Genomic DNA, 144,179 nt, shown 5'->3' on the forward strand with positions numbered 1-144,179 from the left:
AGTGGGCTCCCATGAGGGGGAGATGGCTGCCTGATCTGTTTTCGGAAGTGCATATCTATCACAATGTCACCTCCTCAACTAGAGGTCTTATTTTAAGCATTAGTAAATCATTTTATTTGAAAATTGGTAGCCAAACATGCAACTAATGGATGGTGGAAAAAGAAAAGAAAAGAAAAAGGAAAGGAAAAAAATAAAAAAATCGTTCCCAGGGCCCTTAATGTATTTAAGATGTGAGAGAAATGACTAGGTGCCCATGCACCTGATCACTTGATTAATTGAGTTGAATGATTTGTACCGCACACTCGGTTCTGCAAACATTTCATGGGCCACAAAATGAAGTTCACATTCATCTAATGATTTGATCCATCCATAATTTGGCCTTTTGATAGCTATCCATTTTTCAAGCCATGGATGAAATGGTTAGGATTTTCCTACAAAAGAAATTCTTTAGTATTATAAGCATTCTTTAATGGGCCCGAACGAATAGATGATTTATGTTATAAGTAAAAATGTATTGATCAGACAACTAGATGAGGGCGAACAAAGAGTGTTTAAAGGAAGGTAGATTGGCCTCGACTGTAGAGGATGACCTCTGCAAACAAACTCAAGTACCTATCACAAGCAGTGACCTCGGCCATATCTAATGTCTCACTGTCATGACCAAAGAACAACTACGCAACCGGGCGAATGACCATAAGTGTTGACCCGATTTGCTGTTGGAAATTTATAGAATAATATTTTTTCTGTAAAATATGGAATCCAAAAAATGCAAATTAATATGAAATATGGACAGGCTGAAGCACGTCTGAAACGCTGTCCTTAAAGCATTATTTGCCACTACTCAAGTGAATTGAGTATGCTGATAGGTTACAGGCAAACCGCTTCTAGGATACGACGAGCCTGGTGTGGGTCTGCGTTCAACAAACATGAAGGCCCACCTATTGGAACTCTGTTACACTCAGTCTGACAGAAATACAATAAAAGAAAAAAATCCCAGAAGAAAGAAAGAGAAGAAAATTATGTGATTTAGACCACTGCACTGATCAAGTCTTTAGCCACTGGTTTAGTTGAACCGTTTTAGACCACACCATTGGTCTGTTCTTCAAGCAAAGGTTCAACCCTTGCTGTCTTGCTGGAATTACTGGAGTATAGGAGAGGAGTGGAGGACTGTCTCAGTTCGTATGGGTCTGCTGGAGTGGGTTGAGAAATTATTTGGAAACCTATCCAGGCCCTCCTTTTATAGGCTATGGTGGCTGGGGGTTATGGTCTAGGGAATTAAATTCCATGACCGTTTTCTAGCTGTTAGAGAAAACTAGCCATTTTATGGCCATTTTCTGACTGTTGTGCATGAGCCATTAAGCTGCTGCATGCTAATGGACTATATGTAAGGCCATCAACTAACCCAAGTCTATAAAGGCAACATGGGAAGGAGAGCTCCATGTCCTTATTGGTCTAAATACAACATCTCTATTTCAGCTTTCTATATATACTGGAGGACTCTCATTCGGTCCTCTAGTCTCCCCATTAGCCAGCCATCCACTTTAGCCACTTAGTCGCACTGCGACTCGGACACATCTCGCTCCAGTTCGCTCAAGGTCGCGAAGGAGCGACCCTTTGCGACATGATGCGGATGTACTAAGTACAAAGTGCGCCACTAATGCCTCTACAGCCACACAACCTCACATGCCCATACCTTCGCACCGAGCCCGTGCCCGAGACCTAGCGCGAGCACGCACACATGTTCCAGTGCGCGAGCGGGTGTTTCAGTGCGTAGCACTGGAACACGTAAGGCTATAGTCCTTGGACTAGGTAAGTAAATATTATAATACTCCACTGTTTTTATTTAAACCACAAAATATTCTCTTCCCTTTCCCATGTGGGACTATTCTTAAAAATCCTAAAAAACCTTTTTACAAAAACTTTTAATATATATATTTATTTTATTTTAAAATATATTTTATAAAATTAATATTTTGCAACAATCCTCCTCTTGATTTTTTAAAAATATATTTTCTCGGTTAAACATTTCTGCCAGAATAATCAGCTTATATGTATAAAGAAAGATATCTTTTGATTTTAATCTTTCCTTAGTGTAAGTATCTCAAAACTCTGTCAAAATGACTGGTAGTCGTAGCGTTAAACCAGTTATTCCTAGATAACAGAGTCGGAAAAACTACACACATATTCACTATGTGTTTGTTAGAGTTTTCACAATCTTGCTTAGCACGATTAATAGCCATGTGCTTATCCTAATTTGTGAACGATCCCAAGAGAAAACTCCTAATTCTCATGAGAGATGACACCATCTCTACGTTCATATAGGTGAAATCCTTTCAATGTCTCTATTACTATAAGACACTTGTCCTATAGACTGAATTTCATAAAGAGTTCTAAGACTCAACCCTTTTTCGTAACACTCAGTACTTATCTATTATGGATGAGGTATTATAATTTAGTACTGAAAATTTTTCACATATCAGTGACTTGTTCTTACCCATTAAACCCAAAATTAGAGATTTTCTAACTTTAGGTTGGGTTACCATCACTGGTGAAACTTTGGTTGAAGAGTTTCAACCCCATCCTTCTATATGTAACCTTTACTACCTCTCTCGGTAGAGGATCTGCCAGGTTATTGCTTGATTTCATATAGGAAATAACAATGATTCCATCTCGAATTAATTGTCTAACATAATCATGTCGAAGACTGATATGTCTAGACTTACCATTATAAGTGCCGCTATAGGCTCTACCTAATGTGGCTTAACTATCACAATGTAGTGACACAGCCGATATAGGCTTTATACAGAAAGGAATTTCTAATAGAAGATCCCTTAGCCACTCAGTCTTTTTACCTATTGCAGTTAGGGCTATGAATTCAAACTCCATAGTCGAATGCGTTATGCAAGTCTGTTTCTTAGATCCCCAAGATACAACTGCACCTCCTGGGGTGAATACCCACCCTATAGTAGACTTATTGTTCCCTGCACTCGATATCCAGCTCGCATCGGTATATCCTTCCAATATGACAAGAAACTCTGAATAAAATAGTCCTAAGTCTTTGGTTGCTTTTAAGTAACCAATGACTCTACTGACTGCATTCCAGTGTTCAGTACTGGGGTTACTAGTAAACCTACTAAGTTTACTCATAGCATATGCGATATCAGGTTTAGTGCATTGTATAGTATACATAAGACTCCCTATAACACTCGCATATTCTAATTGTGCAACTGTTCTTCCGGTATTTTCTTTTGGCTTGATACTTGGATCATATAAGGTCTTTGCTTCTTTTATATTTAGATGGTTAAACTTGTTTAGTATCTTCTCAATATAATGAGATTGACACAAAGCATAACCCCCACAATGTTTTTTAACTTTGATACTTAGGATGATATCAACTTGTCCAAGATCCTTCATTTTGAATACGGAAGATAGAAACATCTTTGTTTCAGTCACACCTTCCATTTTATTACTTATTATTAATATAGCATCAACATACAAACAAATAATAATAATATAATTACCATATACTTTAGAATATATGCATTTGTCAGCTACATTTGCATGAAACCATGAGAAAGTATTTTGGAATCAAACTTCTCATGCCACTGTTTTGGTGCTTGTTTTAATCCATACAAAGATTTGACTAATTTATATACTTTGTTTTTATTTCCTGGTAGAACAAAACCTTTAGGTTGTTCCATGTATACCTCCTCATTGAGGTCACCATTCAGGAATGCAGTCTTTACATCCATTTGGTGGATGTGAAGATGATATATGGAAGCTAGCGTAAATAATATCCTAATGGATGTTATCCTAGCTACAGGAGAGTATGTGTCAAAGGAATCTATCCCTTCTTTTTGTCTAAAACCCTTAGCTACTAGTCGAGCTTTGAAGGTTTGGATAGTCCCATCAGTATGATATTTCTTCCTAAATACCCACTTACAACCTATGGGTTTAGAACCTGGAGGTAAGTTTACTAGTTCCCATGTTTGATTTGACATTATGGATTCCATTTCATCATTTATAGCTTCTTTCCAGAAAGCTGAGTCTCTAGAGGATACAGCCTCTTTATATGTTTTAGGATCATCTTCTATAGTCATCACTATAGGTATTTTTCTTATAACATTTTCTTTATCTCCTTGTACAAGATGGAAAATAATGCGTTGTGAGTCTATGTAGTCATCTCCTAGACTCTTCTCTATTCTTGTCCTTTTACTCCTACGTGGTTCAACAGGAGCTTCCATTATCTGTGGAGATGTGCTATCTGGTTCTCTATTAGGAGTTTAGATTTCATTATCCTTTAACTCCAATGATAATGAGTTTTCAAAGAACTCAACGTCTCTTGATTCTATTATTGTATTAGACTCTATGTCTAGAAGTCTATAAGCTTTACTATTTTGTGCATACCCTACAAAGGCGCACTTAATAACTCTTGGTCCTAACTTAGTTCTTTTTGGATCAGGGGTTCTGTAATATGTAAGACACCCCCATACTTTTAGATATCCTAGGTTAGGTTTTCTACCTCTCCATGTTTCATATGGAGATATTTTATATTTTTTTAGACGAAATTCTGTTTAGAATATGACACGCTGCAAGTAGTGCCTCACCCCATAGATTTAGTGGTAACTTTGCTTTTATCAGCATTGAGTTGACCATTTCTACTAATGTTCTATTCTTCCTTTCAGCTATTCCGTTTTGTTGAGGTGTTTATGGTGCTGTACATTGATGTGTCAGTCCATGTTCTTCACAGAAGTTATTGAATTCATTGGAGAAGTATTCTCCTCCTCTATCGCTACAAAGAATTTTTATCTTCTTATTTAGTTGATTCTCTACTTCTGCTTTATATATTTTAAACATGTTCAATGCTTCATCTTTGCTCTTTAATAGGTATACATACACATATTTAGAGCAATCATCTATAAAAGTTATGAAGTACCGTTTTCCTCCATGAATAAGAATGCCATTTAACTCACAGATGTCACTGTGCACAAGATCCAATATTTGAGACGATCTTTCAACACTTGGAAAAAGTTTCTTTGTCATTTTGGATCATATGCACACTTCACATTTGTCGGTTTCATTATCTGTGTATGAGATTAAACCATTCTTAGCCATGAACTTCAAGGTACTATACCCTATATGGGTTAGTCTATTATGCCACAGTCCAACGGATTTAACCATATACGCAGAAGTGCTACTATCATTTAAAGAAAACTTAACCATCCCGTTACAAGCATATCCCTTTTCGATAAAATTTTTATTTTGGACAGAATCAAAATCCTGACTCGTATACCACCCTTATACCTGGTTTCTCAGAAAATCCCCAGAAACTAAGTTTCGCCTCATGTCCGGAATGTGCGGTACATTAGTCAGAATCACTTTCTTTCCAGAGGTGGATATCAGTTCGACAGTTCCTTTGCCAACGACCTTTGATCGGACTTTATTACCCATTTGGACTTCTTGACCATCGATCAATTCCTCATAGGTTTTGAAGATTGATTTATCGTAGCACACATGTACTGTAGCGGTAGTATCATACCACTAACCTGAAACTTTACCTTGAATGGTATTCATCTCAATGATCATAGCCACAATATCGCCTTCTTCTACTGCACTTGTCTCTTTTTTAGATTTGCGATATCGGTATACTCGAACATAGTGCCCAGTTTTTCCACAGACATGGCATGGGCCTTTGAACTTTTCATTTTTCTTTTGGGGGTTTTTCTTGAATTTTCCTTTATTGGGTTTCAGGGAATCGTCCTTCTCAGGATTCTTGTTATTAATGTTCTCTACTGCATGTACCTTAGACAAGGCATTTCCGTTATCATGTAGTCAGTTTTATGAAGCAACTTATTTCTATATTCTTTCCACATCGATGGCAATTTAACGATTATAGCCCCGACTTGGAATGATTCAAGAAGATTAATTTTGATGACTTTGATTTTGTTTATCATATGGTACGCTGCAAGCAGTGCCTCACCCCATAGATTTAGTGGTAACTTTGCTCTTATCAGCATTGAGTTGACCATTTCTACTAATGTTCTATTTTTTCTTTCAGCTATTTCATATTGTTGAGGTGTGAATGCTACTGTACATTGATGTATCAGTCCATGTTCTTCACAGAAGTTATTGAATTTATTGGAGAAGTATTCTCTTCCTCTATCGCTACGAAGAATTTTTATCTTCTTATTTAGTTGATTCTATACTTCTGCTTTATATGTTTTAAACATGTTCAATGCTTCATCTTTGATCTTTAATAGGAACACACATATATCTAGAGCAATCATCAATAAAGGTTATGAAGTACTATTTACCTCAACGAGTAAGAATGCCGTTTAACTCACAGATGTCACTATGTACAAGATCTAATATTTGAGATGATATTTCAACAATTAGAAAAGATTTCTTTGTCATTTTGGATCGTATACATACTTTACATTTATCGTTTTCATTATCTGTATATGAGATTAAACCATTCTTAGCCATGAAATTCAAGGTACTATACCCTATATGGGCTAGTCTATTATTCCACAGTTCAACAGATTCAACCATATACGCAGAAAGGCTATTTTCATTTAGAGAAAACTTAACCATCCCGTTACAAGCATATCCCTTTTCGACAAAATTTTCATTTTTAGACAATCAGTTTACCTGAATCGTACACCACCCTTATGCCTGGTTTACCCAGAAGATCTCCAAAAACTAAGTTTCGCCTCATGTCTGGGACGTGCAGTACATTAGTCAGAATCACTTTCTTCCCAGAGGTGAATATCAGTTCGATAGTTCCTTTGCTGACGACCTTCGATCGAACTTCATTATCCATTTAGACTTCTTGACCATTGGTCAATTCCTCATAGGTTTTGAAGGCTGATTTGTCGTAACACACATGTACTGTAGCGGCAGTATCATACCACCAACCTGGAGCTTTGCCTTAGATGGTATTCACCTCAGTGATCATAGCTACAATATCGCCTTCTTCTACCGCACTTGCCTCTTTTTATATTTGTGATATCGGCATACTCGAGAATAGTGCCCTGTTTTTCCACGGACATGGCATAGGCCTTTGAACTTTTCGTTCTTCTTTTGGGTATTTTTCTTGAATTTTCCTTTATTGGGTTTCAGGGAATCGTCCTTTTCAGGATTCTTGTTACTAGTATTCTCTACTGTATATACCTTGGACGAGGCATTCCCGTTATCATTCTTTCTGTCGCAGTTACGAGATTCTTCCTCAATTCTGAGGTGTTTTTGGATTTGTTCCAGTGTGTAGTTCTCAGATTTATGCAGCAACTTCTTTCTATAGTCTTTCCAAATCGGTGGCAATTTGACGATTATAGCCCCGACTTAGAATGATTCAGGAAGATTGATTTTGATTGCTTTGATTCTGTTTACTATTAGCTGTAGTTCTTGGATTTGGGGCAGCAGCGGTTTGTTATCTACCATGTTGAAGTCAAAATACCTGGCGATGAGAAATTTATTGGTTCCTTCTTTTTCAGCCTTGTATTTGAACTCCAAAACAGCCCAGATCTCCTTTACTGATGATGTTTGTTGGTATAGATCGTACAGGCGGTAGGAGAGCGCGTTCAGAATATGTCCTTGACACAAGAGTTCATCTTTAACTCGTTTGGCGCTGGCAGCCACCTGTTCAGGTGTGTTTGTGTCGGATGCTTCAGATAGTGCTTGCAGATTTAGATCTAATATGTAGTAGATCTTTAGCACCGTAAGAAGAAATTTTAGCTTGTCTTGCCATCTCATAAAATTGGTTCCATCGAACCGATCAAGACGTATCAAGTCTTGATTCATCAACTTGATGGATGAAACACTGTTGGCTTCCATCACAAATAACGCTTTAAGATTGTTGGAAATTTACAGAATAATATTTTGTCTGTAAAATATGGAATCCGAAAAATGCAAATTAATCTGAAATATGGACAGGCTGAAACACATCTGAAACGCTGTCCTTAAAGCATTATTTGCCCCTACTCAAGTGAATTGAGTATGCTGATAGGTTACAGGCAAACCGCTTTTAGGATATGACGAGCTTGGTGTGGGTCTGCGTTCAGCAAACACGAAGGCCTACCTATTGGAACTCTATTACACTCAGTTTGACGAAAATCCAATAAAAGAAAAAATCCCAGAAGAAAGAAAGAGAAGAAAATTATGTGATTTATACCACTGCACTAGTCAAGTCTTCAGCCACTGGTTTAGTCGAACCGTTCTAGACTACACCGTTGGTCTGTTCTTCAAGCAAAGGTTCAACCTTGTTGTCTTTGGTCAAGCTATCGGTGTAAGACCCGTATCCTATCTCGTATCGTTCAGGATTTCATGGTCCTTCCGATCGAATTCTGGTGACCTGCGATCTATTATCGGCATTTGCGCGCGATCTTGAGTCGTGTCCAGTATATCTGAGTCGGCTCGACTCGAAACTTATACCGTCATAACTGCATTATCATCGCGATTCCAATGTCGTGTCTCGTGCGTCAATGCGACGCTTAGATCAGAAGTTGTGGCCCGCGCATTATAATGACGGTGGACAGCACATTGTGGGACCTACCTATCCCTATGACACCATTCCTTAGGTGTCATGTCCTTACACAAGTAATAATGGCTCATCCTCTTAAGTCAACACCTCCCCTTACCTCCTTACCTAGGCATTTATGATGGCCATCATTATGACAAGCAATGACTCCTCTCTCTCTTATCTCTCTCTCTCCCTCTTTTTCTTCCCATTCCATCAAGGAGAACTCCTAAACGTCCATGGAAGCCCTCCCATTTCCATCCACAATCACCTTAGATCACCTTCAATCCAACCATTAGAAGACCATCTCCACCATTGAAGGAGCTTCATTGGAGCTTTGGAACACTACGGAGAAAAAAAAAAACAAAAGGAAAGAAGGTGGCTGCTTCTTTCTCTTCCTCTCTCTCTCTCTCTACCATTTTGTATGATGATGTGGCTGTGTGGCCCACCCAGATAGACCCCATCATGAAGCATGTATTCTATCCAAGCCATATGTAGGTGGGATCCACTTTATATATGTGTTGTATCCACAACATCCGGCCATTTGGTGGCCCCCATGTGGCACATTTGTAGGTGGGGTCCACCTTATATGTATATGTTTCCCAAACTGTCCAGCGTCCAGGGACGCTGGACGTGGCTGAAGAGTGAAGTGTGAACCGACGGGTACAACCAATAAAATTACAAATTAAATTTTGAATGTAAACTTTAGGGTGGGTTGCTCATGCAGGCCCCACCTTAATGTAGGGCTTTGATCCACTCTGTCCATCATGTTTCCCACCTCATTTTAGGCGTTGAGCCGAAAAATGAGGCCAAACCGACTTATTGATGGGCCATACCATATCAAACAGTGACTTTCACCGTTTAAATTCACTCGATTTTTCCTATACGCCGGAAGATGTCCAATATTAGACTTGATGGACTTGTCATGGGCTGTAGAAATCAATGGGCGGGGTGGATTCTCCCGATGTGGGCCCCATGTATGAAAAACCTCAAAACAAAGGGATTTAAAAATTAAAAAAAAAGGGCTGCAGCGCCTGCTGCTGGCGTCAGCGTGGAAACGGGCAGGGACCCACGGCTCCAGCCATGGGCCCCACCATGATGTATATTTGCCATCCAACCCACTCATATGGTGGGCCACTTCCAACAGCGGGCCCCCTTTAAAAATCAGCCTCATCCAATGCTCAGGTGGCCCACATCAGAGGAAAACAGTGGGATTGAACGTATACTATTGAAACCCATTATGGGTCCACGGAAGTTTTGGAATCAATATGAAATTTGTTTTTAGTCTTCATCCACGTCTGTGGACCTTATCAATGGGTTGGATGTAGATGTTCTAGTGGGCCCCACGTGGGACCCACTTTATGCGTGGATTGCATGTCCAATCCGTCCTCCAGAGAACGTCCAGAGCCTGGACGATTTAAAAAAAAAAAAAACAAAAAGTGTAACGTATATTATATATAATATAATATAATATAATAAAGTATAATATTATTATATATATATATGTGTGTGTGTGTGTGTGTGATGGTGGGTCTACGTGGGACCCACCTGTAGCCTTGAATGCAGTCCATCCAGACCGTCCATCAACGGGCATCCAGGGCTGGGCGTTAGAATACATACATTAAGTGTGTATATTTATATAATAAACAATATATATGGTGGACCCACCTGATGTGGGAACCTGATTGGCTGGTGTATCCCACGTCAGCCATATAGCTGACTGGATTGACGTCAGCAATGCCTGCATGCCTCCACCATGAGGTACTGTTATATCCAAACCGTCCATCATCTGGACGTTGATGTCAGCAAGTTAGGTGGGGCCTTCTTTGATAAAGGGTCCTGTCCAGCAGCTGTTGGACGGTAGGGCCACCTTAACATATGTATTGTTGGGGAACTTGTGACCCCTTGGCACATATGGTGCCCACGCTGTCCAGAAGATGGGACGGTGAGACCCACACCTTCATACGTGATCTACGTGGCTTATATCACACCGTCCAATGACACATACGGTGGGGACTACCTTGATGCATGCGTTTCATCCATATTGCCCACTGTCCATACCTTGGATGGTGGGGCTAACCGCGATGTACGTTTTTTATCCACTGTCCATGTGGATGTGTGGACACCACTGTGATGTATTTGTTATATCCACACCGTCCAGATTGTGTTGGACGGTGCTGGTAAAATGTTTGGATGGTGCTGGACAATGTTTGAATGGTATTGATTTACATAAACAATGTTTGAATGATGTTGATTTATATAGATGATGTTTGGACGGTGCCGATTTACACGGATAATGTTTGGATAGTGCTGAACAATGTTTAGACAGTGTTGATCATCATTAGTGGGCCATGTGCCCCATGGAATGATAGTCTACAGTGATACACATGTTACACCTACAACTACTATTGAAATGATTTTTGGTGTGGCCCAAGCCCACTTGAGGCCCATTGGTGTAGTCCGTTGATACGGCTCACTTGATGTATTTAAGGCCTGTGTGCAAGGCCCACCTATTGTGTATTTGAAGCCCATGTATTGCGGTCCATGGATGCGGCCCACTTGATGTATACGATACCCATTGGTGCGACCCATGGATGCGGCCCACCTGATGTATACGATGCCCCTTGGTGCGACGCATGGATGCGGCCCACTTGATGTATATGATGCCCATGGGTTGAGACCCATTGTGATGTATTAGGGCCCATTTGGTAAAGCCCATTGTGATGTATATAGGGCCCATGTATCGCGGCCCATTGTGATATATTTGGGGCCCATGGGTTGAGACCCATCATGATGTATTAGGGCCCATTTGGTAGAGCCCATTGTGGTGTGTTAGGGCCAGTGGTTTGAGGCCCATTGTGATATATTTGGGGCCCATGGGCGTGGCCCATTGTGATGAAAGGCCCCTGGGCGTGGCCCATTGTGATGTATATGTAACCCATGTAATGCGATCCACTTGATGTATATGAGGCCCAATGTGACGTATCTCTGGCCATCCATTAAGGCCCATCTTGATATGATGCATAATGGACCATGTGAGAGGCCCATTGCGATGTACTTGAGACCCATGGGCGTGGCCCATTGTGATGTATATGTAACCCATGTAATGCGATCCACTTGATGTATATGAGGCCCAATGTGACGTATCTCTGGCCATCCATTAAGGCCCATCTTGATATGATGCATAATGGACCATGTGAGAGGCCCATTGCGATGTACTTGAGACCCATGGGTTGTGGCCCATTGTAATGTATTCGGGGCCCATGAAACATGGCCCATCCGATGCCTATAGGCCCATGTGATGTAGCCTATGGGATGCGTATTAGCCCATGTGACGCGGCCCATTATGATTGTACGATGCCCATTGTGGTGCATTTAATGGCTAGGCTATGGAGCCCATTGTGATGTATGTTAGGCCCATTTGAAAGGCTCACCGTGATGTGTATTAAGCTCTTAAGTGAGGCCCATAATGTTGTATATTTGTCCCTTGTGTGAGGTCATGGGTCCACTATATGTTAGGATCTATGTGGGTCATTCCTTGGGGCAATGTCGGTTAAATGTCCACATTGTCGAGGTCGATTGTCGATGCTGGTTATTGATACCGATTATGAGTATGTGATAGCATAGTATCATGATACATGCCCATACGCATCATCGATATTTTGTTACGAGATGTGGTTGATCATTGCATATATTATTGAGCGTGTTGTTATGAGACTCCCGATAAGCGGAGGTTATCTCGCATAAGCTCACGGTATGCGCAGGATTGATGCATGACTGGATTGTATGACTCATGCATTTTGCATTATGATTACTTGGTGCCCTAGTGACATCAGGGTCGTAGCTTCTACAGGCATATCGTGGATGGCCGGATGGGACACCGAAAATATTTGGTTCTAGCATACGGGCGCCATAGATGTCCCCGGTGAAAATCCCTAAACCTCCGAGGCCGGGACCTCCCAACGTCAAGACCGAGTGGATACATGAGCGCCCGAGTGCCGAATACCAGGATGCCGCGTCTCACACCGTGTCGTGGTCGGTTGGGAGGGTGTGGCCTTACCCGCCCGAGGGTAGGGGCATTACTAGCTCGAGTTTGACCGGCTCGTGAATGGGTCTCGCTATCGACGTGCGGATAGGTATTGGCGGACTATTGGCCGGGCGGATAGTGAGGTTTCTTACGCTCACTTGGACTGTGCGGCTGGGAGAGCGGCGGTGCCGTTTGGAGTGTACTAAACCCCGGTGATGATCCCAAAGAAGAACCGTACTGATTTGTGGACTTATTGAGTAGGAGTTGCATACTCATGCATTCATTTCATTCACTACCCACTTGGGCTGGTGGTGCACAACTAATCACTGTGTACCTTCGCATGGCCAAGATTTCGGTTGGGCGCGCGACTAACCTGAGGTCAGGAGTTTACCACATTCGGTCTGACTATCCAAATTTAGGTATGGGACTAGTTTGGATAGAAGTCCCTTGTGATGGACCCCACAGCCTGCGATACTACGTGCTATCATCCCGACTTCACACTCCAGCATGGTCGTTCCATTTGCACCGCATAGTGCATTACATTCATGGCATATGACATTTTGGGTTATCGTGCCCCTGCATTTATATGGTTTAGGTATGGCCGACGCTATTTGTGTTACTCATCAGGAATGTATAATGTATTGCATCCTCTGCATCTGATATTTGGCTATCTATGATTCCTCATTCGCATAGTTGTTCTACATTGCATATTCTGACACTGATTGACTTATGGACTTGTCCATATTTTCGCTTACTCTGTTATCGTATGATTTATGATCTTGTCAATATTCTGTTTACTATGATAATCCATGCTCTTATCAGTATTTCTGCTTATTTCGACATTATACAATTTATGGATTTCCAGTACTTTCGATAATGTGTGATTTATGACACTGTATCCTCGGCATTTAATATTTGGCTCACTTTGACTCCTCATTTACATAGTTGATTTGTGTTGTGTACTCTGATATTGTATGATCCATGGACTTGTCAGTACTTCCGCTTAATTTGATTACTCTGATATGGAATACTTGGCACTTACCTTGTGCACACACTTACACCACTCTCTAAGCTTTCTATAAGCTTATGCACGATAGATGCGTGCAGGTAATGTTAGGTTGCCGCAATGTTGAGCTTGGAGCGTGCGGCGGTCTTCTGGAGCTTGGTTTTTATTTATATATTTCCTTCCAGCATTGTACTCAACTGATTATATTAGTGGATATGTAATGATGATGTTGCCTTTGTGAATTGGGTAATCTTCTGGTTATGCTTATTGCGAGTAAAAAAAAATCCTCCTTGTAGGATCCCAGGATCGGAATCAGGCGTATATATGCTAGGAGCCGAGAATGGGGTACTATAGAGGCTGTCAGCACCGGATTCGGCGATCGGGATTCCTGTGAATCCGATTTCTGGGTTTGGGGCGTGATAGAGGGCTCATCGGTCACTAGACCTCTAGTGACCCATCCAAGCCCTCCTTTTATAGGCTATAGTGGCTGGGGGTTATAGTCCAGGGAAATAAATCCCATGACCGTTTTCTAGCTGTTGGAGAAAACTAGCCGTTTTATGACCGTTTTCTGACTATTGTGCATGGGCCATTAAGCTGTTGCATGCTGACTGTTGTGAGACAATAGCTGACCGTTTTCTAGCTGTTGGGCTAGCCATGCAGCAATTACTGCTAGACCATGCACTAATAGCATGGCTGTTACAGATCTGCTGTAACAACTCTTTTTGCCAGCTCTCTATATATACCGGAGGACTCTCATTCAGTCATCTAGTCTTCCCTTCATCCAGACATCCACCTTAGCTACTTAGTCGCACACGTCTCGCTCCGGTTCATGCGCCACTAGCGCCTCTACAGCCACACTACCTCACATGCCCACACCCTCGCACAGAGCCCATGCCCGTGCCCGAGCGCGAACACGCAAGTCCCATGGTCAACGGACTAGGTAAGCAAATATTATAATACTCCACTGTTTTCATTTAAACCACAAAATTTTCTCTTCCCTTTCTCATGTGGGACTATTCTTAAAAACCCCAAAAAAACTTTTTACAAAAACTTTTAATATATATATATATATATATATTATATTTTATTTTAAAATAGATTTTATAAAATCAATATTTTGTAACATTTGCTTCGAAGCAGAGCATTGACCACGATCGACAATATAGTGCAGTCTATGAGACATTGGCCTAGCTGACCTGTAGGTAGTCCTTGATCATTTACCAAAATCTTCTCGGACCCCAACCACACGGAGATCTTATCGAGAGGACCTCGACAAAGATGTCGGGAAGATAACTACGACATGTTCCGAAGAAGACTCCTTCCGCAATATGCACCTACCATTAGGGCTGTACATGAGCAGAGTTCGGAAGAAGATTCCTATTATACCCAGAATGCTTATTTTAACTTTGGCATCGGAGGGTCCCTTGCCACAGTCAGGTCCCCATTGTTATTTGATTTTGCAGGTACTCGATGGTCCAGCAAGGGCAACCAAATCTCTGCATCAACCGTTTAAATGGTTTATTAAATGCTTTTGCTGGTTTACTTATAGGTCAGAAAGGTTAAAATTGTTTGGGCGGTGTGATTTGGAATGGTAGGCCATCAAAGTTACAATGGATCTATTGGACAGCCAGATTGGTTGATTGAACTGTTTTAGTTATCCATGCGACTAGGAGCATATGCTTAGCGTTGGGTCATTTCTATTTATGTAAAAATAAATTTAAAAATATTCAACGTAGCAGCATATCAAATATCATTATGTGAAAACCAGGAATGACTTGATTTGGTTGGCTAATGAGTCAAGACTCGGACGAGTCAACTCAGTGAGTTGGTGTAGTCTCATAATAAAGAGAAGTTCATAATTTTATATTAACAAAAGAAGGACCAGTTACAGGGCAAAACTGGTCAAATGTAAAATAAAAGGAAAATTCAATGAAAGGAAGAAATGGAACAGAAGGAACTTTTCAAAAAGATTGATTGCGAGTTTTCGCGACTCAGTGGATTGGTCGAGTTTTGTGAAAACTCAGTTGATTGGAGTCATCGCCAAACTCAGCTAGGTTGTCAGAAACTCAGATGAGCTCTGTGAGAGATGGATGGGGATTGCGTACCACCGCCGCCAGGACCTAACTAAAAACCGACGGTCTTGTTTAGGGGCCTGTGGAGGTCACGATGATGTATATGTTTTATTTAGGCCGTCCATCTATTTCAACATAGTATTTTAAGGTGTGAGCCCAAAAAAGAGGCAGATCTAAAGTTCAAGTGGACCACACCACAAGAATCAGTGGGGATTGAACTCCTACCATTGAAAAGTTTATAAGGCCCACAGTAATGTTTATTTGCCATCCAACTTGTTAATATTGAATTTCTTGGCAGATATTTAAGGCCCATGACATCATACCTTAGATAGGATTGTCCTGAATTTGATGGATTCGTCAACTTCCGTTTGAGCTTCTTTCAATCCAGCTACGACAATAGTAGATTCGTGATCCACTCTACGTCACCAATATATTAGAAAATAATAAAATAAAATAAAATAACACTTACCTAAGTAACCAAGCGTCTTGTCACGAGAGTCCTGTAGCAAATATTTTCAAAGCATGTTTCATCATTATGGGATGATCGTAATACATATTACAAATCAAGATATTTAATACAAAATTAACATTAACTACAATGAGATGGACTCTTTTTTAAACGTCTACCAAACAAGGCAGTGACATTTGAAAGAAAAACTACAAGCGAAACCAATACAAATTACAGGAATTTAGGATTCTTCTCCATCCAGATACCCCTGATGGGAATTATATGATATGTCACCCCATCCTCAAATGTTATACATGGGTTTTCTTTTCTTATAAACCAGGGCTATGGTTTAATAATCTAAGACCATTGGTTTGTGATGTAGAGAGGGTCGCGGACAGTTACATGGCCAAGATGGATCAGAAAAGGCCCGGTCGATGACAGAAGTGATCCGGACCGTCGGACCTTAAATCAAGCGTATCTCGCAATCTAGAATGAGTTATCGGACGTAAAATATATGATTTTGGGGTAGAACGAGCTACTTTAGCCACCCAACCCCGCTATGCCGGGTTGCCGCGCCCAACATGAAAAGAGCTTAGAATAATGATGAGAACAGTTAGGTGAAGCCAAATAGGACACTTACTATTTTTGGCCGAAAACCTTGGACCTTAGGAGTTGCGCCCAACGTAAAAAGAGCTTAGAAAAATTAGGAGAAGGTGAAGCCAAGTAGGACACTTACTATTTTTGGCCAAAAACCTTGTGCACTAGTAGACATCACCACCGTCTATAAACAATAAGTCACGAATTCTAGGAATTTTAGTCATAGTTTGATTATGATTTCTCTCCCATTGCTTGTATCCTATTTAAAGAGTTGTGAACTCGTTTTATTTCATTCATTAATCAATTTCAAATTTATTAAAATTTATTTCTATTTTCTTATTTTCTTTCCTCGTGGATTCGAAAAAAGTATGTGAAGAGTCCACCATTCCCTAGAAATTCCTTGAGAGGACAATTTGAACATTTTAAATTATGTCTAACAGATATTTAAGAAGAGAAATAGATCAACGGTCCACATCCAACTGAAAACATCCTATCATTATTCCATGGGGTCTTCCAATATGGGAGTTTTATAGTGCATGGTCCCTCGAGGATGGAAATAACAGAACAGTGGTCTGGATTACCAACAGCGCGTCTCATGTCATATAATCTACCTCCCTTCTAATGCTTTCACATGTATTACTACATTTGAAATTTCAAATGGCCATGTCTGGCCTTTCTTGTGTTTAGCGGTGAATGTTCTTACAAATACAATGGCACGTACATGATGTGTAGAGCAGGTTGCAGACACTTTAATGGTAAAGATGGACCAAAAAAGGCCAATCAGAGGCGGAGATGATTCGGACCATTAGAACCTTAAAACAACCATATCTTACAAATCAGGATGAGTTTTCAACATATTTTATATGATTTTGGGTAGGAGAACCTGTCCACATTGAATTTGCGAGATTCCATCAAATCGACGGTCAAAAGTCTAATTTATTTTCATTTTTACTATAAATAGTAAGTTTTATTTGAGTGTAACTTTTGATACTCTGAGTGGTATAAATAGTCATACCTAACATGAAAAGTGTTTAGAAAAGCTAAGAGAATAACATGGTCAGGTCAAATTGGATGCTTACTATTTTTGCCCCAAAACCATGAAGTCTAGTGAGAATGAAGGTAGTCTATAAATAGTAAATTTACCATTTATAGTAATTCATGTTTTTAAGGTGTTTGAGTTGAAGTCTAAGTCTAAAACTCCATCTAGGTTTGAGTTCCTTATATAGAAGGTTATAAATTATTATTTTTTAAATAAATTATCAATCAAGATATTTTGAATTTATTGGAAATTATTTTACTTTTATTCTTTATAGATTTCAAGAAGCTTTATGACGAGTCGAGAGTAGTTATCTCCTGAGAAGACAGCAATCAACGTCATCACGTACATACAAGCTGGTCATGCAGGTGAAAAACAAACAAGAACATGACCAATATTTCATAGAGCAAAGAGTTGAATTGTGAAAAAGTGATTTGGGGCCCACCTAATGAGCTATTTGTATCCATCTGATGGCACTTGTGGCCGTAACTAGCGCATTTCTCGTATTTATAATGACACAAGATGTGAACCACTGCCTAACTCGTCAGCCTAATCCTGAATGTCAAAGTCAAACCTCCTCACTGCCAGAATACATCACAGCCGTCCGCACAAACTTCCCTCAATAATCTCACGAGGAATGCTAACATGCATGTATCTGCATTGAAGTTCTATTCTGTTCCTTTGTCACAGTACGCGGCAAACATGTCTTTTGATCAGAACCGTCGATCTAGTGGGCCTCCTTGCGGATGGTATATAGTCCAAAAATAGCATGGATTGGACGACATAGATCATCCAGCATTTGGGTGTTTTTCTGTTTCAATGTAGATTACTGCTCCAACCGTTCCTTTTTTGGGCCAGAGAGGTGATTGTTAACATAGTTCAATCTGCTTTCCTTTTTGTGTATGGTCTATCCTGATGGTGGCCCATCAACACAACAGTCCCGATCACTAGACTTGTTGGCCACGTACACCAACTGCATAGAGCTTCTGTGCAGTCACCTGCATATATTCCCATACATTCATTTCTTTCTGTGTATCACCTCAGGTATTTTATATGTATTCTTTCTCAAATTCCTCTTCTTTTGATTTCTTCTCCATTTAATAAGCCTTTTCCGCGTAGGAATACTCTAAGAACCTTTAGTTCAAGTCCTATTTCAACACCAACTCCTTGTCTCTTTGCCCCACGTCCTATTTTCATCTCTCTTTATTCTAAGCATTGGATTCCAGCTTATACATCTCACATGCTAGTATGCCATGGCCCATCTAATCCTTGGGCTAGAATTTAATGTAAGATCACCAAAAAGTATCATATTATGGCAACTCATCCACTATTTATGGCACATGTGCACATCAATCTGTACCTTTCAAAATTATGGGCCCTCCATTAACCTAATCAAATGATCCTAACCATTGAGTTTTTCGCCGTTTAAGTTCTAAAGCTGTTGATTTTAACAGAGACCGATATCTGATTAGTTAGGAACGAGGAGGAGGTAGAAAAGACTTCAGGATCTATGATTTAACTGACGATATAGTTCGTGATAGATTGAAACGGCGTAATGGGATTCATGTAGATTGTTAACCCTAATTAGTTAAGATAAAGCTATGATGATAATGGTGATTTGATGACTTTCAATCAAGTGGGGATGGTTGTCCAATATATATATATATATATATATATATATATATATATATATATATATATATATATATATATATATATATATATATATATTTTTTTTGGACTTTGCTCCATTTTCAACACCAACTCCATATCTATTTGCCTCGTTCCCTTTTTCATTTCTTTTTGATATAGGCAACGGATTCCAGCTTATACACCTCCCATGTGCCATGGCCCATCTTTAGGCTAGACTTTCGTGTATGTTCGCTAAAAGTATAACATTGTGGAAACTGGCAAATCATGTATAGAATGCATTGCAATGCACACCAATGAAGAGGTTGAAAATCGTGGGCTTTTCCTTACGGATAGAGAAAATATGAAAATTACCCTGATCAGATTATCCTAACCATCAGATTTTCTTACCATTTGACCTTTGAAGTCGTCCATTTTCTTTTAACCTTCCATTGGATGGCCTCCAATCAGATATCATGGTTGTTCAATCATTTTGTGATTTTTGGACTTTTCTCCATTTCAACACCAACTCCTTGTCTCTTTGATCCACACCCTTTTTCATTTTTATTCGATCTAAGCGACGGATTCCAGATTAATACATCTCACAGTACAAAGTGTCATGACTGTGGCCAATCTAATCCTTGCGCTCGACTTCAGTGTATGTTCACCATATAATATAATATTGGGGCAACTCATCCACAGTTTACGTTCCAACAATAAAGAAAGATCAAAATTGTGGGACCTCCATGTGGATGGAGAATATCAGAAAATCACCCTGATCAGATGATCCTAGCCATCAGATTTTCCCAATTTAAAAATTGTTTTCCATTTTCTTTTAACCTTCCATTGATGACCTCCGCTAAGATGATCAGGGTTGTCCAATCATTTTTGTGATATTTGGGCTTCGTTCCTTCCACAACATGGCCAACCTTTTGATGGTCTTGATTGGTGTACATACATGCTACATGTGCATGCCATAGCTAAATTCCACAAAAAAAATGCTGTGTAGAAACACACATCCAACTTTATTTAATGGGTATAATTGATTGGGTTGGGTTGGATTGATGGAAATCCCGAACCTCATCCATTTAATAATTGGGTCAGAATTTCAGCACCATATTCTAACTCATTCAATTATTTAATGGGTTGGCCTAGGTCCTCCCATACATAAGCTCAACCCATTAATCTAATGGGTTAGGTATGAGTAAAGTCTGATTTATGATAAAAACTTACAAGTGAGTTTTGACATAAATAATGCTCCAAATATGTTAGTTTTATCAAGATATATATAAATCAATGAGTAAGATCACATGATTCTATACTATCTTAGATAAACTTGAGAAGAATTCAAGAAAAAATATATCAAGTATATAAATTGTTTTCAATAAACTAATTAATCTTATGCTATAACAAACAAAACCATCAACAAAATGCCCATTCCAATTTTCATCCCACAATGGATTTAGACTGACCATCTGATCTCATCCAATGTTTTCCTAATTTCGCACTTACCTTTTGTAGTATTACAAAATTATTCTCAAATGTTTTGATATTATACTTAGGGTGACTCAAATTGGACCCATTTAAAAACTAGGTTAATTCCTGTTGGGTTAATTGTAAAGATTACAAATTTGAATCATTAGTAATTTAGGTCGACCTTTTGCACCTAGACCCACTTCATTTGTCCAAATTTTAGACCCAAAAGACCCAATTATTATTGAATCGTGGCCAATGACCATTTCATTTGTACCCCTTAATTTAATTCACAATCCTCATATGGATCCATTAAAATATTCAACCTAAATCACAATCCTTGACTAAACCACCATGCATAATCCTCCAATGGGCGAGTTAAAATACTCAAATCTCTACTACATTCTTCAATATAAATGGCCCATACATTGAAGTTTGAGGGCACATGAGTTGAAATCTGGATATTTCAAGAGAAGGGTACGAGGGTAGAGATGTTTCTAGCATTGGTTTTAGTCTTGTTTTTCAGTATTCATTTGGAAGCTCAGCTACAAGTAGGGTTTTACAGTGGAACATGTGGCCTTGCCGAGTTTATTATTAAAGATGAGGTTAGAAGCGCCTTTATCAAAGATAAGGGTATAGCTCCTGGTCTTGTGAGAATGCATTTCCATGATTGCTTTGTTAGGGTAAGAAAGCAGTAGAGCTCTTATGTCTTTCTTTGAGCTAAAACACTAGTATACATGTCAGTAGCGAAGTACATCTGTTTGGTAAATGACTAGTGTTTGTTTGTGTTTTTAGGGTTGTGATGGGTCTGTTCTCATCGATTCAGTCCCGCCAAACACCGCGGAGAAGGATTCTCCACCAAACAATCCTAGCCTTAGAGGGTTTGAAGTCATCGACAATGCTAAGTCTCGATTGGAAAGCGTTTGTAAAGGAGTTGTTTCATGTGCTGATATACTTGCATTTGCAGCAAGAGATAGTGTGGAAATTGTAGGAATTCCTGGAATATACTTAGACCATAAGATGATACCTTCTTTTTGTAATTCATCATATGTATGCATGCATGTAAATGGTATGCACTTCTATCTGTGAACATATACAGATACACATATATACATACATACATAAGGGAGAGAGAGAGAGTATTTATGAATTTTCATGGTTTGTGCAGACAGGAGGGCTTGGGTATGATGTTCCAGCAGGAAGAAGAGATGGAAGGACTTCATTGTCTTCGGAAGCACTCGCAAACTTACCGCCTCCAACATTAAATGTAGCCCAGCTCACTCAAGCTTTTGCCAACAAAGGTTTCACACAAGAAGAAATGGTTACACTCTCTGGTAAATGTTCCATCATCCATACCATCTTTCATTGAGATTGCATGCCAAACACTCTTTTAGAAGGTACTTGAGCTGGCCATCATCCAGCCAGTTGGTGCGTTTGGATGCTCGATTAAGGAAATGACCCTACTAGGAGGGACACTACCTAATTCTTAATAATAACCATTGCCAAACTCATATTACAATTCCATGAATTTCAAGCAATTGCAATTTGAGGGCTAGTCAGTAGACCCTCCTTAAGAATGGAGATTCAAATGGAACTTCCAAAAAGTTTTTCTTTTTTGGTAATTTTCTTTTCATTTAATAGAAATTTAGCTGCAAAATTCCTCAATAAATCTGATTTTACCAAAGAATGTCTTCAATTATTTTTATTTTTATTTTTCAAAATCCATGAACTTCTACTGGGGGATGAAATGACTGAAATGACCTCATCTTTTTCTTGAGAAACTAGACTTAAGCATAGGTGGCCCCTTGATGGTTTGATAAGTGTGATTTTTCTTCCATCTGATTAATACGGTGGGGTGCACCTGTTGGAAGTTTTGCATGAAACACACAAACACCAAGTGGGCCCACATTGCTCGACTCCACCACCTTTTAGAGAAAAAAAAAGGACTTTTTGTTCACCTGTTGGACGGTTGGGATCTGGCAACAACTTATTTCAAGCTTTGTGTTGCCAGGTTCATACCCATCATTAATGGGGGAGCGGAGTAAGTGTACCCTTACCGTGGGGCCTACATTTATGGTATATTGTATATCCACGCCATCTATCCATTTTTCCAACTCATTTTAGTCGTGGTCCAAAAAATTAATCAGATCCAAATATCAGGTGTACCACACCTCAAGAAACAGTGGTGATTGAATGCCCACCATTAAAAACTTCCTAGGGCCCAACTTAAGAAGATCCATAATGTTAATTTTCCATCTAAACCCTTGATAAGGTTAAAAAATACCTAGATGAAGGGATAATATATACAAAGGTAAGCTTGATCCAAAGTTTCGTAGCCTGTAAAAAGCTTTTAATAGTCATTCATCACTTTTTCTAGTGGTGTGGTCCACCGGAGATCTGTATCTGCTTAATTTTCAGGATTAAGTGCTGAAATTATCTTAAAAAATGGATAAGCGGCTTGGATATAAAACAAATTCATTAAGGTGGGCCCCACACCCTTAGGGTAAGTGTTACCAGGTAACCCCTAATCCGCTACCCATTAATAGACAGCGGTAGATATGTGTCCGTACCAACTGTCGGCGCAGATCCCCTCTCGCCCATACAAGCTTTTTTAATTACACATCAGCTTTTCGTGTGTACAGGAGGACATACCATAGGGCGTTCTCATTGCACTTCCTTCAGCAATAGACTGTACAGTTTCAACTCCACAACGAGCCAGGACCCGAGCTTGGACCCGAACTACGCGGCCCAGTTGAAGCAGCAGTGTCCACAAGGGAGCACAGATCCTAATCTAGTGGTTCAGATGAATCCTAGTAGCCCAAGTGTCATGGACACCGGCTATTATCAAGACATTATAGCGAACCGCGGCTTATTCACGTCTGATCAGACGCTCCTAACCAACCCAGCTACCGCTAACCAAGTGGGCCTGAACGTGATCAATCCGTTCCGATGGAGGAGCAATTTCTCGATGGCAATGGTGAAGATGGGTCATATTGGCGTACTCACCGGTAGTGATGGAGAGATACGTTTGAATTGTAGGAAACCCAATTGAGGATGTTGAGAGATTTAAGTGCTCCCGCATTCTACCATATGTGTTTTTAAGTTATATAATAGAGTGATTAATAATAATGCATGTGATGATTATTTTGACTGGTTGTTGGTGTAATGTCGTTTTTATTATCCAGCTGTCCATCAAGTGGGTCTTAGATGTGATGATCGAGGTCGGAAGTAATGCTAGATGGAGTATCCTGGCCGTATGAACAGTGGATTGATAAAAATGGAAGTTGTTAATGGTTAAAATTCGTCGGGAAGAAACTAATGGTCTGGATTGTCTGCTCAACGTGATCTTCAACTACAGGCCATCTACATGATACGGGATCTACTAGGTGGACGGTCTGGATCCACCGGTCCACATCTCACTTGTTAGGGATTGGGCACATAAGCTTCTTCTTGATCTCCGAATTATTGTCAGCTGCATGTTTTGACTCTCACGCGAGTAGATCAGATACCATCTGTGATTGATTTAGGGCGTGTTTTTGCACCATCGCGACTAAGGGTCCAGCGTGTGTCGCCAGTCACTGGGCCTCAATGCTGAGATAGTACAATGATTTGGACCGTCCATATTATTTTTACTTCCACAAATAAGCTATTAATCTGTAATTAAACTTCAATGATAATCAGAACCATCGGTTTTTGGAGTTGAGGCCCATCCATTGGAAAATATCTTTTTGTTGTTCTATATTCATCTACGGATAGTGATAATCACAATCAGCGGTGCAACAAAAGTTTAATAGGGTAGTCTGCATCACATGAAGTCTAAAACATGGACGGTTCCGATCATTGGACCACCTGGCATGTGGGCCGCAGACTCTGGATCTTGTATCATGAGAGAGAAACATAACACGCTTTCTTCACAAATATTAGTTGGGCTTCTTTGTTGGGAGGCCTACACGTAATTTCTGCACACGTGGCACGCTTGGAGGAGATCGAAGCCCTTTATTTGACATCCTCAATAGTAAATGACATCCTCAATAGCAAATGGGCCATGGTTCAATGGTTCAAGAATCATAATGTTGGAATGATCCTAGCCGTTGATTAGTGTCATACGGATGAACATCAAAAGTTATGAGCCGTGCGAGCCTAACTCACACATTGAGAGATACCTGAGTGGAGCTTTCAAGAGATCCACCCCGTCCATCAGGTATGCTCTATCATGTTCGCCTGGAACCCTAAAATCATGACCATCTAGAATGAGGTAGGCCACATCCTAGGAAAAAGTTGGCATGGGATGCCACCGTTAGTTTTGTGTTTGGCCCACCGTGGTGATTATAAGCAATCCAATCCATTCACAAAAGAATTTCGTATTACAAGACTATGGAGTGCCATGCCGCGTGAATTTAGAGGTTTTTAGGTATAATTTTATGGGGTGCCCACGTGATTGTTGAATCAGTTTGAATTTTTTAGGATAAAGTCAAACAAGGGGGTGATGTACCAGATGAACGGGGTAGATTTTATGCACGTTTAGTCATTTCCCATGTTAGAAAAATGACACCTACGCAAGTTAAGCAAAGCATATTTCAAAAAGACATATAAAAACAGCTCCATTCAATGAGAAAAATGTCTATCATTTGTTAGATGAAGCGGCTCCATTCAATGAGAAGGAGGCCCATTAGTATGTCCAGGGCGGCTGGGCCTGACTCATAACTTGCAAGTAAATGGGTCTGCTTTGGTCTAGATGCAAAAAAAATAAAATAATAATAATTAAAAAAATAAAAATAAAATAAAAGTAATTAATTTTGAGTCCTGAGTGGGCGGGACACATCTCATCACTTATGAAAATTGAATTTAGATTTGGGTTTTTTACCCAGGCAAAAGTTTTACCAATTACGCGACCAGTCTTGGAATCTTGATTGCACTTGTTAGACTTAGACACCCATTAGGGTTATCAACCGCCAGGCTTGTGGTTGGCCTCCACTCGGATTTTGAACTGTTTCCATCCGAGCCTATTTAAAATTTTACATTGATAGCCTTAATACCCATGCATATTTATTAATTGGGTTATATTGAGAATTTATGATGTTTGAGTTTATATGCATAAATGTAATCAGTTTTTAATTATGCATCCATATAGATATATGGATTGAGCATATCACGAGAAGATGTGACCCATATTCATTGAAGGCTTGATGTGCTTCTCTAATGATGTAAACCGTTTTGTTGGTATGTACAATAAGGGTGATGCATATACATATATGAGATGCATTTCTACACCGATTGATTTATGAATTGATAAGGATGAGATTTTATTGAGATCGGGCTACAGTCAAATCGTGTGAGCTTATGTGATGCAGCGAGGATGGATCATTGTTTGATCAAATGGATCTTGTAAGGTTATCATGTATATGACAAACACTCATTCATGTTGTGTGAATCGAGCCCATATACTATGTGGCTAATTACCTACTAACTACATATTGATTCAAGTCTAATTGCCATATGAGTATGATAGTCTTGTAGTAAACTCTAGCGTCCCTATTACTTTTATGCTACTTGACAAGGTTGCAATGAGGTGGCACTACTTGAGCATGGATTCACAAGGTGATGTGCATGAGATTCGACTAAGTTAGAAGTACGTTGGAAAAGCAACCAGTAAGATCACACAATGATGATAATGCATAAGAGATTTATCTAAAGTACTGGAATGGCATTGAGCCCCCACATGTGTGGATATCGCATGTGTGGGTGAAACATGCACAACAACATAATGGAGGAGTTTCATTCTCCAACTCTTCTTCTCCTCTAACCCTTCTTCGATCTCCTTCTCCTTCTCCAACTCTTTTTCTCTTGTAAACTCTTATAAATAAACATGGCAACTTTAGAGTTCACGACGATTTTGTATGGTGAATGCCTCTCTCTCTCTCTCTCTCTCATTGTTTGTTTCTTCTTGGATCGAATGCATGGTCAAATTCTATCATGAACATTTTAAAAAATATATTTATATATTAATATGTTAATATTTTCAACAAGTTTTGATAGATTAAGTTTGTAAAGAAAAAATTCATTTGATTTTAAAAACAAATAAGCATATGTTATGATCAAAGCATTGAAATTTGTGTGTATGCACATATGGAATTAAATGCACTCGATTGAGTATGATTGGATCTATGATCTAAGATAAGTAGTTAAAGATTGTGATAAGTCATTTCTAGTCTACGTGTGAGATACGATGCCATTCCATAAGAATGAATAATCTCATGGGTCTCATGTTGAATCTACTTGATTAGAGAGTGTAGATTGGTTTTATTATTATGAGGGAATGTAATAATTGAGTACACCTCTTTACCACTATAACATAATAAATATTGTTGCTGATAATTCAATTAAACAAGGCTACATGTGTAAGTGAGTACACCTCTTTATGAATTGAAATTTCAAAGTTTGATCCAGTAATAATCAACCAGAAACATAGATGAAATAAATAAAAAAAGAAAATAAATACCTAATTCGTTTATTGAAATAGACGATCAAGATAGGTGATTAATACGTTGTGACCGAATTGATATGATCAACTAAATTGGAACTCAGTTGAATGTAATCCCATAACTTAAGGTTGATGATATTTACTCCTACTCCTAGGGTACTATAACAGGAGCCACTATGCAATAGCTACCTATGCTAAACTAGGCTAAACTAAAGAAAAAAAAAAGTAAAGTAGATAGATGTGTTTGCAGTGGGGCCTTGAGTTCTTCTTCATATGCTCATTTTTTTATCTTCTTGAGGTGGTGAAACCCTTCGTTGGGCTTCCTTATTGCTTCTAAATCCTTCCCGCTCACATCGCAGTTTTGGATATGGGAATCTTTTTGATTGATTCGGAACTTGTGGGTTGTATTGGGAAGAAATGACTTTAGCAGGATCTAGACTTACTGGCTTCTTAGATCTTCTTCTCATAGCTAATCATTCACAGAGATGTTTGTGGCTTACTAAAGATCAAGCCTATAAATGTTAAGATTCTTCTAATGAAGACAACTAGGCCAAGATCAGGACTGCTCATCTGGTGGCCCATCTCCACCTCAAGGTGTGGGGCAGTCCGGATCAAACTGTATCCTACATTTAACCATCCATAAGGTGATGGTTTTAAGTGAGGTGAGATTTGGTACCTGATACTGATTTATTATTGGGTCAAATTGGATTTAGTTCTCCCATTCTCTTAATTTTAATTAATGTACGGATTAGGGACCTGATTGAAATGATGTGTTTGTCTCTTCTAACTTAGGTCTGAACCCAAGTCGGGTTAACTTGGACATAGGTTCGATCTCCTGATATTCAGAATCTTCTCGAACGATGCTAGCTCTCCGAACATCTTTGTGAAGATCTCTCATTTTCGAAGACTGTAAGAGACGGACTCACAAAAAATATCATTACTATATTCGTGATTAGATCCGTTCTCCCGACAGGTCTTTTATAGTTATGTAAGGTACGTTGCCTCATAAATGGGCACATTGATTATGGCCATATGGGATACACCGATTCATCCCTCTAAAGATATGCGTAAGAGTCTGCGCCATCACATTAATAATAGAATGCATAATGTCGAAGGAAGATCAATCGAATATCTCTTCACGTATAAGTATGACTTCCGTGTGTGTCAAACACATAGTGTCACCACATAACTATTTTCTATTAAACCACGTTTATGTGCCAAAAATGAGTATAAAAGAATATTAAGGTTGTCTACAATTAGGAATTTTCTAGAATGGAAGCTTATATGTTGGGGTTTGTGCTGTGTAATCATACAAATATGGATCTAGGATAGCAATCCAAGAGCACCAAGCAATCACAAGAGAACATAAAGATTTAACGTGGAAAACTCTTTCAGGAAAAAATCACAGTACAAAGCGACAAAAATCTACTATGAAAATAGAAATTACAAAGAGAAAGGACTTACCTGATTCGAACAACCTCGATCTCACCCTTGTTATGCCCTTTGATAACTTAGAACCCTTTTAGAAACCCTTGAAATACTTTAGAAAGCCTTAGAATTCTTTACAAAGGCCATAGGGACCCATATTTATAGTTTAGGAAACTCTACTTACGCATCGACTTTGAAAAAGTCCAGAAATCGTCTCAAATTTATGCAGTCTGCGTAACCTTCCACTAGTCGAGACAGGGCTTCGACTAGTCGAAGGACCCTTCGACTAGTCGAAGGACCCTTCGACTGGTCGAGCGTCCCGAAAATCTCAAATACATTGTTGCTGAACTTCGAGTTAAACAGGCTTCGACTAGTCGAAGAGACCTTCGACTAGTCGAGCCAGTCCCTCGACTGGTCGAGGACCACGGACAGATTTAAGACATTGCTCTTTAACAACAATCTCCACCATATCTTTAATCTTCAAACGTGATCTTCTTTCCCTCTTCTCATATCTCTACGTCGCATCATAGCTTCAATTAATGCTTCTCATGCATACTCTGTCATCCTTTTACGCCATTGCCAAGCCTAGAGAGGTCGCACAAAACTTGAACTTCTCTGTAGGAACAACCTTGGTGAGCATATCTACTGGATTCACGCTGATGTGAATCTTCTCCAGTGTTATCTCAAGCACTTGTCGGATAAATTGGTGACGGACATCAATATGTTTAGTACGTGAGTGATAAACAAAATTTTTAGCTAAATTAATAGTGCTCTCGATATCACAGTTAACCGGCACAGCCTCCTGCTGAAGTCCCAACTAATTTATCATGCCTCTGAGCCAAACACCTTTTTTAAACGTTTCCATCACTGCCATATATTCTGCTTTAGTCGTAGAAAGAGCCATTACGGATGAAGCTTTGACATCCAACTAATTGCTCCACCTGCTAGTACAAACGAGTATCCTGAAGTAGACTTTCTAGAATTTACACTGCCTGCGTAGTCGGAATCCACATACCCTACCAATTTTGTCCATGTCTTCTCAAAAGTTAAGACGTAGTCTTTCGTACCTCGAATGTATCGAAGTAGCCATTTCACCACTTCCCAATATTACTTGCTGGGGTTTGATATGTATTTACTCACAACACCGACTACCTATGAAATATCTGGTCTCGTACAGACCATGACATATATTAAACTGCCAATTGCATTCGAATAAGGCATATGAGACGTAACTTACTTTTCCTTATTTGATTTAGGACATCGTTCTGAGGAAAGCTTGAAGTGAGCCGCGTGGGGAATACTCACGAGCTTTTCCTGGTCCATCCCATACTTGATCAATACATTTTCAAAGTGCTCTGTCTATGATAACCAAAGCCCACTCCTCTTCCCGTCTCTATGAATATCTATGCCGCGAACCCTCTTTGCAGCCCCTAGATCTTTCATCTCGAATGTCCCTGATAATTGAGTCTTCAGTACGTTGATTTCAGATATATAATGACTGACGATCAACATATCATCAACATACAATACTAAGATGATGAATCTGCTATCACTTAGTGTCTTGTAATAGATACAATGATCGTATTCACTTCGAGTAAATTTCTGACTCAACATGAAGAATCAGATTTTTTTATACCACATCCTAGGCGACTATTTCAGGCCGTACAATGACCTCATTAACCCGCGAACTTTTTTCTCTGCCCATTTAATTTCGTAGCCCTCTAGTTGCTTCATACAGATTTGCTCTTCCAACTCTCCATGTAAGAATGCAGTCCTGACATCCATCTGTTCCAGCTCGAGATCGTATTGGGCAACCAGCGCGAATCTGATAGACACCTGCTTAACCACCAGCGTGAATATCTCTGTGAAGTCGATTTATTCTCTTTGAGCATAACCCTTCGCTACCAACCTTGCTTTGTATCTATCCTGTTTTCTTTTGAATAACCACTTACATCTGATCGCTTTTCGGCCCACTGGTAGCTCCACTAGCTCTTATGTGTGATTTTTGTGCAACGAGTCCATCTCACATCCATAGCTGCCTTCTACTTTTCTGCATCAGGCTCATTAAGAGCCTTCTAAATTGTAGACGGTCTCCCTCATTTGTAATGAGGGCATATGCATTATTAGAGTCGTCTCTGTATCTTGCCGGTAACCTGCGATCACGTGATGAGTTTATTCTCACAAGTTGCTGCTCCACCTGATCCCGTACCTTTGTCTGCACATCTGTCTGTGCCTGAGTATCATCTGTGCCAACTTGGATGTTTACAGTCAACCTTTCTGATTCCTCTTGCTCATCTTGATTATTCTTGTGGAATAGAGAGCTTTCATCGAACCTGACGTCACAGCTAGTGATGACCTTGTGTGTGACTTTGTCGAATAACCTGTAACCTTTCATGCCAATACCATAGCTAACAAAAATATACTTTTTGGTTTTATGATCTAGCTTATCTCTCTCAACTCACGGTACATGAGGGTAAGCCTCACAACCAAATATGCGCAGATCTGAGTAGTCGATCTTCTGACTACTCCATACTTCCTCTGAAATTTTATATTCAATTGCTGTTAAAGGAGACCGGTTTACCAAATAGCAAGCCGTGTTAACGGCCTCAATTCATAAGTCCTTGCCCAATGCAACATTACTTAACATGCATCTGGCTCTCCAAGAGAGTTCGATTCATTCGCTCAGCTACACCGTTTTGTTCAGGCGTGTGGCGCACTGTGTTGTGCCTAATGATCACTTCATCCTTGTAATATTCATAAATTCAGTGAAAGTAAATTTTCTACCATTGTCAGTCCTTAAAACTTTTAATTTTCGCCCTGATTGTTTTTCCACAATTACCTTCCATTGTTTAAATATGGTGAAAACTTCTGATTTACGTTATATGAAGTAAACCAAAACTTTCCTAGAGTAGTTGTCAGTGAATGAAACAAACCATGCCGACCCCCTAATGGAAACTTCTAGCGATGACCCCCATACGTCAGAGTGCACATAATCAAGCACTCCCTTACATACATGTTTTGCAGATTTTAAAGATAATTTAGATTGTTTATTATATATACAATGCTCACATATATCTAAATCAGAAATTTTAAAAGTTGGAATCAAACATCGATAAAAAAGTACCACATGCCCCGCTCACTTATGTGGCCCAGACGAACATGCCACACACGTAGAGATGTGGAAGCTGCAATAGTTGCTGCTGCTCCACCCTTTGAAGTACTTCCGATTAACCTGTAAAAGTTTCCGTACTTTTGCTTTCTCATAACCACGAGTGCCCCTTTTGAAACTTTAAGGACATCATCAATACCAGTGAACTTGCACCCTATATCCTTGAGTGCATCGAGAGAAATCAAACTTTTCCTCATATCAGGAACGTGCCTGACGTCAGTCAAGGTACGCTCCATCCCATCAAACATCTTGATGCTCACCGTACCAATAGCCACAACATTACAGGCATTGTCATTGCCCATAAAAACTTGTCACTATCACATTCTCTGTAACTGGCGAACCAACTCCGATGAGGAGTCATATGATATGACGCTCCTGTGTCAATGATCCACTCATTTCCATGATTGTTGTGCAAGTGTCCTATCATGGACACAAACAGTACATTACCACCACTTGTCTCTTCATTAGATGTGACAATATTGGTCTCCTTGAAAGAAGCCGCTGAATTTTCTTTCTTCGCTTTATGATTGGTACAATCCTTCTTCATGTGTCCAGATATCCCACAGTTCCAGCACTTTAGTTTTCCATTGCCCTTGCCCTTGAATTTGTATCTAGGTCTTGAAGATCCTGCATCTCACTCAAAATTCCTACCTCTCTTAACTAGTACATCAGAATGTCCCTATGTCGTCATTTATCTTTCTCATGTCCTCCCCTTGAAGGGTTGAGATAACGACATCAACACTAAGGGTTTTATTTATGGTGCACATGTTCACTCCCCAAGTATAGGGTTGTGATGTAGTAATAAACTCGGTAAGACCGAGGTCGAATCCCAAGGGATTGATACTTGTACGTAATCTGAAACTAAATAGAACTAGAACTAGACTAAGATGAAATCTAAATCAATTGAATTTGAGGAATAATGGTGAAATAGTAAACTAAAATATGTAGAATTCAGAGGTAGGGAACTAGGGATTCAGAGGATCCACTTGTAGAGATCAGGGAGATCTTATACCTGTTCAGGAACTCAACTGGACTTAGTGTCACGCCCCATGAATATCAACCTGAACTTCCTTTGATATAGTTTCCAAGAGATGAAAGGTATATGAATTAGAATGGATTCCATCACCAAACCATGCCCAGGAGACATAGTAAACAACAGAATTAAACTAATTACCAACCAACCAACAATGTATGAAGATTACGAAGGGTACCGTCATCCGACCATGCCCATGAGACAATAATGAACAACATGGCTTTCTGACTTCATAAACATAAAACGGAGAAAGAAATACTCAAAGCCATCGCAGATCTATTGTAATTTCAGTCACAACAAACCATTAAAAACTAAAAGTATTCCCTTAATTGAACCGTAATCAAGGTAGTTCAACAATATAAATTAAATCAAAGGCATAAAGTAAAGTCTCCCATCACGTTACAAGCTTCACCTCTTAGCCCTAGCTAAGAGGTTTAGCCTAAGATAGACATGATTAGGCTAATTCCTAAATAAAAATAATAATAACAAAAAAAATAAAAGAACTACCACTGCTGCACGTCCACCACTGTTGCACGTTTCACGTCCCGGCTCTCCTTGGAATTCCCTGCAAAATTCAATCGCTTTCTCTCCCTTTCTCTCTCCCTTTTATAAACATCAGCAAGGTCGGTGGAGAGTTTCCGCACTCCACACGGAGGTTTTACGCAGCAGGTGCATGGAGTCGGTGCGAAAGTCTTACGCACTCCCTGCGTAAGCTTTGTTATGCAATCAAGAAAACTGTCCCAGAAAACGGCATTTTCCTTGCTTCTGTCAAAAAGAGCAACATCCCCTGGGGCGTTTTTGGACGAGCAACATGATGGACGGTTTGGATCTTCTAACTGATCAACGATGGTGGCCCACCTATGTTCATACGCAGTTCTTTTTCGCAACAGAGCATCATACGTATGACGCTATGAAACTCGTGGGCCAGTGATTGGTATCAGACGAGGGATCCATTCTGTTATTTGGAATGCTCTCGAAAAACCATTCGGGAAGGAATGTTTTTGAAATGAAATCGGTGTGGCCCATATGATCTTCTGTGCTACCGTTCATCTTGCGCACGGTTGAGATCTTCACATGTCTACTTTCATGGTGGAGAAAGGACACTTAGGTGAGGTTAATACCCCCCTCTGTACAATATTAACGGTTCAGATGGCTGATCTGGATGAAGTGTGGGCCCCACTGCGTGAAACCGACAGACGGACGTCTGTCCACTGTGGGTTTTCAGGTTTTAAAGAAACTGGTCGGTTAGCGTGTGCTGACCGACCTTAGGCGTAGTGGTGCACGACCTATGTACGTGCACGTTATGCACGCACAGTGTACATGTGAGGTCCATTGTAATGTTTCGCTGAATCCGCTCAGTCCATCCTGTTTTCCATATAATTTAAGGGGTTGAGAACAAAATTGGAGCATTTTCAGATACCAGGCGGGCCCCAAATCAGTATTTTATGGGTCGATCTGTCTATTGGGCCACTTTCACAAGGATCCAACGGTTCAAATTTGATTTTTACGGTTAATTTATGGCTCTCAGGCCATATATGAAGTTTCAAGTCGAACGGATAGTTGGAACCCTGTGATCTTGCATTCTGGACCAATTTCGGGCCACTTGAACTTCAGTTTCTCAATTTTCTCGGGTCTCTGGCATGTAAATATGTTGATCCTAGTCCCCTGGAATCCATCCCCTGCTCTGATGACTGCATCTCACTCAAAATTCCTGCCTCTCTTAACCAGTGCATCAGAATGTCCCTATGTCGTCATTTATCTTTCTCATAGCCTCCCCTTGAAGGGTTGAGATAACGACATCGACACTAAGGGTTTTATTTATGGTGCACATTGCGTCCTTAAATGACTCATACGATGCCAGAAGAGAATTGAGTAACATATATGCTTGTTCCTCATCTTTAATCACTTACTCCATATCTACCAATTAGTAAACTAATTTATTAAAGTTGCTGATGTGAGCTTTCAGATCTCCACCTTCTGCCATCTTGAAGTTAAACCACTGTCGCTTCAAGTGTAGGCGATTTTCAGAGAATTTTTCACATAGATATCCTCTAACTTTCCCCATAAACTAGTCGTAGTTTTCTCTTTCAAAACATTATAGAGAACCTTATTCGTAAGACATAAACGGATTGAGGATAAAACCTTCTTATCAAGGGTATTCCATTCATCATCAGTCATACTAGACTTTCTCACCTTAAGAGCATTATCCTTGCCTTACTTGGTTAAAGAACTAATCATCTTGATCTTCCATAACTCAAGGCTATTTTTCCTTAAGTATTTCTCAATATCATACCTAGTACTTCCCATTATTGCTAATCTTGCAGATTCAGATCTGTGCCCCAATGATTGCTTTGATACCACTTGTTAGGGTTTGTGCTGTGGAATCACACAGATATGGATATAGGATAGCAATTCAAGAGCACCAAACAATTACAAGAGAACACAAAGATTTAACGTGGAAAATCTTTTCGGGAAAAAACTACGGCACAAAGCGACAAAAATCCACTATGAAAATAGAAATTACAAAGATAGAGGACTTACTCGATTTGAACAACCTTGAATCTCACCCTTGTTACACCCTTTGATTACCCTAAAACCCTTTTAAAAACCCTCAGAATACTTAAAAGAGCCTTAGAATTATTTAGAAATGCCCTAGGGACCCATATTTATAGTTTAGGAAATTCCACTTACGCACCGACTTTGGAAAAGTCCGGAAACCACATCAAATTTATGTAGTCCGCGCGTAGTCTACGTAACCTTCGAATAGTTGAGCCAGGGCTTCGACTGGTCGAGCGTCTCGGAAATCTCAAATATAATATTGCTAGACTTCAAGTCAAATAGGCTTTAACTAGTCGAAGAGACCTTCGACTAGTCGAGCCAGTCCCTCGACTGGTCGACGACCATGGACAGATTTAAGACATCACTCCTTAACAAAACTATATGTAACTGTCAAATTTTGGTCTAAAATATTTCTCCTCTCTCTATCTCTTCTTCTCTTTCCCATGTCTTTGGCCACAGCTTTAGAAAAATCTCTTCCCTCCTACCATGTGTATAGTGTTTTTTTTGGGTTTTTTTTTTTTTTTTGGAAAATCAACATTCCGGTGGACTTTCTCTCATCTCCCTGCTTATTTTCATATAGTGAAGTAGAAAATTTTAATTACACATTTGAGATGCTGAAAATTTTAAATTGAAATATTTTTTTGGTGCTTTAACTTTTAACACACGTATGGAATGGATGCATTAGTACATACTGTATTTAAGTTTGGCAACAGATATTCATTTATTAAAATACTTGACATATTTGACTTAAGAAAATTGGATTTGGATACGATAAGATCTTTTATCTAGTTAAAAGCTTTTACACCACTGCTCGTTTTTTAAATTGGTAAGGTAGGATATTGCCGTTATCTGACCCATTTACAGCCTTTGTTTGTAGGTCCAAGTTATGGGCTTCACATAAACGGACTGCATCTGGGCGTGAACCTAAATTTGAGGCCTGTAAATAAACAAGACCGTTGGGCTGGGCCCAACTTGGCTCAGACCCGGTCGTTTGTATACTGGATATCGAGAATGATTTACCCATCTTAGAACTAGGATTTAACTAACGGTTTTAAATGTATCATGTCTCAGACATCTCTCCGGCTGGAAGATCTTAACCATACAATTCATTTTTACCGTTAGATGTGTACTGCTGGCATAACCATCTTTCTACAATGATCAACCATACAATTCCAACGGTGGGGATTTTTGAGACGTAGCTCCTTCGTAGTGGGGTGCAGTGGTTGGAACAACCAGCATGTTATCCCTATCTGCACAGAATTTTAAAAAAAATTTAAAAAATGCTGTTTTATACAGCTCATTGTCATAATAACGAGCTTACTTCCCTAGGCAGCTCATCAGGTGGGCCACACAAATAAAATATGTGGACGACTGACATCATTTTCTTCTAATTGTACCCAAAACAATCCGATTTTTTTTTTTTTTTTTTTAAATAAAAATAAAAATCTGAATCGTATTTCCGGGATTAAAAACCCGATTATAATAAAATACATTTCAATATCAGCCTCGTTGTCTCGTAGCTTTCCATTTTCACATGATTCAAGCTAATGGATTTATACATAAATAGAGTAACATACACAACTCAATTACATTATACCAACCACGTTTAGCCCACCAATCCCTTTCAATCACATGAATCAAGCAACCCCAGACAGCAGGTCCTCATGCAACACGATGTGCTCGTTCTATACAAGTGGGGCCGTGGTTGGTGATCCTGACCGTTGATGTCGTGTGGAAAACTTTAGATTGGCGATGCTACAAAAATGGAACTGATGGTAAGATTCTAAACCTACCGCTATTGGCTTGGACATAGACGGTTAAGATAAAAAAAAAATGAAAAATGGCCCATTTTCTGATGGTTAGATTACACCAATTTGGAAGTTTTTCTTTGGGTATTCTATCCATGGCAAGAAGCATGGGATCAACGGTTCGGATTACTGAAATGTACACTCTGTTTGTACCAATCATGGGACACGATGAATGTCTTTGTCCACTCTAACAAGCCACTTATAAAATAGATTAGCCGTGCATCACATTTCTTGATATATAAATAGCCAATGGATCACGTATGAGTGTCCCAAACTCAAGTTCGGAAAATTCAAGACATGGGTCTGAGGATAGAGTGGTGGTTGGCATTCGGTTTGGGTCTTTTCCTGATCGTTGGATCAGAGGCCCAGCTCGAAGTGGGCTTTTACGACGATAAATGCTTGTTGGCCGAGGCCATTGTCAGGGGGGAGGTCACCAAGGCCTACTTAAGGGACCCGGGTGTAGCTGCAGGGCTCATAAGGATGCATTTCCATGATTGCTTTGTTCGGGTAAGTTCAAGAGAGTCATGGTCCAGTAAGATTTTTTTTTTTTTTGTAGAGCCCATGTGGGCCCATCTCTAATCATTGTGGATCATTGAGTGGATTGAACATGCCCTCAATATCACCCTGATCTGGTGATCAAGGCCATTCAAATAAGGGCCATGAAAATGGACAGTGATGATTCAATCATGGTTATTTTTGGGTCATCCTATTGAATGGACTTCTTTGTTGATCATAGGTGAGCTCATCTGGGCCCCACTTCTTGAACATCTTAATGAATAATACAATGTCTCCATCCTACGCTCGTGTCGTTTGAAGGGTGTTTTCGGGCGTCGGTGCAGACGTGCACATGTAACGCAACGGTAGACTCGAAAGTGTTACATTGTGTGACATTTCGGGCCGTTTTCGTTAAGGTGGTGGCCATGCTTGTTGGTAGTTAAGTGCATGTTTGAAAGATGTAATGTTTGTTTGTGTTTGTAGGGTTGTGATGGGTCAGTTTTGATTGATTCGGTCCCGCCAAACAAGGCAGAGAAGGATTCAAAAATCAACAATCCCAGCCTTCGAGGGTTCGAAGTCATCGACAATGCCAAGTTCAGATTAGAAGACATTTGTAGTGGTGTAGTATCATGTGCTGATATAATTGCATTTGCAGCAAGAGATAGCGTGGAATTGGTAAGGATTCTATATAACACCCTGATCCATAGCTCAAGTGGTAGACTGAGTGAAAGATACCTCGTTTCAACACTGAGGTAAAAGTTCAATTTGTATATGTTATGGATTTGTGAGCTTGTTAGTGGTGGGTAGAGTTGGGCATGGGATGGGTCGACTCGCTTAACTCAACTAGTCTGACTCATTTGGACCCAATTCGAACCGAGCCGAATGGGTAAGTCAGTCTGAATCGAGTAGGATTCTCCCACTTTGAACTCAAACCGAGTCGAGTTTGAGTACCTGAAACTCGATCCGATCAGACTCGACTCAATTAGAAACCAACTCTACTCGGATTCTGTGTGTGTGTGTGTGTGTTTGTGTATTAAAAACCATAATTTTTAAGTATCTTTAACAATACACGCTGCACCGATCCCAAACTCTCTCTCTCCCTCCTTCATCCTCCTCTTCCAAACCCGACAACCACCCACCACCCTCCTCCTCTCTCTCTCTCTCCTCCACTCCCTCCTTCCCTCCTCTTTCAAACCCGGCGGCCACCCACCACCATCACCACCTCTCTCTCTCTCTCTCTCTCTCTCTCTCTTCTCCACTTCCTCCCTCCCTCATCTCTCAATCCGAATCGGTACTTTTGACCGGGTCAGACTCGGTCTAGATTAGTCTAGGCTAGACCCGGACTCCAATCGGTTCAGGCATGCTGGACTCTGTACCAAGTTGAGTCGAGTTCAGCTCAGGCCTATTTCAAAACCAGATCAAGTCGGGTCAGCCCTAACTCGGTCTGATTCGCCTTGATGACTAGCTCTAGTGGTCGGGCGCATAAGCGACAATCTAACCCGTTTATATATTGGGCCTGAAATTAGGTGCAAGACGAGCCCCACAGGTTGAAATTGAGCCCATGATAACTAGGATCATCTTATTCCTTGACATTGACGATAGGGCCAGGTCCACCCAATTCCAGGCAAGCCAGACCTAATGACTGGTGTATTGTGCTTGGTGGTGCAACTTGGGTTAGCTCAACCTTAACCTGATTGGACCAACCTGAACTTTAGGTTGGGTTGGTTGGGCTTGGGTTGAAAAACCAGACCCCAACCTGACCCTAGGTGGGGTTGAAACCATGGTTCCAACAACTTGACCTGAAGGCTGAAGCTACTGTTTTTAACGGTCAATCACCACTGTTTTCTATAGTATGGTCCACCTGAGATTTGGATCTATGTCAATTTTGGGCTTATGCCCTTAAATGATCTGGAAAAACGGATGGACGGCGTGGATATATAATATATACATCAAGGTGAGCCCCACAGTTCTTAGGTGAGGCCAGGGCTGGCCTTACCTAATCCGCTCCCTTTTGCCTTCTTCCTTCAGTTGAATCTGGACCGTTGCTGCCTTCTTTTTCTTAACCGTTCATTTGTAGGCTAGTAATGGAATGTTCAGGACATGATCGATCCGATGAACAGTTTTGATCGCTACAACATGGTTCCCGTTTGACTTGTGTAGACTGGAGGGTTAGGATACGATGTGCCGGCAGGACGGAGAGATGGACCGATATCACTCGCTTCTGAGACATTCTCGTCCTTACCTTCTCCAAGGATCGGCCTCGCTCAAGTCACTCAAGCCTTTACCAACAAAGGTCTGACACAGGAAGATATGGTTACACTCTCCGGTAAGTACTGCATCATCTGTCTGCCTTTCAATGGGCCAGGGCTGGCCCGTTGGCATTCGGGTCTGGACCGCTTTATGATGGGCTTGGGCTGGAATAGGTGGCCCAGGCTTATAGTTTAAAGGCTTTTATTAATTGGGCTGTGTTTAAGAGCACATTAGCCGTCTTAAGCCTGGGCCAGCCCAGCCAGTTTGTGTTTGGCCCATTTGGGTGATATATTATACATGATGGGGGACACTTCGTACAAAAGTCCTTTCGCAGGATGGTAAGGTGCAACTCATTTTCGGAGTAAGAACTCCACCCTCTATTAATTACCTGATTATCTTACAATAATTTTATGGCCTATAAGTAGTTAAGCAGGCGGCCAATCTTCTCGAGTCTCCATCATATGTGATGACACTCTTAGTATCTGCTTATTTTAGTGCTTGGGGTGAAATTGTTTGGTTTAAATCGAGCTTATAGCAAGTTCCACAAAGTATATGTGAGGAAAGTAAACCGTATGGACGCGGGTTAGCTACTAACCCCTGGCAGTTGCAAGTCTTGCTAGTGAAGTGATATCACCCTGTTCTTTGGGCCCCACCATGATGTATCTGTTATATCTACACCATCCATCCATTTTAGGGCATGAGCTAAAGAATAAGGCTGATCCAAATTTCAAGTGGACCCCACCACAGAACAGTGGGGACAATGAAGCCTACCGTTGAAACCTTCCCAGGGCTTACCATGTTGTTTATTTGAGATTCTAACCTGTTTATAAGTTAACACAGATATGATGGAACAAGGAAAACACAAATATGCTCGATCGAAAACTTCGGTGACCTAAAGAAGTTTTTAATGGTAAGTGTTCAATCCCCACTGTTTTCTGTGGTGGGGTCCCCTTGAACTTTGGATCTGCCTCATTCTTTCGCTCATGCCCTAAAATGATCTATCCAATTGGATGAACGGTGTGGATACAACACATCCATCACGGAGAAGCCCACAGAACATGGTGACGTCACCTCAGTAGCCACACTCGCTACTGACCCACTGTCGAGTTCAGTAGCTAATCCGAGCCCCTCCCATATGCTCGTGAGAGGCACGTGCATAATGTCCTGGCCGTTCATCTGGTTGGGTCCCCCACTTTGTAGCACCCGTCCATATCCACTCTCCCCATGTGCACGTGTGTGAATCTGGGTCACTCATTTGGTTAGCCAGTAGGTCCCACCATGACTAAAATATCAAGGTGAGTTCACGTGTATGAAAGCAACGGTGAACGTTTGACAGACACGTGGCCCATTTCATGACACTCCCTTGATTCTCAGGCCATCATGGTACATAAATAGTGAGACCCATCTAACAACGGCTGAGATCTCACACACACATGCCACATTGGCTCACATATACAGCCACAGCCAGGACCCCTCGAATCACACGGCCCAGATCTAATTTTTACAATTTATGTGTACAGGAGCACATTCCATCGGTCGATCTCATTGCAGTTCCTTTAGCAATAGATTGTACGGTTTCAATTCCACGTTGGGCCTGGACCAGGACCCAAGCTTAGATCCAAATTACGCGGCCCACCTGAAGCGACGGTGTCCACGAAGCAGCAGAAATCGCAATGTAGTGGTCCCGATGAATCCTAGCAGTCCAAATTTCCTGGATAATAGCTATTATCAAGACATCCTAGCCAATCGCGGTTTGTTCACATCCGATCAAACGCTTTCGGACCCAGAGACTTTGGACCAGGTGATCCAGAACGCCGAAGATGGGTTCACTTGGAATATCAATTTCGCTGCGGCAATGGTCAAGATGGGCCAGATCGACGTTCTCACTGGTGATGATGGAGAGATACGCTTCAATTGTAGGAGGCCCAATTGATGAAATCCTCATTCCTTTGATTTTTCATGTATTTATGGATTGAAGTTAGAGAAATCATCTTGTGGGATAGGTTCCATGCAACTAGTTTCACTGTAATATATAGTTGGGATATCAACATCAACTATCTGGGTCGTCCATTGGGTATAGTAAAGTCAGTGGCATATCAAAATGGACGGCCAAAATCAATCGTATTTAGGACCATCAGATTGCTGTGATTTTTGCACAGTAGTCGACTGAACCCATTGAACGGTCCAGATATGGATTCCAACTAGTTTAAATGCAACTAAGTGCATGAAAATATTTGCATGCACTGAACCCACTTGATTATTTCTCTTTAAGTTACGAATTAATGGATAATCATATTCAGTCGATTAATATTTACACCCACTTTTTTGATGGATACATCCTTTCTCTATACTTATGGTAATAAGATGGTACAAAGACGAGAAAAATGGTGTATCTGTCAAAAAAAGAGGGTGTAGACCGTGTGAAGTGTTGATTATTTCTTAAGTGCAACTAAAGGTGGGCCCCACATGATAGACGATCCTGTCAATGTTTGGACCTCTTTAATATAATAATAATAATTATTGTTCGTCCATTTTCCCAGCTTTTGACTTAATGGTTTGGATAATCTAATCAAGGTGATTTTTTATTTTTGGGATGGACATGCATTTAAAGGTGGGCTCCACATGATGAATGACCCCTATCACTAGTATTGATCATTTATTGATTTGAATGTCCATGAAAATAGCCATACATTTGATTACCTTATAATGCCAACGGTTGGACCATAAGTTATGGTCCATCTAATATATAGCGTTAGCTTTTCTTGTGATTACAACATCCAACCTGTCCAATAGGTTGTCTGCATCATGCGGATCACTTTGTGCAATAATTAGCCACGTACACTCATCTAGTGGACCACACTTGTATTTTGTTACTTATCAATGGCTTTTTTTTTTATGGTGTGGCCCACCTGGTGAGTGGATGGGGCTGATTTCTGTATAAAGTGATCCTGACGGTGGGGAAAATTATCAGAAGAGTTGGATGCTGCACACACATGTGAGGTTAGAAGTTACTTGCTAAGTGGACCGTAACTTATGGTCCAACCAGTTGAACTTGATACCTTTATTTTATTAAGCATTCTATGCTGAAAAATTAATAAAATTACAGTGTAAGGTAGACTGGTCAAACAAGCAATGAAATATTGAAAGCCTTTTATTTATTTATTTATAAATAAGTCAAACAAGCAATGAAATAATGAAAGCCCTTTTTTTTTTTAAAAAAAAATTTATTTATTTAAATTTTTTATAAATAATAATAAAAAATTAAAATATATTAATTTTCAATTATATAAAATTATAACTACGAACGTTTTGCACACCGAAGGAAAGAAGTCTATAACTAGTGGTGGGAATATGTGGTTATTTCTTGGGCTGGGATTTGCCCTAGCTTAGCCTAAATCTCGCATTAAGTGGGCTTGGGCGTTTGGTCTTGGCCCAGCACTGGTCCTAAAAATGAGGGTGAAATGATAAAAGGTTGGAAATAGTTTTAACTGTTAGTGTTAATGTGAATTTAGTGGTCCTGCGAACCAATAGAGTTGGGCACTGGATGACTCGAATTGTCTGACTCGACCCAAATTGACTGGGTGAGTCGGTTCGAACCGAGTAGGCTTCTCTTAATTCGAACGCAAACCGAGTCGTAACTTGACCTGAAACGACCCAACTCGATCCCAAATCGACTCGACTCGGATTTGACTATATATATAATAAAAAATCATAATTTCTTAGTATTTCTAACCTCACATGCTGACCCCGAACCCACCCACCCCGACCTGATCTCAATCTCTCTCCCTCCCTATCCTCCCTTCCAAGCATGGCAACCACCCACCACCATCACCACCCTCCTCCTCCTCTCTCTCCTCTCCTCTCCCTCCCTCCTCTTCCAAACCCCGCATCTACCCACCACCACCCTCCTCCTCCTCTCTCTCCTCTCCACTCCCTCCCTCCTCTTCCAAACCCCGCATCTACCCACCACCACCCTCTCTCTCTCTCTCTCTCTCTCTCTCTCTCTCTCTCTCTCCCTCATCAATTCGGTACTTTTGATCGGGTTCAACTCTGTCCGGATTAGTCCATGCCAGATCCGAACTCGGATCAATTCAGGCATGCTGGACTCAGTACCAAGTCAAGTCAAGTTCGGGTCAGGCCTATTTCAAAACTGGATCAAGTCAGGTCAGCTCTAACTTGGCTCGACTCGACTTGATGCCCGGCTCTACAAGCCATGTGGGGAAGTAAATCCCAACCCTAATTTTATGAAAATTATACTAACCTAAGAAATTTAGAAATTTTACTGTAAAAGCCTCTATTATCCAGATTTTACCAATTAGTGTCTCCACCTACCTATATTTCCTGACAATGCTCTTTTAAAGGAGAAATTACATTATTGCCCTATTTTTTTCTTTACAAAGTGAAGAATTGGATACCCTTTGGTTCGTATGGTATGTCTAACACCCAACCTATCCAACAGGTGCACATGAATATAATTATTAAGCGAACCAAAAAATATTGGGGATCCAATCACATGGATGGCTAATCCATAAAAAAAAGTAATATACACCACCCAAAACGTCCAAATTAATTCAAGTGTAGTAGCCCATTTAATGATTTGTTTGCCCTAATTTTTTATTGGTGGGGTGCATATGTTGGATGGCTTGGATGTCATTCATATATCACGTGAGTTCCACAAGTGAACTTTCACTAATTTTAAAGAAAAGCTTGAATGATATCAATATTGAATTTGCATTCTAAAAAGCACATGCGGCTAATTTCATATTGTTGAGGCATCATTTGGTAAAATATTGATTAATCCATTGCCCCTGCCCAAAGCCTCTATTTCTTTACGTAGTGTCACATGAGGGCTGGACCAAAAAATAAAAATAAAAAAATAAAAAATCCAGGGTCCAAATCTTCACTGGACCCTAACTAGCCTCATTGGATTGATATCATGTCACACCACTTACCTAATTTTCTTTGGCAAACTTCACACCAAAATCTGAAAATAAAGGGCCCTCCAACCCCTAGTACTTGCCATGGTTTGGCTAGTGATCCCAAGCTGGTGTCAATGTTCTATGGGCCCTACCATAATGTGTTTTATTCACGCCATTCATTTATTTTGGCAGATGAATTTAAAGCCTGACTAGGTAGATCCAAATCTCTGGTGAACCATGCCATAGGGAAACCGTGTTAATTGAACATCCATCATTAAAAACTTCCTACAGTCCACTAATGTTTATTTGTCATCTAACGTATTGATACGATCACACAAACTCAAATGAAGAGAAAACACAAATATTAATTTGATCCAAAACTTCAGGGGCCCCAAGAAGTTCTTGAAATTAAGGGTTCAATTTCCACTATTTCATGTGCTGTAGTCCACTTGAGGTTTCGATATTCTACCTTATTTTTGGGAGTTAGAAAATGGATAGACAACATGGATAAAACTCATATACCATGGTGGAGTCCACACAACTTTGACACTATATAGTTAGCTGTCACCGGCCAAACATCATCCCCAACACTAGCCAGCTAGCTGGTGTCAAAGCGATGTGGTATGTGTTTTATACTTTTTGTCCAATCATTTTGCTAGCTTATTTTAAGACACTAAAAAAAATATGATAAACTATACTACAAGAATTTGTGTGGATGAACCAAAACTTTCTAAGAGGTCACAAAAGTTTTGGATAAAGCTGAAATTTGTGTTTTCACTCTTATCAAAATAGCAATAAATATTAAAGTGGCCCTAAGAATGCTATTTTCACGTGGAAATGGAATAATCTACTTTCGACATGTAGAAAAATTCTACTCGCTGCAATCTGATTGGGTCACACCATCACATACTGCATTCAGGAAGCAGGATTTTCCTTGCTTGTAAGAGGATCCGGATTCTTCCATGTGGTTCTGTCCACTTAAGATTTGGATCCCTCTCGAATTTTATGTCATTGTCAATGCTTCAATTCATGTTTAACGTGAGAAGATAGTCGATCATGACATTACATGTCTTTGAAGATAGTGTTGGCACATCCTCCTCACACATGGCATAGATATACTTCTATTTTTATTTTTTGAAAGGCAATGATTTATATTAAAAAGAAACAAAATGAAGACAAAAGAGAAGTGAGAGACTGCTGAGGAAGCAGAAACAAGCTACACCTCAAGGAAAAGAAAGTCAAAATCCCTAAACATATCTACTTGAGAGGCCCATTCGAGTTAGACAAATTCTAAAAGCATCTGCTATTTCTTTCTGCCCAAACAGCCCACCAAATTGCTAGGATAGCCATCCTCCGCAACCTAGTCTCTCCCTTTCCTATTCTGGTGCCATGCCAGGCTTTTAGGAGACGGTTTGTTGACTCCGATAAACACCATCTGATTTTAAAGCGCCTCAGAAAATCTGCCCAGATAGAAGCTTTGAACGGGCAGTGGATCAAAAGATGATCCGTCAATTCTACATCCCTCATACAGCACAGACAAACGTTGGGTAAAATCATCCCACTTTTTCTCAAATTGTCCACTGTAAGTATTTTTCTTTTCCCAACCAGCCATCCAAACACCAAAATTTTCGGGGGGACAGAGTAGTACCAAAATAGGCGAGAAATCTGATCCATTGGAGAAGCGGGGTTGAAGCGAAACATCTTGTATAGGGACTTGACTGCAAATAGAAGCTATTTTTCTGCTCTCCAAACACTTCTGTCTACCTTCAATTGGTCTGGGGAAGAATCATAAACAAAGGTAAGCAGGTTCACGTATTCCTCGATCTCCCAGTCTTGGAGATTCCTTCTACATTGAAGATTCCACACCGTCTTACCATTTAGAATGGAATAACAATCAGCAACCCATACATCCTTATTGGATGCTACCTGAAACATATTAGGGAATCTCTCTTTCAGCAGAACTTCACCTAGCCACCTGTCGAACCAGAACATAATTCTGTCACCGTTGCCAACTTCAAATTAATACATTGAATGGTCTTTGATTTCATCTGAAGGATGCCTTTCCAAATCGCCGAGGATCTGTATAAAGATGAGTCTTTTGTCCACCACTCCCCTTTTGATATACCGTACTTGCACATGATTAAAGAGTTCCATAAGTTTTTGCTTTTCGATCCCAATCTCCAGATCCATTTGCCAAGAAGAGCTTGATTCATAGATTTTAGATCCGTTATGCCTGCTCTACCATCTTTGAAGTGCTTACACACTTGCTTCCATTCAACTAGGTGAAACCACCTCCTCTCCCCCTTTCCTTTCCAAAGGAAATTTCGTCTAAGCTTCTCTATAGAGTGTAAGACAGAAGATGGGCACTTAAATAAGGACATGAAGTATACGGGCAAATTGGAAAGGGTTGCCTTTATAAGCGTCAGACGGCCACCTAAAGATAGGAACCGACATTTCCAGGCTGCTAAGAATTTTTCAAACCGATTAACAACCTTTTCCCATTGAACTTTTGGAGGAGAGCCTATGTAGAGCGGGAGACCAACATAGGTTGTTGGGAAAGAGGCTGGGGAGCAGCCGAACATATTTGGGTAAATAGAAATTTCCTGTTTCTCCAGATTCACTCCAAACATTTTGGATTTGACCAAGCTGATCTTGAGGCCCGATACAACCTCAAAGCACCGAATGACTGTACGCAGGTTCTGAATCTTTTTCATAGTAGTTGCGAAGAAAATGAGGATATCGTTCGTAAACTGTACATGAGAAAGCGGGTTGGACATTCCTCTAATCGGGATACCTCTGATGATACCCTAACTATGGCTTGACTGGAGCATCCTAGAAAGGGCCTCACCCACAATTAGGAAGAGGAAAGGGGATAGGGGGTCACCTTGTAAACAAACCAAAAAACAATGAAGGCTTTGGGGAGAATGATTCTCCTTTTCTTTTCTGTGTTTGAGACAACCCTAAATGGTTGAATATATAGAGTTTTACAACAACTATACAAGGTAAGATGATAAATACAAAATCTTCTTTATAAGGAATGTGGCCTGTCTAACATCTCCCCTCAAACTAATGTTTGTCATCAATAAGTAATAGTTTACTAACTAGAAATGAGTGTTGTGCAGAAGTGAGGGACTTCGTGAGAATGTCGGCAATCTGATCATGGGATGCGACATGTGGTAGCGAAATGATCTGAGACTGAAACTTCTCGCAGATGAAGTGACAGTTAACTTCGATATGCTTTGTCTGTTCATGAAAAATCGGATTTGAGGCAATTTGAATGACATTCAGATTATCTACATGAAGTGGAGTAGGATCTTGTAGATGAACTCCCAAGTCAGAAAAAAGTCCACGTAACCAAATAATCTCACTACAAGTTGCTGATATTGCTCTATACTCGGCTCCGTGCTTGATTTGGAAACAGTGGCCTGCTTCTTACACTTCCAACAGATGAGAGAAGTGCCGAGAAAAATACAGTAGTCAGTGATAGATCTGTGTGTGAGAGTACAACCGGCCCAGTTAGCATCTGAATAAGCATAAAGGTCCAGAGGGGCCGTGGATGAGAAGAACAGAGATCGATCCAGAATTTCACGTAGATACCGTAAGATGCGTAATACTACAGTCATATGAAGAGTTCGAGGAACAGAAATAAATTGGCTGACAACTTGGACCACGTAGGCAATATCAAGACGAGTCATTGTTAAGTAACCACCAAACAACGGTATAAGGTGGGATCCGCAAGGAGTTCACCATCATCACGGCCATATTGAACATTAAGTTCCAAGGGAGTCTGAACTGTCTTCTGATCTGTTAAGGAGGCTAAGGCGAGAAGATCCTCGGTATATTTATGCTGGCTGGATTCCACGTATAGAACACTAAAATTTAAGTCCAAGAAAGTATGTCAGATGACGCAGGTTCTTCATCTTAAAGGATGACTTCAGAATTTCCTTTAAAGCTGAGATGCCAGTATCATCGCTACTAGTTAGAAGTAGGCCATTAACATATACGAGAACAATGACGATTCTATGCTCAGAGGTGCGAAAGAATAATGATGGATCATAACCACTTTAAGTAAAGCCAGCTCCTGTAACAACATCATGAAAACGTTAGAACCGTACTCGAGGGGCTTGTTTGAGACTGTATAGAGCTTTCTTCAGGCGACAGACTTTATTGGCAGGGATTAAAGATCCGGGAGGAAGTTTCAAATAGACTGTTTCTTGGAGGTCTCCATGGAGAAAAGTATTTTTCACGTCCATCTGAGTGAGTGGCCAAGAGCGAACTGATGATACTGCTAGAAGAGTGTGAACAGTTTTCATCTTGGCCATAGGATCGAATGTCTCATCATAATCAATTTCGTGTTCTTGTTTGTATCCCTGAGCGACAAGCCGAGCTTTGTATCAATCTAATGATCCGTCAGACTTGAGCTTCATAGAATAAATCCATTTACTGTCAATTAATTGTTGGTCAGTAGGTTGAGTAACAATGTCCCACATATGGTAATCATCCAATGCTGCAAGTTTTTCTGCCATAATCTTCTTTCAACAATCATGACTGGCTGCCTGATGGTATGAAGTAGGAATAGATACAGTATCTAGGGTAGTATTCATGACAGACATAGTATATCAAGCGATCAGGCTGTCGATATACACGAGTGGAATGACGTACCAAGATAGGATCCGGATCGCTTACGGATACAGTAGGGAGAGTAGTAGGTGATGAATCTGTACGTGGTCGTCGTGAATAAACCTGCAATGGACAAGGAGAGGTACTTGAGGTAACCAGAATGTCAGAAAAAATAGTAAGACCAGGAGAGTCTGGTGTGGGCGTAGGAGGTACAAATGGATGGAAGGTAATATGTTCAAGAAAAACAACATGTCATGAAACCCGTACATGACGAGAAATCGGATCATAGCAACGAAAACCCTTCTGGGTTTCTCCAAATCCCAAGTACATACATTTGATTGATTTTGGTGAAAGTTTGTTACGTTCACGTGATGCCAGATGAACATAACATACACAACCAAAAATACAAAATGTGGAATATGTAGGAAGAGAACCGGTGAGAACAAAGTAGGGAGATTTACTATTCAGGACTGTGATTAGCAAGCGATTAATCAAGTAGACTGAATGCATTATAGCTTCCGCCCAAAAGAAACGAGGAACACTCATAGCTATCATTAAGGTATTGATAGTTTCAACAATATGGCGATTTTTTGTTTAGTCACTCTATTCTGTTGTGGAGTATCAGAACAGGTGGTCTGATGAGTAATCCCATGACTCTGAAGATATGTACGAAAAGTTGTGGAGAGATACTCTCCCCCTGAGTCAGAGCGGACAGTTTGAATTTTTACTTGAAATTGTGTGTCCACCATAGAATGAAATATCCTGAATTTTTCAAACACCATTGACTTAGAGTGCAGAAAGTAAATCGAGGTGTAACGGGTGAAATCAACAATGAATATAACATAATATCGTAGTTCAGAGAGAGACATAATTGGGGAAGGGCCCTAGACATCCGTATGGACCAATTCAAATATAGATGATGACTTTGTAGTACTTAGAGGAAAGGGAATACACTTACTTTTTGAAAGGCAACAAGAAGAGCAAGAATAATCCAAATCACTTTTATTAAGAGAAATATTCCCTAACATGCTAGAAGAAAAGAGCTGAATCAAATGATGAGAATCTGAATGACCCAGGCGAAAGTGATAGAGTTTTCACATTTTATTTGCAGAACAAATATCCGAGGAAGAGGGAGAGAAGAAACAACGAGCTGGAGTAACGGATGGGTGAAAGTCCAGTACGTACAAACATCCATGTCGCCTAACCTTCTCAAGTACCTTTCCCATTGCTAGATCCTGCACAAAACAATAATTTGGAAGAAATATAACTAAGCAATTATTAGATGTAAGTTGACTAACAGAAATTAAATTTGTGGATAGTTTAGGAACATGAAACACATCACGAAGGGTAAACTGGCGATGGTCAGAAGGAGAGAAAGTTAAGGAATTAACGGACTAAATTGGTAGTTTAGTGCCATCTGCAGTAGAAATAGCCTGATTGCCAGTGTAGGGACGAATATTGCGAAGATGGGATACATCACCAATCATATGATTTGAAGTCTAAGAATCGAAGAACCATGGAGAAGATGTGGTTATACCTGACATACTGGCCATAAAAAGGGCCTGCACGATCTGCTAGAGAATCGCAGGAATTAAAGGTGAGGAAAAACCTTCAACAGACTCAGTGGATACAGTATCATTAACAGAAGGCTCGGAAGAAGTAGTCACAGAAGTAGCAGAAAGAGTACGACCACGGCCACGACCTCGACCACCACGTCCACGATCGAATGAGGATGCGTAGGCATGTGAACGACAGTCCTGAAGACCATGACCAGTCCTTTGACAATACGCGCATTAATCTTTGCACTGACCGACGACATGTCCACTTTGTTACAGCCGCGACAAGTTAAAGGAGTGGAACCATGGTTTGGTGCAAAAGTAAATACAGTAAGTGTCAGGTCAGATGGTCCCTAAGATGTCCCCTGAGAGAGGACCTGCAGTCGTTGTTCCTTGGCTAATAAAACATCAATAACCGAATTCATTGAAGGAATTGGGCTACGGTTCAGGAGAGCAGCCCTGTAATGCTCAAATTCCGGACACAGTTTCGTAAGAAACTATCTAACTTGCGCACTCTCCCATATTGAGTGGAATATTTTAAAGTCATTTAAAAAGTCGGGATCCATCATAACTATCTCTGTCCAAATTGTAACCATTGAAGAGTGGAAAGATTGAATACTTTTGTCACCCTGAGTAAGGTGAACCAGATTTTTTTCCAGGCGGTATAAGCTAGCTGCATTACTCTGTTGATATATTGTCTGGAGATGCTCCCACATAGACTTAGCAGTGCGATGTGGCGTGAGACCAACAATTATTGATCGATCGACGGAATCAAGAATCCAGGTAATAATCCATCCATTTTTCATTTCCCAATCAATCATTCTGTCGGCATTGGTGGAAGCGGGGACAATAACAGATCCATCAATCAGTCCCTACAAACCATGATCCTTGAGAAAACTTTGAAAGTAGATGGCCCATAGATTGTAGTTGGTGCCATCGAAACTACATTGTGTGACCTCTGTACGGGAGTCTTTATCCATAGATAGGACGAGATAAAAAAATGATGCTGAAGAAGAAAGTACCTTGCAGCCGAAGATCAGAACAATAACCAACAAAAGAACAAAAGGGATTAGATGTAGCAAAAGAGCAACAGATAATAGAGCAGAACGTGCAGCAGTAGATGCTATAGTAGAGATTGGATGGAGCAGGAGATAATGCAACAGGGATCGGCTGTAGCGGGAGATAATGCAGCAGGATCGGACGTAGCAGGGATCGGACGTGCGCAGGTGCGAACGCAGGTGTAGCAGGATCGAACGTGAGCAAGGACGTGCGTAGGTGTGGCAGGGATGTGTGGATAGGCTTAGGGAAGATCAGACGAGCATGGGCAGGGTGGGACCTGCGCAGGTGTAACAGGGACGTGCGGACATGCTTGGGGAAGATCGGACGAGTGTGGGGAGGGCCGGATCTGACAGGGGAGGAGCTGGATCGAACAGAGGAGGGCCGGATCTGATAGATGGTGGGGTCAATGATGAAGAGATGCCGGATTAGGATCGGTATTGCTCTGATACCATGTAAACAAACCAAAAACAATGAAGGCTTTGGGGAGAATGATTCTCCTTTTCTTTTCTGTGTTTGAGACAACCCTAAAGGGTTGAATATATAGAGTTTTACAACGACTATATAAGGTAAGATGATAAATACAAAATCTTTTATGCAAAGAATGTGGCCTGTCTAACACGCCTTGCCTGATTCCTCTAAAGCTGTTAAAGTAACCTTTTGGGGATCCATTCAGGAGAATGGAGAGCTGAGCTAATCCAATGCACTCTTGAATCCGGCTTATCCATTTTTTGCTAAAACTGATCCTCTTCATCAGATAAAGAAGGAATTCCCAATTGACGTGGTCATAAGCCTTCTCGATATCCAAATTGCAGAAAATAGATTTAAGACCCGAAGAATGAGCAAACTCCAGGACTTCGTTAGCGATCAACACACCCTCTATGATTTGCCTGCCTGGGACAAACACATTGGTTGGGGGAGATAATGGAATCGATCACCTTCTTCAATCGGGAGGCGAGCACTTTCGCGAGGATTTTATACAGACTTCCAATGAGACTGATCGGTCTAATTTGCTGAATGAGGCTACACCTGGAAATTTCGGAATTAATGCTATAAAGGACACCCCTAGTTTTTGGAAAGCCTTCCTCTTTCATAAAATTCACAGAAAAAGGCCATGACATCGTCTTGAATAATGTCCCAAAATTTTTGGAAGAAAAGGATGGGATACCCATTGGGCCCAGGGGACTTTTCACCACTTAAGGATTTAACTGCGTGCTTTACCTCTTCCACTGAGAAAGGGCTTTCGAGCAAAGCAGCGTCGTCCCCTTCAATACGTTCGAAATGCAAGTTATCTAAATGAGGTCTAACCTACCCTTCATTACTGAGAAGATCGTGGAAATAGGATATAACTTCGAGATTTTTTTCTTTGTCTTTAATTCGGACACCATTAACAAGAATACTGCTAATCTTGTTGGTGCTAGCGTGCATGGAGGCTATACTATGGAAGTATTTAGTATTCTTGTCCCCTTCCTTTAACCACTTTGCTCGAGATTTCTAACGCTAGGACACTTCATCTTGCAAAGCTTTGTTTGAGATCGATTGAATTATCTGGATTCTCTTTGCGAGGATTTCAGACATCATCGAGCTATCTTTAGAGTGACTGTTGATCTGAGAGTAGGGAATCCATCTCTGCTTCTTTGTTGCGCCTCCCCACTTTTATCCACTGCTTTAGCTTGTCTTTTAGGAGTTTGAGTTTTGAAGTGAGCCTAAAGCCTGCGAAACCTTTAATCTGGAAGCTTTTCCACCAATCAGCTATCATTTCATGGAAACCTGAAATGAGGAACCAAGAGGTGTTAAACTTAAAGGGTTTGGGACCTCGATTCAACTCATCACTATTGAGAAGAAGAGGCCAGTGATTGAAAGTAGTTCTTGGCAGAACCGATTGGGATATAGAAGGGAACAACTCCAGCCACTTAGTGGATAATAAGAACCTGTCCAGTCTAGAGAGAATAGGACACAGTATACCATTAGTCCAAGTGAATGAGGACCCAAGAAGAGGGAGATCTATTAGCTCATTGTCCTCTATCCAGGACGAAAAACCCCTAATAGATGCAGAGATTTTCGAGCCATTAGATTTTTCATCGACATTTCTGACCATATTGAAAACCCCAGCAAAACAAAGAGGGCCGAAAAAATTCTAGCAAACGGAACTCAGTTCAATCCAAAATTCTTGCATAAGGGTTTTAGAGAAAGGACCATAAATAGAACAAACCAATACAACAGAGCCAAAAGAGATCTCCTCCAGAATAGCCGAGGTAGAGAAAGCTTCCACCTAACTTTTCTGAAGAGACCAGATAGAAGACCTCCAAGCAAGGACGATGCCACCTGCACCCCCTACCGCATCAAAAGAGACCCTGTTTGCATCTTTCACCTTCCATAACATCCCCATTAGACAATCGTCGAAGTGCTTTACTTTGATTTCCTGGAGGCAGATAATTTGGGGATTGAGTCTCACATAGGAACTCTTAATTAACCTCCTTTTTTTGCTTTGATCCTACTCCCCTAACATTCCAGGAGATGATCTTCATGATGAAACTGATTTGCCCCAAGACCCCTGCTGTCCAGAGATGGCTTTCATACCCACTGTCGTACCCGGACTCAGCACCAGACGCCGTAGCTCTCTGTTGCTACAGGCTCTAGCAATACGATTAGGAGGAGTGCACGATCTAGAGATGGGCCTACCCCGGGATTCGACACAGTGGAGTAGGGCGATAAAGTCTTCTGGACAGTCCCCAAAGGACATCCCGAGCGATCTACTGACGTGTCCCATAGGATCCCTGATCCACTTTTTCCTCTGAATCTTCTCTAGCAAGTTCACTCTGTGTTCTTCATCTATCACCTTGTTGATTGAGATATCCCCCTGAATAACTGCAGGCCCTTTTTTGATTTGAAGCGGCTCAGTGTCCATTATACCCTCCCCAGTTTCATCTTGGAATAGCGATGTGAGGTTATCCTTTGACCCACCGCAAGAGGAGGAATAGAGGTTTGAGGGTTGGGAATTAGGAGAGGTGGGAGATTCTGGGTTAGAGGAAGCAACTCGATCAAGGTCAGGACCAAAAGGGATGACTTCGAGGCTGGAGAAACTTCGGACTCGGCTACCCATCCCCAACTGTTGGAGAGGAGAGAAGGCAAAGACATACGGAGCGAAAGAAGGAATGGAGGCTCTCTTCAGAAGAGAAGGAGGGAAAGCAACCATATCAGAGGGCATGAGGGAAAGGTTGAGGTCTATGGCTACTGAAACGAGTGGATTGGAAGCCTTTGGAGATACCAACTCACTAGGCTCGAGATGGAAGAGTAACATTTGGGTCGAGTCAGGATCATGGGTTGGGACGAAAGAGCCAAACGAACCATCGAGATCGAAAATAGCGCGACCACGAGTCGTTTGCGCAGGAGGCTCAAATAGATGAAGGCGTGGCTCCATCACTCCCACACACGTCGATGAGACAGAGATGTCGAGATGAGGGACAACTGTATCCCTTGAGCCCAGTGATCCAAGATCGAGACAACCACGCGTCCATTGCACAGGCAGAGCGTGACGTGGCACACTCTCTTCCAACCACGTTGGCACCTTCGGATGAGAAATATCGGGACAAGCGCCACCTTTCTGCCTCGAGCCCAATGTTCTGACCAGAGGGTTGCACGCACGCCACGTGTCTCGCCATCAGCGAGGGCTACGGCAGAGACATCATTAGCCTCAGCTGTCTGGTGGGAAAAATGGTTCGGTACTCCCCAGGAGTATGTGGCTTATACTTCATCGTGCTTTTTCGGTTCGATGCTCCTTACAGTATCACCGGGGAAGGATTCCCACAGACGCCATAGGTCACCCCATCTCGGAAGAGGACTGTCTTTTGCTTCCAGTTGCACCAGCAGATCGATCACTCTATTATCAACAAGAACCCTCATCTGGTTGGGAAGGGGAGTTCCTTTCTTTCTCTTAACCCGGACTCTCATGACCGCCATTTCCAATCCCAGATTGGTTTTCGAATTAAGTTCAATGAAGGAACCTAAACGAGAAGCCATTGAGATGAAAAAGTCATCATTCCATAACTCTAGGGGGATCCCCCATATCAGGATCCAGTCATCTTCATATCCAAATATTGAGAACTCCTTCCATCTTTTGACAGAGATAACAGGACAGTCCTTGTGAACAGCTCCCGCCATTACAAGGATGTCGAGGTTGAGGCTCGAGCTTCTCTGAAACCACAGTTCGTTATAGCCTATTGATTTAATATTGTACATCCCCGGATGGATACGACTGCATTCATCAATCCAAGCTTTGACTTGGGATATAGATGCGTCTTCTCTCGTAATAATCACCACCGAGTCCTACAGATTCTTCATAGAACTATTAATGGCATCCTGGTTAATCTGAACCGTATAACTGTCTTCCTCCGCTATTCAAATAGAAGGAGCAGATTTGCCGATTTCTTCATTTTTTCCTAGATCCATTTCTTCCAAAATCCTCTAATGTGGGTCGTGGGGCTTTCCCTTGAGTAACACTTCTCTGAATGAAGTTCCGTTAGAATGGGTAGAACCATTGGATTGAGTAGGCGTCTTTGACGCACTGTTTTCCATACTCGCCCGGATATTGGAAGAGGATTGGAGTAGTTTTGATTTTTCCTTATGATCCGGGCCGAATCTCGCCCTTTGCACTAACAGTTTTTTGCCTCTGAAACTCTCCCCATGCAACATCAAAACCGCTTTGGAGAGTTCTTCCTCCGAGCTCATTCTAACCAGAGAAAACCCTCTATAGCATCCACTGTCATGGTTCCTTGGCATCACCATGTCCATTATAGCACCCGCCCAGCTAAAAACTGACGATATGTTAATGGGTAACTATCCCTCTGGATAACCCTTGACAAAAAGAGTAGGATAGGAGGTGATGTCTCGCTCCTTCCATTTCACAACTCTACCTTTCCTTTTTTTGTGATTCACCTGAATCCACTTCCTTTTCGCTTCTGAAGTTTGAATATTATCTGCGGCCTTAGTTCTATTGTCCATTTTTTATCTATCTCGTATGCAAACGGCGTCGAAGCATCGTCGTTCTCTTTACAATGTCAACATCTCGTAGTCGTCGCAGCACCATTGGAGATGGTTTATCTGTAACTAATGTAAGAAAATTATTAACATAGATTGGGAAGCCTAAAGATCACCTCATGATGCTTGCGAAGGGAGAAAATTGATATACTTCTATTTTTTAGACCTTTCATGTAAGCCCCGATCCTAGACCGTACCGTTCCATAGGCTTCCGCGGTCTTTCCGGTCGAATTTCGGCAACCTTCGACCCTTAACCGGTATTTGCGCGCGACCTGGATTCTCGTGCCGTCAACCCGAGTCGACTCAACCTAGGGCTTATACCTTAGCGACCGCGTCGTCGCCGCGGTTCCGATGCCGCGACTCGCGTGCTGATGCGATGCTCTGGTTGGGAGTTGTGGGCCAGCGTTCGGTGCAAGGAAAACGCCGCGCGTGTGAATCCTGAGAGAATCTCTACGAGGTGTCACATTAATCAATCAATCCCATCAATTCCATCATGTCAAGTACACATCACCTTTCACCCTTTCCCAAGCAAGCCCCAAAAGTCAAAAAGTTTCTTACAACCCATAACTCCTCTTACACCTTTTGCCAAAAAAAGTCCAAAAAGCCTCTTACACACCCATCCCTCTCTCCCATCCATCACTCCATCACCCATCACTCCCTCTCTCTCTCCCTTACAAGTCTCTCTCTCATTTTCAACTTTTTCAAGCAACAAAAATCCCCTACGTATGAACCTCTCCAAGCCCTCCCATGGTGAGAAAAATGCTCATGTGTGGCCCACCTTTCCATCCTTAGATCTCTCATCTCAACCATCCATTTCTCATCTTCCTCCATCAAAAGGAAGCACAAGGAGCTAAGGAAGCCAAGGGAGCAAGAAGATCAAGTGGTGGGTGCCTTGATAGGGTAGATTTTGATATTTTTAAGATGGGCCAAGTGAGGCCAACCGATCAATGGTTTGGATCTCACTTTGGACCCTAAGATGTGGCCGATGGCCCATTTGGATTATCATGCTCATTCCATGATGGGGCCATTCTCCATGGACCCCATCATGATGTTTATTTTCTTGCATACTTAGGGTCATCTAGACCGTCTAATTTATTGGAGAAGGGATCTCCACCGTTGGATTTAATTTTGATGGGCCCACATGTAATGGGACTCACTTGATGTATGATTTAGTGCAAGGGAGGGCCCATAGTGTCGGGGTCCCTCCATCACACGGCCTCACTCTCTATCTCTCTCCCTTTTTATTTTATTTTATTTTTATTTATTTTATTTTATTTTATTTTGTTGTTATGATGGTGAGGTTGTGTGGCCCACTTGAATGGACCCCACCACAGGGTATGTATTCCATCCAAATCACCTACAAGTGGGGCCCACTTTGTGTGTAGTATCCACACCATTCTCCATGAGGTGGCCCACCTAAGCAGGGCCCACCTCTAATGTATTTACAAGGGTCCAGCGTCCAGGGATGCTGGACGTTTTTGGGAAAATGCAAATATTAGCTTGCCAAGGGGGGTGGTCCACTTGTGTAGGCTCCGTCTTGATGCATGTCTTCAATCCACGCCGCCCATTCCGTTCCCATCCTTCTTTTAGGCGTTGAACCAAAAGATGGTGTCAACCCGAGGTCTTGGCGGGCCATACCATACCAAATGGCAGTTTTCACCATTGAAACCTCCCCTGATTTCCTATATGCCAAAATATGTCCGATATTGGACTTATTTTGCTCGTGTTGGGCCATGGGATGCCATTGGACGGTGTGGATTGTCAAAATATGGAAACCACCTGTAAAATCCATGGATTTTCTGAAAATAAAAAAAATATATATAAAAGATAACACAGCAGCAGCTGCTACTGTGTCAGACGCAGCAGCGCTGCCTGCGCACGCCAGCGCCCGGACGGACGCACGTACAGCCACCCACGGCTGTAGCCGTGGGCCCCACCTTGATGTTTACTTACCATCTAATCTGTTCATAGGGTGGGCCACTACCTGACGTGGGCCCACCCCAAAAATTAGCCTGATCCAAGACTCAGGTGGCCCACACCGTAGGGAACAGTGGGATTGAACCTCTATCATTGAAATCCCATTTTTTGGGCCCACAGAAGTTTAGGATCAGCATGAAATTTGTTTTTGCCCTTCACCTAGGTCCAAGCGACCTTATCAACGGTCTGGATGGAAAATAAATGTTATGGTGGGCCCCACATGGAGCCCACAGTGATGTAAGTATTTTATTTCCACCATCCGCCTGGACGGTGGAGCCCACTGTGATGTGTGCGCGCGCGTGTGTGGGTGGGTGCGTGCGTGTGTGTGCGCGTGCGTGTGTGGTGTGTGCATGTGTGTATATTTATATATATATATAATATTATATTATATATAATATCATATGTATTATATATATATTATATATTATACCATATTTAATATAATATTGGTGGGAGGCCCACCTCAGTTTGCTTGTGGCCTGTGATTGAGGCCCACCTAGATATATATGTAAGGCCATGGGTCGAGGCCCATGGATGTATTAGGGGCCCATGGGTTATGGCCTATTAAAAATGTTTTGGGGCCTATGGGTTTAGGCCCATTTGATGTATATATGGGGGCCCATTTGGTGAGGCCCATTTGATACTCATAAGGCCCATGAGATTAGGCCCATTTAATGCATCTAAGGCCCACGGGTTATGGCCCATTGCAATGCACATAAGGCCCATTGGTGTGGCCCATTGATGTGGCTCACTTGATGAACGTGAGGCCCATATGATACGGCCCATTTGATGTATTGAAGGCCCAATGAGATATACCTAAGGTTCATTGCAATGTGCAGTCCCAACATGATTTATGTAATGATGTTTACGTCAGGGCTATGCCTTGGGAGCAATGTTGGTTTGACGTCCACATTGTAAGTATAGTGTTGGTTCAATGTCCGCATTATGCCTTTCCCGAGGGCCCATTGTTAGGCCCATATGTGTAATGTGTAGGTCGTCTAGGCCCGTCTTCATTATGAATATCATCCATCCCATATAACATGTTTAATTCCATGATTCATGATCATATGCATCATACGTATGCTTGATATGAGAAATGACTGATCATAGCATATGCCTTTGGGCAGATTGTTTAGGGGCTCCCGTACAGGGGGTGTTGCCCTACATGAGGGCATGATACGCGCAGGATTGCTGTATGACTGGATAGTGTGATTCATGCATTCGCATTGTGTAATATGGTTACTGTACGCCCTAGCGACATCAGGGCCGTAGCCTCCACAGACTTATCGTGGTTGGCAGGATTGGATACCGAAAATACTGTTCTACATGGGGTGCGATAGATATCCCTGGGTGAAAGTCCCTAAACCCTTATGGTAGCAGGATGTTGCTCCAACGTCTAGACCGAGTGGGTGCATGAGCGCTGAGTGCCGATTACCAGACGGTTGCGCTTTCCACTGTGTCGTGGTCGGTTGGAAGGGGGTGCGGCCTTACCCGCCTGAGAGTAGGGGGCAATGCTAGGCTGAGTTTGACCAGCTCGAGGAATGAGTCCGCTATTGACGAGCCGAGCCCGATATTGGCAGGCGGATAGTGAGGTCGTTTCCACTTACCTTATTGCGCGCGATGGGGCGACAATCTGGCTTAGAGTGTACTAGACCCCGGTGATATTCCAGATTTTGAGCTGTATTGACATGTGGACTTAGATGAGGATTTGTATGCTTGAGTTGCATTTCGCATTGCATGGCCTTGGTATGGCCGACATCATTCTTTGCACCGCATGGCCTTGGTACGGCTAATGGGATTCTTGGCATTCATCAGCATGTTCCGCATTACTCTGATACTGCATAACTACATTACCACCTTGAGCATACACTTTCACCACCCTCTAAGCTTTCTATAAGCTTATGCATGACCGTTGCGTGCAGGTGACGTTGGATCACAGCAGCGCTGAGGCTTGGGCGCGTAGCTGATCTTTTGTGGAGCTTTTGGTCTATCATCATTGTATTTTCCTTATGCTCATTGTACTTGTAAAGTTTTTAATTATAGTGGAAATGTGATGGAGTTTTTGGTTGTTGTTTGTGGGTTGTGCCTTTGGTTATGCTGATTACGAATTAAACTGATGTTGAAAATCCTCCTTGTAGCATCCCAGGATCGGAACCTGGCGAATGGGCGCTGAGAGCCCAGAATGGGGTTCTACGGAGGCTGTCGGCGCCAGATTCGGCAATCGGAAATTTTGTGAGCCCGGTTTCCTAGTTTGGGGCGTGACAGAAGTTGGTATCAAAGCATAACTCGGGAATAACCAAGAACAACATTACATATCTGCTATGAATGATTTAAGTCCTAAGTTCGGATAGCTTAGCGATCTTTTATTACCGACCCTTAACGAGTGTGCCTTCGAGAGTTTTCAAAGTTGATAGGCACCTTCGCTCTTTCCTGTAGGACATGGCGCGCAGGAGAGTGACCCAATCGACTCCCGCACCACCACCTGAGACTCCGACTCCACTACCTGCGGCTCCCGCACTACCACCTACGATTCCTGATCCACCACCCGAGATCCCTACTGCCCAGCCTGAGGATGCCGCTCCTTTACCAGGGATTCATGCTGCCCAGCCTATGGGTGCAGCTCCTCCACCAGAGACCGGTGCGGAGCCGACCGTTTCTGTGAGTGCTTCTCAGTTACAGCAGATGCTGCAGGCTGTGACGACCGCACTTCAGGGGCAGGGCAGACCCCCAGTCGTTTCACCAGCACAGGCAGAGCAGGAGCACTCGAGTGCCCTCCTTCGAGAGTTCCGACGCCTCGATCCCCTGCATTTTCAGGGTGAGCCAGACCCGACCATGGCTGAGAGATGGCGTGCCGACGTAGAGAAGATATTTGAGACGATGGGATGCGCGACTGAGCGGCGAATCCCATTAGCCGTATTTCTTCTCCATGGTGAGGCTGAGCACTGGTGGGCGTCAGTCTCCCGAGCAGCAGGTGCTGACTTTATATGGACTTGGGAGGATTTTGTGGATCGGTTTGACCGACAGTATTTTCCTGAACACATCCGACGTCAGCAAGCGTTGGATTTTGAGGCCTTGGTGCAGGGCGATATGACAGTGGCTCAGTATGCCGCTCGTTTTGTAGCACTGTCCCGATTTGCACCTTACTTAGTGGATGATGAGGAGCGGAGAGCCCGCCGATTTGAGAGCGGCTTGCGTTACGATCTTCGAGGCCGTGTTATTGGGCATGAGCTCCCTACCTTCAAGGAAGTGGTGCGGAAGGCCCAGAATTTTGAGGCTGAGTGGGACGGTTCTCAGTTTGATCACGGTCAGAGGAGAGACCGGAAGAGGCAGGTTTCTTCCAGTGATACGCAGCAGGGTCGACCACAGCAGAGGCGCACAGGTCGCCCAGCCTTTCGAGCGCCAGCAGCACCTCCAGCACCACCTCCGAGGCAGTTCACCGGCACTTGTTTTAGGTGCGATGCGGCAGGACACCGTATGTGGGAGTGTCCTCGCCCCCAGCAGCAGCAGAGAGGTCCACAGCAGCCTCCACCACCGACCCCCACAACAGTAGCAGAGGCCCCCACAGCAGCAGCGACAGTAGCCCCCACCACCGAGGCCACCTCAGCAGCAGCATCAACACCAACCTCCGAGGCCGCAGCAGCAGAGGCAGCAGTTTCGACCGCCTCAGCGACAGCAGCAGCACGCTCAGAGGGGACAGACACCTCACCAGCCGGCTCAGGCTCGATTCTATGCGGCCCAGCAGGATCCTCAGTCATCTGGAGGGGTCGTTGAGGGTATACTTCCAGTATCTGCATGCATTGCACGTGTTGTTTGATTCTGGTGCATCTCATTCTTTTGTGGCCGAGAGTTTTTGCCGATCGACTGGTTTGCCATTGGAGTCTGCTCATGAGGGGTTGACAGTATCAACTCCCTTAGGGAAGACTGCAGTGTTGGGCCGATTTTGCTCGTCTTGCCCCGTTCTGGTTGGGGATATCTTTTTGCCTGCCGATCTGTTTGCTTTGCCTATGTCCGAGTTCGATGTCATCCTGGGCATGGATTGGCTTACCGAGTACCACGCCATATTGGATTGTTCCGCGAGGATAGTCACGTTTTGTATACCTGGCTTGCCGCAGTTCCAGTTCATTGCTGAGCCCAGAGGAGAGCCGTTGTCTTGTTTGATGTCTTGTGCCATAGAGGAGCCCATAGCGGTGAGTGTCGACCAGTTGCCTGTGGTTTGCGATTTTCCCGATGTGTTTCAGGAGATTCCGGGATTACCGCCTCGTCGACTCACTGAGTTCCAGATTGATCTCGTGCCCGGTACTGCGCCAATTTCAAAGGCCCCATATCGCATGACACCATTGGAGTTGCGGGAACTGCAGAAGCAGTTGGACGAGTTGCGCGAGTTAGGCTTTATCCGTCCGAGCAGTTCACCGTGGGGAGCGCCGGTACTCTTCGTGAAGAAGAAGGATGGCTCGTTGAGGCTTTGCGTAGATTACCGCGAGCTCAACAAGGTCACGATCAAGAACAAGTACCCGCTCCCGAGGATTGATGATTTGTTTGATCAGCTGCAGGGTGCACAGTTCTTTTCGAAGATTGACTTGCGTTCCGGTTATCATTAGATTCGGGTCCGAGAGGAGGACATTCCGAAGACAGCATTCAGGACGCGTTATGGTCATTTCGAGTTTTAGGTCATGTCCGGACTGACCAATGCACCGGCGGTCTTCATGCAGTTGATGAACGAGGTCTTCCGTCCGTATCTCGATCAGTTTGTTGTAGTCTTCATCGACGACATTCTGATTTATTCGAGGACTCGTGAGGAGCATGAGCAGCATTTGGAGGTTATGTTGCAGACCCTCCGCGCACACCAGCTGTATGCAAAGCTGGAGAAGTGCGAGTTTTGGCAGGAGGAGGTGAAGTTCCTCGGTCACGTGGTGACGAGGGAGGGTGTCGCAGTGGACCCCTCGAAGGTTGAGGCAGTGCGTCAGTGGGGCCAGCCCACGACTGCGTCCGAGATCCGTAGTTTCCTTGGTTTAGCGGGCTACTACCGGCGTTTCATTGAGGGCTTCTCTCGTATTGCAGCCCCGTTGACCAGGTTGACTCGGAAGGGCGCAGAGTTTATTTGGAGTGACGCCTGCGAGCGAGCATTTACGGAGTTAAAGGACCGTCTGACGTCCGCTCCTGTCCTCACTCTTCCCTCTGGGAGTGACGGATTTATTGTATTTACTGATGCCTCGCATATTGGTTTGGGTGCTGTCCTGATGCAGCACGGGAGACCAGTGGCCTTCGCGTCTCGCCAGCTCAAGGTCCATGAGCTGAACTACCCCACGCATGATTTAGAGTTGGCTGCAGTTGTCTTCGCACTGAAGGTGTGGAGACACTATCTCTATGGGGTTAGGTTCGAGCTCTTTTCTGACCACAAGAGCTTGAAGTACCTCTTCTCGCAGTCTGAGTTGAATATGAGGCAGAGGCGCTGGATGGAACTCCTAAAGGACTATGATTTCGATCTCCAGTACCACCCGAGTAAGGCGAACGTGGTGGCGGATGCCCTCAGCCGTCAGTGTTGAGGGTCAAATATTGCATATTAGACCCCAGTTATTACTTGGATCTACAAGCATAATTCCGTTTAATGGCTGATTTAATCATGTTTGTGTTGCAGGGCGTATTCACGAGCTTGGACTGGAAAAGGGTACTAAAAGCATGGATTTAATGGTCTGAAAGCACCAGAGCATGGCACGGACTCTAGGAGACCAAGATCGACAGATTTGCACGCCAGGGATCCAAGAAAATTGAGAAATTGAAGCTCAAGTGGCCTGAAAAGTGTCCAGAATGCAAGATCATGGGGTTCCCACCATCTGATCAGTTCAAAACTCCATATGTAGCCTGAGGACCATAAATGAACCGTACACGTAAAATTTCATCCATTGGATCGCTGTGGAAGTGGCCCAACGGGCAGATCAGCCCATAAATTACTGATCTGGGGCCCGCCTGATCTCTGGAAACACCTCATCTTCAGTCTCAACGCCCTAAATCATGTGAAGAACTAGATGGACGGAGTAGATTTCTCACAAACATCGCTGTGGGACCCACACAGGTAGTGCATGTACACATTATATAGGTGCACCGGGCGCACACCAAAAGACCAAAAGTCGGTCAGCAAGCGCTGACCGACTCTCCTTCTCAAAACGGGATCCTTCTCACAGCAGGCGAACTTGGGTCCGCCGGTTCCTCTCAGTGGGGCCCATTCATCATCCAAATCATCAATCTGGACCGTCCATTGGGTAAATAAGTGGGTTATTAACCTCACCTAGAGGACCTTTTGGCATCATGCAAGTAATTGAAAGATCATAGCGATCAAAAGCAGGATGGGCGGTGAAAGAAAAGACTCAATGGGCGGAACCAAAAGACATACAAAAACACCCTTTTTCAGCTAGTTTTTCGAGAGGAACGTAATGAGCGGATTGGATTTTCCTTCTGAGGTCAATCTGGGACCCACCAGCCATCACAGCGCTAATTGCGCAAGCTCTGTTTCGCAACAGAGCCTGCGGATGAATTCTGTGGGCCACCACCGTACGTCAAAGGTTTGATCTAGACCGTCCAAGAGAGTCCCTCATTCCATCTCATTCACGCCTAGGTGACAGATTTGAAAAAGACAATGGCGTTTGGTTTTTCAACCGTTCAGATGCCCGGTAGACGTCACCAAGAAAGAATCTGCGAGCCACTCCAAATCGTTGCCAAAATCAACATAGCTGACTGGATTTTTGAGCCGCATCCAATGGACGGAGTAGATTTGTCCATCGACTGCAACTATGGGCCCTATGAAGAACCAGCGCACGTTCTTGTGTTGATTGATGCGTAAACATCCGCACCTGCTGTGCGTAAAGGGGAGGCCATCTCCACTGCTTCTCGAGGCGGAAGCTCTCACCGACCGATTGGGTTTTTTTTGCTATAAAGAGGAGTTGGACGTCAGGTTTTGGGGGGAGAAAAAAAAAGGAGCTTGGTGCCTGGACGTGGAGCAGAGAGAGAACGGGAAAGTGCAGGTGAGAGTACAGGTTGCTCGGGTGGAGGATTGGAAGCAGCGGTTGGGTTTTCTCTCTCTTTCCTTCTTGTTCTTTTCTTTTCTTTTATTTTTATTTTGTTGTTTAATTAGCCCATTCATGTGTGGCTAATCCTCTTAGCTAGGGCTAAGAGGTGAAGCTTGTGGCGAGATGGGAGATACTATTTCCTGCTTTTCATTTAAATTCATGAACTGAAGTTAATTTGTATTAATGGAATGTTTTTTTAGTCTTTAATGGTCTGTTGTGACTGAAATTACAATGGGTCTGCAACGGCTTTGAATATCTCTTTTTCTTTCTTTTTGGATGTTTATGACGTCAGGAAACCCTGTTGTTCACCATCATCTCCTGGGCATGGTTGGATGGTCGTACCCTTCCTAACTTTCATGTACTTTTGATTGGTTGGTAATTAGTTTAATCTTGTTATTTGCTTTGTCTCCTGGGCATGGTTAGATGATGGAATCCATTCTAATTCATATACCTTTCATCTCTTGAAAATCAGATCAAGTAAGTTCAGTTTGATTTTCATAATTCCTGATGCAGGCAAAAGATCTCCCTGATCCCTACAAGTGGATCCTCTGAATCCCTAGTTTCCCTTCTCTGAATTCCTTAAGTTTTAGATAATTATTCCACAATTACTCCTTAAATTTACATTTGATTTTGATTACATCTTAGGCTAGTTCTATTTCTGCCTAGTTTCAGGAAACGTACAAGTTTCAGTCCCTGTGGATTCGATCTCGGTCTCACCGAGTTTATTACTACATCACAACCCTATACTTGGGGAGTGAACAAGTTTTTGGCGCCGTTGCCGGGGACTGACGGTTACGATTCTCTGAAATTAATTAGTTTTAGGATTAGTTTAAGATTAGGATTTCACTAACCTTAGTTTTTTTTATTTATTTATTTTTATTTGAGTTCAAAACTAACTTGTTTCCTGTTTTATAGGATCTTGACATAAGTTTCTCAATTGGTAATTCCTTCCTAATCTCTCTACTTTTTCCTATTTTTAGAATTAGGGTTTAAATTTTAGAAATTTTCTAATTCTAGTATCCTCCCTTCTGTAGGAAATAGTTTGTTAGGTTATTTCTTTCCCTTTTTAGAAATTAACTTTCTATTCTTATCTTAGTAACTTTCTAATTTTAACTCTTTTAAAATCTAATTTGTTTCCTAATTTATTTTTAGAATTTTTGTTTAGAAACTAACCTTCCTATTTTGTAGGCCTTTAAGATAGAAATTTCTAATTCAGTAAGCTCCTTCCGTACTTTCTATTTTTCAGTTCTCTTTTAATAATTTACTTTCTAGTTTAGATCTTTCCTAATTTACTTTAGAAATTTTCACTTTCTTTTAAGAATACCTTCTTTTAGAAATTAATTTACTGTTATTTTTCTTTTAAATGATCATTCTTCTCTTTTTAGAATTTAACTTATTTTTGTTTTATTTTGCAGGTTTTTAACTTAGGACTTCAATTTGGTAATTTCTTTCCAACTCTCTCTTTCTTTCTAGATTTTCTTTTCCTTTCTTAGGATTAGGTTTTTAATTGAGGGCTGCGAGTGTTTCATGCCCAAGTGGGCCCGTGACAACACTCGACGTCTCTTGACTGAAGGAGGATTGGTTGAGGGGTTGACTATCCATCGCAGGACTAGACACCGCTCAAAATCCTCTGAGTTAATTGAAGTTATGGCTGAAGACCAACCTCCCCTACTTCCACCCAGGGTGGAGGATACTCAAGATGAGAACGAGGTGCAACAGGCACCCCTGCCTCGTACTTTACAAGATTATCTACAACTGGTGGGAGTGAGTATGCCCTCATGCATGATTTTTCCTGAAAACACAGGACAAATGGACATAAAGGCAGGAGTTATCCAACTTCTTCCCAAATTTCATGGACTTGAATCAGAGAGTCCATATTTACATTTGAAAGAGTTCGATGAGATTATAGCGACATTATGTTTTCCTAATGTATCTGAGGATACAATTAGGCTGAAACTCTTTCCTTTTTCCTTAAAAGAGAAAGTTAAGATGTGGTTACATTCATTGCATCCTAGATCCATTGGCACATGGAATGACATGCAGAGGGAATTCATAAAAAAATTCTTCCCACATCATAAAACGATTACCCTCAGAAAAACAATAATGAACTTTGCCCAAAAGGAAGATGAAACATTCTTCCAATGTTGGGAAAGGTTCAAAGATTTGGTCAGTTCATGCCCACAACACGGATTTGAAACGTGGCGCATTACAAATTTTTTCTATGATGGATTGACATCTTCTATGCGCCAAATGGTCTAGACAATGTGTAATGGAGAGTTCATTAATAAAGATGTTGACGAGGTATGGGATTACCTCGATAGTCTCGTTGAAAAAACACAATCTTGGGACTATTACCCAAAGCCGAACACCACGTCTAGGCCGACTAAATTAAAGGAGAAAAGTGGATTATATCTCTTGAAAGAAGAGGATGATCTTAAGTGTAAAGTGACTACGCTCATAAGGAAAGTTGAGGCCATGGAAGGAAAGAAGGATAAGGTCAATGAAATTGTTTGCGGCATCTGTGATTGCAACATTCACACAACTGAAAACTGTCCTACAATACCTGCCTTTCGAAGAGTGTTGAATGAACAAGCCAATGCCGTAAATAATTATCAAAGACCTTTTACTGGACCTAACTCCAATACATACAACCCTGGCTGGAAAAATAATCCAAACTTTAGTTGGAGGAATGGACAGACGGCTACTCCTCCAGGTTTCTTCAATCAAAATCCAAATCAAGTGAAACCTCAAGAGGAACCGGTTCAAAATCCCATACAAGAACTGGCTCAAGTAATGCGGGGAATTACAGATTTTATGCAAAAGATAGATTCTCGTATGACGGTTATAGAAAAGGGGATGCTTCCTGCACAACCTCTCCCCAATCCTAAACCGCAGTACGAGACTAATGATCCCAGCTCTTCAAATCAGATGGGGCATGCTAAATCCATCACCACTCTTAGGAGTGGGAAGATCATTGATAAAACTCTTCCGGTTAGGCCCGAAAAGCCTCAAGAACCAGAAGAGGACAACAATGATGGATCCAATGATACCCCACAAAAATTAGAACCGAAACTTCTAAAGAAGCCAGTTGCTTCGTTCCCCCAACGGTTGGTGTCACCAAAACCTCTTTCTAACTCTCAGGATATCCTAGAAGTGTTGAAACAAGTGAAAGTCAACATTCCTCTACTTGATGTCGTTAAACATATACCTTCATATGCCAAATTCCTGAAAGACTTATGCACGACCAAACGATGAAAAATTATTCAAAAGAAAATCTTCTTGACTGAGAAAGTGAGTGCCATCCTGAAGCAAGACGTGCCGCAGAAATTCAAAGATCCCGGTAGCCCAACCATATCATGTGTAATCGGGAACCATCGAATTGATCACGCACTTCTTGACTTAGGAGCGAGCGTCAATCTGATTCCCTACTCGGTATATAAACAATTAGGTTTGGGTGAATTAAAACCCACCCTAACCACACTACAACTTGTTGATCGCTCTGTTCGTGTACCAAGAGTTATAATTGAGGATGTGTTAGTCCAGGTTGATAGATTTTACTACCCTATAGATTTTATCATCCTGGACACCGAACCCATCAATAACATAAGCACTCAGATTCCCGTCATTCTTGGTCACCCATTCCTTGCCACGTCAAATGCAATTTTCAATTGCAGGAATGGTGTCATGACTATGTCTTTTGAAAATTTGACATTGGAGTCAAACATTTTTTTCAATAACGGCAGCAACTCAGAGGATGATGACGATTTCCACGACATTAACATGATTGACTCTTTCGTGGAAGATACGACACCGCTGACCTTATCCTCCGACCATTTAGAGACGTGCCTGGCTCACTCCCATGATTTTGATGATGACATGATTAGGGAGACGTGTGCCTTGCTTGATACTGCACCGGTACTTGAAGTTAACCGGTGGAGGCCACAATTTGAAGAATTGCCACAAACTGATGTAGTGCCTCTACCGTCTAACCTCAAGCCACCGAAGCTTGACCTAAAACCTTTGCCCTCTGATTTGAAATATGCCTATTTAGGTCAAGATGAGACATACCCGGTGGTGATCTCTGCCCACCTGGAGAAAGAACAGGAGAGTATGCTCATATCTACTCTCCTTGAGCATAAAGGAGCCCTGGGATGGACGATTGCGGACCTCAAGGGAATCGATCCCCTGATTTGTACTCACCGCATATATCTTGAGGATAATGCAAAAACCACTCGACAACCACAACGTAGACTAAATCCAAACATGAAGGAAGTGGTTAAAGCTGAGGTTCTTAAACTATTGGACGTGGGTATTATATACCCTATATCTGATAGTCAATGGGTGAGTCCAACTCGAGTGGTCCCTAAGAAGTCTAGAATCACCATCATAGCCAATGCTAATAATGAACTCGTGCCAACTAGAGTCACTACTGGTTGGAGAATGTGCATTGACTACAGGAAGTTAAATACCGTCACGAGGAAAGACCACTTTCCTTTACCATTCATTGATCAGATCCTTGAAAGGTTAGCTGGTCATTCCTATTACAGTTTCCTTGACGAGTATTCGGGCTACAACCAGATAGAGATAGCCCCTGAAGACCAGGAAAAGACCACATTTACATGTCCCTACGGCACCTTTGCCTATCGAAGGATGCCATTCGGACTATGTAATGCCCCTGCCACCTTTCAGCGATGTATGCTTAGTATCTTTTCTGATATGGTAGGGCAATATCTAGAGGTCTTCATGGACGATTTCTCTGTTTATGGTCCATCTTTCAGCAAATGTGTGTTGAAAAGATGTGAAGAGAAGAACCTGGTACTTAATTGGGAGAAGTGTCATTTCATGATTCAGAAGGGAATTGTCCTTGGGCATATTATCTCGTCTAAGGGAATCGAGGTAGATAAGGTAAAAATCGATCTTATCTCTAACCTACCTCTACCCAAGAACATCAGAGACGTGCGATCCTTCTTAGGACACGCAGGATTTTACAGGCGATTCATAAAGGACTTTAGTCTCCTCTCTCGTCCTTTATATACTCTTCTTCAAAAGGATGCTCCGTACGAGTGGACTGAGCAATGTCAGGAAGCTTTCACCAAGCTTAAAGGCACGTTAACCACTGCACCTATCATGCAGCCACCCGACTGGAGCCTTCCTTTTGAGCTTATGTGCGACGCTTCTGATTATGCTCTTGGGGCGGTCCTAGGCCAGAGAAAAGATAAGAGGCCCTACGTCATTCATTACGCAAGTAGAGCTTTAAATTCTGCCCAGGTGAACTACTTGACTACAGAAAATGAACTCTTAGCTGTAGTGTTCGCCTTGGACAAATTTAGGTCCTACTTGATCGGATCCAAGATCATTATTTACACAAATCATGCGGCACTTAAGTATCTTCTTTCTAAGAATGATTCTAAGCCCTGTTTAATACGATGGATCCTTCTACTCTAAGAATTTGATTTGGAGATTAAAGATAAAAAGGGAGTAGAAAACGTAGTGGCCGAACACCTTTCTCGCCTTAATACCTCTGATTCCCTTGAGGCGACCCATATCAATGACATGTTCCCTGATGAACAACTGTTCAGAGTCTCCCATTCACCTTGGTTTGCTGATATTACTAATTATCTTACTACAGGTGCCTTACCGACACAGTGGACTGCGCAAGATAAGAAGAAATTCTTCACCGAGGTGCGCAACTTTTTCTGGGATGATCCTTACTTATTTAAATATTGCCCAGACCAAATTCTAAGGAGATGTGTACCAGATGATGAGCATCAGAGCGTCATCTCCTTCTGTCACTCACAGGCCTGTGGTGGTCACTTTTCTGCTAAAAAGACCACGGCCAAGATTCTGCAGTGTGGCTTTTACTGGCCCACTATGTTTAGGGACACTCATGAGTTTTGCAAAGCTTGTGAGCGTTGTCAGAAATTGGGAGCATTGTCCCGTCGAAATATGATGCCTTTGAATCCCATCCTTATCATTGAAGCATTCGATTGCTGGGGCATCGATTTCATGGGACCATTCCCCCAATCGTTTGGAAATCTATATATTTTGCTCGTCGTGGATTATGTCACTAAATGGGTCGAAGCAATTCCATGTCGAAAGAATGACCATCGCACGGTCATTAAATTCCTAAAAGAAAACATCCTTTCTCGATTCGGAACGCCTCGAGCCATCATTAGTGATGGGGGCTCACATTTTTGTAATAGACCATTCGAGAGCTTAATGAAGAAATACGGTATCTCTCATAAGGTGAGCACCCCATACCATCCACAGACAAGTGGACAAGCTGAGATTTCCAATAGGGAGATCAAACACATTTTGGAGAAAACGGTTAACCCAGATCGTAAGGATTGGTCAATCCGATTGACCGATGCCTTATGGGCATACCGCACTGCCTTTAAAACCCCTATTGGAATGTCTCCCTTTAGACTTGTCTATGGGAAGGCTTGTCACTTGCCTGTGGAGTTGGAACATAAAGTATACTAGGCGATCAAAAATCTAAATCTGGACAACGCTAGCTCGCTACGCAAACTTCAATTGAATGAACTTGAGGAAATCCGGAATGATGCGTACGATAATTCGAGAATTTACAAGGACAAGATGAAAGCATTTCATGACCAACACATTTTGCGAAAATCATTCACGCCTGGTCAGAAGGTCCTTTTGTACAATTCTCAATTACATCTCTTTCCGGGTAAGCTTCGATCTCGTTGGACAGGCCCTTACATTGTTGTCACTGTTTTTCCGCATGGGGCCGTTGAGATAAGAGATCCCGACAATGGCAAGGAGTTTAAAGTCAATGGACATCGATTGAAACCATTTGTCGAGAAATTTGATTCAGAGGACATGTCCATGCCTCTGACTGATCCTGTTTACCAGGATTGATCTCCTAGTTTGATGGAGGTATAGGTAGGTTTCCTGTTTTCTTAGGACTAGGGTAGTTGGTTTATTTGTCTGGCTGAAGAAGGTAAACTTAGCGCTCCTGGGAGGCAGCCCAGCTCTTCATTTCATTTCGCTTTTATCATTAATTAGTTCAATGTTTGTGGGTAACATTACTGCAACCCCTCACGAGACTACAACTCGTCCACTAGGGGTAACCTAGGGGTTTAAAGGCTTGTTGCATATGCTAAATGCAATCGAGAGCACCTGTGAAAGTGGTATAGGTAGGATTTTATCTTTACTTTTGTTGGTTTCTCTCTTATATTGACTCCCTTTTACGTAGATATCTTTGGAAAGCCTTTTGATTCTTTCATCCAGGTATTATCTTTCCATCACTCCTCTTATATTTTTATTGTCCCATGTGCATTGCATGCTTATTTCTTTTACATTGAGGACAATGTAGATTTTAGGTTGGGGGTGGGAGATTAGGGTTCCTAATCAGTGTTTTCTTGGTCTTGAGCAAAAAAAAAATTGTGAAATTTTTCAAAAAAAATTCTGACATTTTTGAGAATCCGAAGTGATTTTGACAACCATCTTGGATTTAGAATTATAAGATGAGTGATGTTGGTAATTTATGACTCTTAGATTCAGTTATTTATTATATTATATTTCACAGTTAAGTTTGAAGTGTTAATCGCTGATTAGAAGTTTTAAACATTGATTGAGTTATTATCTCACATGTCACATCTCGCTTTCACATTAAGGTTTCAGTTTGATATTGAAGGATTTACTTGGTACTCACTAAGCTTGAAGGGAACCAACCTGAGAAATTGAAAGGATTGGGCGAATGGTCGACGCCATAGGTTTGCTCCCTATAGGTGTAAATTTAATTCCCTATGAATGATATGTGAAAAATTTGGGTGTACAGTCTTCATCATAGGTTTGCTCCCTGTAGGTGAGGATTTGATTCCTCTTCTTGGTGTCACTTTTAATGGAAAAATCAAAAGCTGAAGGAATTAAAAGATGATCTGTGAGGCAAGTTTTGGTTATCATGAATCTTTTTATTGGTTACCAGTGATATCCTGAAATAGAGAAGTGAATTTTAATGATGATAAGCTGAGATTATACTGTATGCTCATAGATCTCAATGATTAGAATTTTTTCTAATTAATAGAATAATACTTTGAACTTGATTAGGAAGTTTAGCGTGCGCTTGAGTCTAGGAGAAAGTAATATCCAACATTCATGAATCTGAGAATTCTCATATCTGGATTATTCTACAAAAATCACCCAAGTTTATAGAAATTGTTCTGTAATTCTCAACTTTTCGCATATTTTGCTCGGGACTAGCAAAATGCTGGTTGGGGGTTATGTTGAGGGTCAAATATTGCATATTAGACCCCAGTTATTACTTGGATCTACAAGCATAATTCCGTCTAATGGCTGATTTAATCATGTTTGTGTTGCAGGGCGTATTCACGAGCTTGGACTGGAAAAGGGTACTAAAAGCATGGATTTAATGGTCTGAAAGCACCAGAGCATGGCACGGACTCTAGGAGACCAAGATCGACAGATTTACACGCCAGGGATCCAAGAAAATTGAGAAATTGAAGCTCAAGTGGCCTGAAAAGTGTCTAGAATGCAAGATCATAGGGTTCCCACCATCTGATCAGTTCAAAACTCCATATGTGGCCTGAGGACCATAAATGAACCGTACACGTAAAATTTCATCCATTGGATCACTGTGGAAGTGGCCCAACGGGCAGATCAGCCCATAAATTACTGATCTGGGGCCCGCCTGATCTCTGGAAACACCTCATCTTCAGTCTCAACGCCCTAAATCATGTGAAGAACCAGATGGACGGAGTAGATTTCTCACAAACATCTCTGTGGGACCCACACAGGTAGTGCATGTACACATTATATAGGTGCACCGGGCGCACACCAAAAGACCAAAAGTCGGTCAGCAAGCGCTGACCGACTCTCCTTCTCAAAACGGGATCCTTCTCACAGCAGGCGAACGTGGGTCCGCCGGTTCCTCTCAGTGGGGCCCATTCATCATCCAAATCATCAATTTGGACCGTCCATTGTGTAAATAAGTGGGTTATTAACCTCACCTAGAGGACCTTTTGGCATCATGCAAGTAATTGAAAGATCATAGCGATCAAAAGCAGGATGGGCAGTGAAAGAAAAGACTCAATGGGCGGAACCAAAAGACATACAAAAACACCCTTTTTCAGCTAGTTTTTCGAGAGGAATGTAATGAGCGGATTGGATTTTCCTTCTGAGGTCAATCTGGGACCCACCAGCCATCACAGCGCTAATTGCGCAGGCTCTGTTTCGCAATAGAGCCTGCGGATGAATTCTGTGGGCCACCACCGTACGTCAAAGGTTTGATCTAGACCGTCCAAGAGAGTCCCTCATTCCATCTCATTCACGCCTAGGTGACAGATTTGAAAAAGACAATGGCGTTTGGTTTTTCAACCGTTCAGATGCCCGGTAGACGTCACCAAGAAAGAATCTGCGGGCCACTCCAAATCGTTGCCAAAATCAACATAGCTGACTGGATTTTTGAGCCGCATCCAATGGACGGAGTAGATTTGTCCATCGACTGCAACTATGGGCCCTATGAAGAACCAGCGCACGTTCTTGTGTTGATTGATGCGTAAACATCCGCACCTGCTGTGCGTAAAGGGGAGGCCATCTCCACTGCTTCTTGAGGTGGAAGCTCTCACCGACCGATTGGGTTTTTTTTGCTATAAAGAGGAGTTGGACGTCAGGTTTTGGGGGGAGAAAAAAAAAGGAGCTTGGTGCCTGGACGTGGAGCAGAGAGAGAACGGGAAAGTGCGGGTGAGAGTATAGGTTGCTCGGGTGGAGGATTGGAAGCAGCGGCTGGGTTTTCTCTCTCTTTCCTTCTTGTTCTTTTCTTTTATTTTATTTTTATTTTGTTGTTTAATCAGCCCATTCATGTGTGGCTAATCCTCTTAGCTAGGGCTAAGAGGTGAAGCTTGTGGCGAGATGGGAGATACTATTTCCTGCTTTTCATTTAAATTCATGAACTGAAGTTGATTTGTATTAATAGAATATTTTTTTAGTCTTTAATGGTCTGTTGTGACTGAAATTACAATGGGTCTGCAACGGCTTTGAATATCTCTTTTTCTTTCTTTTTGGATGTTTATGACGTCAGGAAGCCCTGTTGTTCACCATCGTCTCCTGGGCATGGTTGGATGATCGTACCCTTCCTAACTTTCATGTACTTTTGATTGGTTGGTAATTAGTTTAATCCTGTTATTTGCTTTGTCTCCTGGGCATGGTTAGATGATGGAATCCATTCTAATTCATATACCTTTCATCTCTTGAAAATCAGATCAAGTAAGTTCAGTTTGATTTTCATAATTCCTGATGCAGGCAAAAGATCTCCCTGATCCCTACAAGTGGATCCTCTGAATCCCTAGTTTCCCTTCTCTGAATTCCTTAAGTTTTAGATAATTATTCCACAATTACTCCTTAAATTTACATTTGATTTTGATTACATCTTAGGCTAGTTCTATTTCTACCTAGTTTTAGGAAACGTACAAGTTTCAGTCCCTGTGGATTCGACCTCGGTCTCACCGAGTTTATTACTACATCACAACCCTATACTTGGGGAGTGAACACTAACCTAGGTTTTTCTAAAATGAATTGCATGAATCTAATATATTTGTCGTTGTTTATATAAGAATTTATGATTTTCCTTAAAATTCCTAATCCTAAGAACTCAAAATCGGATATTCCTTCTTAAGGTGCGGACCATTATCTCGGCAGATGAGTCGTTACAGGATTACAGAGCAGATGCAGCATCTGAGAGTCAGACAGATTGACAGATTGGTACAGATGGTAGATTTCGCTTCAGAGGCCGATTATGTGTCCTGGATATTCCTGAGCTACGCCGAGATCTTATGACCGAGGCACATGGACCGCGATTTTCTATCCATCTTGGCTCGACGAAGATGTACCATGATATGAGGCGACAGTATTTTTGGGCGGGGATGAAGCGCCAGATCGCCAGCTTTATGGCCGAGTGTGACACGTGCCAGCGTGTCAGGGCCGATCATCAGAGACCCCCTGGTCTATTGCAGCCGTTGAGTGTCCCGATGTGGAAGTGGGAGCACGTGTCGACAGATTTCATTATGGGCTTGCCGAGGACTCAGCGCGGTCATGACGCCATCTGGGTTATCGTTGATCGACTGACGAAGTCGGCACATTTTATTCATTTTATTGCGATATGTGCGACTTGGCCTTTGGACCGGCTTGCGAGATTATTCATTGAGGATATTGTGAGACTGCATGGCGTTCCAGTCTCGATCGTTTCTGACCGAGACCCGAGGTTCACGTCTCAGTTTTGGGGGAGCTTCCAGAGAGCGATGGGTTCTGATTTGCAGCTCAGCACCGTGTACCATCCGCAGACCGATGGCCAGACCGAGAGGGTCAACCAGATCCTTGAGGATATGCTTCGGGCTACGCGATTGATTTCAGAGGTAGCTGGGATGAGCATTTGCGATTGGCTGAGTTCGCATACAATAACAGCTATCAGGCGATCATCGGCATGACTCCTTTTGAGGCACTATATGGCAGACCATGCAGATCACCGAGTTGTTGGACCGAGGTTGGAGAGCGTCGTCTCTTAGGTCCCAAGCTTGTGCAGGAGACGTCAGAGGCTATTGATATCATCAGGCAGAGGATGCGCACAGCTCAGAGCCGACAGAAGAGTTTTGCTGATCGTCGGCGTCGTCCCTTGGAGTTTGATGTAGGGGACCATGTGTATCTCAAGGTCTCGCCCATGAAGGACGTAGTTCGATTTGGAGCGAAGGGCAAGCTTGCCCCGAAATTCATAGGACCTTTTGAGATCACTGGGCGCGTTGGCGCAGTGGCCTATCGGCTTGCCTTGCCATCTCAGTTGTCTGGCATCCACAATGTTTTTCATGTCTCCATGTTGAGGAAGTGTGGGTCAGACATCGTTCCTGTTATCGATTGACAGCCGTTAGAGGTTCGTGAGGACGCTTCCTATATTGAGCAGCCAGTTCGTATCCTTGATCGGAAGGAGCAGGTCCTCCGGACCAAGGTCATTCCATTGGTGAAGGTTCAGTGGGGTCACCATTCTGTTGGGGAGGCTTCTTGGGAGCGCGAGGCTGAGATTCGAGAGTGTTATCCCCATCTTTTTGTTGATTGATTGTATTATATTTTGTATGTTATCTCTGATGTTATAAGATGATGAGTATGTTTCTTCTCCCTCTTGAGTTCTGCCTAGTTGCGTTGATTGTGTAAATTTCGAGGACGAAATTTGGAGGGGAGAGCTGTAAGCCCCGTATCCTAGACCATACCGTTCCATAGGCTTCCGCGGTCTTTCCGGTCGAATTTTGGCAACCTTCGACCCTTAACCGGTATTTGCGTGCGACCTGGATTCTCGAGCCGTCAACCCGATTCGACTCAACCCAGGGCTTGTACCTTAGCGACCGCGTCGTCGCCGCGGTTCCGATGCCGCAACTCTCGCGCTGATGCGATGCTCTGGTTGGGAGTTGTGGGCGAGCGTTCGGTGCGAGGAAAACGCCGCACGTGCGAATCCTGAGAGAATCTCTACGAGGTGTCACATCAATCAATCAATCCCATCAATCCCATCATGTCAAGTACACATCACCTTTCACCCTTTCCCAAGCAAGCCCCAAAAGTCAAAAAGTTTCTTACAACCCATAACTCCTCTTACACCTTTTGCCAAAAAAAGTCTAAAAAGCCTCTTACACACCCATCCCTCTCTCCCATCCATCACTCCATCACCCATCACTCCCTCTCTCTCTCCCTTACAAGTCTCTCTCTCATTTTCAACTTTTCCAAGCAACAAAAATTCCCTACGTATGAACCTCTCCAAGCCCTCCCATGGTGAGAAAAATGCTCATGTGTGGCCCACCTTTCCATCCCTAGATCTCTCATCTCAACCATCCATTTCTCATCTTCCTCCATCAAAAGGAAGCACAAGGAGCTAAGGAAGCCAAGGGAGCAAGAAGATCAAGTGGTGGGTGCCTTGATAGGGTAGATTTTGATATTTTTAAGATGGGCCAAGTGAGGCCAACCGATCAATGGTTTGGATCTCACTTTGGACCCTAAGATGTGGCCGATGGCCCACTTGGATTATCATGCTCATTCCATGATGGGGCCATTCTCCATGGACCCCATCATGATGTTTATTTTCTTGCATACTTAGGGTCATCTAGACCTTCTAATTTAGTGGAGAAGGGATCTCCACCGTTGGATTTAATTTTGATGGGCCCACATGTAATGGGACTCACTTGATGTATGATTTAGTGCAAGGGAGGGCCCATAGTGTCGGGGTCCCTCCATCACACGGCCTCACTCTCTATCTCTCTCCCTTTTTATTTTATTTTATTTTTATTTATTTTATTTTATTTTATTTTGTTGTTATGATGATGAAGTTGTGTGGCCCACTTGAATGGACCCCACCACAGGGTATGTATTCCATCCAAATCACCTACAAGTGGGGCCCACTTTGTGTGTAGTATCCACACCATTCTCCATGAGGTGGCCCACCTAAGCAGGGCCCACCTCTAATGTATTTACAAGGGTCCAGCGTCCAGGGACGCTGGACGTTTTTAGGAAAATGCAAATATTAGCTTGCCAAGGGGGGGTGGTCCACTTGTGTAGGCTCCATCTTGATGCATGTCTTCAATCCACGCCGCCCATTCCGTTCCCATCCTTCTTTTAGGCGTTGAACCAAAAGATGGTGTCAACCCGAGGTCTTGGCGGGCCATACCATACCAAATGGCAGTTTTCACCATTGAAACCTCCCCTGATTTCCTATACGCCAAAATATGTCCGATATTGGACTTATTTTGCTCGTGCTGGGCCATGGGATGCCATTGGACGGTGTGGATTGTCAAAATATGGACCCCACCTGTAAAATCCATGGATTTTCTGAAAATTAAAAAAATATATATAAAAGATAACATAGCAGCTGCTGCTGCTGTGTCAGACGCAGCAGCGCCGCCTGCGTACGCCAGCGCCCGGACGGACGCATGTACAGCCACCCACGGCTGTAGCCGTGGGCCCCACCTTGATGTTTACTTACCATCTAATCCGTTCATAGGGTGGGCCACTACCTGACGTGGGCCCACCTCAAAAATCAGCCTGATCCAAGACTTAGGTGGCCCACACCGTAGGGAACAGTGGGATTGAACCTCTATCATTGAAATCCCATTTTTTGGGCCCACAGAAGTTTAGGATCAGCATGAAATTTGTTTTTGCCCTTCACCTATGTCCAAGCGACCTCATCAACGGTCTGGATGGAAAATAAATGTTATGGTGGGCCCCACATGGAGCCCACAGTGATGTAAGTATTTTATTTCCACCGTCTGCCTGGACGGTGGAGCCCACTGTGATGTGTGTGCGCGCGTGCGTGTGTGTGTGCGTGCGTGTGTGTGTGTGCGTGCGTGTGTGGTGTGTGCATGTGTGTATATATATATATATAATATTATATTATATATAATATCATATGTATTATATATATATATATTATATTATACCATATTTAATATAATATTGGTGGGAGGCCCACCTCAGTTTGCTTGTGGCCTGTGATTGAGGCCCACCTTGATATATATGTAAGGCCATGGGTCGAGGCCCATGGATGTATTAGGGGCTCATGGGTTATGGCCCATTAAAAATGTTTTGGGGCCTATGGGTTTAGGCCCATTTGATGTATATATGGGGGCCCATTTGGTGAGGCCCATTTGATACTCATAAGGCCCATGAGATTAGGCCCATTTAATGCATTCTAAGGCCCACGGGTTATAGCCCATTGCAATGCACATAAGGCCCATTGGTGTGGCCCATTGATGTGGCTCACTTGATGAACGTGAGGCCCATATGATACGACCCATTTGATGTATTGAAGGCCCAATGAGATATACCTAAGGTTCATTGCAATGTGCAGTCCCAACATGATTTATGTAATGATGTTTACGTCAGGGCTATGCCTTGGGAGCAATGTTGGTTTGACGTCCACATTGTAAGTATAGTGTTGGTTCAATGTCCGCATTATGCCTTTCCCGAGGGCCCATTGTTAGGCCCATATGTGTAATGTGTAGGTCGTCTAGGCCCGTCTTCATTATGAATATCATCCATCCCATATAACATGTTTAATTCCATGATTCATGATCATATGCATCATACGTATGCTTGATATGAGAAATGACTGATCATAGCATATGCCTTTGGGCAGATTGTTTAGGGGCTCCCTACGGTGTTGCCCTATATGAGCGCATGATAAGCGCAGGATTGTTGTTTGGATAGTGTGATTCATGCATTCGCATTGTGGGATATGGTACTGTACGCCCTAGCCACAGACGTATCGTGGTTGGCGGGATTGGATACCGAAAACGTTCTACATGGGGTGCGATAGATATCCTGGGTGAAAGTCCCTAAACCCTTATGGTACCGGAGGTTGCTCCAACGTCTAGACCGAGTGGGTGCATGAGCGCGAGTGCCGATTACGGTTGCGCTTTCCACTGTCGTGGTCGGTTGGAAGGGGTGCGGCCTTACCCGCCCGAGAGTAGGGGGCAATGCTAGGCCGAGTGCTCGAGAATGGGTCCGCTATTGACGAGCCAAGCCCGATATTGCCAGGCAGATAGTGAGGTCTTTTCCACTCACCTTATTGCGCGCGATGGGGCGGCAATCTGGCTTGGAGTGTACTAGACCCCGGTGATATTCCAAATTTTGAGCTGTATTGACATGTGGACTTAGATGAGGATTTGTATGCTTGAGTTGCATTTCGCATTGCATGGCCTTGGTATGGCCGACATCATTCTTTGCACCGTATGGCCTTGGTACGGCTAATGGGATTCTTGGCATTCATCAGCATGTCTGATACTGCATAACTACATTACCACCTTGAGCATACACTTTCACCACCCTCTAAGCTTTCTATAAGCTTATGCACGACCGTTGCGTGCAGGTGACGTTGGATCGCAGCAGCGCTGAGGCTTGGGCGCGTAGCTGATCTTTTGTGGAGCTTTTGGTCTATCATCATTGTATTTCCCTTATGCTCATTGTACTCATAAAGTTTTTGATTATAGTGGAAATGTGATGGAGTTTTTGGTTGTTGTTTGTGGGTTATGCCTTTGGTTATGCTGATTACGAATTAAACTGATGTTGAAAATCCTCCTTGTAGCATCCTAGGATCAGAACCTGGCGAATGGGCGCTGTGAGCCGAGAATGGGGTTCTACGGAGGCTGTCGGCGCCGGATTCGGCAATCGAAAATTTTGTGAGCTCGGTTTTCGAGTTTGGGGCGTGACAATTGTTAGTACCATCATTAAGTGGGCTTGGGCGTTTGGTCTTGGCCTAACACTGGTCTTACTAAAAATGAAGGTGAAATGATAAAAGGTTTGAAATAGTTTTAACTGTTAGTGTAAATGTGGATTCAATGGTCCTACAAACCATTAGAACAGGGCATCGGATGACTCGACTCGCCTGACATGACTCGTCCAACTCATTTAAACCCGACTCAACCCGAAATGAATGGGTGAGTCGGTCCAAACTGAGTAGGCTTCGCTTAATCCGAATGCAAACTAAGTCGAGTTTGAATTACTCAGTAACTCGACCCGAAACTCGATCCGGTCAGACCCGACTCGATCCCAAACTGACTCGATTTGGATTTGGGTATATATAAAATAAAAAACCACAATTTCTAAGTATTTCTAACCTTATACGCCGATCCCGAACCCATCCCGACCGGATCCCAACTGACTCGATTTGGATTTGGGTATATATAAAATAAAAAACCATAATTTCTAAGTATTTCTAACCTTATACGCCGATCCCGAACCCATCCCGACCGGATCTCAATCTCTCTCCCTCCCTCATCTTCCTCCTCTTACAAGCATGACAACCACCCACCACCATCACCACCTCCCTCCTCCTCTCTCTCCTCTCCACTCCCTCCCTCCTCTTCCAAACCTAGTAGCCATCCACCACCCTCCTCTCTCTCTCTCTCTCTCTCTCTCTCTCTCTCTCTCTCTCTCTCTCTCCACTCCCTCCCTCCCTCTCTCATCTCTCGATCTGAGTCAGTGCCAACTCGAACCGATTCAGTACTTTTGATCGGGTCCGACTTGGTCCGGATTAGTCCATGCCAGATCCGAAATTGGATCTGTTTAGGCATGCTGGACTCAGTACCAAGTCGAGTCAAATTCGGGTCAGGCCTATTTCAAAACTGGATCGAGTCGGGTCAGCCCTAACTCGATCCAACTCGACTTGATGCCCAGCTCTGCAAACCATGTGGGGAAGTAAATCCCAACCCTAATTTTATGAAAATTATACTAACCTAAGAAATTTAGAAATTTTACTGTAAAAGCCTCTATTATCTGGATTTTACCAAATGGTGTCTCCACCTACCTATATTTCCTGACAAGGCTCTTTTAAAGGAGAAATTACATTACTGCCCTATTTTTTTCTTTACAAAGTGGAGAATTGGAAATCATTCGATTCGTATGGTATGTCTAACACCCAACGTATCCAACAGGTGCACATGAATATAATTATTAAGCGAACAAAAAAAATATTGGGGATCCAATCACATGGTCGGCTAATCCATAAAAAAAAGTAATATACACCACCCAAAACATCCAAATTAATTCAAGTGTAGTAACCCATTTAATGATTTGTTTGCCCTAATTTTTTATTGGTGGGGTGCATATGTTGGATGGCTTGGATGTCATTGATATAACATGTAAGTTCCACAAGTGAACTTTCACTAATTTTAAAGTCAGCTAATTTCTTATCGTTGATGCATTATTTGGTAAAATATTGATTAATCTATTGCCGCCCTGCCCAAAGCCTATATATATTTCTTTATGTAGCATCACAGGAGGTTTGGACCAAAAACTAAAATAAAATAAAATAAAAAAACCAGGGTCCAAACCTTCACTAGACCCTAACTAGCCTCATTGGATTGATATCATGTCACACCACTTACCTAATGATCTCTGGCAAACTTCACATCAAAATCTGAAAATACCAGTACTTGCCATGGTTTGGCTAGTGATCCTAACACCAGCCGGCTAGCTGGTGTCAATGTTCTGTGGGCCCTACCACAACGTATGTGTTTTATTCATGCCATTCATTTATTTTGGCAGCTGAATTTAAAGCCTGAATAGGTAGATCCAAATCTCAAGTGAACCATGCCATAGAGAAACAGTGTTAATTGAACTGTCCATCATTAAAAACTTCCTATAGCCCACTAATGTTTATTTGTCATCTAACATATTGATAAGACCACTCAGTCTCAAATGAAGAGAAAACACAAAATATTAATTTGATCCAAAACTTCAGTGGCCCCAAGAACTACTTGAAATTAAGAGTTCAATCTCCACTATTTCATGGTGTATTTCAATATTCTACCTTATTTTTGGGAGCTAGAAAATGGATAGACAACGTGGATAAAACTCATATTATATCATAGTGGAGCCTACACAGCTTTAACAATAGTTAGCTGTCACTCGCTAAACATCATCCCCAACACTAGCCAGCTAGCTGGTGTCAAAGCTATGTGGCATGTGTTTCATGCATGTTGTCTAATCATTTTGCTAGCTTATTTTAAGACAGTAAAAAATATTATAGGCTGTACTGCAAGAAATTGTGTGGATGAACGGTCGCTGTTGAAAACTCTTTATGAGGCCACAAAGTTTTAGATAAAGCTGGAATTTGTGTTTTCACCTGTATGTGTTATCTTATTGGAATAGTAATAAATATTAAAGTGGCCTTAGGATGGCTTTTTTCCTGTGGAATTCGAATAATCTGCCTTTCGGAGGTAGAAAATTTTTGGATGCCGAGTGCGACCTACCCCGTCTATCACCAGCTGGGAGCGGACATCAGATTTTAGTGGCCATCGTGATATATGGGTCTTATCCACACTGCCCATCCATTTTTTTCCTATTATTTTAGATCATAAATGAAAAAATGAGGCAGATCCAAGGCTCAAGTGGATTACACAATGGGGATTAAAATATTACTGCTGAAAACTTCTCGGGGGGCCACATAAATTTTGGATGGAGCTGATATTTATATTTTCTCTTCATCCAGGCCTCCGTAACTTTATGAATAGGTTGGATGGCAAATAAGTATCAAGGCGGGCCCTCGAAGAGTTTCAACCGTGAAAATCATTATCACTGCTTCATGTGGTGTGGTCTACTTGAGCCTTGGATCGGCCACATTTTTTGTTTTATCCGGCGGTTTGCACTCAAATCTGTTGTCTGTTCTCAGCGGGAGACGGACAGTGGTAGTACGCATTGCAATATGATTGGGTCATATCATCACACACTTCATTTAATTTACAATATCAGTAATTACAATTATGTGGACATATCACGGTGCACGGAAACAGGATTTTTTTTGCTTGTAAGAGGACAGGGAATCTTCCATGTGGTTTTGTCCACTTGAGATTTGGATCCCTCTTCGATTTTATGTCATTATCAATGATTCAATTCATGTTTAACGTGAGAAGATAGTCCACCATGTCGTTACACGTCTTTGAAGATAGATTGGCACATCCTCCTTACATGTGACATAGATATACTTCTATTAATTTTTAGACCTTTCAAAATGTTAGTACCATCATAAATGTAGCTTATGTCTAGAATCACACGTAAACATCTAATTTATGGCTTTTAAATGGATGGTTAAAAATAAAACAGCAAGTCGTCTAAATTTGAATGGAAAAATCAGATGGTTACCATTACCTTCTTAATGTAATTTTATGGTTATGCTCTGATAGTAGTTTGGATAGCTATTTGAACGGTTACATAAAACTTTTAAAACTATGACATGACCATTCACTACTGGGGAATGCATGTGGACTTTATAAATCCTCTAAGTTTGTACGAGAAGGGCGCATGGCTCAATGATCCAAACCGTTGAAATGGTGGTATGGATGGCCCACGTGCCAAAAATTCCTCAAATTGAGAACTTAAAAGTAATAATATCTGGCCTTTTATTGGTTAAATGAGAACCGTTGCTGGTTTCTCTCTTAACCATCCATTTTTAAAAATCACCTATTGAAGGTTTAGGACTCTTTCAATGCAGGGGATTTTTGGTGTGGCCAATCCACAATGGGCCCACAGTATCAACTATTTGGTACATGGGTCCACTTCCCCCACATGTACAAACTAGAAAAACGGACCACGTTAAAAATCATATACGGGTGTTTGAGATGCATTGACTTAAGATAAATGGCTCCATGCCAACCACCCACGTGCCTAAAAGCCACAATTAGTAATGCCACGTAGCTTTATATGGGCCACTTGATTCATGGCCCTGCTCCATTTCCGTGGACACGTGAAGCATGCCGCCCACGAAAATAAGTGGTTTTACAACCCCACACGCAACAAGATCCCTTGGTCCGGTGGACACCCCGCATGCATCAAGTTGATAAATTGATTGTGTTTGAACCCTAATTCTAAAAGCCTAAAGTTTAAAAATTCAATTCTAAACCCTAAATTCAGCATATACAGCCCATTCAACCTATTCAACCCATTTAATCTAATCAACATGATCCTAAATCCTAGAGCCTTAAGGTAGCTTGACCTGTCAACTCACTCAATTAATTCACTGAGTCAACTCACCCAGCTAGCCTACATATTCTAACAATCCAGTCAACTCACTTAGTCAAGCCAAAAACTAAATATGAAACCAAGCCTAAAAGTAAGCCCAATCAGGAAAAAAAAAAGAGGCAATCTCAAAATAACAATCTTCATAGCAGATCCTTCACATGCTTGGAGAAAACTGCCTACCAAAGCAAAAAGTCCAAGTGGGGACCGAAGACAATCAAGTTACTGCCAGCCACGTGGTACTCCCCCTCTTTAGGGTGGCATCCTTAAAGCATATGGAATTTTCCTTTTTCAAATCCCAATTGTGTGGTTGAAGTGTATTTAATCTGATGCCTATCTCCTTATTTAAAATTACACTTTTACCAACTCATCCAACTAATGAGATGAAGTCATGTGTCAATCTTCAATCCCAGCCCTTCAACCACTTTTTGCTTATAAAATTATCAGAAATCACAAGAAAATCAGGTTTGGAAGTTATAAATTGCCACTTCCCTTTTTCATTTCAAGCACCCACTCTCATTTCAATTCACTCTTATCTTAAAGCCTATTCATCCATTAGGGTTTTAGCCATCTAACCATCCCTCCATTAAGGAGAGTAAGAGAGAGAGAGAGAGAGGGACTTCGGCTCTGGTCTAGCCTAGCCTAGCAAGAGTTTAAGTCTCTTGAGCCACCTAAGTTCAAATATGAGCAACTCAATCTAACCTTACGACATTATACTTTATATAGTCATTCAAGCTTCAATCAGTTTCATCAAACCCCATTGCTCTTTATATACGTAGTATTACATTGCATTTCATTGTTTTTTCACATCTAACTAGTGGGCTTTTTTTTTTTTGTTAGCTTGTTGGTAAACCCACTGTCAGTTCACACTTCATTGTTAGCCACCCCCACTAGGGAATCGATACCAAGACCTCAGTGTTGAAACGAGATATCTTTCACTCAGTCTACCACTTAGAGATATGGATCTGGGTCCATATCTAACCAGCGGGCATGTGCTCTGAAGCTTGCTGATATAATCGCGGGTCTTGCCCACTAGAAACCTTAGCCAGTTAGCCGTCGTTTTGACATATACATTGCATTCCATCATTTTTTTCGTATATGACTGGTAGGCATATGCTCTGAATCCTGCCGATATAATCAGAGTAGGGCCAATAGAAATCTTAGCCAATTGGCCATCGTTTTATCATAAGCATCGATATAACATTAATCATTTTATACATACATACTTTGCACCCTTCACTTGATCGTTTTGAGCGTATGTTCTATAGCTTACTGATATAATCGGATCCTGCCTATTAGAAATTTGGATCGATCAATCACTATTATCATTGCATCGCATTACATCTTCTTCACATGAAAACAAGTCCTATTTCTCAAAAATTAGTCAGATCTTGTGAAGTAAAGATAGTACATCCATATACGCAGAGTGGGTGCCTAACACTTTTCCTTTCTGTAACTGTAGTCCCTTACTTGGAATCTCTGGAACGTAAACTCACAAGTCATCTTTGAGTTCTTAATCTTAAGCGTTTTTATGAGGTCTAACTGACTATAGAATCGTAATAATTGGTTAGTGGTGACTTTGGTCAAACATAACACACTTTTACCCTCAAATAAAGCCCTCGAGCGAGATAATCAGTGGAAAAGAAGAGTCGATCTCCTACCCCCATGAAAAATCCACCCTCTAACATCCACAACCCCCATAAGTTTTTGAGAGTGGTTTAGGTGAGACCCCATATCCACTGAGGTAGGTGGGACCCCTAACTGTGGGGCCTATTGTGTTGTATGTGACTATATCCATGCTGTCCATCCCTATTGAAAGCTCATTTTAAAAAATTGATTAAAAAAATGAAGTAATTCTAAATCTCATGTTATAGTACAATAAACCGTGGTGATGGACCATTAAAAGCTTCTCATGGGCCAAAAAAGCATGGCACATGACCTTTTTTTTTTTGTTAGCTTGTTAGTACACTCACAGTTAGTTCACACATCACTGTTAGCCACCCCCACTAGGGAATCGATGCCAAGACCTCAGTGTTGAAACGAGGTATCTTTTTGTAACATCCCAGTTTTCTGGACCCAACTATACCACTCGTTTCCTGAAAACCCGGGTGTTAACTGAAAATCAAAAGATAATTAAACCAAATCAAAGTGCGGTTAAGAAAACTAAGCGTGGTATAAATGTAACCCAATCAAAAGCAACATTTAAGGCCACACAGCTGGGGCCCATATACAAAACCTCAAATCTTAGAATGTTTCAAGAGTTACTAGCTAAAAAGGAAATAAAAGCAGCTATTGATTCAGTCCATAAAACTCCGTTGCATCCTGACAGGGCTCCTCTTCATAATAGTCTTATCCCAGTCCCATGGGGTCAGCATCCAAATCCGCTCCATTCACACTTTCATTTATACCTGCATTATCTGTACAGTTATATATTCAAAGGATCAGTGGCCAGCTCAGTGGGAACTCCCCTCAAGATTACACACTACCGCATTAACCAAGCATTGCTCCAGATAGTAAAACATACAAAACATTTCATGATGATCTTGTTTAAGTGCATGGATGTGTGAGTGTACGTCAACTAGGGGTGCATATCTAGTTGGTCAATGAGTGGACCTTTCAAACAGTCGGTCCGATAATCAAGAGAATGGCCTTTCAAACAGTCGGTCCGATAATCAAGAGAATGGCCTTTCAAACAATCGGCGCATTCATGCATGGGGATGAGCCTTTCAAACAGTCAGCTCATCCCAACAAGGGAATGGACCTTTCAAACAGTCAGTCCATTTAGGCAAGAGAATGTGTCTTTTAAACAGTCGACTCATTTAACTTGCGAAGGAACGAGTCTTTCAAACAGTCAACCCGCTCAAGTAAGATAGTGGGCCTTTTAAACAGTCGGCTCACTTAAACAATGAATGAGCCTTTCAAACAGTCAGCTCATTCATGCTAGGAGGATGGGCCTTTCAAACAGTCAACTCATCCGAATAAGAGAAATGGACCTTTCCAACAATTAATCCATTCAAAAATAAGAGTGTCATGTATGCATGATTAATTCCCATCATTATTATCCGAATTTGCAGGCAACTAATTTAGAAAGACTTTCTAATAAGTATTATAGTTCAAGGTTTATAAGCATGTATTACATAATTATCCTTCAAGCAAAATTTGGCATACTACATATATAGGTTTCCACAAAATAGATATTAAGCATGTAATAAATTTTAATACTATCACAAATAGCCATAAAAGCAGAGTCATTAATTATTAAGTAAAATTTGAGTTGGACTAACACATGAGTTAACATGGAAGAGGAAAGCTCAAGAGGTAGAATCCTCACCTGTAGGGTTGTGTTTGTGGACTCGATCTAAGTCTTCCTGTGGTCCAAGGTCACTCAAGAAACCTCCTAAAATTACAATTTATATTTGTCAGGTATTTCCATGGCTTGGATTAACAGTTATATTGCAATGAAGTCCCATGGATGGTGTGGATATGCAACACATCATGAGGTGGGCCCCTAAACGGTGTGGATGAAGAACACATACAACAAAGGTAGGGCCCACTGTCACATAGTCGGTATAATTAAACACTTACATTAGGTCTGGATCCACTGCACAAACGGTGCAGATAAAATAGTTATACTGTGGTGGGATCCACTGCACAGATGGACAGTTTGGATGAATCACGTATATCATGGTGGAGTCCACATGTGTGGCCCACAGAATTTTTAATGATCAGAAGGTATTTTGGTATCTTGGCCATCCATGACCAATCATGGGAACGCATCTAACGAATGGTTCAGATAGCACTGGCGCCACCCATGTTAGTACACACACTCCATGTTAGCCACCCTGCTAGAGGTTGACACCAAGACCTCAAGTGTTGAAACAAGGTATCTTCGCTCAGTCTACCAGTGGAGCTCTGGATCTGGGTGTTCGGATCCAGCGCTGGACGTCCACTGATGGACGGTTTGGAGACGTACATTGATCGACCGCCAGGGATCAATGGTCCTTTGAGGGACGGGGTGGACTTAGAACAAACATGGTATGGTGGGCTACGTCCAGACCTTGGATGGTCAGGATCCAACACGTGTTAGGTGGGGTTTCACAAACACCGTCCAGAGGGACGGTGCAGATGTGATTACACCAACGCGGGTCCCACACGGGGCCCACCACATGTATCTAATATATAAATATTATATCAATGCCATATGTATCTAACATATATAAAGTCACATGCATCTGATATATATTTAAATATTATATATCACATGTATCTGATATATATTTAAATATCATATCAACGTGGGTTCCACATGGATGTGGGGTCCACATATAATATCTTATTACAAATTGCACGTACTGGAGGGTACTCCAGCCACTCACACAACAGGTGGGTCCCACGTGGAGCCCACCATATATATATATTTTTTGTTTTGCTTTTTTTTTTTTTTTAAATTTTTTTTAAATTTTTTACGTATACAGCAGTCATCCAGCACCGTACGTCCATTGATGGATGGCCTGGACACAGCATCCATTGCTGGACGGTCTGATTTTGGTGCAGCCCACCGTGACTTGATGGTGCGGCCCACCAGTAGCACGTGTATATATATATATATATATATAATGCTATCTTATTTTTGCAGGGTGTATGTTCAGGGCCGGTCGTCCATTGATGGACGACTTGGATGAATCCCAATATCGAGGTGGGGTGATCTCACACGTGGCCCACCTGCTGATGCAGGGTGCGGCCCACCTGCATTTGGTGAGGCCCACGGCTAGTGCAGCCCACCAGATTCTCTCATCCTTTTTGGTGAAGCCCAACACAGTCAGCCCACCAACGTTGGCAACGTGCAGCATGCTGTTTTGGAGCTACTTCCGGCCCCGATTTTTGGCTCAAACACGGCTCTCTTCCGGGCCGCTTTTCGACCCATCTGAGTGTTCAACGGAGGCACGGTGGCTGCCATTTCTTTCAGCCAAGAAAACGGCCGAAGCGGGGCATTTTCACTTTGATTTCTGGACTGATACCAGTCCGCTACCTGTGACTCGTTGCAGCTCAAGCAAGGTTGCTTGTGAGCTGGTTCTGGACGGGGTTTCAGCCCCTAGCTGGGTCCACTCACATACCATTGTTCGGCCCCAAGCAGGGCCCGATCTCAGTCCACATTGAGCCCCCAAGAAGTGCCTAAACTCAGGTCACGTTCAGCTTCAAAACGGGGACTGAACACAGTCTGTGTTTAGCTTCGAAACAGTCGGGTTTTTCGGCCTCCAAATGCGGCGTGTAGCAGGTCCTATATCTATACAGAATGAAGGAGTTAACAGATAGAGAGGGAGGAATAAAAAGGACTGAAGTTTACGGGTTGATTACCCGGCCGACCCGACGTCCGCACACCCACTTTTTCCTTCCTCCTCTCTTTTCTCTCCCTTTTCTCTCTGTTCTCTTTCTTTCTCACTCAAGTGGTGTGGCTGTAGTCTCACACTGACTCAGCTCGGTCCGTTTCTCACGGACTGAGTTGGGGCAGTGCGTTCCGAGCTCACCAGACGTCCACACTTTCTTTCTGTTTTCTCCCTCTCCTCCTTTCTTTTCCTCTCTTTCTGTGTGGAATCTGAGAGAGCTGAACCTCCTCTTTTATAGGCAGGGAGAGGAGAGGTCCAGTGGCTGGGATTGGTTCTGCAGATCCCCAAGCAATGGCAGTCGGTGGCAGGCTCTGTTTCCCAAAACAGAAAGTTCGGCGTGTAATTCTTCATTGCCTGGCTGTTTTTGGTTTGAGAGAGAAGACCCTCCCTGGCTGGTGTGTGTATGTCGGCAACCCTCCAGGTAAACCGACGCAGCTCTCCCTATTACGCCAGCGGTCCGATCGTCCTTTACGGATCCCGTCTCCCATGATAAAACGGACGGCTAATATCGATTCCCTTCGTTTGTTTTCGAGGGACCCCATCCTTATACGGTTTCGTTGGAGTGGATCCCACCGAAAAAATGGGCGGTCCGGATTGTCCGGAAAGTGGTCGGGGTGGCTCACTTAGGGGTTTGAAATCCATCGCTTTCAAACACTAAAAATGGCGGGAGAGAATTTCTCTCTTATTTGGAAAGGATCGGTCAACAACAATTTGACCGACCCACCTTGTACAGTGCACATCGTGCACCATAGTCCAAGGTGCACGTGCGCCTTGTGTGGAGTCTAAAGTGATTTTTATGATGGATCTATACCGACCATATGCTTAGGAGTCCCAGTATAAGGCCCCGGCTCAGTTTGAGCCATATGTGAGGTCCACGTGAGCCGTATTGTGCCTTTTGGGGTGAAATTTGGCCCATTCATCGTGATCCAATGGTCAGATTGGTCTAGTGAGTGGTTTCAACAGTTGAAAATGGTTCTAGAGTACACCAATCATCCGGTTAGCCATAATTAAGTCTTTAAGAGTTGCTAGCAAGTGTATTGTGCCAATGTGACATAGTTAAATTGTTCATAAACTGTTCTAATCTAGGGGTTTGCTGGGTTTTACCTTCTGGCTGGTGTTGGGTTCGACTTGGTTCCTTCAGTTCTTGGTGGTCGGCTTTATCATTTAACGGGAGTCCCAACCTACATGTGCAAGGTTTAAGTTGTTTTGTTTAATCGTCTTTAATCCCTATAATCGGGGTCCTCAGGAGTAACACCCGTGTACTAGAGGTACGGGGTGTTATAGTTTACCCCCCTAAAAGATAATTTTGCACTTGAAATTCAGCACTTCTGTTAAGGATGGGAAACGATGACAACCTAACCTACAGTGTTTCTAAGTATTTACTATTTTCCTCTATATGTTGTGTGTTCATATGAATGTACACAGCTAACAACTAGGTTTGTTATAATCTACCCCCCTAAAAGCGAATCTCGTCCTCGAGGCGAGGTGTGTCGTTGAAGGGTTAGGAGGCATGCTTCGGTTGCTTCCACGATTTTACCCATAGGGAATGTTATAACTAGGGGGGTGTGCAATCGGGTTGTGTCTAATTCTAATTTCATCATTATAACAAAGCCTATGAAAGATAATGTTACGCCAGAATTGAATAAGATGATTACATGGGTACCGTTGATGTGAGCTGTACCGCATATTACCTAGGACGATCCTCCCTCGGCTTCCGCGGTGGAGACAACATACATACGGGCAGGAAGATTCATCTGCTATACTGGGGCTTCGGATCTGGGTGGTTATGGCCTCGCTGTTGGCTTGACTGCTGCTTGAGAGGGAGGGGGCGATTCCCCTTTGGTGGGCGTGCGAGGCCCTCATCCTCCATTCTCTTGTAGTAGAAGCGAATCGTATGTCATTCCTTCCCACAATAATGACAACTCCTAGTTGTCAATGCTGGTGCGATGGCAGTTGGTATGGCCCTAAAATGCCTTTCTAGCACTAGTGAGGTGGGAGGCGCCTGTCTAGGCCTGACTAGGGCGTCCCTAGCTGAGGGGCGGGTCCTTAGGGTACGCTCGAAATCTTTCTCGACTCGCATAACCTTGTCTACTAGTTCTGCGAAGTCTTCAAAACCCCAAGCGCATAGCCGTGACTGGATTCCCTGCCTAAGTCCCTCCTTGAACTTTTGCAATTTGGATTCCGCATCTTCCAAGGCTTTTGGCACATACTAAGAGAGTTCGTCGAACCGGGCCTCATACTGGGCGACGGTCAAACTGCCCTGCTCCAATTTCAAAAAATGAGCTATCTTCTCATTCCTACACGACCGGGGGAAGTATTTTTCCAAGAACTTTGTCCTGAACCCAACCCATGTCCATGCATATGTGGTCGGGACGCTCCGTTGCAGGCCCTGCCACCAGTTCTCCAGCTCTCCCTCCAACAAGTATGTGGCCAAGTTCACCATCTGTGAATCGGTGCACTCCAGGGGCCGCATAATCTTAAAAATCCTCGCTGGCCAGCGTTCTGCCTGCACGGGATCCGGCGCCCCTTCAAATGTTGAAGGTCGGAGCTTTGGGAACCGCTCAAAGATATCTGCGCCCCTAGTTTATCTTTCTCAGGACACCTCCCCATGGTCCCTGCTCCTCAAGGATTCCATCATGAGTGCATGTATGTCTTGCTGTTAGCGCATGAATACGTCTTGTTGTTGCTGCATAGCTGCAGCCATTTGCTTAACGGCTGCAAAGGCTGTAGCCCCAGTCCGATCTCTTATGGATGCCTTAATGGTCGGCGTTTTTTGTGCAAAGTATTGTGATGGCAGCCTGATGGTGGAGACCTGTGGAGAAGGAGAATCTCCCACTGTTTCTGATGTATTGTCCACATTTGCTATCCCTGGCGAAAGGCTTGGAGTGTACTCTGTGCTCTCTTTGGCGCTCGGTCGAGGGGATGGGGTGGATATCGACCATATTAGTACGTTGTGACCGTAGCACAGGCGCCATGGTTTCCTGAGAAATTAAAATCCGTGGTTCAGTTGTTTGGGGAGTGCCGTTAACCCCTCGCGAAGCAATGTCAAGGTTAGCTTTCTCATTACTTGGTTATCGTGGGTGTGCCAGCTATCCCTAACCCAAGGGATGTTCCTAGTTGAAAATAAAGCAGATCCAATTATCAGGTGGACCATAGCATGAAACACCGGTGATTGACCATTAATGGGCCACAAAAGTTTTGGATCAAGATGATATTTGTTTTTTTATTTTTTTATTTTTCCCTTCCTTCGTCCAGGCTTACGTGACCATATCAACATATTGGATGGTAAAAAAACACTACCCAAATTAATGAATAATCATATTCAGGGGATTTTTTTGTTACACCCACTTTTTTGATGGATACTTTTGGTAACAAGATGGTACAAAGACGAGAAAAATGGTGTATCTGTCAAAAAAAAAAAAAGGGTGTAGACCGTGTATAATAAAATGATTGCTTGTGAAAAGTGTTGATTATTTCTTGCGTGCAACTAAAGGTGGGCCCCACATGATAGACGATCCTGTCAATGTTTGGACCTCTTTAATATAATAATAATTATTATTGTTCGTCCATTTTCCCAGCTTTTGACTTCATGGTTTGGATAATCTAATCAACGTGATTTTTTATTTTTGGGATGGACATGCATTTAAAGGTGGGCTCCACATGATGAATGACCCCTATCACTAGTATTGATCATTTATTGATTTGAATGTCCATGAAAATAGCCATACATTTGATTACCTTATAATGCCAACGGTTGGACCATAAGTTATGGTCCATCTAATAGATAGCGTTAGCTTTTCTTTTGATTACAACATCCAACCTGTCCAATAGGTTGTCTGCATCATGAGGATCACTTTGTGCAATAATTAATTAGCCACGTAAGCTCATCTAGTGGACCACACTTGTATTTTGTTACTTATCAATGGCTATTTTTTTTTGTATGGTGTGGCCCACCTGGTGAGTGGATGGGGCTGATTTCTGTATAAAGTGATCCTGACGGTGCAGAAAATTATCAGAAGAGTTGGATGCTGTACACACATGTAAGGTTAGAAGTTACTTGCTAAGTGGACCGTAACTTATGGTCCAACCAGTTGAACTTGATACCTTTATTTTATTAAGCATTCTATGCTGAAAAATTAATAAAATTACAATGTAAGTTAGACTGGTCAAACAAGCAATGAAATAATGAAAGCCGTTTTTTTTAATTTTTTTTTTTTTATATAAATAATAATAAAAAATTATAATATATTAATTTTCAATTATATAAAATTATAACTACGAACGTTTTGCACACCGAAGGAAAGAAGTCTATAACTAGTGGTGGGAATAGGCCATTATTTCTTGGGCTGGGATTTGCCCTAGCTAGGCCTGAATCTGGCATTAAGTGGGCTTGGGCATTTGGTCTTGGCCCACCACTGGTCCTACTAAAAATGAGGGTGAAATGATAAAAGGTTGGAAATAGTTTTAACTGTTAGTATTAATGTGGATTCAGTGGTTTTGTGAACCAATAGAGCTGGGCACTGGATGACTCGACTTGTCTGACTCGACCCAAAATGACTAGGTGAGTCGATCCGAACCGAGTAGGCTTCCCTTAATTCGAACTCAAACCAAGTCGTAACTTGACCTAAAACGACCAGACTCAATCCCAAATCGACTCGATTCAGATTTGACTGTATATATAATAAAAAATCATAATTTCGTAGTATTTCTAACCTTACATGCCAACCCCGAACCGACCTCGACCCGATCCCAATCTCTCTCCCTGCCCATCACCCTCTTCCAAGCATGGCAACCACCCACCACCATCACCACCCTCCTCCTCCTCTCTCTCCTCTCCACTCCCTCCCTCCTCTTCCAAACTCCGCAACCTCACAGTTACCCACCACCACCACCACCCTCTCTCTCTCTCTCTCTCTCTCTCTCTCTCTCTCTCTCTCTCTCTCTCTCGATCCGAATTGGTGCCAACTCGAACCAATTCGGTACTTTTGATCGGGTTCGACTCGGTCCGGATTAGTCCATGCCAAATCCAAACTTGGATCGGTTCGGGCATGCTGGACTCAGTACCGAGTCGAGTCAAGTTCGGATTAGGCCTATTTTAAAATTGGATCGAGTCAGGTCAGCTCTAACTCGGTCCAACTCGACTTGATGCCCAGCTCTACAAACCGTGTGGGGAAGTAAACTCGAAACCTAATTTTATGAAAATTATACTAACCTACGAAATTTAGAAATTTTACTGTAAAAGCCTCTATTATCCAGATTTTACCAAATAGTGTCTCCACCTACCTATATTTCTTGACAATGCTCTTTTAAAGGAGAAATTACATTACTGCCCTATTTTTTTCTTTACAAAGTGGAGAATTGGAAACCATTCGGTTTGTATGGTATGTCTAACACCCAACCTATCCAACAGGTGCACATGAATATAGTTTTTAAGCGAACAAAAAAATATTGGGGATCCAATCACATGGTCGGCTAATCTATAAAAAAAAGTAATATACACCACCCAAAACATCCAAATTAATTCAAGTGTAGTAGCCCATTTAAGGATTTGTTTGCCCTAATTTTTTATTGGTGGGGTGCGTATGTTGGATGGCTTGGATGTCATTCATATATCACGTGAGTTCCACAAGTGAACTTTCACTAATTTTAAAGAAAAGTTTGAATGATATCAATTTTGAATTTTCTTTCTAAATAGCACATGCAGCTAATTTCATATTGTTGAGGCATCATTTGGTAAAATATTGATTAATCCATTGCCCCCGCCCAAAGCCTCTATTTCTTTATGTAGCATCACATGAGGTCTGGACCAAAAATAAAAATAAAAAAAATAAAAAATCCAGGGTCCAAATCTTCACTGGACCCTAACTAGCCTCATTGGATTGATATCATGTCACACCACTTACCTAATTTTCTTTAGCAAACTTCACACCAAAATCTGAAAATAAAGGGCCCTCCAACCCTTAGTACTTGCCATGGTTTGGCTAGTGATCCCAACACCAGCTGGCTAGCTGGTGTCAATGTTCTATGGGCCCTGCCATAACGTATGTCACTACGCCAAAACTGCGAAAAAAGGACGGTCCAAAACTGTCTCAAACGACCAAAAAGGATGGTCATGGACCGTCGCAAGGGCTGTCAAATTTTGACGTGTCGTATTACTTAAAGGACGGTTGAAAACCGTCATTTTATTGACGAAAAAAAGACGGTCATAGACCGTCCTAAAAAAGGACGGTCGTGAACCGTCCTAAAAAAGGACGGTCTCGGACAGTCTCTTATGAGCGTTTAAAGGATGGCCATTGACCGTCCTTAAAAAAGACTGTCGTAGACCGTCTCTGATGAGCCTTTAAAGGACGGCCATAGACCGTCCTCTTTAAGGACGGTCCATGACCGTCCTTAAAAGGGACTGTCAGGGTCCGTCTCTTATGGGCCTTCAAAGGACGGCCACAGACCGTCCTTTAAAAGGACGGTCATGAACCGTCCTTAAAGAGGACTGTCATAAACCGTCCCTTATAAAATGGTCATTATACACCTGCTACATCATCATATTCTTCCTGATATACACCTGTTATATAATATATTTCATCATATTCACATTCACATCCATCTAAACCTAAACTACGTAAATCCAACATAAACTACATTCATCCAAACATAAACTACATCCATCTAAACCCAAACTACGTAAATCCAACATAAACTACATTTATCCAAACATAAACTGCATCCATCCAAAAACAAGCAATCTTATCCACATTACATTCATCCACACATAAATACATATAAGTTTAACATCATAAATAAAAAAAGAAAAAAATTAGCAACAATTTTCTTTGTGTCTTTCACCTGAAAAAAAATATTAAACCACCAAAACATTATAATTCAGAATCATGAAGAATTGCATAAACTTCTTCCAAAAAAGTGAGCACTTTTTAAAAATAAAACCGATCATTAAAATAGGTTTAGGTTTAGGTTTTAGGTTTTAGGTGTTAGGTTTTAGGTTTAGGTTTAGGATTAGGTTTTAGGTTATAGGTTATAAGTTTAGGTTATAGGTATAGGTTATAGGTTAAGGTTTAAGTTATAGGTTTTGGTTTTGGTTTAGGTTAAGGTTTAGGCTTAGGTTATAGGTTTAGGTTAAGGTTTAGGTTTTAGTTATAGGTTATGTATATAGGTTATAGCTTTAGGGAATTGAGAATAGGTTAAGGTTAAGGTTTAGGTTTAGGAAATTGGGTCCGAGTTCGGGATCGAGTTTAGGTTTGGGTTATCAAGTTTAGGTTAGGGAGTTGAGATTAGGATTAGGTGTAGGTTTAGGTTCAAGGATTTGAAAATACATTTCGATTCTAGGTTTAGGTTTAGGTTTTAGGTTTATGTTTAGGTTATAGGTTTAGGTTATAAGTGCAAGTAATAGGTTTAGGTTTATGTTAGGTTATAGGTTAACGTTTAGGTTTAGAAAATCGGGTTCGGGTTCGGGATCTGGTTATAGGTTTGGAATAGGGAGTTGAGATTAGGATTATGTGTAGGTTTAGGTTTAGGGATTTGAGAATACATTTAGGGTTAGGTTAAGGTCTAGGTTTAGGTTTAGGTTTAGGTTTAGTTTATAAGCAATAGGTTTTAGGTTTAGGTTTAAGTTATAGGTTACAGGTTTAGGTATAGCTTTAGGCTTAGGTTTAGGTTACAAGATAAAGGTTTAGGGAATTGAGAATAGGTTAAGGTTTAGGTTTAGGAAATCGGGTTCGGGTTCGAGATCGGGTTTAGGTTTAGGTTTTCAAGTTTAGGTTTAGGTTTAGGTTAGGGAGTTAAGATTAGGATTAGGTGTAGGTTTAGGTTTAGGGATTCGAGAATACATTTAGGTTTTAGGTTTAGGTTAAGGTTTAGGTTTAGGTTTAAGTTTAGGTTTAGGTTTAGGTTATAAGCTATAGGTTTAGGAAATTGAGAATAGGTTAAGGTATAGGTTTAGGAAATCCGGTTCGGGTTCAGGATTGGGTTTAGGTTTTGGTTTTCAAGTTTAGGTTTAGGTTTAGGTTAGGGAGTTGAGATTAGGATTAGGTGTAAGTTTAGGTTTAGGGATTTGAGAATACATTAAGGTTTAGGTTTAGGAAATCGGGTTCGGGTTCGGGATCGAGTTTAGGTTTGAGTTTTCAAGTTTAGGTTTAGGTTTAGGTTAGGGAGTTGAGATTAGGATTAGGTGTATGTTTAGGTTTCGGGATTTGAGAATACATTTAGGTTATAGGTTTATGTTTAGGTTATAGGTTTAGGTTAAGGTATAGGTTTAGGTTTCGGTTTAGGTTATAAGCAATGGGTTTAGGGAATTGAGAATAGGTTAAGGTTTAGGCTGAGGAAATCGGGTTCGGGTTCGGGATCGGGTTTAGGTTTAGGTTAGGGAGTTAAGATTAGGATTAGGTGTAGGTTTAGGTTTATGTTTAGGTTATAGGTTATAGGTTTAGGTTAAGGTATAGGTTTAGGTTATGAGCAATATGTTTAGGGAATTGAGAATAGGTTAAGGTTTAAGTTTAGGAAATCGGGTTCGGGTTCGGGTTTAGGTTTTGGTTTTCAAGTTTAGGTTTAGATTTAGGTTAGCGAGTTGAGATTAGGATTAGGTGTAGGTTTAGGTTTAGGTTTAGGGATTTGAGAATACATTTAGGTTATAGGTTTAGGTTTAGGTTATAGGTTATAGGTTTAGGTTTAGGTTATAGGTTATAGGTTTAGGTTTAGGTTAAGGTATAGGTTTAGGTTTCGGTTTAGGTTATAAGCTATAGGTTTAGGGAATTGAGAATAGGCTAAGGTTTAGGTTTAGAAAATCTGGTTCGGGTTCGGGATCGGGTTTAGGTTTGAGTTTTCAAGTTTAGGTTTAGGTTTAGGTTAGGGAGTTGAGATTAGGATTAGGTGTAGGTTTAGGTTTAGGTTTAGGGATTTGAGAATACATTTAGGTTTTAGGTTTAGGTTAAGGTTATAAGTTATAGGTTATAAGTTTAGGTTTAGGTTAAGGTATAGGTTTAGGTTTCGGTTTAGGTTATAAGCAATAAGTTTAGGGAATTGAGAATAGGTTAAGGTTTAGGTTTAGGAAATCGGGTTCGGGTTCGGGATCGGGTTTAGGTTTGGATTTTGAAGTTCAGGTTTAGGTTTAGGTTAGGGAGTTGAGATTAGGATTAGGTGTAGGTTTAGGTTTAGGGATTTGAGAATACATTAATGTTTAGGTTTAGGAAATCGGGTTTGGGTTCGGGATCGGGTTTAGGTTTGAGTTTTCAAGTTTAGGTTTAGGTTTAGGTTAGGGAGTTGAGATTAGGATTAGGTGTAGGTTTGGGTTTAAGGATTTGAGAATACATTTAGGTTTTAGGTTTATGTTTAGGTTATAGGTTATAGGTTTAGGTTTAGGTTTAGGTTTAGGTATAGGTTTAGGTTTTGGTTTAGGTTATAAGCAATAGGTTTAGGGAATTGAGAATAGGTTAAGGTTTAGGTTTAGGAAATCGGGTTCGGGTTCGGGATCGGGTTTAGGTTTGGGTTATCAAGTTTAGGTTTAGGTTTAGGTTAGAAAGTTTAGATTAGGATTAGGTGTAGGTTTAGGTTTAGGGATTTGAGAATACATTTAGGTTATAGGTTTAGGTTTAGGTTTCGGTTTAGGTTATAAGCAATAGGTTTAGGGAATTGAGAATAGGTTAAGGTTTAGGTTTAGGAAATCGGGTTCAGGTTCGAGATCGGGTTTAGGTTTGGGTTATCAAGTTTAGGTTTAGGTTTAGGTTAGAAAGTTTAGATTAGGATTAGGTATAGGTTTATGTTTAGGAATTTGAGAATACATTTAGGTTTTAGGCTTAGGTTTAGGTTATAGGTTACATGTTTAGGTTAAGGCTATAGGTTATAGGTTTAGGTTAAGGTTTAGGTTTAGGTTTAGGTTTATGGATTTGAGAATACATTTAGGTTTTAGGTTCAGGTTTATGCTATAGGCTATAGGTTTAGGTTAAGGTTTAGGTTAAGGTTTAAGTTTAGGTTATAAGCTATAGGTTTAGGGAATTGAGAATATGTTAAGGTTTAGGTTTAGGAAATCGGGTTCGGGTTCGGGATTGGGTTTAGGCTTTGGTTTTCAAGTTTAGGTTTAGGTTTAGGTTAGAGAGTTGAGATTAGGATTAGGTGTAGGTTTAGGTTTAGGGATTTGAGAATACATTTAGGTTTTAGGTTTATATTTAGGTTATAGGTTACAGGTTTAGGTTATGGCTATAGGTTATAGGTTTAGGTTAAGGTTTAGATTTAGGTTTAAGGATTTGAGAATATATTTAGGTTTTGGGTTTAGGTTTAGGTTATAGGTTTCGGGTTTAGGTTTAGGTTTAAGTTTATGTTATAGGTTATAGGTTTAGGTTAAGGTTTAGGTTTAAGTTTAGGTTATAAGCTATAGGTTTAGGGAATTGAGAATAGGTTAAGGTTTAGGTTTAAGAAATCGGGTTCGGGTTCAGGTTTGGGTTTAGGTTTGAGTTTTCAAGTTTAGGTTTAGGTTTAGGTTAGGGAGTTGAGATTAGGATTAGGTGTAGGTTTAGGTTTCGGGATTTGAGAATACATTTATGTTATAGGTTTATGTTTAGGTTATAGGTTATAGGTTTAGGTTAAGGTATAGGTTTAGGTTATAAGCAATGGGTTTGGGGAATTGAGAATAGGTTAAGGTTTAGGTTGAGGAAATCGGGTTCGGGTTCGGGATCGGGTTTAGGTTTGAGTTTTCAAGTTTAGGTTTAGGTTTAGGTTAGGGAGTTAAGATTAGGATTAGGTGTAGCTTTAGGTTTAGGGATTTGAGAATACATTTAGGTTTTAGGTTTATGTTTAGGTTATAGGTTATAGGTTTAGGTTAAGGTATAGGTTAGGTTAAAAGCAATAGGTTTAGGGAATTGAGAATAGGTTAAGGTTTAGGTTTAGGAAATCGGGTTCGGGTTCGGGTTCGGGATCCGGTTTAGGTTTTGGTTTTCAAGTTTAGGTTAGGGAGTAGAGATTAGGATTAGGTGTAGGTTTAGGTTTAGGTTTAGGGATTTGAGAATACATTTAGGTTTTAGGTTTAGGTTTAGGTTAAGGTTATAGGTTATAGGTTTAGGTTTAGGTTAAGGTATAGGTTTAGGTTTCGGTTTAGGTTATAAGCAATAGGTTTAGGGAATTGAGAATAGGTTAAGGTTTAGGTTTAGGAAATCGGGTTCAGATTCGAGATCGGGTTTAGGTTTGAGTTTTCAAGTTTAGGTTTAGGTTTAGGTTAGAAAGTTTAGATTAGGATTAGGTGTAGGTTTAGGTTTAGGGATTTGAGAATACATTTAGGTTTTATGTTTATGTTTAGGTTATAGGTTTAGGTTTAGGTATAGGTTTAGGTTTCGGTTTAGGTTATAAGCAATAGGTTTAGGGAATTGAGAATAGGTTAAGGTTTAGGTTTAGGAAATCGGGTTCGGGTTTGGGATCGGGTTTAGGTTTGGATTTTCAAGTTTAGGTTTAGGTTTAGGTTAGAGAGTTGATATTAGGTTTAGGTTTAGGTTTAGGTTTATGCTATAGGCTATAGGTTTAGGTTAAGGTTTAAGTTTAGGTTTAAGTTTAGGTTATAAGCTATAGGTTTAGGGAATTGAGAATAGGTTAAGGTTTAGATTTAGAAAATCGGGTTCGGGTTCGGGATCGGGTTTAGGTTTAGGTTTAGGTTAGGGAGTTGAGATTAGGATTAGGTGTAGGTTTAGGTTTAGGGATTTGAGAATACATTTAGGTTTTAGGTTTATGTTTAGGTTAGAGGTTATAGGTTTAGGTTAAGGCTATAGGCTATAGGTTTAGGTTAAGGTTTAGGTTTAGGTTTAGATTTAGGTTTAAGGATTTGAGAATACATTTAGGTTTTAGGTTTAGGTCTAGGTTATAGGTTACAAGTTTAGGTTTAGGTTTAGGTTTATGCTATAGGTTATAGGTTTAGGTTAAGGTTTAGGTTTAGGTTTAAGTTTAGGTTATAAGCTATAGGTTTAGGGAATTGAGAATAGGTTAAGGTTTAGGTTTAAGAAATCGAGTTCGGGTTCGGGATCAGGTTTAGGTTATAGGTTTTGGGATTTGAGAATGGGTTCGGGTTTAGGTTATAAGTTTTGATTTTGGTTTAGGTTTAGGTTATAGGTTTTTGGATTTGAGAATGGGTTATGGTTTAGGTTTAGGAAATCGGGTTCAGGTTCGGGATTGGGTTTAAGTTTGAGTTTTCAAGTTTATGTTTAGGTTTAAGTTAGGGAGTTGAGATTAGGATTAGGTGTAGGTTTAGCTTTAAGGAATTGAGTTTAACTTATAGGTTTAGGGAAAGCTTAGGTTTAGGTTATAGGTGTTGGGATTTGGGAATAGTTTTAGGTTATAAGTATAGGTTTAGGTTAGGTTATAGGTTAAGGTTTAGGGATATGAGTTTAGGCTATAGGTATAGGTCTAGGTCTAGGTTTAGGTTTAGGGAATTGAGTTTAGGTTATAGGTTTAGGGAAAGGTTAGGTTTAGGCTATAGGTTTTGGGATTTGAGAATAGTTTTAGGTTATAAGTATAGGTTTAGGCTAGGTTATAAGTTAAGGTTTAGGGATTTGAGTTTAGGTTATAGGATTAGGTATAGGTTTAAGTTTAGGGATTTGAGTTTAGGTTATAAGTTTAGGTTTAGGTTTTAGGTTTAGGTTTGGTTTGGTTTAGGTTATAGCTTTTGATTTAGGTTATAAGTTAACGGTTTAGGTTATAGGTTTTTGAATTTGAGATTGGGTTCGGGTTTAAGCTATAGGTTTTGGCTTTGGTTTAGGTTATAGGTTTTGGTTTAGGTTATAGGTTATAGGTTTAGGTTTAGGTTTAGGTTTAGATTATGGGTTATAGGATTTGAGAATGCGTTCGGGTTTAGGATATAGGTTTTGGTTTTAGTTATATGTTTTGATTTAGGTTTAGGTTATAGGTTTAGGTTTTAGGTTAAGGTTAAGGTTTAGGTTTAGGTTTAGGTTAAGGTTATAGGTATAGGTTAAGGTTTAGGTTTAGGTTTAGGTTATAAGATATAGGTTTAGGGAATTGAGAATAGGTTAAGGTTAAGGTTTAGGTTCGGGTTCGGGATTGGGTTTATGTTTGGGTTTTCAAGTTTAGGTATAGGTTTAGGTTAGGGAATTAAGATTACGATTAAGTGTAGGTTTAAGTTTAGGGATTTGAGAATACATTTAGGTTTTAGGTTTAAGTTTAGGTTAAGGTTGAGGTTTAGGTTATAGGTTAAGGTTTTAGGTCATAGGTTTTTGTTTAGGTTAAGGGTATGGTCCCTGCAAATACAGATATAAACACGGCCATCCGGGCCCTTCCAATGCTGTCCATAAAAAATGGACAGCTTCATCATGGTCATAATAGCGGTTCCCTCTGTCCAGGGAACCCCGCTCTTCCGAATAGCTCCGACGCACATCCGGGTCTGCTCCATTATTTTTGATCAAATACATAAACACGGCATGTCCAAATGGCCAAGCCCCTCCAATGCTGTCCATAGGAAATAGACAGCTTCATCATGGTCATAACAACGGTTCCCACCTTCCAGGGACCACCGCTCAACATCCGGATAGCTCCGACGCACATCCGGGTCTGCTCCATCAATTTTGAGTTAATATATAAACATGGCCTGTCCAAATGGTTAGGCCACTCCAATACTGTTCATAGGAAATGGACAGCTTCATCATGGTCATAACAACGGTTCCCACCTTCTAGGGACCCCTGCTCAACATCCGGATAGCTCCGATGCACATCCGGGTCTGCTCCATCAATTTCGATCTAATACATTTAAAAATAACATAATTATATCTAAAAGCATTTAGATACCTGGGGAAGGCCTCTCATATTCGTATTGTTGGTTACTCATCCCTTTGTCCATAAGCGACAATCGACCAACACTTTCTATTACTACCTGTACTCTGAAACCAACACAAATAGAACTGGAAAACAATATAAGGAATAAGAAAAAATGAATTTACCTATACACATCATTAAATATTTTCCTATAAGGAGGTGATATTATATCTTTGATAGCCACAACCTGTATGACAGAGAAAAATGCAACCGATACAGTCTATTACAATTCAAAAGAGAAAAAAGATACGTATCCAAAAAGTCAAATTGGGATCAAGCCACTACGTAGTTCTTTTTAATTAACCAAGTTACTAAAGGTCATAAATTTCATATTTAGCAAAGTATCACTGAATGTCGTCTCAAATCGTTTCTGGTTAGGATTTGAGAATAAGTTTAGGTTAAGGTTACAAGTTTAGGTAAAGGTTATAAGTTTAGGTTATAGGTTAAGGTTTAGGTTTAGGTTTAGGTTATAGGTTATAGGTTAAGGTTTAGGTTAGGTTTTAAGTTTAGGTTAAGATCATAGGTTTAGGTTATAAGTGTAGGTTATAGGTTTAGGTTTAGGTTAGGTTATAGGTTAAGGTTTGGGGAATTGAAAATAGGTGTAGGTTTAGGTTTAGGAAATCGGGTTCAGGTTCGGGTTAAGGTTTAGGTTATAGGTTTTGGGATTTGAGAATAGGTTTAGGTTATAAGGATAGGTTTAGGTTATAAGAATAGGTTTAGGTTTAGGTTTTATGTTTAGGTTAAGGTTATAAGTTTAGATTTAGATTATAGGTGTAGGTTATAGGTTTAGGTTTTATGTTTAGGTTAAAGTTATAGGTTTAAGTTATATGTTTAGGTTTAGGTTATAAGTGTAGGTTATAGGTTTAGGTTTAGGTTAGGTTATAGGTTAAGGTTTAGGGAATTGAGTTTAGGTTTTAGGTTATGGAGTTGAGATTAGGATTAGGTGTAGGTTTAGGTTTAGGGATTTGAGAATACGTTAAGGTTTAAGTTTAGGAAATCGGGTTCGGGTTCGAGATTAGGTTTACATTTGGGTTCTAGGTTTAGGTTTAGGCATGCATTTACTGGAACAAAAATGCCACTTACCAACATAAGGAACACAGTTTGCATGCAGATTTTAAAAATTACTAATGGGGGCAGTTTTGTTAAGAAAGAGCCTGCCGATATATCAAATGTTGTCCCATAATACTAGATTAAAATGCAGAAAGCTAATATTTTCTTATGCAAAAGCCGTCAAAATCTTCCACCAAGAGAATCTTACAAGTTACAACTTTAGTTAGGGTGTTGGCAATCTTGTTAGCTTCTCTGCTTGCATAAGCAAAAGAAGGGTTTGGTCTAGAAGCTTTCTCTTGATTCTTATTCAAAGAAACATCAAGTATCCTAGGATGGGAAAGAATATTAGTCATGTGATTAATTGGAATATTGATTTTTCCCCTTTCTTTCCTTTTTATTGATTTGCATTGATGTTAGACAAAGACTGTAACTTGCAAAAAGAAGAAAATAAATAACTCAGTTTCCGAAAAATGCCTAAATGTTCGATGCTAATGGTTTTGAATTTGTTTTTATTTGAAAAGAACATCTCTGAAAAATAACTCCCAAGTCATGTGATTTTCTTTGTAAATTTTTCTCCAGGTACAGTCAGCAATATACTTCTTTAACCAGAAAAGTTATCTAGGAACTCTGATTTTTACCATAGGGTGCACAGCTTCTAGAATGATCTGGTCTCTGAATCTGAATTAGGTGACATCATTTCTATTAAAGACCATTAGGTTGCACATATATAGTAACAAGCAGAGCCTAGGATTTCAACATTGTTTTATAAGCATACATTTCATCGAGATTCATATATATTTTCATGGAAATCCATCTTAAAAGTCATTTGGATCATTCAAATTTTAGGATTACGTGCAGTTAAAGATTTCAAAAACAAATACTTAATGTTGAAATTCACACACATTTTATGAAAATCGATCATAAAACTCAAAATCAATTTGCAAACAAAAGGAAACAGATATAGCCTTAAATTTCAGATTCCTGCCATGTTGGAACTCCCAATTCCCTAGCAAATATGGCCCTTTGGATCATTTCTTCGCATGTACCTGCAGTAGCATTCAAGTAATGTCCTTGATTTCACCTGTTTCAGCCTGAGCTTTAAAATCCTGTCCTATTTTGGCTTCCTGTCCTGCAGAAAAAGGGGACTGTAGATGTTAAGGGGCTGCTAGACATATGTTAACAATTGTTTTGTTCAATTGATGGTTCTTTGCCATCCAAATAACACAAAAACTCACATCATGGCCAGCCACAGGTTGAGAACTCTATTTTTGATTGGTGGCCCAAGCATAGAAACATGAAATCCTCCATACATGGGTTATACCCTAATGACTTGAGCAATATTAAATCCAACGTTTCTCATGGTATATTCCACCATACATTGAAGGTCCTTTCTCTTTTTATTAAACAGCGGCATTTGGTGCTTCTTGGGAGTTCTGGATATTAGATTCATGGTGTTCATAGAAACTCATGTGTTCCTTTTCTTCTTCTCTAGGGCTGCTGCTAGGTTCAAGGGGCCAGGATTAAGGAGGATATTTGAAGGTAGAAATGAATCAAATGATAAGCAGCAAGTTGGTTATAACTTGCAAACGAAAGCAAAAGCAACCCTGTTAACATAACCCAACAACACACAAAAAAGAGAAAGAACCTCACAAGAATTTAGTGGATTTAGTTTATGTTAAAATTGAATACCTGCCATACAAGAAATTTAAATTAAACTAACTAAATAATATATTCCAGTCCAGATGTATCATTAACTAGAAAAAAGAAGAAGATTATTTTGATTATCTGACCATTGAATTGGTGGACATTGACTGTGCGATTAAAAACGAAATACATACAATGGTAACTAAGAATCAATTCTAAAGAAGCATAAATGATGAGAAAAATGCCCTTTCAGAGAAATAGACATCAGGATTCTCTATTCCCTCAGGTTATAAAATGCTTACCAATCCAACAATCTTTTTTTCAATCATTGAGGATGGATTAGAGTTCAGTGCATTCACCAAAGATACAATCAGTTGCTTCCGCATGGACTGCTTAGATAGACCCGCTTAGATGGGTGATTTCCCTCTCTCCTTCTTGGTCCCCACATTTCTCTCTCATACACCAACCATCAAACAGGGGGTGTGCATGTCCACAATGTATTTTCCATTCCTTTCCCAATCAAACAAAAATAATTCAAACATATATAACAACAAAACCAAGGATTAAAAATGGATTTGGCATATCATACCATTCACCAAGAGATTTAGGGCATCCACCTATAAACCAATCCCAAACAGATAAAAAAATAAAAATCCAAAATATATGAAAAAATAATAATATCTAGATCTACAGATGAGGAAATAAATAAATAAATGAATAACAAAAAAAATGAAAATCTTTATATTATGGCTTGAACATTCAATGTTTGAGAGAGAGATACCAACAACGTCGAGAGGTTGACTTAGGGGATGCTTGCTGGAAAGATTATGCTCGCCGGAAAGATGTGTCGTAAGATTTGGGGAAGAAATCCTCCAGAGTGGCAGAGGTTGAGAGAGAGGAGGGGGGCCACACCGGATGAAGGGCGGGGAGAATGAAGGGCGGGGCCGCACATGAAGGGCGAGGCGCTAGCCGCACGATGAAGGGGGTGCCGGCCGCACACGAAGAGAGAGAGAGAGAGAGAGAGTTGGGGGTAGGAAGAAGCTAGGAGTCGCGCGGGTCTAGGACCGGGATGGAGAGAGAGAGGGGGGCCGGACGGCGAGAGTCCTCGTGGCGCTGTCGGCGAGTCGGGGTGTTTGGGATCGGGAAGAGAGAGAGAGAGAGAGAGAGGAAAAGAGGGAGAAAGCGAGGAGGGAGAGAAGAGAGAGGGCGGAGGGATGGCGGCGAGAGCAGAGGGAGAGAGAGAGAGGCGAGCTAGGGCAAATTGAGGGGAGATTGGGCGCGGCTTTGTTTTGAGCGCCCAATTTTGGGGGAGGGAGATTGGGTGCATTGTGGGCCCACCATGATGTACATGTTTCATCCATTCCGTTCATACATTTTTAAAGATCATTTTAGTGCTTGATACAAAAATTGATAGCGATATAAATCCTAGGTGGGCCACACCACAGGACAAAAATAATGAATGGATATTCACAATTAAAATCCTCCTAAGGCCCATTGTACTGTTTATTTGACATCCAATCTATTGATTTAGTCACAAAGACCCAAATGAAGGGAAAAAATAATTATCAACTTGATCCAAAACTTTCATGGCCCCCAAAATGTTTTTAATGGTCAAAATTCATTCAACACTATTTCCTATAACGTGGTCCACTTGAGATTGAGATATAATCATTTTTTTTGTCATATAATAAAATGTATATAAAAATAGATGAAGGGCATGGATGATACACATACATCATGGTGGGCCCCACAGAGCACCAACCACCAGCCAATGGCTAGTGTCAAGGGTAGTAGCCAATCCGTTCCCATGATTTATTCATGTAGCCCATCTATTTTTATACATCCTGTAAGACCAACCATGATTTATTCATTTTATCCACTCTATCCATCCATTATAACATATAATTTTGGAGAAAAGAGACACAATGATCTATACTCAACACATACATAAGGATATTCAAGGATGGCACATGTGAGTTCTAGGCCACTCATGTAGATCACCATATAATGTCTATCATACCCCAAAATCAGTTTGATACATTCATCAGGTGGGCCACACATTCATGCTAAATATGAAACATCCATCATCTTTTCTCTAACCATTTAGAAACCACTGTCAGCATTTACTTAGTGAAAATTCTCCAACACTCAGTAATTGTAAATAGCAACAATAACATGCAAAGCAAGCCCAAATGTAACAACAAATACACAAAAAAAACGCTAATGCATATAGATAATCTAAACAGATTCGCAAAATACCCCAACAAATTTCAACAATCTAATAAATAAAATACATCACATGCAAATAATGCATGTTGAAATGAAATAGAAATAATCAATTTGATCCAAGTGGGACACATAATGGACGGGCTAGATTTGTGAACCACATAAAAATCCTCCTAAGACCCACTATACTATTTATTTGACATCCAATATGTTGATTAGGTCATACAAGGCCAGATGAAGGGGAAAAACAAAAATCAGTTTGATCCAAAAGTTTTATGGCCCCAAAATGTTTTTTAATGGTTGACGCTCATTCAACATTGTTTCCTGGAATGTGGTCCACTTAAGATTTGGATATATCTCACTTTTGGTTTCATACCGTAAGATGATCTTTAAAAATAGATAGACGACATGGATTAAACATATACATCATAGTAGGGCTCACAAAAGTTTTGGATCAAGCTGATATATATTTTTTCACTTCATCCAATTTTTTACACCTAATATATCAATAGGTAAGATGTCAAATAACCATTACAGTGGGCCCTAAGAGGTTTTTAACAGTGGACATTCAATCAAAAAAATTCCATGGTGTGGTCCACCGAGATTTATATCTATCTCATTTTGGATTAAGTCATAAAATTATCTTTTAAAATGGATGGACCGTGAATAAAACACATACATTGTGGTGGGGTCCACATTGCATCGACTACTAGCAAGTGGCAGTGTAACTAGCCAAACCACGTATGTTTCGGATGGAAGCGGATTGCGTATAGAGTAACTCGGTACCCTAAGTGCTGAGTAAATCTGTGGGGCCCACCATGATTTATTCATTTATTTACTATCCCACTCTTTTCTATGGTGGGTCCACTTGAACTTTGGATCTGCCCCGTCAGTCAGATGCACCATTCCATGGTGGGCCACGAGCTTAAAAATAAAGTCAATCAATGACTTGGGTGGGCCACACCACATACTATAGTTGAGAGGGTTACTCTCCCATAAAAACATTCATAATCATTTATTGGGCCCACCTAGATGTGGTTCATAGATCCAGCCCATTCATAATGTGTGTCTCACTTGGATGAGGAGTTAGACCAAGTTTCATACACATCCAAAACTCATGTGGGCCCCACCAAATGCTTTTATATATTTTAGGGATGTCTTCGCATAGTTTTAGATGCTATGGCCCACCTGAGTTTCATATATGACTGATTTTTGGACTTAAAGGGGACACATTAAATGCATGTGTTGATGTTCTACACGCATCATGGTGGGGCGCACGCAGATTAACCTCATGGGAAGTTCCTATGAGGTGCCTTATAGTACCATTTCATTATTTAGGTAACTCCTTCATGGGTGTTACTCTAACCGTGTAGGGCCCACCTTGATATATTTTATGTATATCGACACCGTCCATTCACTCTATTTTACTGATCATTACCCTCAATTTGACTAGTTACTTGCCTCGATCATACTACATATGAGAAAGATATTGGGCAAACAAGATTAATCAACAATTTAAGTGAATTTTGATTTAAACATCTGAAGTTATTTACTCTTCAAGTCCGGATTGATCAAATTGTTTAAAAACAATTCAAGGTTGTTCATAATATTAAAAATATATAAATTAATAGAAAATACAAACATCAGCTTGATCCAAAACTTCTATGGCCTCTAAGAAATTTTAAATGGTAGAGTTTCAATCACACTATTTCTTGTGGTGTGGTCCACTTGAGCTTTGGATATGCTTCCTTTTTGTTTTTTAGACCTCAAATTATCTGCTAACATGGATGAATGGAGTGGAAAAAATAAATATATAACGGTGAACCCCACAGAGTTTACTCTGGTAAAGGTAACGAGTAACTCACTTAAATGTAATGGAGAAAGGTTTCCCTAAAACATTCATAATCATATATTAGGCCTGCCTAAATGTGATTCACATATCCAACCCACTCATTATGTGTATCCCACTTGGATGAGGGGTTAGACTAAGTTTCAACCGCATCCAAAACTCATGTGGGCCCCACCAAGTGTTTTTATATTTTTTAGGATGTCTTCACATAGTTTTAAATGGTATGGCCCACTTGAGTTTCGTTTACCGATGATTTTTTAGATATCTCATAACATAAAGGGGACACATCAAATCCACAGTGTTGATGTTCGACAAACATCATGATGGGGCCCACAAAATTTACTAACATCAATTCTTAGGTTCTCACGAGGTTAGTAAGTTGGGTCACAATTTTAACGAATATTTGGCCCATTTTACATGTCTAGTCCATTCACCCTATTTTACTATCAATACTCTCAATTTGACTAGTTACTCGCCTCAATTTTAACCAGAATATTTGGCTCATTTTACATGTCTACATATGAGAAAGATATTAGGCATACAATATTGATCAACAATTCAGTGAAATTTGATTTAAACATCTGAAGTTATTTACTATTCAATTTGAACTGATTAGATTGTCCAATAACGATTAAAGGTTCAATTAGTGGATGTGCCTAATAATTTAGTTATTTTATATTTCACAAATAAATTTAACATTTTTTTTTCAAAATGTATATTTTTTTAAATCTTTTAACTAAATATCATTTTTATTATAAATAAATTTAACATTTTTTTTACAAAATTTAGTTTTCTTTTAAAAAATTTATTTTTTTACAATTTGTCAACTTTTTCACAATTTCATTTAATTTTTTAAATTTTCTTTTTCAAAATATCATTTTTTTAAAAACAAAATCTTGTTATATAACTTTTTAATTTTTCTTTTCAAACTACAAAATCTAGTTTTTTATATATATATATATATATATATATATAAAATTTACAATTGTCAATTTTTTCACAATTTTGTTTAATTTTTTAAATTTTATTTTTCAAAATATCATTTTTTAAATATCACTTTTGTTATATAACCTTTTAATTTTTCTTGTCAAAATACAAAATCTAGTTTTCTTTTTTAAAATATATATTTTTTTACAATTTGTCAATTTTTCACAATTTTGTTTAATTTTTTAAATTTTCTTTTTCAAAATATCATTTTTTAAATATCATTTTTGTTATATAACTTTTTAATTTTTCTTTTTAAAATACAAAATCTAGTTTTCTTTTTTAAAATATATATTTTTTTACAATTTGTCAATTTTTTCACAATTTTGTTTAATTTTTTAAATTTTCTTTTTCAAAATATCATTTTTTTAATATCAATTTTGTTTTATAAATTTTTAATTTTTATTTTCAAAATAAAATATGTAGTTTTGTTTTTTAAATTATATATTTTTTTGAAATTTGATACAAATTTGTTTAATTTTTTAATATTTCTTTTTCAATATATCATTTTTTAAATATCACTTTTGATATACAACTTTTTAATTTTTCTTTTCAAAATACAAAATCTAGTTTTCTTTTTTAAAATATATATTTTTTTACAATTTGACAATTTTTTTACAATTTTGTTTAATTTTTAAAATTTTCTTTTTCAAAATATCATTTTCTTATCGAATTTTTTTTTTCAAAATTATCAACATTATTAAAAGTTCTTAATTTTTATTTCAAAATCTAGATTTTTATAAAATTACATTTTTTTTCAAAATCTAAATTTTTTTCTTAAACATTATTAGTTATTTTTCTAAGTTTTTTAACCTTTTTTTTTCGAAATTCATACTTGAGCATTAGAGACGGTTTAGGACCGTCTCTAATGCAGACGGTCTTTGACAGTCTCAAATAACTACAATAAGACGGCTAAGGACCGTCTCTAATAAAGACGGTCATTGACAGTCTCAAATAGAGACTGTTAAGGACCGTCCCTAATACAACCTGTTTGTGACTGTCTACTGAGGCTAGTAAAAGACGGTCAATGACCGTCTATAATTGAGACAGTCAATGACAGTCTCAGATTACCAATACGAGACGGTCAATGACCGTCTCTAATAGAGACGGTCCTTGACAGTCTCAAACAGAGATAGCTGAAAACCGTCCCTAAGATAAACTCTATTTGCCAGTCCCAAATTATTGGAAAAGACGGCCAACGACCGTCTCTAATTGAGACGGTCCTTGACAGTCTCAAATTACCAGTAAGAGACGGCCAATGACCGTCTCTAATAGGGACGGTCGTTGACCGTCTCTAATTCTCCCATATAAGACGGTCAGGGACCGTCTCTTATTCCCGACGGTCAATGGCCGTCTTTTATCTGCAGTTAACGACGGTTTTTGACCGTCTTAAATGATTTGTCAACGTTCAAATTTTTAAGACAATAATAAGGACGGTCAAGGGCCGTCTAAAAATTTAGAGACGGTTTACGGCCGTCTCGAAAGCGTCTTTAAACCAAGCAATTTTAGAGATGGTCCAGAACCGTCTCTAAATCCGTCATTTTTTCCCATTTTTCATGTAGTGTGTGTTTTATTCACGCCATTCATTTATTTTGGCAGATGAATTTAAAGCCTGAAAAGGTAGATCCAAATCTCAGGTGAACCATGCCATAGGGAAACTGTGTTAATTGAACATCCATCATTAAAAACTTCGTACAGTCCACTAATGTTTATTTGTCATCTAACATATTGTTAAGACCACACAAACTCATATGAAGAGAAAACACAAATATTAATTTGATCCAAAACTTCAGCGGCCCCAAGAAGTTCTTGAAATTGAGGGTTCAATTTCCACTATTTCATGTGCTGTAGTCCACTTGAGGTTTCGATATTCTACCTTATTTTTGGGAGTTAGAAAATGGATAGACAACATGGATAAAACTCATATATCATGGTGGAGTCCACACAACTTTGACACTCTATAGTTAGCTGTCACTAGCCAAACATCATCCCCAACACTAGCCAGCTAGCTGGTGTCAAAGCTATGTGGTATGTGTTTTATACTTTTTGTCCAATCATTTTGCTAGCTTATTTTAAGACACTAAAAAAATATGATAAACTATACTACAAGAATTTGTGTGGATGAACGAAAACTTTCTAAGAGGTCACAAAAGTTTTGGATAAAGCTGAAATTTGTCTTTTAACTCTTATCAAAATAGCGATAAATATTAAAAGTGGCCCTAAGATGGCTGTTTTTATGTGGAATTGGAATAATCTGCTTTCCACATGTAGAATAATTTTACTTGCTGCAATCTGATTGGGTCACATCATCACATATTGCATTAAGGAAACAGGATTTTCCTTGCTTGTAAGAGGATCCGGATTCTTCCATGTGGTTCTGTCCACTTGAGATTTGGATCCCTCTCGAATTTTATGTCATTGTCAATGCTTCAATTCATGTTTAACGCGAGAAGATAGTCGACCATGACATTACATGCCTTTGAAGTTAGTGTTGGCACATCCTCCTCACACGTGGCATAGATATACTTTTTTTTTTTTTTTGAAAGGGAACGATTTATATTAAAAGGAAACAAAAAGAAGACAAAAGAGAAGTGAGAGACTGCTGAGGAAGCAGAAACAAGCCACACCTCAAGGAAAAGAAAGTCAAAATCCCTAAACATATCTACTTGAGAGGCCCATTCAATCAATAGCGGTTTAGCTCTTACTGACACTACATCGGCCGAGTTAGACAAATTCTCAAAGCATCTGCTATTTCTTTCTGCCCAAACATCCCACCAAATTGCTAGGATAGCCTGCATCCTCCACAACCTAGTATCTCTCTTTCCTATTCTGGTGTCATGCTAGGCTTTTTGGAGAAGGTCTGTCGACTCCGATAAACACCATCTGATTTTAAAGTGCCTCAGGAAATTTGCCCATATAGAAGCTATGAACGGGTAGTGGATCAAAAGATGATCCATTGATTCTACATCCCTCATACAACACAAACAAATGTTGGGTAAAATCATCCCACTTTTTCTCAAATTATCCACTATAAGTATTTTTCTTTTCCCCAACCAGCCATCCAAACACCAGAATTTTCGAAGGGACAGAGTAGTACCAAAACAGTTGAGAAATCTGATCCACTGGAGAAGCAGGGTTGAAGCGAAACATCTTGTATAAGGACTTGACTGAAAATAGAAGCGATTTTTCTGCTCTCCAAACAATTTTGTCTTCCTTCAATTGGTTTGGAGAAGAATCATAAACAAAGGTAAGCAGGTTCACGTATTCCTCGATCTCCTAGTCTTGGAGATTCCTTCTACATTGAAGATTCCACACTGTTTTACCATTTAGAATGGAATAACAATCAGCAATCTATACATCCTTATTGGATGCTACTCGAAACATATTAGGGAATTTCTCTTTCAACGGAACTTCACCCAACCACCTATCGAACCAGAACAGAATTCTATCACCCTTACCAACTTCAAAATTAATACCTTGAATGGTCTTTGATTTCATCTAAAGGATGCCTTTCCAAATCGCCGAGGATCTGTATAAAGACGAGTCTTTTGTCCACCAGTCCCCTTTTGATCTACCGTACTTGCACATGATTAAAGAGTTCCATAAGTTGTTGCTTTTCAATCCCAATCTCCAAATCCATTTGCCAAGAAGAGCTTGGTTCATAGATTTTAGATCCTTTATGCCCACTCCACCATCTTTAACTAGGTGAAACCACCTCCTCTCCCCCTTTTCTTTCTAAAGGAAATTTCGTCTAAGCTTCTCTATAGAGTGTAAGATAAAAGATGGGCACTTAAATAAGGACATGAAGTATACAGGCAAATTGGAAAGGGCTGCCTTTATAAGTGTCAGACGGCCACCTAAAGATAGGAACCGACATTTTTAGGCTGCTAAGATTTTTTCAATCCGATTAACAACCTTTTCCCATTAAACTTTTGAAGGAGAGCCTATGCAGAGCAAGAGACCAACATAGGTTGTTGGGAAAGAGGCTGGGGAGCAGCTGAACAAATTCGTGTAAACAGAAATTTCCTGCTTCTCCAGATTCACTCCAAAATTTTTGGATTTGACCAAGCTGATCTTGAGGCCCGATACAACCTCAAAGCACCGAATGACTATACGCAGGTTCTGAATCTTTTTAGTAGTAGCTTCAGAGAAAATGAGGATATTGTCCGCAAACTGTACATGAGAAAGCAGGATGGACATTCCTCTAATCGGGATACCGCTAATGATACCCTGATTATTGCTTGACTGAAGCATCCTAGAAAGGGCCTTGCCCACAATTAGGAAGAGGAACGGGGATAGGGGGTCGCCTTGCCTGATTTCTCTAAAGCTGTTGAAGTAACCTTTTGGGGACCCATTCAGGAGAATGGAGAACTGAGTTGATCCAATGCACTCTCGAATCCGACTTATCCATTTTTCGTTGAAACCCATCCTCTTCATCAAATAAAGCAGGAACTCCCAATCGACGTGGTCGTAAGCCTTCTCAATATCCAAATTGCAGAAAATAGATTTAAGATCCGAAGAATGAGCAGACTTCAGGACTTCATTAGTGATCAGCGCAACATCTATGATTTGCCTGCCTGGGACAAACATGCATTGGTTGAGGGAGATAATGGATCGATCACCTTTTTTAATCGAGAGGCCAACACTTTCGCAAGGATTTTATACGGACTTCCAATGAGACTGATTGGTCTAAATTCGCTGAACGAGGCTACACCTGGAAATTTCAGCATTAATGCTATAAAGGACGCCCCCAGGTTTTTGGAAAGCCTTCATCTTCCATAAAATTTGCAAAAAAAGGCCATGACATCGTCTTGAATAATGTCCCAGAATTTTTGGAAGAAATGGACGGAATACCCATCAGGCCTAGGGGACTTTTCACCACTTTAGGATTTAACTGCATGCTTTACCTCTTCCACCGAGAAAGGGCTTTCGAGCAAAGCAGTGTCGTCTCCTTCAATACTTTCGAAATGCATGTTATCTAAATAAGGTCTGACCCACCCTTCATTACTGAGAAGATTGCGAAAATAGGATATAGCGTCAGCTGAGATTTTTTCTTTGTCTTCAATTCGGACACCATTGACAAAGATACTACTAATCTTGTTGGCGCTAGCGTGCATAGAGGCTATACTATGGAAGTATTTAGTATTCTTGTCCCCTTCCTTTAACCACTTTGCTCGAGATTTCTGATGCCAGGACACTTCATCTTGCAAAGCTCTGTTTGAGATCGATTGAATTATTTGGATTCTCTTTGCGAGGATTTCAGACGTCATCAGGGTATCTTTAGAGCGACTGTCAATCTAATGAAGATCTGAGAGGAGGGAATCTATCTCTGCTTCTTTGTTGTGCCTCTCCACTTTTATCCACTGCTTCAGCTTGTCTTTTAGGAGTCTGAGTTTTGAAGTGAGCCTAAAGTTTGCGAAATCTTCAATCTGGAAGCTTTTCCACCAGTCAGCTATCATTTCATGAAAACCTGAAATGAGGAACCAAGAGGTGTCAAACTTAAAGGGTTTGGGACCCCAATTCAACTCATCACTATTGAGAAGAAGAGGCCAATGATCAGAAGTGGTTCTCGGCAGAACCGATTGGGATATAGAAGGGAACAACTCCAGCCACTTAAGGGATAATAAGAACCTGTCCAGTCTAGAGAGAATAAGACACAGTCTACCATTAGTCCAAGTGAATGAGGACCCAAGAAGAGGGAGATCTACCAGCTCATTATCCTCTATCCAGGATGAAAAACCCCTAATTGATGCCGAGACTTTCGAGCCATTAGATTTTTCATTGACATTTCTGACCATATTGAAATCCCCAGCAAAACAAAGAGGGTCAGAAAAATTTTGACAAACAGAACTCAGTTCAGTCCAAAATTCTTGCATAAGGGTTTTAGAGAAAGGACCATAAACAGAACAAACCAATACAACAGAGCCCGAAGAGATCTCCTTCAGAATAGCCGAGGCAGAGAAAGCTTCCACCCAGCTTTTTTGAAGAGACTAGATAGAAGACTTCTAAGCAAGGAGGATGCCACCCGCACTCCCCACCGCATCAAGAGAGACCCAGTTTGCATCTTTCACCTTCCATAGCATCCCCATCAGATAATCGTCGAAGTGCTTTACTTTGGTTTCCTGGAGGCAGATAATTTGGGGATTGAGTCTTGCACAGGAACTCTTAATTAACATCCTTTTTTTGCTTTGATCATACTCTCCTAACATTCCAAGAGATGATCTTCATGATGAAACCGATCTGCCCCGAGACCCCTGCTGTCCAAAGATGACTTTCGTACCCACTGTCGTACCTGGACTCAGCACCAGACGCCGTAGCTCTCCGTTGCTACAGGCTCTAGCAACATGATTAGGAGGAGTGCGCGATCTAGAGATGGGCCTACCCCGAGATTCTCCACAGTGGAATAGGGTGATAAAGTCTTCTGGATAGTCCCCATAGGACATCCCGAGCGATCTACCGACGTGTCCCATAGGATCCCTGGCCACTTTTTCCTCTGAATCCTCTCTAGCAAGTTCACTCTGTGTTCTTCATCTATCACCTTGTTGATTGAGATATCCCCCTGAATAATTGCATGCCCATTTCTGATTTGAAGCGGCTCAGCGTCGATTATACCCTCCCCAGTTTCATCTTGGAACAACAATGTGAGGTTATGCTCTGACCCACCGCAAGAGGAGGAATAGAGGTTTGAGGGTTGGGAATTAGGAGAGGTGGGAGATTCTGGGTTAGAGGAAGCATCCTAGTCAAGGTCAGGATCAAAAGGGATGACTTCGAGGTTGGAGAAACTTCAGACTCGACTATCCATCCCCAACTGTTGGAGAGGGGAGAAGGCAGAGACAGACGGAGCGAAAGAAGGAATGGAGACTCTCTTCAAAAGAGAAGGAGGGAAAGCAACGATATCGGATGGGATGAGGGAAAGGTTGAGGTCTATGGCTGCTGAAACGAGCGGACTGGAAGCCTTTGGAGATACCAATGCACTAGGCTCGGGATGGAAGAGTAACATTTGGGTTGAGTCAGGATCATGGGTCGAGACAAAAGAGCCAAACGAACCATTGAGATCGAAAACAGAGCTGCCACGGGTCGTCTTCGCAGGAGGCTAGAATAGATGAAGGTGTGGCTCCATCACTCCCACACATGTCGACGGGACAGAGAGGTCAGGATGAGGGACAAATGTATCCCTCGAGCCTAGCGATCCGAGATCGAGACGACCACGTGTCCACTGCATAGGCAGAGCGTGATGTGGCACACTCTCTTCCAACCACGTTGGCACCTTCGGATGAGAAATATCGGGACAAGCGCCACCTTTCTGCCTCGAGCCCAATGTTCTGACCAGAGGGCCTGCATGCACACCACGTGTCTCGCCATCGGCGAGGGCTACGGCAGAGACATCATTAGCCCTAACTGTCTAGTGGGGAAAATGGTTCGGTACTCCTCGGGAGTATGTGGCTTGTAGTTCATCGTGCTTGTCCGGTTCGACGCTCCTTACTGTATCATCGGGGAAGGATTTCCGCATACGCCATAGGTCACCCCATCTTGGCAAAGGACTGTCTTTCACTTCCAGTTGCATCGGCAGATCAATCACTCTATTATCAACAAGAATCGTAATCTGGTTGGGAAGGGGAGTTCCTTTCTTTCTTTTAACCCGGACTCTCATGACCACCATTTCCAATCCCAGCTTGGTTTTCAAATCAAGTTCAATAAAGGAACCTAAATGAGAAGCCACTGGGATGAAAAAGTCATCATTCTATAACTCTAGGAGGATCCCTCATATCAGGATCCAGTCATCTTCATATCCGAATATTGAGAACTCCTTCCATCTTTTGACGGAGATAACAGGACCATCCTTTTGAACATCTCCCGCCATTACAAGGATGTCAAGGTTGAGGCCCAGGCTTCCCTGAAACCACAGTTCGTTATAGCCTATCGGTTTAATGTTGTACATCCCCGGATGGATACGACTGCATTCATCAATCCAAGTTCTGACTTGGGATATGGATGCGCCTTCTCTCCTAATAATCACCACCGAGTCCTGCAGATTCTGCATAGAACTGTTAATGGCATCCTAGTTAATCTGAATCGTATAACCGTCTTCCTTCGCTATTCGAACAGAAGGAGCAAATTTGCCGATTTCTTCATTTTTTCCTGGATCCATTTCTTCTAAAATCCTCTAATGTGGGTCGTGGGGCTTTCCCTTGAGTAACACTTCTCTGAATGAAGTTCTGTTAGAATGGGTAGAATCATTGGATTGAGCAAGCGTCTCTGACACACTGTTTGCCACACTCGCCCGAATATTAGAAGAGGATTGGAGTAGTTTTGATTTTTCCTTATGATCCGGGCCGAATCTCGCCCTTTGCACTAAGTTTTTTGCATCTAAAACTCTCCCCATGCAACATCAAAACCGCTTTGGAGAGTTCTTCCTCCGAGCCCATTCTAACTAGAGAAAACCCTCTATAGCATCCACTGTCATGGTTCCTTGGCATCATCATGTCCATTACTGCACCCGCCTGGCCAAAAACTGGTGATATGTTAATGGGTAACCATCCCTTTGGATAACCCTTCACAAAAAGCGTAGGATAGGAGGTGTCACGCCCCAAACCCAGAAATCGGATTCGCAGGAATCCCGATTACTGAATCCGGTGCCGACAGCCTCCGTAGTACCCCATTCTCGAGTCCTAGCGTCCATACGCCAGATTCCGATCCTGGGATCCTACAAGGAGGATTTTTTTTTTATATATATATATATACATTTAACTCGTAATAAGCATAACCACAAGATTACCCAATTGACAAAAGCAACATCATCATCACATATCCACTAATATAATCATTTGAGTACAATGCTGAAAGGGAAAATCGAAATCAAAGCTCCAGAATACAACTGCACGCTCCAAGCTCAACGCTGCTGCAACCTAATAACACCTGCACGCATCTATCGTGCATAAGCTTATAGAAAGCTTAGTAGGTGGTGTAAGTGTGTGCACAAGGTAAGTGCCAAGTATTCAATACAATGTCATTATCATACAAACTGGAAGTACTGGTAATCCATAAATCGGAATAAGCAAAGATACTAGCAAGATCATGAATTATCTGAGTAAGCAGAAATTCTGACAAGAGCATAAATTATACGATAACAGAGTAAGCGGAAATACGAGCAAGTCCATGAGCCAATCAATATCAGAATACGCAATATATAACAGCTACGCAAACGAGGGGTCATAAAGAGCCAAATATCAAATGCCGAGAATGCAATGGGGTATATAATTCCTTATGTGTTTACAAATACGTCAGCCATATCTAGACCATATAAATGCAGAAGCACAGTAACCCAAGATGTCGTATGTCGCAGATGTAATGCAATATGCGATGCGAATGGAATAACCATGCTGGAGTGTGAAGTCGGGATGGTAGTACGTAGTATCGCAGGCTATGAGGTCTATCACAAGAGACTTCTATCCAAACCAGTCCCATACCTAAATTTGGATAGTCAGACTCAATGTGGTAAACTCCTGATCTCAGGTTAGTCGTGCGCCCCAACCGAAATCCTGGCCATTGCGAAGGCACACGTAACGACCAGTTGCATACCACCAACCCGAGTAGATAATGAATGAATGAATGCATGAATGAGTATGCAACTCCTGCTCACTAAATCCACATATCAGTACGGTTCATCTCTGGGATCATCACCGGGGTTTAGTACACTCCAAATGGCACTGCCGCTCTCCCAGCCGCACATTCCAAGTGAGCGTAAGAAACCTCACTATCCGCCTGGCCAATAGTCTGCCAATACCTATCCGGCATGTCGATAGCGGACCCATTCACGAGCTGGTCAAACTCAGCCTAGTATTGCCCCCTACCCTCGGGCGGGTAAGGCCACACCCCCTCCCAACCGACCACGACACAGTGGGAGACGCGGCCTCCTGGTATTCGGCGCTCGGGCGCTCATGTATCCACTCGGTCTCGACATTGGGGCGTCTCCTGGCCACGTAGGTTTAGGAATTTTCACCCAGGGACATCTATGGCGCCCGTATGCTAGAACCAAACATTTTCGGTGTCCCATCTGACCATCCACGATATGCCTGTGGAGGCTACGGTCTTGATGTCGCTAGGGCACACAATGCAAGATGCATGAGTCATACAATCCAGTCATGCATCAATCCTGCGCATACTGTGCACTCATATGAGATAACCTCCACCTATCAGGGAGTCCCATAACAACATGCTCAATGACATATGCAATGATCAACCACATCTCACAACAAACATACAGATGATGCATATGGGCATGTATCGTGATGCTATGCTATCACATACTCATAATCGGTATCAACAACCGGCATCGACAATTGACCTCGACAATGTGGACATCTAACCGATATTGCCCCCAAGGAATGACTCTCATAGGTCCTAACATATAGTGAACCCATGACCTCACACAAGGGCCAAATATACAACAACATGGGCCTCACTCAAGAGTTTAATATCCGTCACGATGGGCCTCTCACACGGGCCTAACATACATCACAATGAGCTTCATCACCTGGCCCTCAAATGCGTCACAATGGGCCTCATCACATGGGCCTCACATACATCACATTGAGCCTTAAACACAGGCAGAATACACATCACAATCGGAATCCACAATCGGTCACGATGATTGGCCTAGATCGATAATCGGTCAATCGGCCACGACAATCATAATCGGTAATCGACCACGATAATCGGCCTCGATCGATAACCGATCAATTGGCCATGACAATCATAATCATTAATCGACCACGATAATCGACCTCGATCAATAATCGGTCAATCGACCATAACGGTCATAATCGGTGATCGGCCACGATGATCGGCCTCGATCGATAATCGGCCAATCAGCCTCGACAAATCGGAATCGGCCTCGATACTTGGCCTCGACAATTGGAATCGATCGATAATTAGAATCGGTAAATCGGTCATGTCAATCAGAGTCGGCAATCGGTCACAACAATCAGGATCGATCAATAGTTAGAACCGACAAATCGGTCACATTAATCGGCAATCGGTCACGGCAATCGAAATCGATCGATAATCAGAATCGGCAAATCGGTCACGTCAATCAGAGTCGGCAATCGGTCACGACAATCGGGATCGATCAATAATCAAAATCGGCAAATCGGTCCTGTTAATCAGAGTCGGCAATCGGTCACAACAATCAGGATCGATCAATAGTCAGAATCGATAAATTGGTCACATTAATCGGCAATCGGTCACGGCAATCGAAATCGATCGATAATCAGAATCGGCAAATCGGTCACGTCAATCAGAGTCGGCAATCGGTCACGACAATCGGGATCGATCAATAATCAGAATCGGCAAATCGGTCCCGTTAATCAGAGTCGGCAATCGGTCACAACAATCAGGATCGATCAATAGTCAGAATCGATAAATTGGTCACATTAATCGGCAATCGGTCACGGCAATCGAAATCGATCGATAATCAGAATCGACAAATCGCTCACGATGCGGGCATTCAACCACCATTACCCATCAATGTGGACATTTAACCAACATTGCTCCCAAGGAGTGGCCCACATAAGAGATTCATATACAATGTCACGGCCACACATACATCACATCGGGCTTCATACAAGGGCCCTGAATGTACAACAATGGGCCACGCCCATGGGCCTCAGATACATCTCAATGGGTCGCTCCCATGGGCTTTGGATATATCACAATGGGCCTCGTCCCATGGGCCTCCAACCTATCGTGAAGGAGCCTCATCAAATGGACCGTAAATGCATCACCATGGGCCTCATACGTGGGCCTCATATACAACAAGTGGGTCGCACTGCTTGGGCCTCATATGCATCAAATGGGCCACGTATCTGGGCCTCGAATACATCACATCGGGTCGCATAATGTGGACCTCAAATACATCAAATTGGGCCGCATCATGTGGGCCATAAATACATCAAATCGGGCCGCAGTACATCAAATTAGGCCGCATCATGTGGGCCAGAAATATGTCACAAAGGGGCTCTCAAACGGGCCCAACATACATCACATCAAGGTGGGGCCCACACGTCAATTAAGGGTCATTTTAGAGCATTACCAAAAATAAATCTCATAGAAATATCATCTGGGCCATACCACAATAACAGTGGAGATACTGATTTTCACCGATTAAATTTGCGGGGCCCATCATTTTATTTTCCATCCAACTCGATCAAACGGTCACAAAGACCTAAAGACCTAAGTTGAATGGAAAACAATATCATACTGATCCAAAACTTCTGTGACCCGAAAAGAGTTTTAAGGGTAGCCGTTCAATTCACCACTGTTTTCTACAGTGTGGTCCACCTGATAGCTGGACGGTGTAGATCACAAATGCATCACAAATACATCATGGTACGCCCCACATAGCCGGTAAGATGGATGGCTGACATTCAATCAAGCAGGACCCACATCTTCACAGCAGCAAAATGCTCCTGGGCTGCTTCCGAGCAGCCCAACAGATGGATGGTGAGATATGACACATACGTCAGATGAGTCCCACCGTCCAGGGTCTGGACGGTGTGACAAAACACATATTTCACGGTGGGTCCCACCTTCTGATGGATGGCGTGAATGAAACACATATCATGGTGGCCCCCTCTGCCAAATGGATGGACGTTGAATATAACACATACCTCATATGTGGCCCCACATAGACTTGCTGACGTCAAGTAGTGGGACTCACAGAGCTTGCTGGATGGACGATTTGGATGTAACACATATATCAGCGAGTCCACACCACCACCCCTGACAAGTGGGCAGAGGGGTTATACAGCACAAACGCCAAGGTGGGTCCCACCGTCCAGTAAACTGGACGGTGTAGATGAAACCCACAGGGCTTGGGACGTACAGAGGCTATATAGCTGGTATGAGACTCACCAGCCAACTTGTTTCCAAGGTGGGCCCCACCTGGGGCCACCATATATGCATAAGATATGATATAATATTATATTATTATTAATATATTTTATTATTATTAATTTATTATATATATATTTTTTTGGAAAGTAACAACGTCCAGAAGGTTGAACGTCCTTCCAACGGATGGTCCGGATACGAGACCACATCATGGTGGGATCCAGTGATGAACGGCTGGATGAAACATGTTATGATGTGGGTCCCACGGTCCCATCTGCTGGATGGTGAGGACACCAGATGCACCAGGTGGATCTCACCGTCCAAACGGTGTACGGTACAGACATAACAAATACCCCATGGTCAGGCCCACTCACTGACTGACTTCCACGGCAGCAGCCATTGCCTGCTGCTGCGAGGGTCCCACCGTCCAAGCAATGGACGGTGAGGATTCAGCGTACTATCAGGGTGGGTCCACACACGTGTGGATCATCAGCTACTGCACCAAGTTGATATTTGTGCATCCTCGTCCAGGCCTCACCATTTGGACGGTGCAGAGTAAAACATATATATCACAGCAGGCCTATTGGCCCTGGATGGCCAGCATGAATAACATGTACATCAAGGGGGGCCACACACATACACATCAGGTGGGCCACACACGTTAAGAGAGAGAGAGAGAGAGAAACACCCACATCATAAAAATGGAGATCTTCCCTAAAGATGCATCCACATTCCTTCTTTCTCCTCCATAGTGCTCCAAAGCTCCAATGAGGCTCCTTCAACGGTGGAGATGGACTTCTAGTGGTTGGATTGAAGGGGATCTAAGGTGGATGTGGCTAAAAATGGGAGGGTTGCCATGGGCGTTTTCACCTTTTTTTTTTGCTAGGGGAGAAAAATGAAGAAGAAGAAGAGAGAGAGTAATTAATTCATGTATGGCCATAAATGCTAGGGTTGACCCATGGGGAGAATAAATGCCATAATTGCTTGTAAGCATTTATTACTTGGCATGGGGCAATGACATCACCCCATGATAACCTAGGAAATGGTGCCATTGTGATATGTGGGCCCCATAAATGTGTGGTCCATAGATATTATAATGCGCGAGTTACATCTCATGATCTAAGCGTCGCATTGACGCACGAGACGCGGCGTTGGAATCGCGGCGTCGGTGCTGTCGCAATGGTATAAGTCTTGGGTCGAGTCGACTCGGGTTAACGGCATGTGAATCAGAGTCGTGCGCAAATGCCAATAAAAGATCGTGGGTCGCCGGAATTCCACCGGGAGGACCACGGAAGCCTACGGGATGGTACGGGCTATAATACGGGGCTTACAGGAGGCGATGTCTTGCTCCTTCCATTCCACAACTCTACCTTTCCTTTTTTTGTGATTCACTTGAATCCACTCCCTTTTCGCTTCTGAAGTCTGAATATTATCCGCGACCTTGGTTCTGTAGTCCCATTTTTTTTTATCTATCTCGTATGTAAACGACATCGATGCATCATCGTTCTCTTTACAATGTCAGCGTCTCGCAGTCGCCACAACGCTGTCGGAGATGGTTTATTTGTAACTAATGTAAGAAAATTATCAACATAGATTGGGAAGCCTGAAGATCACCTCATGATGCTTGCGAAGGGAGAAAACTAATATACTTCTATTTTTTAGACCTTTCAAATTGTTAGTACCATCATTAAGTGGGCTTGGGCGTTTAGTCTTGGCCCAACACTGGTCCTACTAAAAATGAGGGTGAAATGATAAAAGGTTCGAAATAGTTTTAACCGTTAGTGTAAATGTGGATTCAGTGGTCCTACAAACCATTAGAACCGGGCACTAGACGACTCGACTTGCCTGACTCGACTCGTCCAACTCGTTCAAACCCGACTCAACCCGAACTGAATGGGTGAGTCGGTCCGAACTGAGTAGGCTTTGCTTAATCCGAATGCAAACTGAGTCAAGTTTGAATTACCCAGTAACTTGACCTGACACTCAATCTGGTCAGACTCGACTCGACTCGGATTTGGGTATATATAAAATAAAAAACCCTAATTTTTAAGTATTTCTAACCCTATATGCCGATCTCGAACCCACCCGGACCCGATCCCAATCTCTCTCCCTCCCTCATCTTCCTCCTCTTCCAAGCATGGCAACCACCCACCACCATCACCACCTCCCTCCTCCTCTCTCTCCTCTCCACTAGCTCCCTCCTCTTCCACACCTGACAGCCATCCACCACCCTCCTCTCTCTCTCTCTCTCTCTCTCTCTCTCTCTCTCTCTCCCCACTCCCTCCCCCCTCCCTCATCTCTCGATCTGAGTCGGTGCCAACTCGAACCGATTCGGTACTTTTGATCGGGTCCGACTTGGTTCGAATTAGTCCATGCCAGATTCGGAATCGGATCGGTTTAGGCATGTGATGTAGAGTGGGTCGCTGACAGTTTCATGGCAAGATGGACCAGAAAAGGGCCGGTCGACGACAGAAGTGATTCGGACCGTCGGACCTTAGATCGGGCGTATCTCACAATCTGGAATGAGTTATCGGGCATAAAATATATTATTTTGGGGTAGAACGAGCTACTTTAGCCAACCAACCCCGCTATGCCGGGTTGCGCAAGCCAGAATTGCGAAATACCCCTAGATCGATGGTCGTTTCCCTGTTTTAATTTCGTTTTTACTATAAATAGTAAGTTTTAGTTTGATTATAACTCTTCATTCGTCGGGCTTTAGGAGTCGCACCCAACATAAAAAGAGCTTAGAATATTTAGGAGAACGATTTGGTGAAGCCAAATAGGACACTTACTATTTTTGGCAAAAAACCTTGTGCACTAGTAGACATCATGACCATCTATAAATAGTAAGTTTACTATTTATAGTAAGTCACGGATTCTAGGAGTTTTAGTTGTAGTTTGATTCTGATTTCTTTCTCATTGCTTGGTACCCCTATTTAAAGGGTTGTGAACTTGTTTTTATTCATTAATTAATTAATTTTGAATTTATTAGAATTTATTTCTATTTTCTGATTTCTTTCCTCGTGGATTCGAGAAGTCTCTGTGAGGAGTCCAGAGAAGCTCCGTGGATTCGGAGTAGTTATCCTCATCACGTTCATCCCTGCATCAATTGGTATCAAAATGAGGATTCCCTTAGGCCTATTTCAAAACTGGATCGAGTCGGGTCAGCCCTAACTCAGTCGGACTCGACTTGATGCCCAGCTCTACAAACCATGTGGGGAAGTAAATCCAAACCCTAATTTTATGAAAATTATACTAACTTAAGAAATTTAGAAATTTTACTGTAAAAGCCTCTATTATCCAGATTTTACCAAATAGTGTCTCCACTTACCTATATTTCTTGACAATTCTCTTTTAAAGGAGAAATTACATTATTGCCCTATTTTTTACTTTACAAAGTGGAGAATTGAAAATCGTTCGGTTCGTATGTTATGTCTAACACCCAACCTATCCAACAGGTGCACATGAATATATTTATTAAGTGAACAAAAAGATATTGGGGATCATGGTCGGCTAATTCATAAAAAAAAAGTAATATACACCACCCAAAACATCCAAATTAATTCAAGTGTAGTACCCCATTTAATGATTTGTTTTTCCTAATTTTTTATTGGTGGGGTGCGTATGTTCGATGGCTTGGATGTCATTCACATACCACGTAAGTTCCACAAGTGAACTTTTACTAATTTTAAAGACAACTAATTTCTTATTGTTGACACATTATTTGGTAAAATATTGGTTAATATATTGCCGCCCCGCCCAAAGCCGATATATATATTTCTTTATGTAGCATCACATGAGGTATGGGCCAAAAAATAAAATAAAATAAAATAAAAAATCCAGGGTCTAAACCTTCACTAGACCCTACCTAGCCTCATTGGATTGATATCATGTCACACCACTTACCTAATTTTCTTTGGCAAACTTCACACCAAAATCTGAAAATAAAGGGCCCTGCCATGGTTTGGCTAGTGATCCCAACACCAGCCCGCTAGCTAGTGTCAATGTTCTGTGGGCCCTACCACAACTTATGTGTTTTATTCATGCCATTTATTTATTTTGGCAGCTGAATTTAAAGCCTGAATAGGTAGATCCGAATCTCAAGTGAACCATGCCATAGAGAAACGGTGTTAATTGAACGTCCATCGTTAAAAACTTCCTACAGTCCACTAATGTTTATTTGTCATCTAACATATTGATAAGACCACACCGACTCAAATGAAGAGAAAATGCAAAATATTAATTTGATCCAAAACTTCAGTGGCCCCAAGAAGTTCTTGAAATTAAGGGTTCAATCTCCACTATTTCGCGGTGTAGTCCACTTGAGGTTTGATTATTCTACCTTATTTTTGGGAGCTCGAAAATGGATAGACAACGTGGATAAAACTCATATTATATTATAGTGGAGCCCACACAGCACAATAGTTAGCTGTCACTTGCTAAACATCATCCCCAACACTAGCCAGCTAGCTGGTGTCAAAGCTATGTGGCATGTGTTTTATGCATGTTGTCCAATCATTTTGCTAGCTTATTTTAAGACAGTAAAAATTATTATAGACTATACTGCAAGAAATTGTGTGGATGAACGGTCGCTGTTGAAAACTCTTTAAGAGGTCACAAAGTTTTGGATAAAGCTGGAATTTGTGTTTTCACCTGTATGTGTTATCTTATCAAAATATTAATAAATATTAAAGTGGCCCTAGGATGGCTTTTTTCATGTGGAATTGGAATTATCCGCCTTTTGGAGGTAGAAAAATTTTGGACACCGGTTGCGACCTACCCCACCTATCTCCAGCTGGGAACAAACATCAGATTTTAGTGGCCATCGTGATGTATGGGTCTTATCCACACTGCCCATCTATTTTTTTTCCTATTATTTTAGGTCATAAATAAAAAAATGAGGCAAATCCAAGGTGTTATATTTTGTTTTAAAATAGTATTAAAATTTAAATTTTCAAATTTTCGGTAATTTCCCTCCATTTTTGAAAAGTTGTAGTACTTTGGATTTGTGGGTTTTATCCCAGATCGGATTTGACATAGTAAAATATCTTGTATATAAGATAGTCTTTTTGCTTAGGGCTTGAGCCCCTTTCAGGGGGCATGTGAATTTGGTCCTGTGGGGGGGCTATGCCAATAGCTCTAATCTATGCCATTAACCACACACGCGCGCGCGCCAAGCCGAGCCGAGCCGTGCCGAGCCAAGCCGAGCCGAGTCAGAGTCCGAGTCCGTGTCCGTGTCCGTGTCTGTATCCGTGTCCGTGTGCGCGTGCGCGTGCACGTTCGCGACGGGACGGGACGGGCTGGGTTGGGCTGGGCATGGGCGCGGGTGCAGGTGCAGGTGCGGGTGCGGTGTGTGTGTACTCGCGTGGGTGTGTGTATGGGTACTCGCATGACTGTATGTGCGGGAGTGTACTCGCACTTGCGCCTTTTCGTTTTAAACCAGAGAGATGCGTCCCTTCCGGTTAGTCGCCTCTGTTGGGTTTAAGCCCAACGGACCTAACCTTTTGAAAAGAGTGCTTATGCACCACTTCAGAATCTATATAAAGACAACCGATTCCAGTTTCACATATACGAAAAATTCTTCTCTTATAAAACGCTCTCTGATATTCGATTTTAAGCATTTTTTACTGAGTTCATCGCTGAGTCAACTCAGCACTTTCGGATTAAACTGCAAGTGGTTCGAGCTCGTGTACAGTGAGTGCACCGCTGGGACCGGGTCATAGTCGTTGTATCGTGGAGGTCGATTGCTCTGGAAACCTGTTGCACTTGGGACGCTGTCCAAGGGGAGCAAATTCGATTTCAAGCCGAGTGACTCAGTCACGCCTCGACTCAATTCAATAAGTTCTTCTTTCTCAAAATTTATTTTTCTTTTTTGATTCTCGATTTTTAATAGTCTATTTAATTCAACCAAATATTCCAACAATCTTGAAATCGAAATCGTTGAATTACATAGACTATGGCTACAGTAACAGTAAATGCTTCTACTGAGTTAGCCAAAATCGAACCGTTCGCTGGAAAATCATTTAAACGGTGGAAACAGAAACTGATGTTCGCTCTGACCACCCTGAAAGTTTCATACATATTATCTGAATCATTTACTATAGATCCTGCAAATCAAACTGAAGTAACAGTGAAAATAATTATAAAAGTTATATTCTAAATTCTTTATCCAACGAACTATATGACGTGTATGCTTCTTACGTGTCTGCTAAAGACATATGGACTGCTTTGGAAAAGAAATACATATTAGAAGATGCAGGGCTAAGAAACATGCAATTGCTAATTTCCTTCATTATGAAATGACAGACGATATACCTGTCACAAATCAGATTCATGATTTTCAAAGTTTAGTTCATGAACTATCGACAGAAGGAATTAAGTTGGATGAAGTGTTTCTTTCAGGAGCACTAATAGAAAAGTTACCGCCATCCTGGAAAGAATATAAGAATAGAATGAAACATAAAAAGAACGGTGTTTCTTTGGAAACCACTATCGTACACATACGAATAGAGGAGGCCAATAGAATCAGGGACCAAAAAGAAAATAAAAATGAGATAGATTCAAAGGCGAATCTTGTGGAATCAAGTCGGGCAAATAATAAGAAAAATGGCAACTGTCATAACTGTGACAAACCTGGACATTATGCAAATAAATGCAGGCTCAAAAAGAAGAATGGAAACAATCAATTCAAGAAAAAGGGAAATTGCTACAACTGTGGAAAGCCTGGGCATCATGTCAAAACCTGCAGGCTTAAGAAAAACAAAGATAAGCCGCAGGCTAATCTTACAGAAACAGGCAATGAGTTTGACATGATAGTAGCTGTGGTGTCAGAAGTCTTCCTTGTAAACAACTTGGAGTGGGTACTAGACATTGGTGCAACTAGGCACGTGTGCAAGGATCGTAGCATGTTTACCTCCTATTAAGTATCAAGAGATGATGAACAGGTGTTCATGGGTAATGCTAGAACGTCTCCAGTTGTAGGGAAATGGAAAGTACTTCTGAAACTCATTTCTGGAAAGACTCTAATGTTGAATGATGTCATACATGTGCCCGACATTAGAAGAAACTTGGTCTCTGGTTCACTCCTCAATAAGGCTGGTGTTAAGTTAGTATTTGATTCAGATAAGCTTGTAATGACTAAGAATGGAACCTTTGTTGGTAAGGGGTACTGTAGCGATGGTTTATTCATTATAAATGTATCCAATGATAATAATAAGAAGACATTCAGTTCTGTTTATATCGTTGAACCTTTTTATCTATGGCATAGTAGATTAGGTCATGTGAATATAGCATTTTTGAAGAAAATAAAAAAATTAGGTTTATTACCTAATATATCTAATGAAGAATTTGACAAATGTGAAACATGTGTCGAATCAAAATTCATTAGAAAACCCTTTAAACAAATAGAAAGATCATCTGTTCTATTAGAGTTAATACACAGTGACTTAGGTGATTTTAGAAATCACATGTCTAAAGGTGGAAAAAGATATTACATAACTTTTGTAGATGATTACTCTAGGTTCACTAGAGTCTATCTGTTAAGGAACAAAGACGAAGCTTTAGATGCTTTTTCTAAATACAAAATTGAAGTTGAAAATCAGTTAAATATAAAAATTAAAAGACTTAGAACAGATAGAGGAGGTGAATATGAATCTTCTCAATTTAGAGAATTATGTGAAAAGAATGGAATAGTTCACGAAACTACAACTCCTTATACACCAGAACAGAATGGAATAGCAGAACGTAAGAATAGAACTCTAAAAGAGATGATGAATACTATGTTAAATAGTTCAGGCTTACCCTCAAATATGTGGGGAGAAGCAATTCTATCTGCTTGTTATATTCTAAATAGGATTCCTTCTAAATCTTCTGAACAAACACCATATGAATTATGGAAGAATCATGTTCCTAGTTACAAATATATTAAAGTGTGGGGGTGTCTTGCTAAAGTAGGATTACTTGAAAGTAAGAAAAGAAAGTTAGGTCCTAAAACGACCGACTGTGTATTTATAGGTTACGCACAAAACAGTACGGCCTATAGGTTTTTAGTTTTAAAAACTAAGGATAATATTCTAGATCTTAATACAATTATAGAAGCTAGGGATGCAGAGTTCTTTGAGAACATATTCCCTATGAAATCTAAATCTATAGGAATAGAGGAAGTCAAAGAATCAGATATTGCGTCTACTAGTAAAAATGCTTACGAGAAAGTAGTAAAAGAGATATAACCAAGAAAAAGTACTAGGGTTAGAAGAGAAACTAACCTAGAAGATGATTTTTTCACTTTCTTAGTAGAAGATGATCCTACCACCTATATAGAAGCAATTAACTCTCCAGATGCAACCTTTTGGAAGGAAGCAATAAATGATGAGTTAGAATCTATTATATCTAATAACACTTGAAAAATTGTAGACCTACCACCTGAAAATAAACTAATAGGTTGTAAATGGGTGTTTAGAAAGAAACTAAAACCAGATGGGACTATTGATAAGTTTAAGGCTAGGTTGGTAGCGAAAGGCTTTAAACAAAAAGTAGGAATAGATTACTTTGATACATACTCTCCTGTAACTAGAATTACAACTATCAGGGTTTTAATAGCGATAGCCTTCATATATAAACTGGTGGTACACCAAATGAACGTTAAGACAGCTTTCCTAAATGGAGACTTAGAAGAAGAAATATATATGGAACAACCTTAGGGTTATAAGATATTAGGAAAAGAAAATAAAGTATGTAGACTAATTAAATCAATATATGGTTTAAAACAGACTCCTAAACAATGGCATGAAAAATTTGATGGTATTTTAAAATCAAATGGTTATCATATAAATGATGTAGATATATGTGTATATATTAAAATTTCTGGAAATGATTATATTATTATATGCCTTTATGTTGATGACATGCTTATTTTTGGAACTAATTTTAAATTAGTTAATACAACTAAGAAATTCTTGTCATCTAAGTTTGACATGAAAGACTTAGGAGAGGCTAGTGTAATCTTGGGTATTGAAGTAATTAGGAAAAATGATGTTATTATATTATCTCAATCTCATTACATTGAGAAAATATTGAGAAAGTTTAACCATTTTGACTGTTTACCTGTCAGTACTCCTTATGATTATAGTGTGCCTCTCATGAAGAATACAGAAAATAGTGTGTCTCAATTGAAGTATTTCAGAATAATTGGTAGCCTTATGTATCTAACAAACTGTACTAGACCAGACATAGCTTTTGCAGTAGGAAGGCTAAGTAGATATACACATAACCCTGGAAAAGAGCATTGGAATGCTTTGTCTAGGATTTTGAGATACCTAAAAGGCAGTATAGCCTATTTTTTTTACATTATAATGGTTTTCCTTCTGTATTAGAAGGATACAGTGATGCTAACTAGATTAGTGATTCAGATGAGACAAAATCCACGAGTGGATATGTCTTCACTTTAGGTGGAGGAGCAGTCTCTTGGAAGTCTACCAAGCAGACATGTATCGCTCGGTCTACTATGGAATCCGAGTTTATTGCCTTAGAAAAGGCTGGATCAGAAGCCGAGTGGCTTAGAAATCTCTTAGCTGATATACCATTGTGACCAAAGCCTGTATCGGTCGTATCTATTCATTGTGACTCTCAAGCAGCTATAGCGAAAGCAAAAAGTAAAATATATAATGGAAAGAGTAGGCATATTAGACTGAGACACAACATAGTGAAACATATGTTGCGTGATGGAGTAATATCTATTGACTTTGTGAGTTCAGAAAAGAATCTAGCATATCCTCTGACTAAAGGACTATCTAAAAGGTTAGTCAATGATACATCGAAGGGAATGGGGCTGAGCCTAATATATGAGCTGCCAGTGTCGGCAACCCAACCTATACAAGTGGAGATCCCATGAGATAGGTTCAATGGGTAAACAACAAGACACGAGGTAGACGATTGCACTGAGTTGCATGAGTCCCTTCTATGGTGTACAGTGCGAGCAGCAACGTAGAAGGATGAGTTGTTAGAACTCTTAATGAATCTATAGCCATATATTTGGTGGTGTATACAGTTGCTGCATACACTTGATGGAATTCACCTATATGGGTGTGGAGGTGGAGGCCGCTTCCTATGAGAATCTAGGCGAATTCTCTAGAGCACTCATGAAATCCAGGTAATGGTGTATGGCCGAAACACACCGAACCGCAGAATCACTTGCAGAGGAAGAGTTGTGTGAGTGGCATGTACTTGCGATCTATATTAAAAGGATTCAGGTTCAAGACTATGGTGTCACCTAATTCCTATAGACCTGTCTTGCTTACTCTAATGTCGGTTCAAGTCTATGGTGACACCGGCACCATTGCACAACTATTACGCTTTAATCCAAAATGATTTTATTTTAAAACATGTGGGGGATTGTTATATTTTGTTTTAAAATAGTATTAAAATTTGAATTTTCAAATTTTCGGTAATTTCCCTCCATTTTTGAAAAGTTGTAGTACTTTTGATTTGTGGGTTTTATCCCACATCGGATTTGACATAGTAAAATATCTTGTATATAAGATAGTCTTTTTACCTAGGGCTTGAGCCCCTGTCAGGGGGCATATGAATTTGGTCCTGTGGGGGGGCTATGCCAATAGCTCTAATCTATGCCATTAACCACACACGCGCGCGCGCGCCGAGCCAAGCCGAGTCCGTATCCGTGTCCGTGTCCGTGTGCGCGTGCGCGACGCGACGAGACGGGACGGGACGGGCTGGGCTGGGCATGGGCGTGGGCGTGGGGGCGGGTGCGGTGTGTGTGTACTCGCGTGGGTGTGTGTATGGGTACTCGCAGGACTGTATGTGCGGGAGTGTACTCGCACTTGCGCCTTTTCGTTTTAAACCAGAGAGATGCGTCCCTTCCGGTTAGTCGCCTCTGTTGGGTTTAAACCCAACAGACCTAACCTTTTGAAAAGGGTGCTTATGCACCACTTCGGAGTCTATATAAAGACAACCGATTCCAGTTTCACATATACGAAAATTTTTTCTCTTATAAAACGCTCTCTGATATTCGGTTTTAAGCATTTTCTACTGAATTCATCGCTTAGTCAACTCAACACTTTCGGATTAAACTGCAAGTGGTTCGAGCCCGTGTACAGTGAGTGCACCGCTGGGACCGGGTCATAGTCGTTGTATCGTGGAGGTCGATTGCTCTGGAAACCTGTTGCACTTGGGACGCTGTCCAAGGGGAGCAAATTCGATTTCAAGCCGAGTGACTCAGTCATGCCTCGACTCAATTCAATAAGTTCTTTCTCAAAATTTATTTTCCTTTTTTGGTTCTCGATTTTTAATAGTCTATTTAATTCAACCAAATATTCCAACACAAGGCTCAAGTGAATTACACAATGGGGGTTAAAATATTACTATTGAAAACTTCTTGGGGGCCACATAAATTTTGGATAGAGCTGATATTTATATTTTTGCTTCATCCAAGCCTCTGTAACGTTATAAATAGGTTGGATGGCAAATAAATATCATGGTGGGCCCTAAAAAAGTTTCAACCTTGAAAATCATTATCACCGCTGCTTCATGTGGTGTGGTCCACTTGAGCCTTGGATCTGCCACATTTTTGGTCTTATCCCGCCCCACTCAAATCTGCTCTGTTTTCAGCTGGAGACGGGCGGTTACTCGTTGCAATCTGATTGGGTCATATCATCACACACTTCATTTAGTGCTCGGTATCAGTAATTACTACGATGACATAGGAAAACAGGATTTTCTTTGCTTGCAAGAGTATCTGGATTCTTCCAGGTGGTTCTGTCGACTTGAGATTTGGATCCCTCTTGGATTTTATGTCATTGTCAATGATTCAATTCATATTTAACGTGAGAAGATAGTCGACCATGACGTTACACGTCTTTGAAGATATTGTTGGCACATCCTCCTCACATGTGGCATAGATATACTTCTATTATTTTTTAAATTATTAGTACCATCATAGGTGTAGCTTATGTCTAGAATCACACGTCCAATTTATGGCTTTTAAATGGATGGTTAAAAATAAAACAGCAAGTTGTCCAAATTTGAATGGAAAAATCAGATGGTTACCATTACCTTCTTAATGTAATTTTATGGTTTTGCTCTGTTAGCAGTTTGGATAGCTATTTGAACGGTCTGGATTTACATAAAACTACTAAAACTATGACATGTCCATTCACTACTTGGGAATGCATGTGGACATTATAAATCCTCCAAGTTTGTACGAGCAGGGCGCATGGCTCAATGATCCAAACCGTTGAAACGGTGGTATGGATGGCCCACGTGCCAAAAATCCCCCAAATTGAGAACTTATAAGTAATAATATCTGGCCTTTTATTGGTTAGATGAGAACCGTTGCTGGATTCTCTCTTAACCATCCATTTTTTTAAATCACCTATTGAAGGTGTAGGACTCTTTCAATCCAGGGGATTTTTGGTGTGGCCAATCCACAATGGGCCCATAGTATCAACTATTTGGTACATGGGTCCACTTACGCCACATGTACAAACTAGAAAAACGGACCATGTTAAAAATCATATACAGGTGTGTGAGATGCATTGACTTAAGATAAATGGCTCCATGCCAACCACCCACGTGCCTAAAAGCCACAATTAGTAGTGCCACGTAGCTTTATATGGGCCACTTGATTCATGGCCCCACTCCATTTCCGTGGACACGTGAAGCATGGCGGCCACGAAAATAAGTGGTTTTACAACCCCAGATGCAACAAGAACCGTTGGTCCGGTGGACACTCTGCATCAAGTTGGTAAGTTGATTATGTTCCAACCCTAATTCTAAAAGCCTAAAGTTTAGGAATTCAATTCTAAAACCTAAATTCAGCATATACAGCCCATTCAACCTATTCAACCCATTTAACCTAATCAACATAATCCTAAATCCTAGAGCCTCGAGTTAGCTCGACCTGTCAACTCACTCAATTAATTCACAGAGTCAACTCACCCAACTAGCCTACCCAATTCAACAATCCAGTCAACTCACTTAGTCAAGCCAAAAACTAAATCTGAAACCAAGCCTAAAAGCAAGCCCAATCAGGAGGAAAAAAAAGAGAGGCAAAATCTCAAAATAACAATCTTCATAGTAGATCCTTCACATGCTTGGTGAAAACTACCTATCAAAGCAAAAAGTCCAAGTGGGGACCGCAGACAATCAACTTGCTGCCAGCCACGTGGTACTCCCCCTCTTTAGGGTGACATCCCTAAAGCATATGAAAATTTTCTTTTTCAAATCCCAAGTGTGTGGTTGAAGTGTATTTACTCTGATGCCTATCTCCTTATTTAAAATTACACTTTTACCAGCTCATCCAACTCATGAGATGATGTCATGTGCCAATCTCCAATCCCAGCCCTTCAACCACTTTTTGCTTATAAAATTATCAGAAATTATAAGAAAATCGGGTTTGGAAGCTATAAATAGTCACTTCTCCTTTTCATTTCAAGCATTCACTCTCATTTCAATCCACTCTCATCTCGAAGCCTACTCATCCATTAGGGTTTTAACCATCTAACCATCCCTCCATTAAGGAGAGTCAGCGTGAGAGAGAGAGAGAGGGACTTCGGCTCTGGTCTAGCCTCGCCTAGCAAGAGTTTAAGTCTCTTGAGCCACCTAAGTTCAAATATGAGCAACTTAATCTAGCCTTGCGACACTACATTTTATATAGTTATTCAAGCTTCAATCAGTTTCATCAAACCCCATTGCTCTTTATATACATCAATATTACATTGTATTTCATTATTTTCTCACATCTAACCAGCAGGCTTTTTTTTTTGTTAGCTTGTTAGTACACTCACTGTCAGTTCACACATCACTGTTAGCCACCCCCACTAGGGAATCGATACCAAGACCTCAGTGTTGAAACGAGATATCTTTCACTCAGTATACCACTTAGAGATATGGATCTGGGTCCATATCTAACCAGCGGGCATGTGCTCTAAAGCTTGTTGATATAATCGCGGGTCCTGCCCACTAGAAACCTTAGCCAGTTAGCCGTCGTTTTGACATATACATTGCATTCCATCATTTTTTCGTATATGACTGGTAGGCGTATGCTCTGAATCATGCCGATATAATTAGAGTAGGGCCACCAGAAATCTTAGCCAATTGGCCATCGTTTTATTATAAGCATCGATATAATATTAATCATCTCATACATACATACTTTGCACCCTTCACTTGATCGTTTTGAGTGTATGTTCTATAGCTTGCCAATATAATTGGATCCTTCCTATTAAAAATTCGGATCGATCAATCACTATTATCATTGTATCGCATTACATCTTCTTCGCATGAAAACAAGTCCCATTTCTTAAAAATTAGTCAGATCTTGTGAAGTAAAGATAGTATATCCATACACGCAGAGTGGGTGCCTAACACTTTCCCTTTCTGTAACCGTAGTCCCTTACTTGGAATCTCTAGAACGTAAACTGTCACGCCCCAAACCCGAAGATCGGACCCTTAGGAATCTCGATCGCCGAATCCGTTGCCGACAACATCTGTAGTACCCCGTTCTCGGCTTCAAGTATACGCCAGATTTCGATCCTGTGATCCTACAAGGAGGATTTTCCAACGTATATTTATCTTGTAAAAAGCATAACTACAAGTTTACCCAAATCACAAAAGCAACATCATCATCAGATATCAACTAATATAAACATTTGAATACAATGCTGAAATGAAAATACAAAATAAAAATATTAAAGAAAAGTCCAAAAGCTCCACCGCACGCTCCTGCCTCAGCTCGGTTACAATCTAATGTCACTCGCATGCATCTATCGTGCATAAGCTTATAGAAAGCTTAGAGGGTGGTGTAAGTGTGTGCACAAGGTAAGTGTCAAGTAAGCAATATTAGAGTAATCAGAGTAAGTGAAAATACTGACAAGCCCACAATCATACAATATCAGAATAATGTGAAAACATGCTGATAGGCCCATAAATACCATCAGCTTTATCCAGGTTATACAATGCAGAGATAGTAAGCCAAATACTATGTGCTGAGGATGCAATGCAATATGCGATGCGAATGAAATGACCAAGCTGGAGTGTGAAGTCGGGATGATAGTACGCAGTATCGCAAACTACGGGGTCCACCACAAAGGACTTCTATCCAAACCAGTCCCATATCTAAATTTAGATAGTCAGACTCAACGTGGTAAACTCCTGATCTCAGGTTAGTCGCGCACCCCAACCGAAATCTTGGCCATTGTGAAGGTACACGTAATAAATAGTTGCGCACCACCAGCCCGAGTGGATAGTAAATGAATGAATGAATGAGTATGCAACTCCTGCTTAATAAGTCCACATATCAGTACGGTTCATCTTTGAGATCATCACCGGGGTCTATTACACTCTACGCCAGCTCGCTGCCCCTATTCGAGCACATAACTGGGTAAATAGAAGAGACCTCACTATCCGCTTGCCAATATCAGGCTCGGCTCGTTGATAGCGGACTTATTCCTCAAGCTGGTTATACTCAACCTAGATATTGCCCCCTCACTCAAGCGGATAAGGTCACACCCCCTCCCAACAGACCACGATACAGTGGGAGACACGGCCTACTGGTATATGGCCCTCATGCGCTCATATACATCCAATCGGTCTCGATGTTGGGGCGTCTCCTGGCCACAAAGGTTTAGAAATTTTCACCCAGGGACATCTATGGCGCTCGTATGCTATAACCACATATTTTCGATGTCCCATCTGGCCATCCACGACATGCCTGTGGAGGTTACGACCCTAATATTGCTAGGGTGTAGGGTAGTCATATCACAAAATGCATGATGCATGAGTCATACAATCCAGTCATACATCAATCCTGCGCATGCCGTGCGCTCATGTGAGATAACCTCCGCCTATTAGGGAGTCTCATAACAACCTGCCCAATGACAAATGCAACAGTCAACCACATCTCATAACAAACATGCAAATGATGCGTATGGGTATGTATCATGATGTTATACTGTCACATACTCATAATCAGTATCAATAACCATCATCAACAATCGACCTCGACAATGTGGACATTTAACCAACATTGCCCCAAGGAATGGCCCATATGGAGCCTAACATATAATGGACCCATGGCCTTGCACAAGGGCCTAATATACAATACCATGGGCCTTACTCAAGAGTCCAATACACATCATGATGGGCCTCTCACATGGGTCTAATATACATCACAATGGGCTCCATCGCCTGACCCTCAAATGCACCACAATGGGCCTCATCACATAGGCCTAATATACATCACATTGGGCCTCAAACACGGGCTGAATACACATCATATTAGGCCTCTACAATCGGAATCGACTTTAACAATCGGAATCGGCCTCGATAATCGGTCGAACAAAGCCTAAGGGAAGGTCACAATGTGGACATTAAACTATCATTGCCCATCAATGTGGCCATTTAACCAACATTACTCCCACGCAGTGGCCTATATAAAGCTAAACCTATAGTGGGCCTATAGCCTCACGCAAGGGCCTAATACACATTGCTATGGGCCGCATCACATGGGCCGGAAATACATCTCAAAGGGGCATCATCATGTGGGCTAAAAATATATCACAATGGGCCTCGTATACATCAAGTGGGCTGCACCAACAGGTCGTACCAATGGGTCTCATAAACATCAAGTGGGCCGTATTGATGGGCCGCACCAACGGGTCGCACTAATGGGCCTCATAAACATTAAGTGGGTCATATCGATGAGTCGCACCAACGGGTCACACCAATGGGCCTCATAAACATCAAGTGGGCCATATCGATGGGCCGCAACAATGGGTAGCACCAATGGGCCTCATAAACATCAAGTGGGTCGTATAGATGGGCGGCACCAACGGGTCGCACCAATGGGCCTCATAAACATCAAGTGGACCGTATCGATGGGCCGCACCAACGGGTCGCACCAATGGGCCTCATAAACATCAAGTGAGCCATATCGATGGGCCGCACCAACGGGTCGCACCAATTGGCCTCATAAACATTAAGTGGGCCGTATCAATGGGCCGCACCAACGGGTCGCACCAATGGGCCTCATAAACATCAAGTGCGACGTATCGATGGGCCGCACCAACGGGTCGTACCAATGGGCCTCATAAACATCAAGTGCGACGTATCGATGGGCCGCACCAACGGGTCGTACCAATGGGCCTCATAAACATCAAGTGGGCCATATCAACGGGCCGCACCAACGGGTCGCACCAATGGGCCTCATAAATATCAAGTGGGCTGTATCAATGGGCCTCACTAATGGGTCGCACCAATGGGCCTCATAAACATCAAGTGGGCTGAATCAATGGGCCGCACTAACGAGTCATGGGCCTCATAAACTTTAAGTGGGCCGTATCGATGGGCCGCACCAACGGGTTGCACCAATGGGCCTCATAAACATCAAGTGGGTTGTATCGATGGGCCGCACCAACAGGTCGCACCAATGGGCCTCACAAACATCAAGTGGGCCGTATTGATGGGCCGCACTAGCGGGTCGCACCAATGGGCCTCATAAACATTAAGTGGGCCGTATCGATGGGCCGCACCAGCGGGTCGCACCAATGGGCCTCATA

At 41.4% G+C, this 144,179-nt stretch overlaps 2 protein-coding genes and 1 non-coding gene across 3 annotated transcripts; 2 read left to right on the forward strand and 1 right to left on the reverse strand.

Annotated features, from left to right (window-relative positions):
• The first annotated feature begins 21,266 nt into the window (after positions 1-21,266).
• LOC131233388 (peroxidase 5-like) lies at positions 21,267-23,952 on the forward strand. Its single transcript, XM_058230078.1, has 4 exons — positions 21,267-21,486; positions 21,599-21,790; positions 21,972-22,137; positions 23,446-23,952. Exons 1-4 carry the CDS (start codon positions 21,295-21,297, stop codon positions 23,853-23,855), a joined length of 960 nt encoding a protein of 319 aa, XP_058086061.1. The 5' UTR covers positions 21,267-21,294; the 3' UTR covers positions 23,856-23,952.
• Positions 23,953-37,546: 13,594 nt separating this feature from the next.
• LOC131233387 (peroxidase 5-like) lies at positions 37,547-95,728 on the forward strand. Its single transcript, XM_058230077.1, has 5 exons — positions 37,547-37,788; positions 38,260-38,451; positions 39,937-40,102; positions 41,547-42,435; positions 95,584-95,728. The coding sequence occupies exons 1-4, from the start codon at positions 37,579-37,581 to the stop codon at positions 41,957-41,959; spliced, it is 981 nt and encodes a 326-aa protein (XP_058086060.1). The 5' UTR covers positions 37,547-37,578; the 3' UTR covers positions 41,960-42,435; positions 95,584-95,728.
• LOC131234061 (small nucleolar RNA R71) lies at positions 68,338-68,444 on the reverse strand. The gene has a single exon (XR_009165475.1). It is a non-coding gene; the product is annotated as a small nucleolar RNA R71 (small nucleolar RNA).
• Positions 95,729-144,179: the final 48,451 nt, after the last annotated feature.

This window comes from Magnolia sinica, chromosome 18 (assembly GCF_029962835.1).
Source record: "Magnolia sinica isolate HGM2019 chromosome 18, MsV1, whole genome shotgun sequence".
In the NCBI taxonomy this organism is placed as follows: Eukaryota; Viridiplantae; Streptophyta; class Magnoliopsida; order Magnoliales; family Magnoliaceae; genus Magnolia; species Magnolia sinica.

Coding starts and splice junctions, on each gene's coding strand:
- LOC131233388 (XM_058230078.1), top strand. CDS start 21,295: ATGTTTCTAGCATTGGTTTTAGTCTTGTTTTTCAGTATTCATTTGGAA. Junction 21,791..21,971: donor CAAGAGATAGTGTGGAAATT/GTAGGAATTCCT, acceptor TGGTTTGTGCAG/ACAGGAGGGCTTGGGTATGA. Junction 22,138..23,445: donor AGAAATGGTTACACTCTCTG/GTAAATGTTCCA, acceptor TCGTGTGTACAG/GAGGACATACCATAGGGCGT.
- LOC131233387 (XM_058230077.1), top strand. CDS start 37,579: ATGGGTCTGAGGATAGAGTGGTGGTTGGCATTCGGTTTGGGTCTTTTC. Junction 38,452..39,936: donor CAAGAGATAGCGTGGAATTG/GTAAGGATTCTA, acceptor TGACTTGTGTAG/ACTGGAGGGTTAGGATACGA. Junction 40,103..41,546: donor AGATATGGTTACACTCTCCG/GTAAGTACTGCA, acceptor TTATGTGTACAG/GAGCACATTCCATCGGTCGA.